The 139,993-nt window shown below is 46.3% G+C and overlaps 5 protein-coding genes across 7 annotated transcripts; 2 read left to right on the top strand and 3 right to left on the bottom strand.

Annotated features, from left to right (window-relative positions):
- Positions 1 to 13,505: 13,505 nt before the first annotated feature.
- Positions 13,506 to 36,569, top strand: Septin8 (septin 8). 3 transcript variants are annotated; one of them, XM_042688858.1, is made up of 10 exons: positions 13,506 to 13,835; positions 27,066 to 27,186; positions 27,994 to 28,189; positions 28,537 to 28,723; positions 30,488 to 30,649; positions 31,356 to 31,452; positions 31,599 to 31,767; positions 31,913 to 32,045; positions 32,330 to 32,520; positions 35,589 to 36,569. In XM_042688858.1, the coding sequence occupies exons 1-10, from the start codon at positions 13,806 to 13,808 to the stop codon at positions 35,593 to 35,595; spliced, it is 1,293 nt and encodes a 430-aa protein (XP_042544792.1). In that variant the 5' UTR covers positions 13,506 to 13,805; the 3' UTR covers positions 35,596 to 36,569. The 3 variants fall into 3 exon arrangements, with proteins under 3 accessions (XP_042544792.1, XP_042544794.1, XP_042544793.1); XM_042688860.1 differs by having other exon boundaries at positions 28,543 to 28,723; XM_042688859.1 differs by having other exon boundaries at positions 13,573 to 13,835; positions 35,822 to 36,569.
- Positions 36,570 to 43,427: 6,858 nt separating this feature from the next.
- Positions 43,428 to 50,911, bottom strand: Ccni2 (cyclin I family member 2). Its single transcript, XM_042688835.1, has 6 exons — positions 50,516 to 50,911; positions 48,816 to 48,944; positions 46,998 to 47,072; positions 45,596 to 45,736; positions 44,294 to 44,524; positions 43,428 to 43,502 (listed from the first exon to the last, which is right to left on the bottom strand). The coding sequence occupies exons 1-6, from the start codon at positions 50,909 to 50,911 to the stop codon at positions 43,428 to 43,430; spliced, it is 1,047 nt and encodes a 348-aa protein (XP_042544769.1).
- A 1,103-nt stretch (positions 50,912 to 52,014) lies between these two features.
- Positions 52,015 to 97,259, top strand: Kif3a (kinesin family member 3A). Its single transcript, XM_042688846.1, has 17 exons — positions 52,015 to 52,088; positions 56,915 to 57,188; positions 63,047 to 63,191; positions 63,312 to 63,396; positions 64,478 to 64,583; positions 66,416 to 66,555; positions 68,069 to 68,266; positions 75,422 to 75,596; positions 77,799 to 77,897; positions 86,213 to 86,369; positions 86,752 to 86,932; positions 87,773 to 87,883; positions 89,591 to 89,716; positions 91,002 to 91,055; positions 91,394 to 91,462; positions 92,780 to 92,904; positions 96,430 to 97,259. Exons 1-17 carry the CDS (start codon positions 52,083 to 52,085, stop codon positions 96,476 to 96,478), a joined length of 2,100 nt encoding a protein of 699 aa, XP_042544780.1. The 5' UTR covers positions 52,015 to 52,082; the 3' UTR covers positions 96,479 to 97,259.
- Positions 97,260 to 109,290: 12,031 nt separating this feature from the next.
- On the bottom strand, positions 109,291 to 117,093 carry Il4 (interleukin 4). The gene is made up of 4 exons (XM_042688836.1): positions 116,920 to 117,093; positions 116,575 to 116,628; positions 111,329 to 111,490; positions 109,291 to 109,401 (listed from the first exon to the last, which is right to left on the bottom strand). Exons 1-4 carry the CDS (start codon positions 117,052 to 117,054, stop codon positions 109,291 to 109,293), a joined length of 462 nt encoding a protein of 153 aa, XP_042544770.1. The 5' UTR covers positions 117,055 to 117,093.
- A 12,858-nt stretch (positions 117,094 to 129,951) lies between these two features.
- Il13 (interleukin 13) lies at positions 129,952 to 132,328 on the bottom strand. Its single transcript, XM_042688998.1, has 4 exons — positions 132,164 to 132,328; positions 131,088 to 131,141; positions 130,794 to 130,895; positions 129,952 to 130,053 (listed from the first exon to the last, which is right to left on the bottom strand). The coding sequence occupies exons 1-4, from the start codon at positions 132,293 to 132,295 to the stop codon at positions 129,952 to 129,954; spliced, it is 390 nt and encodes a 129-aa protein (XP_042544932.1). The 5' UTR covers positions 132,296 to 132,328.
- Positions 132,329 to 139,993: the final 7,665 nt, after the last annotated feature.

A 139,993-nucleotide genomic window follows, 5' to 3' on the forward strand; every position in this document is an offset into this window, starting at 1 on the left:
AGCTAGGATTACAGGCGTGAGCCACTGGTACCCAGCTTACCTGCACATTTGTTATCTGACATCGAGACAGAAGACCACCATCTAAGTGAGCTTCCCACCCAACAGGCACGCTCTTTTTTTTTTTTTCTAACAGGATTCTGTGGGTTTTTTATTTTGTTTTCAGCTGGAAACATGCCCAGCCCTAGAGGCTGAACCATTATTGCTTGTCCTGTACAGAATTATCTTGAAGCAATGTAGCCTCCAACTCTGCCAGCAGACAAGCTGTCTGGAGGTCACGAACAGAAAGATGCTTCAAGTCAACTCACAGTCAGGATTAAGGGGGAAAGGTATGGGACAGGCCAACGTAGTTAGGAGGAGGTATAAGCGGGGTGAAAGGAACACACCCTCAAAATGCTGTGCTCCTATGCGGCCTCCCTAGAGCCCTCCCTGCCTCCACTATCAGGACCCCATGGATGGATGACTCATGGTTTGATAGCCCCAGAGTTGAGGCTGGACAAAGGAGCCTAGCGCATGCTCTGTTGGTAAAACACAGCGCACATGTATCTGGCTGTAGCAAATGCACATTATTGAACCACCAAGCACCTAAGGGGGGGGGGGCGTGTCCCGAGTAGGGGCACAACTGTCCATCTAGAAGTAGCATGATCTTTTACCTTGTCATTGTGGTTTTCTGTCTGTCTCTCTACAAGTTAAGGCTGCGGAGTGTTTTATCCTTTCAATCTACTTAACACCCATATGTTTCATTGATCGTATGTCTAGCATGTCTCGCAAGTTGCAAACTTCCTTTAACACGTCTTAGACATTTTTGCCTACTGTTTCCTTTGTTTTCCTGCCTTCTAAAGCAGAGCTACATGTTCTTGCTGGTTAGTACAGTTGATTACCTGGCATCAGCCTGGGCCTATCTTCAGCAATCCCTAGACTTGACAGTCATGTGACCCAGCTCGGGTCAAGGAGCCTCTCAGGAAGTTTCTAGAGAGGCAGGGAGAAGCCCTCTGACCTCGAGCTTCTCTTTCTGTGTCTTTAGCCTCCAAAACACTGGCTGACACTTACTATGACTTGGAGCTGGACCTTTTTCAACTTAAAAGAAATTTTTGTTTTTTTTTGCTTGTGTAGTACTGAGGAATCAAACCCAGAGCCTCATGCATGCTAGGCAAGCACTCTACCACTAATCCATGTTCTCAGCCCTGGAGCTGGACTTTGGTCCCCTAGTGTCTTATACTGACAGCTTGGGCATCCCTGTGGTCAGTAATGGTGGCAGGGTCTTCAAGAGGTAGGACTGCCAGGGACTAGTGGCTTACACTTATAACCCAAGCTACGTAGGAGGCTGAGATCAGATGATCGCAGTTCAAAGCCAGCCCGGGCAGGAAAGTCTATGAGACAATTATTTGCAATCAAATACCTAAAAGCTGTAGGTGGAGCTATGGCTCAAGTGATAGAGCAATAACCTTGAGTGAAAAAGCCAAGGGACAGCACCCAGGCCCTGAGTTCAAATCCCAGTACTAGCACACACACAAAAATACATTACTTAGGGGCTGGGAAGGTGGCTCAGTGGTAGAGCGCTTGCCTTGCATGCATGAGGCCCTGGGTTCGATTCCTCAGCACCACATAAGCAAAAAGAAAAAAGCCGGAAGTGGCGCTGTGGCTCAGGTGGTAGAGTGCTAGCCTTGAGCTGAAGAGCTGAGGGACAGTGCCCAGGCCCAATAAAAATGATTTGTCTACACACCAGCAGCATTGATTCCCTAAATCAACCAAGAGTCCATCTGAGTCCTTTTTGTGTTGTATAACAAAATACTCGACTCTAAGTAATGTATTTTTTATTTTATTTTATTTTTTTTTTGGGTCCAGTCATGGGGCCTGAACTCTGGGCCTGGGCGCTGTCCCTCAGCTCTTCAGTTCAAGGCTAGTGCTCTTACCACTTGAGACACGGCGCCACTTCCAGCTTTTTTCTTTTTTCTTATGTGGTGCTGAGGAATCGAACCCAGGGCCTCAGGCATGCAAGGCAAGCGCTCTACCACTGAGCCACCTTCCCAGCCCCGACAAAACATTTTTGACATGCTTTGTTCTCTAATCCTGCTTCATTTATGAATCCATTTATGAATCAGGAATATGAAAGCAGGGTGGGGGTGAAAGCAAGTTCACAGCTAATTCAGTAATAACCCTAATACTAGAGTAAGAGTTAACATTTGCTGAGAAGCTTGCTCTGCGACAGAAATGGTTACGAGCACTGCACGTGGAATCCTCTAGCCTCATGTTGCACATTTGGAAACTGAGGCATGGAATACAAGGTTACAACTTAGCAGGGCTGAAACATGGCGGCCCTGGAATAAGAATTTGGATTCCTTGTGTGCAGAAAGCACACCCTTAGGGGTTGGAGATTTAGTACACTGGAACGGCACTTGCCTGGCAAGTACAAGGCCCCGAGTTTGGTCCTCAGCTCTGGAAAAAAGATAGGTAGGTAGATATAGATAGATAGATAGTAGATACCAAAAATACCAAGATAATTAGCACACACTTAGTCACTTGTCAACTATATTGGTTTCATGTGCCTGAAACAACACAATTTTTTTTTTATCTTATAGTCCTGAAGATAAGCAACCCACCAGTCTTGTGAGCCTCAGATCAAAGTGTTGGCAAGGGTTCTAATTCTAGGAGTTACAGGGTAGAATCTATTTTCTTGCCTTTTTGTAGAGTTAGAAGCTGCCTGATTTTCCTTGGCTTGTGGCTGCATCTCTCTTACGTCTATTGCTATCATCTGCTATCTGTTTCTATTTACAGGTTTCAGGGATCAGGAGATAGACACGTGGAGAAGGCATTATTCTGATTACCATGCCCTGGTGCCTGTGGGGTCCTAAGACCTATATACCAAAGAATGAAGCTGTGTCCCCTCCAGCCCTGTCCACTTCTGTGGAAGCTTTGTCTTGTTACACTGCCCTCACAAGTGCCCATGCACCAAGGGGGTGAGGAACACTTGTAAACCAGGAATAGGAACCAAACAGGTGAGTGATGGATCCCTGTTCATCAGTTTGTCTAGATAGGATTTCTGTGTGCATGCACGTGCGGTGGTGTGGGCTTGAACTCAGGACCTAGCTTTTTCATTCAAGGCTGACTCTCTGCCACTTAAGTGATACCTCCATTTCCGCTGTTTTGCTTAGAAACTAGGAACACAAGTCTCACAAACTTCCTGGACTAGCTTCAGACCATGATCTCCAGATCTCAGCCTCCTGATTAGCTAGGATTACAGGCTGGCTCGAATAAGATTCTTGCTTAGATCATCACTGACCTCTCCTTGACATCCCCCCCAACACACACACACACACACACACACACACACACAGATTCTTGGTTAGATCCTTAGTTTTTTTTTCTAGTTCTCTGAATAAATTCCCCCCAGAGATGTGGTTTTCTGACTTATTTTTAGCTGCCCCATATATAAAGCACATGGGAGTAGAGCTATTTGGGGGAGGGGGTAGAGCCCCACCTGCTGGGCCCTGTCTCTTCATCCCTCAACCCCCTCTCCCCCTCTCCCCTCCCCCCCCCCCAGTCCCTCTGGGCCCAGCTATCACCGCAGGCCTGTCCCATTTGGAGTCTTGCCTGAGTGATTTACTTCTCTTTAGTTGTCTCTTTTCCCAATGGCTTCCTTTAGGGCTTTGGCTAGCATGAAGCATTTTTGCTCTCCCCACTTCTCTCATGCTCTTTGAAGGTCACATTTTTCCCCCAAAGCAAAACATCTTAATGTTTTCCTCTCTGCTTAGTAGATGTCACCCTGTGAGGCTTCCTCTCACCTGCTCATAGCTGTGGGGATGGAGGCCATACTATACTGAAACGACCTGGCCAGTCAGCTGCGTATCACCTTTCCATGAAGGAAGGACCGCTACTGATTGTAAGTAGTTGACATTCTTTTAGGGTTTTTTTAAAATTAATTAATCCATTAATTGTTTGTCTTTGTGCTAGTAATGAGGCCTGACCTCAGGGCTTTGTGCTTTTGCTTGGTTTACTCATTCAAGACCAGCACTCTATCACATGAGCCACAGCTCCACTTCCAGCATTTTTTTTCTGGTTAATTGGAGATAAAAAGAACCTCATGGATTTGTCTTCCCAGGCTGACTTTGAACCCTGATTTTCAGATCTCAGCCTCCTAAGTAGCTAGGATTGTCAGCATGAGCCACCAGTGCCCAGCCTAAATCAGAATTTCAAGATCATGTTTTTCAAAAAGGGAAACTTGCAGGGCGCTGGTGGCTCATGCCTGTAATCCTAGCTACTTGGGAGGCTGAGATCTGAGGATCGTGGTTCAAAGCCAGCCTGAGCAGGAAAGTCCATGAGACTCTTACCTCCAATAAGCCACTAGAAAAACCAGAAGTGGCGCTGTGACTTAAGTGGTAGAGTGCTCGCCTTGAGCTGAAGAGCTGAGGGACAACACCCAAGCCCAGAGTTCAAGCCCCATGACCAACAAAAAAAAAAAAAAATGCTGCTTTACAAATGTGTATGGAGGGCTGGGAATGTGGCTCAGTGGTAGAGTGCTTGACTAGCATGCATGAAGCCCCAGGTTTGATTCCTCAGTACCACATACACAGAAAAAAGTCTGAATTGGCACTGTGGCTCAAGTGGTAAAACACTATCCTTGAGCCAAAGAAGCTCAGAGACAGTGCCCTGGCCCTGAGTTCAAGCCCCATCACAGCCAAAAAAAAAAAAAAAGTATATAAAGACTTCTAGATATAGATACAAGTTCTTCTTTTATTCCTAACAAAATAAAAGAACGCATATAAAACTGGGGAGGATGGGGCTGGGAAGGTGGCTCAGTGGAGCGCTTGCCTTGCATGCCAGAGGCCCTGGGTTCAATTCCTCAGCACCACATAAGCAAAAAGAAAAAAGCCGGAAGTGGTGCTGTGGCTCAAGTGGAAGAGCGCTAGCCTTGAGCTGAAGAGCTGAGGGACAGCGCCCAGGCCCAGAGTTCAGGCCCCACGACCAACCAAAAAAAAAAAAACAAAAAAAAACTGGGGAGGAAATTTGCTATTAGTAACTAGTACAATACCTGAAATTTGGCATCCAAAGATATAGAAGATTCTGAAGTGTCCAAGAGTAGCTCGATATACCACTGCTCCTACCTACCCCCAGCACCCAGAAACTGACAAATTCTATGCATCCCTCTGGCCTGCTCCTACCTTTTTTTTGAGGGGGGGCGGAGAGAGGTCTGTCCTAGGGATTGAACTCAGGGCTGGGGTGCTGTCCCTGAGCCATTTCGTACTCAGGACTAGCTCTCTTACCACTTGAGCCACAGTGCCAACTTTTGGCTTTTTCTGAGTAGTTTACTGGTGATAAGAGTCTCATGGACTTTTCTACCCAGGCTAGATTTGAACCACAATTCTAAGATCTTAATCTCCCCAGTAGCTAGGATTATAGGTGTGAGCTATCAGTATCTAGAAAAGACAGACTTTTAAAGTATCCAAGCAGAAGAAGATCTCACATCTGACAGGCAAGAGTCCAGCTGCCCTCAGACTTCTTTCCAGAAGATGTAACTTCTACCTCATATCTTACCCAGCTAAGATATGCTTCCCAAGTAGAGTAACTAGGCATTCTTTTCAAAAGGAAAAAAATATGTATTGTTTTATTAACTACCACACGGTTATAATACACTTTAAACATACAAAAAGGTAACATTTAAGTTTGAGGTGGTCTTAAAGATAAGAAATGAACAAAATTGTAACTGGGCATTCTTATAGCCATGTGAATCCTTTCTTAGAACAACAACTCAGTAATGAAATTCAGTCCATTCAGAGATAAATTGAAATAAAATAAAGAAAATGCAAATGGAAAAGGCTTGGTAAAAGGACTAGTAAACAGTGAAAATTTTATACTTTTATTGTTATAGAAGAGGGGTTACCATTTCATGAGTCAGGTATTTAGTACATTTCTTTATTTTTGAACATTGTTACTCCTTCAACACTGTATTTTAATTTACATTTAGAATATATGCTAAGTAATTCTAGTAATACATTTATAGAGCAGAATATGGTTGTTGTAAACCTAGACAGTGTAACCATAGTCAGAAAGTGGGAACTGGGGATAAGAAAAACCATGAGATACAAGATATTTCTATGTTGCTTTGTATGTCCCTCCCCCACGATATAACCCCTGCTTTCACTGTATTTGATGTGGGTATAATTTGTGGAGGGGAATGGAAAAAACAAATCGTTTAACTAGGGATATAGGTGGACCCATTGCAACAATGAGATGTACAAGTTGTTATGTCGAAAAACGAACTTTACAACTTTGGTGGTGGGGGAAGAATCGGATGGGGGGAGGGGGGAGGATGGGAAGGGATGGGAAGAGGAAACGAAGGAGGAGGCAACAATGCTTGATAAGAAATGTACTCGTTATCTTGCCCATGTAATTGTAACTCCTCTGTATGGGATTCTCACAATAAAAATATATATATATATATATATATATGTATATATATATATATATATATATATATATATAAAGAAAAAAAGAAAAACCATGAGAGGTAATTTTTCAAAGCAATGACACATACACATACATATATACACATATATTCACAAATGAAATATGTACTTTAAGAAAATGGCTAATCCCCTAACAGTTTTTATTATTTTTGTTTTTAACCTCAGAGGTATCTTTTAGGAAGTAATATCTTCTGTGGTCAAGATACATGGTTTGTGGTTCAACTTTTCCTGGGGTTTCACTTCAAGTTGTTTTAAGTAAAATTAAATGTAATGATTTTTATTTAAGTAGTATCTGTATTGTCCACATCTCCTTTTTTTTGTCAGTCATGGGGCTTGAACTCTAGGCCTAGGTGCTGTCCCTGAGCTCTTTTGCTCAAGGCTATTGTTCTACCACTTTGAGCCACAAAGCTACTTCAGGTTTTCTGGTGGTTCATTGGAGGTAAGAGTCTCATGGACTTTTCCTGCCCAGGACTTTTTCCTGCTGGCTTTGAACCTCTCTCCTCAGATCTCAGCCTTCTAAGTAGCTAGGATTACAAGTGTGAACCACCAGCACCCAGCTGGTCCACATCTATAACATATCCCTAGTATCTTTTTTCTTGTCTAAAAATATTCATAGAAAGCTTTCTGGAATGACGTAAAAGTAATATTCATGATGGTTATCTTTGGGTAGTGACTTTGAGACCATTTAAACTTTCTGTATTGTCTAAATAATTTAAAGTAAACATAAATCAGAAGTGGAGATGTAATTTAAATGGAACAGTCCTAGCTTTGAGTGAAAAAGCCAATCAAGAACAAAGGGCCTTAAATTCAAGTTATAGTACTGACACATACACAATAAAAGTATACCTGTCATTATAAATAAATATATATATATAATTTTTATATAGATTTTATAAATTGTGTAATTTTTTAAAAAAGGAGTGGGTAATATACATTATCTAATTAATTTTGAGTGGTGGTATATAACTGATTGTTTCCTTGCTTGACATTAATTTTTTTAATAAATATTAGAGTGTTGGAATTTTTTTTTTTTAACCAAATTTCACTGGAACAGAAAAAAAAATTAGGCCTAGCCAGGTACTGTTGGCTCATACCTGTAATCCTAGCTACTCAGGAGACTGAGATCAGAGGATTCTGGTTCAAAGCCAGCCCAGGCAGAAAGTCTGAGACTCCTATTTCTGATTCATCACCAAAAATCCTGAAGTGGTGCTGTGGCTCAAGTGGCAGCGTGCTATCCTTGAGCAATAAAGCTCAGGAACAACATCCAGGCCCTGAGTTCAAGATCCAGGACAGTTGTGTGTGTGCAAGCACCCCCCCCCCTACTTTCTGGCTCCCTTATTCATCAAGAAAATGACAGATAGCTGGCACTGGTGGCTCATACCTGTAATCCTAGCTACTCAGGAGACTGAGATCTGAGGGTTGGGGTTCAAATCCAGTCTGGGCAGGAAAGTTTATGAGACTCTTATCTCCAATTAACTACCAGAAAACTGGAAGTGGTGCTGTGCCTCAAGTGATAGAGAGATTTCTTTGAGCTGAAGAGCTCCCAGGTCCAGAATTCAAGCCCCATGACAGACAAAAGAAAAGAACAGGTAAAATGGCAATATCAAAACTTTAAACTTCTTTTTTTTTTTAGGAGAGGGGGTCCGGTCATGGGGCCTGAACTCTGGGCCTGCGTGCTGTCCCTCAGCTCTTCAGCTCAAGGCTAGCACTCTACCACTTGAGCCACAGCGCCACTTCCGGCTTTTTTCTTTTTGCTTATGTGGTGCTGAGGAATTGAACCCAGGGCCTCAGGCATGCAAGGCAAGTGCTCTACCACTGAGCCACCTTCCCAGCCCCAAAAACTTTAAACTTCTATACAGTGAAAGAAAGTATAAACAAAGGTAAAGTGTAAACCAAAGTAAAAAGACTCACAAGGGGCCTGGGGCAGCATTTCCTGGAACAGGGTCTGCATGTTCCAGTTCAATGTGGTACTTAGTTTTCATGTGAGATAACAATTTGGGCTAGGGATCATCTATGCCATGTTCTGCTTATTCAATTTTCTTCTCAATGTATATTAGCCACCCAAAAGTTCTGGGGATTGTGTGTGTGTGTGTGTGTGTGTGTGTGTGTGTGTGTGTGTGTGTGTCTGTCTGTCTGTCTGTCTGTCTGTCTGTCTGTTGGTACTGGAGCTTGGACTCAAAGCCTCACACACTCATTTGGTTTATTTTGGTCAAGATTGATTCCCTACCACTTAAGCTACTCCTCCACTTCTGGTCTTTTTTGCTGGTTAATTGGGAGTTAAGAGTCTCAAGGACTTTTGTTTTTGCTCAGGCTGGCTTTGAATCATGATCCTCAGATCTCAGCCTCCTGAGTAGCTAGGATTTATAAGGTGTAAACCACTAGTGCCTGCCTCTTGAGGACATTTTACAGAAACTTTTTTTTCCTGTGTGGATCTCAGCATTTATCACAGTCATTTGACTGGGGACCAGTCTTTCCTTGGAACACTTGGGAACTTCTGGTGTATAAAGAACAGTTGGAAATGGTATTGTAAGCAACAACACTTTGCCATGCGAGAAAATAGCTGTTATACTCACCTTTTGAGTCACCATAGATAATTGTCTCTCCCCCAGAAGTTCTGACCAGCAGAGTAACAGCAGCAGCAGCATAAAGAGATGAATAATACTCAACATAGTAGCTAATCTTTGCAATCATAGCTACCCTGGAAGCTGAGGTGCATGCAGCCAGCCCAACCAGGAAAGTCTATGAGACTCTTATCTCTAATTAACCACCAAAAAAAAAAAAGCCAGATATGGAGCTGTGACTCAATTGATAGAGCCATAAGCCTTGAGCAAAAAAGCTCAGGGACAGAACCTGGGTCCTGGGTTCAAGCCCCAGGAACCCCCCCCTCAAAACAAAGTGAGGCAGGCTCTGTGGATGGGGGGGGGGGGTGTCGGGAGGGTGCCAAGCAGGAGAAGGCCAACTAAGGAAGAGAGTGTATGAGGATGAATAGAGTCCAAGAAGTTTGTGGGCATGGGCTGGGAATGTGGCTTACTGGTAGAGTGCTTGCCAAGCATACACGAACCTGGGTTCGATTCCCCAGTACCACATACACAGAAAAGACCAGAAGTGGTGTGGTGGCTCAAGTAGTAAAGTGCTAGCCTTGACCAAAGAAGCTCAGGGACAGTGCCCAGGACCTGAGTTCAAGTCCCAGGACTGCGAAAAAGGAGGAAGAGGAGGAAAAAGAAGAAATTTTACAACAGAAGCCCTGCTTGGGCAACAAAAATATGTTAATAAAATCAATAATTGAAAGCAGACTCATGTTGTGCTTGTGGCTTATGCCTGGAATCCTACTCGGGAGGTTGATATGAAGATCTCCACATGAGCCAGTGCTGGCACGAAAGTCTTAAGACTTTTTTTTAACCAGTCCTGAGGCTTGAACTCAGGACTTGAGTTCTATCCTTGAGCTTCTTTTGCTCAAAGTTAGCACTGTACCAACTTGAGCCACAGTGCTACTTCTGGCTTTTTCTATCTAGGTGGTACTAAAGAATCAAACCCAGGGATTCATGTATGTTAGGCAAGCACTCTACTACGAAGCCACATTCTCAGCCAGCCTTAAGACTCATCCCCAGTTAGCTACCAAAATGGCTGGAAGTGGAGCTGTAGCTCAAGTGGTAAAGCACCCAGTCTTTTTTTTTGTCGGTCGTGGGGCTTGAACTCTGGGCCTGGGCACTGTCCCTCAGCTCTTCAGCTCAAGGCGAGTGCTCTACCACTTGAGCTACAGCGCCACTTCCGGTTTTCTGGTGGTTTATTGGAGATAGGAGTCTCACGGTCTCTCCTGCCCGGGCTGGCTTTGAACTGCGATCCTCAGATCTCAGCCTCTGAGTAGCTAGGATTACAGGCGTGAGCCACCAGCACCCAGCTTAAAGCACCCAGTCTTAAGCAAAAAAAGCTCAGGGAAGCTCCCAGACCTTGAAGTCAAGCCCAGGACTGGCAACAACAACAAAAATGAGGGCAAATCCCAAGGAGTTGTAATGGAGAAAATGGCAGTTGGGACTGACTAGAGGTGCTCTGCCACTTGAACCACAGCTCCAGTTCTGGTTTTCTCATGATTAATTAGAGGTAAGTGTTCCTTGAACTTTTCTTGCCTGGGCTGGCTTTGAACTGATGTTCTAAGATCTTAACCTCCTGAGTCGCTAGGATTACAGGCACCACTTGGCTGGGTGTGACTTTTTGCCACTTGTGTGTGTGAGGGAACCAGCCTTTACAGTTTAGGATGACTGAATCAGCACTGGCCGCATTCTCTCTGGGCTGACATTAAGGCCTTTGTACTTTAGTGTGGGAAAATAGGATTGAACAATATATTTCAGCTATGGTTTGTAAAGCCCTTATTGATTCAGTCCTGTGACGTAAGTGCCTGAGTTGTACCTCTATCTTTAGGGTAAGGAAAGGGAGGTACAGCTATGTAACTTACCCACCAGGTAAGGTTAAAAGACTATCACGGGTTGGGTGTTAGTGACTCACATCTGTAATCCTAGCTACTCAGGAGGCTGAGATCTGAGGATAGCAGTTCAAAGCCAGTCTGGGAAGGAAAGTCTGTAAGACTCTTATCTCCAATTAACTACCAGAAAACCAGAATCAGTGCTGTGGCTTAAGTGGTAGAGCACTTGCCTTGAGCTGACGAGCTGAGGAACAGTGTCCAGGCCCAGAGTTCAAGCTCCAGGACCGACCCTCCCCCCCCACCAAAATAAAATAGCAAGAGATGGAGGGTGGGGTTTCACCCGAGAAGGTTAGCCATATAACCAGATTCTCTATAACCACTGCCATGCCCTATTTATTCTTTTTTTTTTTTTTTGTTGGTCGTGGGGCTTGAACTCTGGGCCTGGGCCCTGTGTCCCTCAGCTCTTCAGCTCAAGGCGAGCGCTCTACCACTTGAGCTACAGCGCCACTTCCAGTTTTCTGGTGGTTTATTGGAGATAGGAGTCTCACAGTCTCTCCTGCCTGGGCTGGCTTTGAACCGCGTTCCTCCGATCTCAGCCTCCTGAGTAGCTAGGATTACAGGCGTGAGCCACTAGCGCCCGGCCCTTCATTTATTCTTTTTGACCCTACTGGGGTTTGCACTTAAGGCCTCACATTTGCTAGACTGGTGCTCTGCCACTTAAGCCACAACTTCAGCCCTGTTCAGTGCTTTTGTTCTTGTTTGCTTTTTTTTTTTTTGGTTTTTGTTTTTGAGATACAGTCTAGTGAACTTTTTTTTGCCCAGGCTAGCCTTGAACCCTGATCCTTCTATTCTCAGTCTCAACTGGGATTACAGGCTGGAGCCCCAGGTTCTTCTGCCTTATTTGTTAACTAGAGAAATATAAAAGAACCAACCCTAGGGATGAGGGTGTGGCTCAAGTGGTAGAGCTGCTGTCTAGCAAGAATGAGGTTCTGAGTTCAAACCTCAGCACCACCAAAAACAAAAACAATTTCTATTGGGCTGGGAAATGTATGTGGCTTAGTGGTAGAGTGTTTGCCTAGCATGCGTGAAGCCCTGGGTTGGATTCCTCAGTACCACCTACACAGAAAAAGCCGGAAGTGGCACTATGGCTCAAGTTGGTAGAGTGCTAGCTTTGAGCAAAAGAAGCTCAGGAACAGTGCCCAGGCCCTGAGATCAAGCCTCAGGACTGACAAAAAAAACAAAAACAGAAACAGAAAAAAAACCAACAACAAGCCAAAAAACAAAAAAGAAGAATGGTAGAAGAATAAAGTTGTCAGCATAGTCCAGTGAGATTGGGAGCTATGGTTTCCTAGAAAAGGTAAACTAAGGTAGGAAGGCAAGGGGGTAGCAGTCATGATGGAGTAGGGAGAGCAGTCAGAAGTTGGGGTTGGGGGAAGAGGGGTCAAGTCTAGATGTAGTCTTCAGGCACCTCCAATCAGCACAGGTTTCCAAATGGAAGGGAAGAGCCATTTCTTGGGAAGATTTTTTGAGTTGTAGGTAGAGGATGTACACACCAAGAAAGAGGCTAAACTTTGCTGTGAAACTGAAGACAGCAGAATGTCAAGGAGCAAGGAAAGAAAAGGAGAATTTCAGTGGATTTGTAGCTGCGCGCATGTGCGCGCGCACCAGTCCTGGGACTTGAACTCAGAGCCTGGGAACTGTCTTCTGAGTTGTTGTACTCAAGGCCGGCCCTCTACCTAGACTTGAGCCACACCTCCACCTTTGGCTTTTGGGTGCTTAAATGGAGATGAGAATCTCATAAGACTTTGAACCTCAAGCCTCAAATCTCACCCTCCTGAATAGGAGGATTACAGACGTGCGCCACGGGTGCCCAGCTTAGAGCTGCCATTTTATTTAGATCGTCTGAAGAATACACAGCTCCAGGAGACCACCAGCCTGGGCATAGATGTTAGTGCGCACGTTTTGGCTGGTGAAAGCATGCCCACTTTAGGAACCAGGAACCTCTCTGCTCAACGTCACAGGACTCCATGAATGCAACGCGTCCCAAGTTATCGGGACAGCGAGGGCGATGGGTCATTCGCAGTACGGTGCGTTGGCCGTGGAGCTCTTGGATGCGCGAGTGTGCATCCTGCTCATGGGTTGCGCAAGGAGTCGAGAAGCTGGTACCTTGCCCAGGAAGAGCCGCCGGGCCGGACGCACCAGGTCCTCACCCGGGGTTCCCGCCCAGGCTCGGGCGTGAGCATCAGGTGGGACCCAAGGCAGAGGAACAGAAGAGGCTGAGCGCCCATCCCTGGGTGCGATCGGCCGCTGGCAGCGCGTCCACGCTCGGGCTTGGGGGGTGATGGGGGGGGTCCCAGGAATTTGCAGGCTCCCGTGGGTAGAGACAGCTTGGGGGTGGGGAGGGAAGAGTCCTCAGATCGCGCGCCTCGCTCCCTCCGCACTCTTCCCCTTCCCATTGCGAGGGGCCTGGGGCACCTCCCACCCCACCCCTGCTCGGATCCAGGCTTCGTGGAGCAAGCCTCGGACCACCACCCTCCACCCCCAGACACCGCGGCGCGTCCCCCCCGCTCCACACCCCCGCCCCAGCTCGTGGACTACAAGTCCCAGCTTCCTTTGCGGCCGGCGCCTCCCGCCTGGCCGCGGAGACCCCCCGGGCTGTCCCCGCGGCGGGGGCTCGGGCTGTGCTCGGAGCCGAGCCGGGCCGGGCTGGGGAGGCCGGTCCCGCGGGGTGGAGGCGGGGGGGAGTTGGCTCCGCGGCTTCTACCCGCCGCCGCCGAAGAGGAGTTTCCAGGAAGTGGCCATATTGGATCCATTGAGCTGCAGCCGCTCGGGCGGAGCGCGTCCCGCAGCCGGCTGGTCCCGGTCACCGCCCCGGCGCTCGGCGCTCGCTGCAGCCCCGGCCCCCGCCAGCCGGCGCGGAGCTCACCATGGCGGCCACGGACTTGGAACGCGTCTCGGTGAGGGTCCTGGCCAGCAGGCTGAGGGTGAGGGGGGGTGGGCGCGCGGGGGGGGGGGAGGTTCTCTTGGAGAGGGGCGCGCGCGGGGTGCGTGCGGGGAGGAGGGGGGCTTCTTGGGGAGGGGCGCGCCGGGCGGGCTGTCAGTGTCACGATCTGGGCCTCGACACCAGGCCAGCTTGGGGGGTGTATATGTGTATGGGGGGGACCCTGGAGTTAAGGGTGAGGGTGGGCGTCCCGGGGTGACGGGCAGGCGTCGGGGGCGCCTGGCTAGCAAACAAACCCCTTTCGCGGGGAGCAACGAAGACCCCGCCTGGCTCCGGGTAGGTGTGAATGTCGACAGACCCGGATCCCCGAGTCCAGAGTGTTTGTGATGCTGGTGATAACTGGGGGAGATCAGGGACCCTTCCGAGCCCCCCTCTCCTCCCCACATTTTCCAGTACTGTTCTTGGCACGGCTGGGGAGACCCCCCCTCCCCATCTCCCCAGCCGCGCAGGTGCTGTTGGAAAGACACACCACCGTGAGGATGAAACCCAAAGGGATCGAGGGCGAAGTGCTCCCCCAGATGAGCTCAGGACCGTTCCACACTTGAGTCGTGAACACCCCTGGGCCTGTGTGTCCTTTCCTCTGCTTCCTTCCTCCACTTCCCCTCCCCACGCCTGCATCCTGGGTGCGACCCTCCTCCAGGCGGGTCGGGGGGCCTCGGTGGGTTGGGTCTGCCGCAGCCGAATTCCCCACTGCCAGGCGCAATTTCAGATTCCTCAGTCCATCGGGGTGTTTGTTTGGGTTTCCCCACTCCCTGATCAGGGTCTACCTTCTCTTGCCAGGGGTGGGTTATCTCTGGATCTGAGCCAGCTCCTAGCTAACTTCCTACAGGATTAAAAAAAAAAAAAAAAAGAAGATTTCTCCCAGGGAGGGAGGAGGTCTTTGGGGCGGGTGGTGACTGCGCTCCCCTGGTGTCTAAGGCTGGATCTGGGTGTGTCTGGGAGGTTGGGCTGTGACAGTGAAGGAAGCTCTGTCCTCTTGCCAGCTTGTGAGGCCCTGGTCTGCTGGAAGGGGAGGGGAGAGGGGAGGAGAGAGAGGAGGGAGAGGAGGGCCCTGGGCTGTTTGGAAAGAGAGGCGGGAGGGGGAGAGAAATTCTGAATATGTGACCGATAACGAATTGGTTCTGGGGCTAAATAAGGGAGCCAGGACTTATGTAATTCATGCTATAAATACTGTCATCCGAATTTCTATATGTAAATTTCCTCTTCCGTCTGCAAATACTTTTTGTGGTCGGCCTTTGGAACTCTGCACAACTAAAGCAGGAACTGTTCCGGTTTTAGAATTGGTAGACCTGGGGAAGAGGACTAGGTATCGGGTCAGGGAATTTACTTGGGGAGCACATTCTGAGGGGGAGGGGCCGGCCTGAGATCCACTTCACTCCTGTGCAGAAACTTGGAATTTACAGACTGAAGAAAGGCAGCGCTGAATCCTGACTCACCTGCCAAGTCACTGGAGATCAAGAGACACTTGTGTAGGCTTATGTTGGTGTCAGTGTGCATTTTCTGTGCCCAGCCGACCAGAAAGTTATGTCTGGGTCTTGTCTATGATCAGAGGTTGCTCTCACTGTTGATCTTGACCATGCCCAGATGGGAATGTTTTGATAGGAATCAGACAGCCTGATAATGAATCCTGGTTGCTATGTGTCATATGACTTTGGACAAGCTCTCTAACTCCCCCAGTATTCTCCTTTGTATGATAGAATATAGATGCTGTTTTCCTGATAGGGTTGTTGCTGGGATTCAGTGAGAATCCAGTGTCGGGCGGATGGTAAGGGCACAATAAATGACACCTGATCCTCAGTGTCTATGGGCCAGATGTGCTAGAAGGCAGAGGAGAGTTTGGTCTGTTGCATGCTTTTACTGTAGGGGCTTGCTAGCATTGTATGTCCGGAGATGGTTCTGCCGGGAGGTAGGGGTGGGAGGCTTGGCTTCCTCATCTGCTTGGAAGATCCACCTTGTTTGCTTTTGGACCATTTCTATGAACAGTTCAGGCATTAACCATCGAGAGCTGAGCCACAGAAAAGCGACAGGCTCAGGACTGAGTGCTAGGGTTTGATTACCGTGTCAAGCTAAGCTAGACAGATGGACATATTTATTTCAGGCCCTCTACATCCTGGACAGTCAGCCTCCTGGGAAGACTTACCTTTGTGTGGATTATCTTGAATGGAGCTTGGCTTGCATTTGGGGAGTCTGGACTCCCATTCTCTTCTGTTTCTAGCTTATCATCCTGGGGAAATAATTTCTTCCTTTATCTTGCTGTAAAATGGGCCCAAGCATACTGATTCTTCGAAGAGTTTGTAACAAGTTAATTGCCATGTGTAGCTGATAGTCATGCTCAGGTGTCTCGGCAGCCTCGGGTGGAGCTGTAGCAGGTGTCTACTGCCCCTCCGGCCTGCACTGTGGTCAGACCAGCCCTGCAGGTGAGCTTGGGAACTGTCCCAACCTGGCGCTTAGAGGAGCTCAACATTTGACTTTGAGATGGAGGTGTGTGCTGGGTTCCTGCCCTCTGAAAATGACCAGGGACTTGCCTGCTAAGCCTTTCTGAAGGAGAAATGACAGCTGAGCAAGTCAGAAGTTTGGGTCAATGGACACATATGTTGGAAAACAGTCCTTGGAGCCCGGCGCTGGTAATCCTAGCTACTCAAGGATGCTGAGATCTGAGGATCGTGGTTCAAAGCCCGCCCAGGCAGCAAAGTCCATGAGACTCTTATCTCCAATGAACCACTCAGAAAATGGGAAGTGGCGCTGTGGCTCAAGTGGTAGAGTGCTAGCCTTGAGCTGAAGAGCTGAGGGACAGCGCCCAGAGTTCAAGCCCCATGACCACCTCCCCGCCAAAAAACAAAACAAAACAAAACAGTCCTTGGGAGTTCTTGTTGTTTTCTCTTGTCCTCTTTGGGCACTCTTGTTCACTCTTTCTGGGCCTTCCTCCTTCCTAGACTCTGACTGAGGCTCATTCCTTACTACTCTTAAGGTTTTCAGCTCCTGTGATTCTCCTGGTAGCATATCCTGGGGCAAGGTACACAGACTTCCTTGGTGAGGGACCCTGTAGGGCCTGGGCAAAATGAAGATAGGAGGGTGAGAGGAGAAACGTGAGTCTTGTCAGTTGCATGCTTGGCATTCTTCCCAGCCAGGCACCTACCTTCCCCCACCACCACCACCCTCCCTAGCTCCCCAGTTTTATCCTAGAACCATCTGCTACTTCCGTAGTCACCCCTGTAATCTTGACACTTCCCTGTGAAGCAGACTATCCAGGGAGTGTCTATATTCTGTCCCCAAGCAAGGGACGTGGGTGGCACCCTTTTTACCCAAGTGGTGCTCACATCCTCTGTCACAGTGTGAGGGGAGGGAGGGAGAGAGGGGGAGGGGGAGATATCTTCCTGTCTGCTGAAAATGACCAGGAACCTGCCTGCTAAGCCTTTCTGAAGGAGAAATGGCAGCTGAGCAAGTCGTACGTCTGTGCAGTTCTCAGTACCTGGTAACATAGAAGGGTAGGGTCACATATGGGCACCCCGGGCAAAGCTGCAACCCTGACTCTTTCCTCCAGGATATGGGACTGCCTGGTCCTCCCTCCACCGTGGCAGTGTACCAGTGTCCCAGGATCTTGCTGGGAGGGGATCAGGGCTGCAAAGCTGAGGGGAAAGCATTGGCGATCGAAGGGAGTATTCGATGAGGGGCTGACTGACAGGGCAAGAACAGAGAATGTGGCAGGAAGAGACTTAACCACAGTACCTGAGGGACTGAGCCCTAGGGCGTGGACCTTTTTGATAAGAGCCTCTGAATGCCTCGTGTCCATCATTTTTTTTTTTAATTAATTTTTTTTGGTCGGTCGTGGGGCTTGAACTCTGGGTCTGGGCGCTGTCCCTCAGCTCTTCAGCTCAAGGCTAGCGCTCTACCACTTGAGCCACAGCGCCACTTCCCGTTTTCTGAATGGTTCATTGGAGATAAGACTCTCTTGCTCGGGCTGGCTTTGAACCACGATCCTCTACCACTTGAACCACAGCACCACTTCCCATTTTCTGAATGGTTCAGTGGAGGTAAGACTCATGGACTTTCTTGCTCGGGCTGGCTTTGAACCACGATCCTCAATCTCCTTCAGCCTCCTGAGTAGCTAGGATTACAGGCATGAGCTACCGGCACCTGGCTCCCTCATCTTTTTTGATGCCAACAGGCTGTGGTTGAGAGAGGAGCCAGCATGACTCCTATTGGCCATCAGTCAGTAAAAGATAGGCCTGCAAATCCCAATCCCCACCCTAGTACCTGGAGACTCCTTGGGGATGGCCAAGGGGGTGGAGCCTTTGGATTCTGAGCTCTAAGACCGACCTAGTCAAGGCGGATTATTGGAGGGCAGTCACTACTTTGAATGTCTGGCTCCAGCCCAGCTACGCAGGCAGCAGCTGCAGGGCCGACAGAGTAAAGGGCCTTAAGGGCTGGCTGGACTCCGTGTGCCCCTTGTGTACTTCTTGGGCTTCCTGCCTGTGTGCTGCCATTTGGGATCCCATGGTTTTCCAGGCAGACAGGAACAAGGCATCCCTGTCTGGGGAAGGTGAGGGAGGGGTGGGGGAGATCAGGGCTCCCTAAGGGGAGAGCAGGGTGCTCTTTGCTGGCTTCCTGGGGAGGCCTTAGGACAGGGCAAGAGGCTTCTCATGGCGGTAGCTGCGGTTTGGCTTTCCTGGTTGTCTAGGGGGCAAATTCACTTTTCTCCTTCTCAGAATGCATGGCCTCCTTGTGTGTCTTCAACCCCCCTTCATCGGTCAAGTTAGAGGTCACAAAAGCCAGGGAAAAAGAATAAAGGTGCATGTCTGACTATCCCCCTGAGGCCTGGGGTTCAAGAGAGGCTGTGAATATGCACCCAGGTTCACTCTCAGCCTCCTCTGTGGGCCCTGGGGCAGCCCTGACCCTCTGCCTGGTACTGGGGTGAAGGGCAAGCAACAGCCATGTATAATAAACCACCTGCACCTCCTCGGCCTTCAGTGCTACCCATGCATGCTTCTTCTTTTATTTTTTTTTTGCCGGTCCTGGGTCTTGAACTCAGGGCCTGGGCATTGTCCCTGAGCTTTTGCTCCAGGCTAGCACTTTACTACTTAAACCACAGCACCACTTCTGGCCTTTTCTGTATATGTGGTACTGAGGAGTGGAACCCAGAGCTTCATGCATGCTAGACAAGCACTCTACCACTAAGCCCCATGCCCAGCCCTTCCTTCTCCCTTCTGAGGCCAGAGTTTCATGCAGTTTTCACTCCTTCCAAGAGGCCAGGCCACTTGTGGCTTTCCCAGTTTGCCAGGCAGTGAGCTGCCTCTGGAGTTAGTAACCAAGTAGAGAACTGAGGTTCCAGCACCTTTGGGGCCTGCAGTGCTTGTCACACCTGCACAGTATTAGGAGTGGAACTCTCCCTCTCAGGCTGTGCAACAAACCCCAAGGAAGTGTCTCTGTGTCCTAGGCTTGTGGTGTGGGCGGGATGTGCCCTTGGTTCCCCCAGAGATCTGTTTTTCGACAGAAGTGTGAATCAAACCACCCTTAATTAATAAGCTGCAATCTGGCTGCAGAAAGAAAGAAAGCGCCTCACAATGACAGAGAAGCAGAGAGGAGAAAATATTGGGGCCTGGGGAGGGGTGGCCTTGGACTTCTTGGGAGTGGAGAGTGACCAGCATCTCAGCCACCCTCCTGTCATTGTCACCTGCCTTCCTCCATGGTGACACTGTGAAAGTTGTTCCCTCTTGAGCCTTCTCCTGTGTGTTGTGTTGCCATGGTAGAAGAGAAATGGTATCGTCTTGATTTGAGACAGGTAATGTCCTGCCTTTGTTTTTCCCCCTCTAGGCCCAGAGTAGTAGTAGCCCCATTCCCGCCCTCTGTCACATACAGTCCTGGTTATTTCCCATAACCTCTGACGTGGGCTTACAAGCTTGCTGTGGAATCCTGGGAGCAAAGCCTCAGGCTTTCCTGGGAAAATTCCTAGGATTCTTCTTGGGCTCAAGGACAGTTGTACATATGACCATGGGTTCTGGCCAGAGGCCTCTGCTCTGGCTATTTAAGGCCCAGGCTCCTGGGAGGAGCCGAAGCTGGAGCTGGTGGTGTTTTGTGCCAGGAACATGGGTAGAGAAGGCTCTCAGTTGGTGCAATGATTCCTGGGTCCATTGCTGAATAACTTCATAAGGACCTTCCCGGAACTGGAGCTCTTCCGGGAAGTGGGCTTCTGGTCTACATGGCAGGGTGCACAGACCACTAGATGTTACGTATTGTCCCAAAGGTCAGAGCACTCTGTAGAAGACCTGGGTTTTGGGGCAGGGGGGCTACTCCTTGTTCATGACTCTTATTCCTCTGTTCTTACCCCACCCATCTCAACACCCACCTGGTTTGGGGAATCAAGGATCAGTCAACCACTTACAGCTTCCTTGGCAGTGTTGGTTTGGACAACCAGTGGCTTCTGAGTTCTTTCTGCAGAAAAGCCTTTTTCATGATTATCTCCTCCAAAGCCTACCTTACATCTTACAGAAATGAGTAGCATCTCTCGGCTGGCAATTAGAGTTGATCCAGAAGGCTTAGAGGGAGCATTTCCTGACCAGGAAAAAGATGTCCTAGTTACCCACTAGGCTGCATAACTAAATACTGTCCTCCGCTTTGTTCTAGCTGGCCAGGCATGGAAGATCACAGCAAGTTGGAGCAGTTATTTATTTATTTTTGGTTGTTGTGGTCTTTGATGTGCCAAAGGAATGATGACACAGAAACAACCCGGGACTTGGCTCAGGGACCAAAAGCTTGTTAGTGATTACAGAGGGGATAATGGCCGCCTCATGAGTTTCTCATTGTGTCTGTAGAGGTCAGAGCTGCCAGCTCTCCACCTCCTACCTCTCTCTCTCTTTGCTAGGGCTTTGAAGACACCTAGAGCCCCCTGAGTGATCAGCCCAGGTTGCTAGGGGTGTGAAAAGAAAACAGAGACTGCATTATCTGCTTCTCCTGGGAATCAAGGGAAGTTACCCCAGGCTCCCCAAGGATCTTCCCCAAGGGTCTTCTGTAGGTCTCCAAGTTCTAAGTACAGAGTCTGGGCTGCATCACCCACACAGCTTCCTCTTCCACAAGACTTTGAGGCCTTTGGTCTAGTCCAACCCCTTGGCCTGTTGCCCCGGGGCCCTCCTCCCAGTCGTTCTCAATTTTGTCTTGGTTTTCAGCCTTCAAAACGGAGGGGATTTCATATAAAGTTCTGCATTTTTAGATTCTCTTGGAAAAAAAAAATGGCAGACAGGCAACTTTACTCTTTCCTATATTCCCACAATTGGCTGGAGTTGTAGAACTGCAGCCACCATGGGCTACACACAAGCATGAGTTCCCCACCATTCTTCCTGGGGGACCCCTCCCCCCCCCAACATACACTTGGCTATGTCATCAGGTGTCAGTCATCCAATAGGAAGCAGAGCAATGTGACCAGAGTGTGGGTTTTTTCCCAACTATGCTCTGTCCATCCACACTTAGAAGAGCTGCCTGGTCTCCTGTAAACTACTTAATCTCTTGTACAATGGAGAACAGAGGGGCTGGGAATGTGGCTCAGTGGTAGAGTGCTTGCCTAGCATGCATGACGCCCTGGGTTCGATATTCCTCAGTACCACATAAACAGAAAAGGCCAGAAATAGTGTTGTGGCTCAGGTGGTAGGGTGCTAGCCTTGAGCAAAAGAAGCTCAAGGACAGTGCCCAGGCCCTGAGTTCAAGCACCAGGACTGTCAAAAAAAAAAAAAAATGGAGAGCATATTGCAGTTGACTTTAAGGGGGGTGGGGAGAGACCTACAGATTAAATGAGGTCAAAGACCTTAGTAGTGCACGCCTGTAACCCTAGCTACTCAGAAAGCTGAGATCTGAGGCTCGTGGTTTGAAGCCAGCTCAGGTAGTAAAGTCCATGAGACTCTTATCTCCAATTAACCATCAAAAAGCCTGAAGTAGTGGCGTCCTCAAGTGGTAGAATACCAACCTTGAATGGAAAAGTGAGATTAGTGTTGTACACAGTGAGCGATGGACGTTAGCTGTTGTGGTCATTGTCATCAGTCTTACTGTAGTGTTCTTCTTTTTCCACTTATTTTACCTCCCTGGGCACTTCAGTTTAGAATGAGCCATCAAGTGTCAAGTGGTTCATTTCTGCTCTCCCAGGACCTGGCACATAGCTGATGTGTCCAATGAGTGTGTCCATCTGATGGGGAGGAGCTGGAAGTCTTCTCAGATTAGGGGAGGCAGGGTAGTAGAGTACTTTAGGGCAAGTGCCTGCTGGGCCCTGGTTTGTCCTCTAGCTTCTCGGTGCCTCAGTGGGAAGGCCTAATAGGCTGTGTGGAAATCACTGGCCTCATTAGCACGTGGTGCTCCTCAGAGAGGAGCCAGTGTTGTCTTTGACTTCTACTCTTTCCCATGATTGTGACCTCAGACCCTTGGCCTTTCATACCTTTTCTCCCTGGAGGCTCTTTGCCTCACTAGCTCTTGTCCCTGTGCGTGCAGTTTCCCTTTGTAGACTGGGAGTCAAGACGCCATCAATCGCAAGCGCTAGAGAACTCCCATCATCAAGGGTATCTGAACCAGTCATAGCATCATCATGCTGATTGGCTCTTGCCAGATGGCAGGGCAACCAATGAGATACCTGAACCTGACTCAGTCTCTGAGTCCTAGTAGCTGGGATGTAGAGGGGATACTTCAGAGGCTCCTCCTTGGACTGTGTCCCCACCCTGGTCAGCAGGGATCTGGGGAGCACTTGGAGGACTTGCTTTAGACTGTGTGTTATAATGATGTCAAATGTATGGTTGGGGAGGCTGGCATTAGTGAGATTGACCCCCCAGTAAAGATGGAAGGTCAAGGTCACATTAGTTTCTTGAAGCCAGGGAAGAGCACTTGTCTCCAGTGCCCATTCTGTGTGTGTGTGTGTGTGTGTGTGTGTGTGTGCTGGTCCTGGAGCTCACACTCAGGGCCTAGGTACTGTCCCTGAGCATTTTTGCTCAAGGATAGTGCTCTACCACTTAAGCCACAGCTCCACCTCCAGCTTTTTTGGTGATTAATCAGAGATAAGAGTCTTACTTTCATGCCTAGCCTGGCTTTGAACCAAGATCTACAAATCTCAGCCTCCTGAGTAGCTAGGATTACAGATGTGAGCCACCAGCGCCCAGCTGGTAAGAAAGTAGAATAGAGGCTTGTGATGGCCTGTTTTTTTTTTTTTTTTTTCCTGCAAGGGTACTGTGGTGGTGGTGGTGGTGGTGGTGGTAGTAGTGGTGGTGGTGGTGGTGTGTGTATGTGTGGTTTCCAGACACAGCTGACTTGGTGGGTTTTGGCTGCAGACTACAGGATGTTGGATTGCATCCTGATTGTGTCACCCTTGGAAGGAGAAGATGAATAAACACATAAGCCTGCTCTATGCAAGCACAGCACGCCTTAACTTTTGGACACTTTGCGTCTCGCCTGAAAAGTTAAAAAAAAAAAAAACAGAAAAACAAAACAAAAACCTCTAGAGTAACTGTTCTGTCCTTCATGAGACCCTCGAACTGCCATGAGCAGGTGGAGCAGGGAGCAAATAATGAAGCCCTATGTAAGGCCCGCTGGGGCAGTAGCTGTTAGCGATGCTATCAGTGCCTGCTAAATGGTAGCTCTGTCTTGTACCCCAGCATAGTGCGGGGAGGCAGGGAGGAATGGGAAATGCGATCTCCCCAACCTGCAGCCAGTTTCCAGTGGCAAATGGAATAAACAGGTGGAGAACCAAGTCCCATATGGAGATAACTAACAGTGCCAGGACATGGGATCATTGCCAGCAAGGGTCTGGATGTAAGTACTCAAGGGCCAGGAAAGAGCCTCTTCCTGAAGCTCAAGAGCCCCAGGAAAGGCTCAGAAAGAGAACTTGGACATAGCCAGCTAGGCTGGAATTGAGTCTGTTAGCAAGTTCTAAAATGCCAGGGTAAGGGGTTTGGATTTGGCCCACACACCCTGGGCTTGGTGCAGAGTTTCTAATATGGGGACCTGGGAGAGAAGCCCTGAAACCGATTATTGGGTTGTGTTTGCAGCCTTCAGGGGATCTGGGTTTAGTAAGGAGATGGGACACAGTGTCCTGGGGATAGGCAATAGGGAGGAAGAGCCAATTATAAGAACAGAGACTTCAGCCAGGTACTGGTGGCTCAGCCTGTAATCGTAGCTACTCAGGAGACGGACACTGAGGCTCAGTGCAAATCTGAAAGACTCTTACTTTCAGTTAACCAGCAAAAAGCCAGAAGTGAAGATGTGGCACAAGTGTAGAAAGCTAGCCTTTTTTTTTTTTTTTTTTTTTGTCGGTTGTGGGGCTTGAACTCTGGGCCTGGGCGCTGTCCCTCAGCTCTTCAGCTCAAGGCTAGCGCTCTACCACTTGAGCTACGGTGCCACTTCCGGTTTTCTGGTGGTTTATTGGCGATAAGAGTTTCATGGACTTTCCTGCTGGCTTTGAACCTCGATCCTCAGATCTCAGCCTCCTGAGTAGCTAGGATTACAGGTGTGAGCCACCAGCGCCTGGTTCGAAAGCTAGCCTTTTTAAAAAATTGCTATTAGTAAGTAGTTGTACAAAGGGGTTACAGTTCCATAAATCATTATGAGTACTTCTTGATCATTGTCACCCCTTCCTCTGTTCTCTTCCATTTTCTTTCTTTTCTTTTCTTTTTTTTTTTTTTTGCCGATCATGGGGCCTGAACTCTGGGCCTCGGCGCTGTCCCTCAGCTCTTCAGCTCAAGGCTAGCACTCTACCGCTGGAGCCACAGCGCCACTTCCGGCTTTTTCTGTTTATGTGGTGCTGAGGAATCGAACCCAGGGCCTCATGCTTGCAAGGCATGCACTCTACCGCTGAGCCACCTTCCCAGCCCCCCATTTTCTTTCTTGTGTCCCTACCCTCAGGTTACATGATTCCTTTTTTTAACATAATGTATATTGAATATAATGACTACATTTGTAGAAACACCAGTCTTGAGCCCCCTCCCCCCCCACCCCCCGAAAAAAAAAGCCAAGTGAGAACAAAAGGCCCTAAGTACTGGCATAAAAAAAGAGAGATCCGGGTGCTGGTGGTCCAAAACTGTAATCCTAGCTATTCAGGAGGCTGAGATCTGAGGATGGTGGTTCAAAGGCAGCCCGGACAGGAAAGTCCATGAGACTCTTATCTCCGGTAAAACACTAGAAAACTGGAAGTGGCACTGTGGCTCAAGTGGTAGAGCACTAGCCTTGAGCTGAAGAGCTGAGGGATGGTGCCCAGGCCCACAGTTCAAGAGAGAAAGAGAGAGGGAGAGAGAGAGAAAGAGAGAGAGAGAGAGAGAGAGAGAGGGAGAGACAGGGAGAGAAGGAGAAGGAGAGAGAGAGAGAGAGTGTTGAAGAGGACAGGCTTACAGGCAACTCCAATGTGTTTGCAGAGGGTTATACGTGACCAGAGAGGTCATATGAGCTCTAAGCTTCCAACAGACATTTGTAAGCATTGGCACAGAGCTGCAGGAGGAGGGCATATAAGTAGCAAAAGAATGGTTCAGGTGCCATAGGGCTCTGGTTGTGAAGAGAGACTGGCTAGAGGGGCTTAGGCCAAGGCTATAGGTGTGGCTTCAGAGGGCAGGCATCCAGATGTTGAAGAGAGCCCTCTTAGGGCAGGAGTTCAGAGCCTTCCTGTCTGGTCTTTCCCCCTCTGCCCACTGTATTGTATCTACATTTGTGGAAGGGCTGTCTCGGTAGTCCGTGATTCCTGGGCTGGGCTCCGCATTCTTGCTTCCCCACCATGCTGGAGATGGGGCAGGCGAGACTGATCATTCTCCTCCTGTCCTTGCTCTTTCCAGTCGGTGCTTAGAGCACAGACATTTAGGAAGGAGGAGGTGGGGCTGTGTGGGTCTGCCCTCCAATCAGGGCTGAGCCTGGGTTCCTTCCATCCAGAGGTCACATTTTCCACCCATGCCTAAGAAAGCCAGACAAACCATCCTCACAGCTGGGGGGTCTGACCTTGAACCCTCTGCTTTCGTTCTTTAGGGTTTCTTTTTATAGTGCCATGGGCCAGCTCTGCTAGCCCCTGTTCACTTAGGACCTGCTGCCCACTTCTCGGCTAAGGTCAAGCCCTTTGCATTCTCCTCTAGAATCGTCTAAACAAAGCACAGCTGGGAGAAGATGGCATAGCCAGAACCTAGGGATTGCTAGAGAATGCCAAAAGGAGGAGGGAGCTCCAGTTGTTGGCTGTCTTCATGAATACTGGAAAGGCTTGAAAAGGGAAATTGAAACTAGCCAGCTGGCTGGAATCAAGCTGGTTAGGAAGGCCTAAAATGCCATGGTAAGGGGTTTGGGCTTAGCCCACACACCCTAGGCCCCCAAGAAGCTAGTATTGCAAATGAGCCACCATGCCTGGTTTGAAATTTCTTTTAATTTTTAACAGTCTTTTTTTTTTGTGGGTGGTGGAGGGGTGGGGAGGTGTCAAAGTTGTGTGCAATCTACACATATGGTTAATTGGTCTATGAATGCACTCCAGTCTATACCACGCAGGGGAACCAGATGCTGGTGGCTCATGCCTGTAATCCTAGCTTCTCGGGGTTCAAAGCCAGCCCAGGCAAAAAGTCCATGAGACTCTTATGTCCAATGAACCACCAGAAAACCAGAAGTGGCACTATAACCCAAAGTGGTAGAGCACTAGCCTTGAGCACAAGGAGCTCAGGGACAGCACCTAAGCCCTGAGTTCAAGCCCCATGACTGCCTCCCCCCCCCAAAAAAAAAAAAAAAACCCAAAAGACTCAAGAGAACTGGTCACCATGGTGTACGTCTGTTATCCCAGCACTTAGGAGGCTGAAGCAAGAGGATCATGAGCTCATGTCCAGCCTCAAAACAAGCAAAAGAACCCTCCCTCCCTGTGGACCATCTGGGGCCCCTCTTGGGTGGGCAAGAAGGTCCATGAGCCCCACAGGGTAGCAGCCAGACTCTCTGGGGCTAGTTGTGCTCGGAAACATGGAGCTACAACCCCAAGCAAATCTGGTCATCCCAGATGGAGCTGAGATGCAGGGATTTAAGGGACTTTTGCAAGGCCAGAACCAGGAGCCCCTCTAGGGGAGCTTGGCATGATGGAGTTGGAGCTCCAGAGCACCCGAGATGTGCTGAGAGCTCAGGCACAAGAGGGCAAGGATGGTTTGACCAACCTGTAGCCTCTCCTTAACTTGGTCTGGATTCTCCAGTGAACTCACTACCTTGCCTTGCTTGTCTCTGGCAGAATGTGGAGCCCGAGCCCCGAAGCCTGTCCCTGGGTGGCCATGTGGGCTTCGACAGCCTCCCTGACCAGCTGGTCAGCAAGTCAGTCACACAGGGCTTCAGCTTCAACATCCTCTGTGTGGGTGAGTATCAAGATCTGGCTAGGAGGCACGCGAGATCAAAAACGGATGAGAACCTTCAAGGAGAATGGGGCGCTGTTTGCCCTGGCCACCTGTGGAGCTTTGTGAAGGTTCTCCCAGGAAGAATGAAACTTCTAAGATTTGGGATGAGGGTCTGGTTGTCCTTGCCCTTTGCCAGGGTCAAGGACAGGATTAGAGCTAGGACTTGACTGAGCATTATCAGGAAGAGGAAGCAGGATTGGGCCCATGGAAGTCCTTTATAAACTGTGATCGTCTCTCAGGGATGTAAGTCCATGTGCTCATCGATTGATTTGGAAAACATTTACTCTTCTTCCTATGTGTTAAAAAAAAAAAAAGACACTATGAAAAAACCAGACTCTGCCCTTCATCGCAGATCATAGAGTAAATCTCCAGCACATATTTGAACAAACACAACCTCAGTTTGGGGGCTCTGGTGGGGGGAGGGGGTTGCACCTCAAGGCCCTCCCAGCAGGGCACAGAGTGCTCTGCCAAGCCCTCTGCAAGGTGTCACTCAGAAAGGAGGCTGAGCCTCCTCCTTGCTTGGTTAAGAGGCCATCTAGGGCATAGGAGCCTCACATGCTAAGCAAGCACCATACACCAAGCTGCAGCCCCACCTCACACACGTTATTTCTAAGGGCTCAGGGGGAAGGGAAAGTTCACAGGGGACTGGGAGAGTGAGGGATGGCGTGGAAGGCCAGCTCCCCTCTCTTGTGTGGCCTAGCCGCCAGGGATCACTGTGGCCCCAGACTTTGATCATCCCCTTCTTGCCCCGCTGTCCCTGCTCCCCAGGGGAGACTGGCATTGGCAAGTCTACGCTGATGAACACACTCTTCAACACCAACTTCGAGACAGAAGAAGCCAGTCACCACGAGGAGTGTGTGCGCCTCCGGCCCCAGACCTATGACCTCCAAGAGAGCAATGTGCACCTCAAACTGACCATCGTGGACGCTGTGGGCTTCGGGGATCAGATCAACAAGGATGAGAGGCAAGAGGCGGGAAGGGCGAGACTCCCCTCTCCCCCCCAGCCTTTATCTATCCCATCTGCCTGGGCCTTAGGTCTAAAACTTGCTCCCAATGGTCCCCATATGAATGGCCATGCCCTCACATGCCAGGGGACCAGGGCAATATCTGATGCCCTATAGCTGCCCACAAACCAGGGAGAATCGATTCACTGGGAGAGTTGTCAGGACTAGGGACTAGCCACCTGTACCAGCCAGGGCAGAGCTGTTGGTTCCCAGGGAGGAGAGGTAGAGGTAGGGTAGCTCGTGTGGTTTGGAACCCCATACCCTGCAGCCCAGCTGCCCATCTCCCAGGTGATAGAGCTGTCTGTAGTTACAGGCCTATAGTTGACTACATCGATGCGCAGTTTGAAAACTATCTACAAGAAGAACTGAAGATCCGCCGCTCCCTCTTTGACTACCACGACACGAGGATCCACGTCTGCCTCTATTTCATCACACCCACGGGGCATTCCCTAAAGTCTCTGGATCTGGTGACCATGAAGAAACTAGACAGCAAGGTACTCCCTTCCCAACCCCCCTCCTTCTATAGGCTCCGCCATCTTCCTCTGGGATGTAATGGCTGTAGTTAGATTGTTCGCTGAGTCAGGGACTTGTGCGCAGTCCTCCTTGGCTTGGTCCTCTTGCATTGCAACTTGCATTGTTATTCTCCATTATTCCAGAAGGCTTGCCAGAACTCTGGGATCTTTCTCCAGAGCCCCGTCCTTTGGGTCTGGCCTTGTTGTAATTGTTCTTGTTAGTTGTGGGGCTTGAACTCTGGGCCTGGGCACTGTCCCTCAGCTCTTCAGCTCAAGGCTAGCGCTCTATCACTTGACCCACAGTGCCACTTTCGGTTTTCTGAGTGGCTAATTGGAGTAAGAGGCTCACAGACTTTCCTGCCCGGGCTGGCTTTGGACCATGATCCTGAGATCTCAGCCTCCTGAGTGGCTAAGGATTACAGGCATGCGCCACGCCACCGGTGCCTGGCTTTGGGTCTGGCCTTGAATCTCTTTTCCTTCTTAGCCCTCCTAGTTCCTTCTTGAATAATGTCCACTTCCCTGTGACCGGCTCCCCAGAGCATCCCTTCCCAGTTTAGCTTTGTCTGCTCATTTCGTCTTGCACAGTTCCTGATTCCTAGCACTTGCCTTTTCCTCTCTGGTATGGCTTCCCCTTTGGTTTCTTCCTTGATTCTTCTTCAGTAAGAGTCGAAAGTGAAGCCAGAAATGGGGTAGGGGGGAGGGTGGGTATTATGAAGACAGTGAGGGCAGCTTCCTGGGATGTGTCAGGAAGGGTTGCTGGTCCTGGTGACTGCCCCACCCCCACCCTCCCTCCCCACCTCCAGACCCCACAGTCATGTCATCTCTTAAATCCCCCCCCACTTCCCATCTCAGGTATAAATTTTCACTGTGATACATGGGATAACATTGGAGATGGGAAGGTGGCTCAGTGGTAGAGTGCTTGCCTAGCATGCATGAAGCCTTGGGTTCGATTCCACAGTACCACATATACAGAACAAGCCAGAAGTGGTGCTGTGGCTCAAGTGGTAGAGTGCTAACCTTAAGCAAAAGAAGCTCAGAGACAATGCCCAGGCCCCAAATTCAAGCCCTATGACTGGCAAAAAATTAAAAATTAAAATTAAAAGAATAATCTACTGGGCACTGGTGGCTCACACTTGTAATCCTAGCTACTCAGGAGGCTGAGATCTGAGGATTGCGGTTCAAAGCCAGTCTGGGAAGGAAAGTCCATGAGACTCTTTCTTATCTCCAACGAACCACCAGAAAACCAGAAGTGGTGCTGTGGCTCAAGTGGTAGAGTGCTCACCTTGAGCTGAAGAGCTGAGGGACAGCGCCCAGGCCCAGAGTTCAAGCCCTATGACCACAAAATAAAGAGAAAGAAAGGGATCATCTTGGCTAGGGAGATGCTGGGGGATCATCTTTGGTGCTCAGTGGGGAGTGTAGTTTCCTACCTCTTGCTCTGTCAGGTGCCAGCCAAGTTGAGACCGTTAGCGCAATCTAGGTCTAAGCTGAGTCTTCCTGGGGTGGGAGGTAGTTTGGGACTAGGACAGTAAGAAGCATGGCAGCTGATGATTCCTTTTATAGTCCGTCAAAGTGGCCACGGTGGCTAAGTGTGGGCTGGGATTGCCCGTGGGAGAAGCTCTTATCTTCCTGGCTTCCAAATCTTCTGTAACCTGGACAGGGCTGGTGACTTAGACAGGACTGTCCACAGTTGGGGACCACTTGTTAGCCAGCTAACCTGCTGTCTGTTCCCCTCCCCGATCCTGACAGGTGAACATAATCCCCATCATTGCCAAAGCGGACACCATCTCCAAGAGTGAGCTGCACAAGTTCAAGATCAAGATCATGGGCGAGCTGGTCAGCAATGGGGTCCAGATCTACCAGTTCCCCACTGACGATGAGGCTGTGGCAGAGATTAATGCAGTCATGAATGTGAGTGTTCCTGGGGCCAGAGGGCTTAGAGCCAGCACAGATCCGAGTCAACCCTTTCAGGAGACTCTGAATTAGAATTCAGCCTCTAACTTCTCTAGGACAGATGGGTGAACATGTGGAGCAGGCTAGTCCTGTGTGCTGTGGGCAGGGTACAGGAGGAATCGGGTATTTGGCATGTGCTGGAAATGCTCCCGGACACTTGAGTGTCCTCTTAAGTTCTGGAGCACAGGTTCTATGCACAGGTTAGGGAGTCAGAAACACCAGCGAGGAGGACAAGAGTTCAGCTCTCTGCCCTGTTTGGAAGACCTAAAACATTTCTCCAAGAGAGCCAGTAAGCTTCTAGACCCAGGGCCTTTTGTTGTTATTGTTTGATGCCAGCCCTGGAGCTTGAACTCAGGGTCTGAGTGCTTTATTTGCTCAAGGCTGACGCTCCACCATTTGAGCCACAGCTCCAACTTCTGGTGATTAATCAGAGATACGAGTCTCACAGACTTTCCTTCCCTGAGCTGGCTTTGAACCGTGATCTTCAGATCTCAGCCTCCTGAGTAGCTAGGACCACAGGCGTGAGCCACCCACACCCAGCAATAACCCAGGGTCTTTATTCAGAACCCCTAGCAACCCCTTCCTGAGACTCTGGGAGCAGAGAGGGAGAATCTGCCCCTTGTGCAGCAGCATGGTGCTCACACATCCTCCGGGCCCTTTGCAGGCGCACCTGCCCTTTGCCGTGGTGGGCAGCACCGAGGAGGTGAAGGTGGGAAACAAACTGGTCCGGGCGCGGCAGTACCCTTGGGGAGTAGTACAGGGTGAGTATGGGGGCAGGATGGGGGGGGGGTGCATCCCCAGATGGGTGGGCCTGAACTCTGTCTCCCCTATCCTGCTGCTTAAGGCCCATCAACCCCTGTCTCTTACTGTCCTCCCCCTCATGTCCCATGTTGCCCCCAACTTCCAGTGGAGAACGAGAATCACTGCGACTTCGTGAAGCTGCGGGAGATGCTGATCCGGGTGAACATGGAGGACCTGCGCGAGCAGACCCACAGTCGGCACTATGAGCTGTACCGGCGCTGCAAGTTAGAAGAGATGGGCTTCCAGGACAGCGACGGTGACAGCCAGCCCTTCAGGTGACACAGCCCCGGCTGCCCAGGTCACCAGCAGCATCTGTTGTGTGGGTCTTGTGACCTTAGCCTCCTCTTCCCCCCTTCCCCTTCCTCTCAAGTCTACGTCCCCCCCCCCCCCCCTTTGACCTCTCCCCCGCCATCTCCACAGCCTACAGGAGACCTACGAGGCCAAGAGGAAGGAGTTCCTGAGCGAGCTGCAGAGGAAGGAGGAGGAGATGAGGCAGATGTTCGTCAACAAGGTCAAAGAGACAGAGCTGGAGTTGAAGGAGAAAGAAAGAGAGGTGCGTGCTGGGATTGGCAGCGTGGCTCCGTTGGTAGAGCGCTAGCCAGTGAGTGAAAGCCTCAGGTACCAAGTTCAAGTCCTGGTTTCAGACACAAAAAAGAAGGTGGCTTAGTGGCATGCCAAGCAGGCACGAAGCCCTGGGTTTGATTCCTCGGTACCCCCATCCACAGAAAATGGCTGGAAGTTGCACTGTGGCCCGGTCCGGGCCAGCCAGATGTGGAGGCGAGGACTCGCGGCATCTTCCCCATCCCCCATACCAAAGTGCATCCCTTTCTGCCCTAGCTCCACGAGAAGTTTGAGCACCTGAAGCGGATGCACCAGGAGGAGAAGCGCAAGGTGGAGGAGAAGCGCAGGGAACTCGAAGACGAGACCAACGCCTTCAACTGCAGGAAGGCCGCGGTGGAGGCCCTGCAGTCCCAGGCCCTGCACGCCACCTCGCAGCAGCCGCTAAGGAAGGACAAGGACAAGAAGAAGTAGGTGGTGGCTCCCCCCTCCCTGGGCAGGGTCCCCTCCCCGCGTGCTCACCGTCTCCCACGCTGCCTCTCCTTCTGGCCGCCTTGCGTCTCCTTCTGCTGCTCTTGATCATCCATGGCCCAGGCTTTGCCCCCTTAGCTCTCTCTTTCCCATCGGTGTCTTGCTCTCTCTCTCTCTCTCTCTCTCCTTTGTATTTGCTCTCCCACCTCCTCTTTCTTCTCCTCTCCCCCCCCCCCCCCCGGTGCTGGTACTAGGACTTGAACTCAGGGCCCGAGTACTGCTCTTTAGCTTTTACACTCGACGCTGGCTCGCTACCACTTGAGCCACAGCTCCACTGTTGGCCTTTTTTTTAATCCCCCCCTTTCCTGGTTAACAGGAGATAAGTCTCACAGACTTTCCTACACAGGTTGGCTTAAAAATGGGACCCCCCCTCCCCCCCCCCGCCAGTAGCTAGGATGACAGGTGTGAGCCACTAGCACCTCAGTCTTTTCTTCTTATAGTAATGTTCTTGATGTCCCCTAACGTGATGACCTGTGCTCTCCCACACCCCTTTCTCCTCCTGCTTGCCTCTCCCCTTGCTCTTTCTTACTCCCTCATTTCCTCTCCACAGTGCCCTCAGCAGCCACAGTATGGTACGGAAGGGGCTAGGCCCCAGGGCAGGGAGGTTGGCAAGTCTCAGGGAGGAGCAGGGGCAAGGCCTGGGACTAGGAGCATTCCCAGCCCTATTCCAAAAGCTCCCATGTTTCTGTGTGGAGCTGTGCCATGTCCGGCCTTAGTCTCCTAGCCAGTGGGTGTGGGACCGCCATCAGCCAGCAGGTGGCAACCAAAAGCACTGGTCAGCCAGCGCTGCCCTTGGACATTAGGGTCACCTCCCAACTATTCCAAAGGGCATGTGGAGCGGCTCCATGTCTTCAAGGGGGCAGAGCTGCCTCTAAGGCAGAGGCTGGCAGAATTCATGTAGGCAGTAGAGAAAGAAGTATGGAAAGAAGTTTTCCCAGCTTCCAGAAATACACACTCAGCTGACCCGCTGGGTGGACCGACCCAATTACTCCTCCCTCGTCAGCTTTCTTTTATTTGTTTATTTTTCTTGTCTTTCTTTTCATTGATTTTATTTGTATTTTTGCTGGGGATCCAACGGGGCCTTTGCACATGCTAGGCGAGTGCTCTACCAGTGGACCTACACCCTCCTCCCCCCCCCCCCCCCCCCGACTGCAGACCTTGGCATTATTCATAGTATGCTGCTACACCTTTAGCTTTAGTGCAGCTAGAGCATTAGCTGTGTCCACTCGATGCTGCTTCTCTTGCACACCTGAACACACGTGGGCCTGAACACATATAATCTTACTCTCTTGTCCCATCCCACGCATGGGCACAGGTCATGCCTGCGTGCTGAGAGGCAGGTGCACACTGCCAAAGAGAATCTTAACGTACCTCCCTCACTCAGGAAATGAGAACCTGGTACTTAGGAGTTGGATGCCAGCCCAGCATCCGTGGCTCACGCCTGTCATCCTAGCTACTCAGGAGGCTGAGATCTGAGGATCGCAGTTCAAAACCAGTCTGGGTAGGAAAGTCCGTGAGACTCTCATCTCCAATGAACCACCAGAAAACCAGAAGTGGCGCTGTGGCTCAAGTGGCAGAGTGCTCTCCTTGAGCTTGAAGAGCTGAGGGACAGCGCCCAGGCCCAGAGTTCAAGCCCCACAACCAACAACAACAACAACAATTGTTGGATGCCTTGCCATTCCCAAGACCTCTGCTCTGGGCTAGACTCTAATCCTCTTTGTAGTCTCTTCCATCTCAGCGCCTGCTGGGCCGCCCCAGACGCTGGCAGCGCTGGGATTGCTTAAGCCCCTGTCTGTCTTCAGAGAGGATCTAGCCTCACTGTCCCCTCTGCTATGAGGATTTTGTCTCTACTCCAACCCTCATCCCATGCCCAGCCCTTGGCTTGGTGAGCATTTAGGGGCCTGAAGTGTGAGTTTCAAGATGGCAGCTCAGAAATGTGTTTCCTCTTGGAGAGGATGATGGGGTATAAAGGGAGCTCTGTGATACCCAAAGTGACTTTGCCCTGGTCCCTGTCAGCATGGTGCAGAACATCCTGTTAGAGAAGAGGTAGGCAGGGTCCCTAGAAAAGAAGCTGTGGCCTGGCACTGGTGGTTCATACCTGTAATCCTAGCTACTCAGGAGACTGAGATCTGAGGATCATGGTTCAAAGCCAACCTGGGCAGGAATGTCTGTGAGACTCATACCTCCAATTAGCTATCAGAAAACTGGAGCTTAGGGACAGTGCCCAGGCCCTGAGTTCAAGTCCCACAACCAACAAGCAAGCAAGCAAGCAAGGAAGGAAGGAAGGAAGGAAGGAAGGAAAGAAAAGAAGGAAAGAAAGAAAAGAAGGAAAGAAAGAAAGAAGCTGTAAAGCCAGACAGCAGTGGGTCATGCCTATAATCCTAGCTGTTCAGGAAGCTAAGATCTCAAGATCATGGCTCACAAACCAGCCTGGGCAGGAAAGTCCATGAGAATCTTTTCTCCATTTAATCACCAAAAAGCAAGAAGTAGAGGTATGGCTCAAGTGGTAAAGCCTTAGCCTTGAGCATAAAAGACTCGGGCACAATGCCCAGGCCCTGAGTTCAGGCCCCAATATTGGCACACCAAAAAAAAAAGGAAAAAGAAACCTGGAAGTCAAGGACCTGTATATAGCAGCTCAGGCCCACTGGATGGAGCTCACCGTGAAAGGCCAGCACAGCTCTTGGTGGAGGATTTCACTGACATCTGATTTCCCTTGTATGTTGTTGTCCAGGCCTGGACCTGGAAGACAGACCCTTTTTGTTGGCCCATTGTGCCAGAAGGCTCCAATTGGGCCTACGGGAGAGAGAACACTCTTCCAGTGTTCACCATGGAGCCAGGCTGGGTAGGCTAGGTATAAGGGCCTGTCGCTTTCCTACCTCGATCCATGGGGTTGGTGTAGAGTGCATTTAGGGGAATTGTTCATGAGCATTTAGTTAGATAGGTTTGGGTTGGTGGTACTTGGTTCTTCACATTTTAATCCATTTTTGCGACATTACTTCCCAATCAGATCTTGACCCTCAGCCTGCGACGACACAAACTGAAGCGAATTCTCTGCTTTGTTCGCCACACATGCCAAACTGAACTGCCTTTCCCAAGTTGTCCATCTCGCTGTCTTTTGCTTCTGTTTGATTCGGTCTACGTATCTTTTTGTTGTGGTGGTGGTTGTTGGTTTTTTTTAATGTGTCTGTTTTTTTTTTTTGTTGTTGTTGTTGTTCTGTTTGTTTTATTTTTATTTTTCAGTTAATGCACGCACAGACTTACATGTCAAGAGCGGACTTTAGACTTTCATGTGTTAAGTTGCTTGAGTTACACCTTGTGACCCTTCTCCTATAACATGGTATGAGGATGGACTAGGAGCCGGTACAGACTCCAGTGTTTACAGCTTTGCCTCGCTCCCCCTCTCCCCTTTCCCCAACTCCAAACCCCAACCCAGCCCTGGTCTCCCAGGATTCCCCCATCCCTGGACCTGGTGGGCTAGCCCTTCTCTATGCAAATGTCAAAAGCCATGAATGCTGGAATCCAAAACTGACGAGGTTTATTTTTTTCAGAGCCAGTGGCTGGTCTTCCATTTACAGTGTCACTATCCCTTGATGGAGAGGTGACTTGTCACTCTAGTGAAGGTCCCAGCTTGGTGATGCTAAGGCCTTAACAGTTCACTATCAAGATGGCAACTCTCGCGGTGCCTTAGGTGTGTGGCCTGTGGTTTGGTATCATGCTACAAAATTTGCCCGATTTCCCCCTTTCCGTTGCGTTTTTTTTTTTTTCTAACCTAGAGCTTACTACGCATGATAACTTCGGAGCACTTCTAGATTTTGGCACCCGGGTAAAGACAAATAATCTCCTCTCCCATTATTTTCATAAATAACAGATTCCTTTATTTTTTCAAAACTAAAAACAAAACAAAAACCACCCTCTAAACTTCTCTTATGTATGAAGTACCGACTAATATATCTAGGGAGAGGTGGGTAATAAACTTCCTGTAATGACAGTGTTTGGAATTTCTTTACCAATGAGAATGGAACATGAACATGACCCCTTCCCCTTTCTCCATCCAGCATTCTGTTATTCTTGTTGTTGTCTTTTTACTGTGAATGTAAATGGACAAAGCATCGTCTCTGTTCCCGAGGGTGCTACCTGCCAACGGAGACACTCCGTGTGTGTGTGTGTGTGTGTGTGTGTGTGTGTGTGTGTGTGTGTGTGAAGTGTTTGACTCCAAATAAGACTTCAAACCAGCCCTGCATATTCGGAATGCAAAGAGTGTTCCGTTACCTCAAAGTCATTTTTCTTCTTCTTTCCTGGCTGGGTCACAGGATGAAGAGATGAAAGTACTTAATGTATTAAGACAATCTGAAAAAAACAAGCAAACAAACAAAAAAAAACAACATAGCAGTCAGAGTATTTCCCTCCTCCAGCTGTAATGTTCCAGGGAACATTTTAGGAAAGTACTAGCAGCAGCCCAGTGCCAGTAGCTCACGCCTGTCATCCTAGCTACTCAAGAGGCTGAGATCTGAGGATCACAGTTCAAAGCCAGCTCAGGCAAGAAAGTCCATGAGACTCTTATCTCCAATTAAACACCTGCAAACCAGAAGTGGTGCTGTGGTTCAAGTGGTAGAGCGCTAGCCTTGAGCTGAAGAGCTGAGGGACAGCACCCAGGCCCAGAGTTCAAGCCCCACAACTGACCAAAACAAAGTACTACCAGCATTTCTTCTATACTCCTGGTAGTTTCCAAGCCACCAGGAGCATCAGAGTTGGGGGAAAAGAATGACCTGATAAGATAGGAGATGGAACAGGGCTCTGGTAGCTCACACCTGTAATCCTAGCGGAGATCAGGAGGCTGAGAACTAAGGATCACTGTTCATAGCCAGACTGGGCAGGAATGCCTGTGAAACTTTTTATCTCCAATTAACTATCCAAAAAAAGCCAGAAGTGGAGCTGTGGCTCAAGTGGTAGAGCAGTAGCCTTGATTTAAAAAGAGCTTAGCACCAGCACCCAGGCCCTGAGTTCAAGCACTAGGAAGGTGGAAATCAATTAATATTGCTGTAGCATTTGTTCTGAGCTGTGCTGGGCTTCCAAGAGGCCTGTGTGGCCTCCCCCTGGAGGAGCCGGCTCCCGCGCGCCCCCTGTTGGGAGCCCGAGGATGCTGCACTCATTTCTACTGGGTTGTTGGTTTTTCTCTGCCACCATTACCACCATCACCCACCACCATCCCGTCTTCCTTCTCCTCACCATTTCCCCTATTTGCCTGGCCTGCTGCACTGATGTGTAGGACCAAGCCTGGGCATCCTCTTGCCTTTCTAAGATGTTCTATTCAGCGTGAGGCAGAGGGGTAGGCTGTCCTGGACTACCACATGGCTAGGAAGGAGCAGACTTTAACTGGGATGAGCTCCTCACATCAGGAGTAGAGCAGGTTTTATTGCTGCCCCAAGTGAAAATTCTCTTATGTAGTATGCCATGACCTGGACAAGTCCTGATTTTGTTTTGCAAGACTGACGTCTTGGAATTATTTCAAGAAAAATAATCAGATATATAATTAGGTACAGGGCCTTAGAAGGGACCCTGAAGATTCAGCTTTATTAGCTCCACAATAACAACACTAGTTGCAATGTCAAAACAGAAGCGGAGGTGAGCCAGCAAACAGCCAAGGTAGATGTGCAATGTGGGCCAGCAGCCCCCTCTTCAGGGCAATCGTATACCTGCAAGTGAAATTCCTTGGGGCAAAGAAAGCATGATCTTCAACATAGCCTGTCTTAGTTAGTGTATCTCTGGTGATAAGGAATGACCCGGCAGGTTATCTGATACAGAAGAAATGGTGACTCCTGTCTCATAGGTCAACCTGGGACTCTGGAGTAGGTAGACCCTGCCAGTCACATCCTGGGGCACCTTGGAAGGCCATAAGACGTACCAGATTTTGGGAGAAGACCTGTGTGTGTGGGGGGGGGGGGGGATCTGAGTTCCCCTCCACCTCGCCCCATGCAGGTCCCATCCGCTATAGCAAACCTCATTGCCCCTCTAACCCTACTGTATTTGGAACTCTGTTACCTTTAGCTGAGACCACAATAACTGCTGGTATACAAAGGTGAGCATAAAACTGGCCTCTATTTAGCATGGGTTATTAACCCTTTTTTTTTTTTTGTCATCTGTTGGCACTATTATAGCCTTGGTAGGCTGTCATATAGACTCATGTTGGCACTTACTGTACCTGAGCCATTTTGGTTCATGTGAGAATTGCCATATAGTTTATTGTAAATGGGACTCTTGAGAGAGGAAGAGGATGTTGTTAATACTTAGGCCAGTTCACAGGCACAAGGCAGATCTGGGAAGTGTGGGTGACCTGAATCAGCTTGTAATGGTGCAGACTGGCTGCTGGTGTTTGTGTCTGTCTATGTAAGGGCTCCCTAGTTGAGCGGGACCCCATGTTATGGATCAGAGGCCTGTAGTGCACACCAGCTTGCTCTTCTGTTATGTTAACATTGCTTTAATCTTAACTGCTGTCACTTGTTAATTCATTTACCCCTTCATTCATTGACTGTTTTGGTTCCTTTTCATTCACTTTGTACTCATTTTTTTTCCCCATTAAATTTTGCATTTACTTTTGAGTTTTTATGGTGTCATTTTTGGGGGCAATAGCTGTGTGGTTTCAACAGGTTTCCTGAGTGTGTTCATATGCTCCAGCTGTGGTGTGTGCTGTGAATTTATGGCCGTCATCTACTTCTGTACGAGTTAACATTTTCAATGTGAATCCTGCTGTGGATGTCTATGAAGGGCTTGGGAATGGCTCTGGGACAGGGACAGTCTTAGGAAATAGGAAATGCTGTCAGTACCCATGAACCTTTACTGGGCAGATGGGAGCAAAGCAGCCCCTGTCTTCAGGGGAGTTTGCTTCCTCATCTAGGAAGCTGCGCACTGGAACTACTAACCTGTGTGCCCTCACCTCCTCTAATTACATGCATTAACTCCTTTCATGCTCATTGGAATCCTATGGTCAGGGAGAATTGCTCTTTGCATATGTGAGGCACAGTGAAGTTACATAATTATCGTCCCCTCCCCAAGTCATACACTAAGCAGAGCTGGGATTTGAACATTTGAACCCTTAATATTTGAGGAATAAGTAAACCCCCCGCCCCTTGACGTCCCAATAGGCTCACAGACTTTTGGTCAGTGTTAAAAGTGACAGCATGGTTGGGGGACCCAAGATGGGCTCATAGAGATGGGAAGTCCCGGGAGATGGGTACATGTTCGGTTGAAGAATGGCAGACTGTGGTTGGAGAGAATCACTTGGGTACATTGGAGATGGCTTGTCTTTGCTGGGCACTGGGTGACCCTAAAAAGACCAAGATGAGGAGAATGGGGACTCAGCTGACAGCCCAGTTGGAAGGCTAGCATGCAGTCCCCAGTGAAGGCATAGCTAGCTGACTCTACCTGTGGGAGGCAGGGTGTGGAGAGGCCAGCCCTCCGTCAAGATTTAAAGCACAGGAGCTGGGAATGTGGCCTGGTGCTAGAGTGCTTGCCTAGCATGCATGAAGCCTGGGTTCAATTCCTCAGTACCACATACACAGAAAAGGCCAGAAGTGATGCTGTGGCTCAAGTGATAGAATGCTAGCCTTGAGCAAATGAAACTTAGGAATGATGCCCAGGCCCTGAGTTCAAGCCCCAGGACTGGCAAAGTAAATAAAGCTCTAGTATGGGTTTCGCTCAACTGGCAGAGTGCCAGCCTTGAGTGAAAATACCAAGTGAGAGCCTGAGATGCTGAGTTCAAGCCCCTGTACCAGTGCACACATGCACACATGCATGCATGTGCGTGCACACACACACATACACACACACACACACACAGAGGTGGATGATATCTACAATCTCCTCACAAGAATTCTGTGTCGGGACTGGGAAGGTGGCTCAGTGGTAGAGTGCTTGCTTTGCATGCATGAGGCCCTGGGTTTGATTCCTCAGCATCACATAAGCAGAAAAAGCCGGAAGTGGCTCTGTGGCTCAAGTGGTAGGGCACTAGCCTTGAGCTGAAGAGCTGAGGGACAGCGCCCAGGCCCAGAGTTCAGGCCCCATGACTGTTGCATGCATGCAGCCCTGAATTCCATTCCTCAGTACCACATACACAGAAAAAGCCAGAAGTGGTGCTGTGACAAGTGGTAGAGGGTTAGCCTTGAGCAAAAGCATCTCAGAGACAGTGCCCAGGCCCTGAGTTCAAGCCCCAGGACTGGCCAAAAAGAAAAAGGGGGGAAAAAAGAAAGAAAAAGAAGATTCCCAGTGTCTATATGCAAGTGGGATGTTTAAAAAAGGGGGCTGGGAAGGTGGCTTAGTGCTAAAATGCTTGCCTTGCATGCATGAGGCCCTGGGTTCAATTGCTCAGCACCACATAAGCAGAAAAGATTTGAAGTGCCACTTCAAGTGGTAGAGTGCTCACCTTGAGCTGAAGAACTAAGGGACAGTACCCAGGCCCAGAGTTCAGGCCGCACGACTGACAATAAAATAAAATAAAATAAATGAGGAAACTAAAATAGGACTCTGGGTCCTGAGGCAAAGTTAAGCAGCAAGAAGAATTTTTGTTGTTGCTGTTGGTCTTGGGGCTTGCACTCAGGGCCTGGGTGCTAAGCTTTTCTGCTCAAGGCTAGCACTCAAGAGCTTTGCCCACACTCCACTTCAGTTTTCTGGTGGTTAGTTGGAGATAAAGAGTATCACAGACTTCCTTGCCTCCGCTGGCTTCAAACTGTGATCCTCAAATCTCAGCCTCCCAAGCAGCTAGGATTACAGGTGTGAGCCACCAGCACTCAGCCAAGCAAGCAGGATTGTTTGAACCTGCAAGTGGTCCAAGTCCATAGAAAGACAAGCACCAAGTAAAGCTCCCTTACCCCCCACGGCTGGGGGTTCTCGGGCCTTCTCCCTCCACAAGGTTGAGAGTGCATTGGGCCCTAAGAGACTCAGGTTACATTCTACTCAGTAGGATGACAGGCCTAGGTGACTGCCAGCAGTCACCCAAAGCTAGAGGGAGGGAAGTTGATATAGGTCCTATATATATGTGATATCTATCTATCTATCTATCTATCTATCTATATATATATATATATAACATTTTATTTTATTTTTGGTTTTGGGGCTTGTACTCTGGGCTGGGTATTGTCCCTGAGCTCTTCAGCTCAAGGCAAGCCACCGTGCCACTTCTGGCTTTTTCTGATTAATTTATTGGAGATCAGAGTCTCATGAACTTTCCTGCCCGGGCTGGCTTTGAACCATGATCCTCAGATCTCAGTCCCCTGAGTCTCTAGGATGACAGGTGTGAGCCACCAGTGCCTGGCAAAAATCTATCTATTTAAGTTCGGGATGCTTTTCCCTTGTAGATCCAGGGAATTATATTTTCATTGGTGATGTCGCCATACCAGTCTGCTAGCTGGGCTTTCAGTGCATCACTTTAATCCCCACTTTCTCATTTTAGTCCTTCTGAGACCTGAGGAGGCAGAAGAGTGATGGGTAGGACCCAGGGGAGCGTGGTTCCAAGTTCACTCAACAAGTTCAAGTGTACAGCGACCCATAAATGCAAAATAAGATTCAGACAGCATTGGAAGCAATTAAGCATGTATTTATTTGTTAACACCCCCTCCCCAAGAGCCCCAACTAACAAATGTGTATCCAGGAAAGGTAGAGCTATATGGTGATTCTGTTAATATAGATACCAAGATGGTCTATCTGGCCCTTGACCATAGACTCTGTGCCATTCCCCACCCCCGCCTCAGAACTCCGCCCACTCAACAAAGCAGCCGTTCACAGTGGAAAGAAAGGCTCTGCAAACCACCTCTAAATGTGTGGTACAGGCATTCAAATCTCCAACATGGTGGGCTGACATCTTTGCCAGCTGGGCTTCACCATGTAGAGAATGGCTCTCTATGTAGTATGGCTTCAGAGAAGCAGCTGGCTTCTCCTTCCCTTCCCTCTTCCCTCCCTCTAGCGCCCCTCTCCTCCTCCCAGACAGCTCTGGGGATTGCCCCCACAGGTGATTTGTAAATACACAATCAATTAGCATATAATCCTTTAGACTAAGAAAACTCCCTTGCTTCAGACTGACCAAGGAATAATGGACTCATTGAAGAGGTAGGACTGGGAAACTGGAAGGAGATGGTCAGCCCGGGTGGGTAGAGCAGCAAGAACTGGTCAATCCAGGCCCCAGCCCTTGTCCTTCAGGCCTGAGTCAAGGTCACCCTCTGACCTCATAATCTAGCTGTAGTACCAATCCTTGATGAGCAAGGAACAGAATCTAAGAGCAGATTGAATGAGCATGTATTCCTTCTGCTCTCTTCTAAGGACGGAAGAAATCTCAATTGTTCTTTTGGAGCCTTCTTGCCTTTCTTTCTTTCTTTCTCTCTCTCTTTCTCTCTCTCTCTCTCTCTCTCTCTCTTTCTCTCTCTCTTTCTCTCTCTCTTTCTCTCTCTCTTTCTCTCTCTCTTTCTCTCTCTCTTTCTCTCTCTCTTTCTCTCTCTCTCTCTCTCTCTTTCTCTCTCTCTCTCTCTCTCTCTCTCTTTCTTCCTGTACCTATCCTGGGGCTTGAACTCAGAGCATCTTTTGCTCAAGGCTAGCACTCTACCACTTGAACTTCAGCTCCACTTCTGGCTTTTTTTTTTGTGATTAATTGGAGGTAAGAGTCCCACAGACTTTCCTTCCTTCCCAGGCTGGCTTTGATCTCAGATTCCTGAGTAGCTAGGATGACAGGTGTGAGCCACTGACTCTTCCTTCTTATTACAGGATTCATAATACCAATTACAGGATTCACAGGTGTCTAAGCAAGGGGGGGGCGGGTCTAACTAGGCATTGGGTTAGGGACAGAGACAGGAGCTGTTGGGTCGAGTCAGAGCTGTCTGTGTAAGCTTCTCAGGTGCTGCTTTACAAGTTCCTTACAGTAGCCAAACCGCTCAGGATCAACCTGTGTCAAAACAGAGTGGCTAGATGTGAAGCAGACATCCAAGGAGTAGACAGTTCAGTGTCAACATGTTGCATGAAGCAAGCAGGGTGCAAACCACACAACTTTAGAGCATTCAGTACCACCTTAGAGATAGCCATTTCCAACCTCGCTAAAACTGTCAGCCATCTAACTACCCATTCCATCCAGCATCACCTTTCCATCTCCCATGCCTGGTACCATGCATTCATACCAGGAGGGGACCTGCAATGTGTGGTCCCCAATATTAAGCTCAGGATTCTCCCCTCTCACAAACTAATCCTTTTTTGGCCACATGAGCAACCACTGCAATCCTGTTTTTCTCCTTGTCAGAAATGTGTCCCCATTGCTCTAGAGAAGGAAGCTAAAGTTTCTCATATTGATGTCTACAGAGTATAACTTGAAAGATTCTTTTTTTTTAATATCAGTCTTGGGGCTTGAACTTGGTGCCTGGGCACTGTCCCTGAGCTTCTTTTGCTCCAAGCCTAACACTCTACCACTTGAGCCACAGAGCCACCTGTGGCTTTTGCTGTGTATGTGGTACTGAGGAATCAAACCCAGGACTTCATGCATTGCTAGGCAAGCACTCTACCCCTAAGCCACATTCCCAGCCCTTTGGGCCGATTCTTGCCACAGTTAACCAAGGCAAGAACATCTTCTGGGAGCCCTGTATGGCCATCATGGGTCTCCTAGTGGAATATCAGAGTATATCAACTTAAGGGGATAAAAGACAGATGCTTGCCCAGGGGGATGCTGGGGGCAAAGTTGATGTTTACCTGTGCTTTCTTTAGCAGATCAGATGTAGGAGCACACCAGTCGGGTATGAGCCTCTCCAACTCTAAGGTGATGATGACCAAAGCCAGTGTGGAACCTTTGAACTGCAGTAGCTGGTGGCCTGCTATACAGTGTTGCAGCTGCCTGGTCAGGGACTCGACGTGGAGAGAAGGATTTTTCTGAGGCAACAGTTCTACCACATGGGGCCATGTCAGGACCACCAGGGCGTGGAACTAGAGAACCATGATTGTTGTTGTTGTTTTTAATGTTAGAAACAAACAGATCCCTCCCTCTCTCATACTTTTCCTATGTCAATGACCAAAAGTGGGAACAATTTCAGGGTCTAGCAAATGCAATCCTACTCTTCTTATTCCCATCCATCACCTTCCCCCTTAAAAAAAATGGGGGGAGGGGACTCCATTCTGAGACCAACTTGAACTTCAATCCTGGAGAGGAAAAAAAGACAATCTACTTTGTGTCTTGGTCCTCAGAAGCCCTAGGATCTAGATACAATGTTTCCATTCGGAAAGAAGAGTTACATACTATTCCAGATTATTAAGACTGTAACAGTTTCGAGTCTAAAAGAATGGAATATGCCATCTTAGATGAAAGAAGCAGAAAAGTTACTTGTATCTTGCTTGACAGGAGAAGCAACTGTAACTTTGTCAAGAGTGGCCAGTTCCCATCATAAAATAGCCCTGCCGTGATTTAATCTTCATGAATCATAACAAACCCACACCCTGTGACGTGACATTTCCACCTTGCATAATTTTGCCTTACTAACAGAATCATATCCTGAAAGAGGTCTATCTTTACCCTCGCTCAAACTCTCAAACTAATGTATGATATTTTTTTAAAGTGCCAGATCAATAGGGTCTAAAGCTTCAATAAGGGTTGTGTGTAGGTGAACAAAAGACAGCTAAGTGATTGTGTGTAAATTGTAGCAGAAACAGACAGCTATTTATGTACAATATTCATAGAATGGAAAGTCAAATATTTTTGCAGTGTGTATTTAAAAGAGAATCACCATAATAGTGCCGTCTTTAAAAAAAAAACAAGAGAGAAAATATCTTTTGTCAAGTGAACTTAATGTCCTGCAGTAATGAGAGTGGTAATACGATGTGAGATGTCAGATCTATTTGTTTTTAACTCTTCCCTGTGCACTTTGTGGGTGGCGCCATCTCCCCGTGGTACATGTGGAAGGGGCATGTGCACGTCTGTGTTTTGCTGTTCTATGTTGTAATACAGCTGTTCCAAAGGCACACCAGAGTCTCAGTGAGACTCTGAAAATTCCCTGTGCTTACTGTAGTCAAAAAGTCCAGCGATGTCCCCATGTGGACGTCCCAGTACAGTGTGTCCAGAATGGCCAACTCCATCCTCAGCAACTCATTTGGCCTATAGCCAGAGCCATAGTGCTCTATGAAATCTTTCACACATGGGATTGACTGTAATACAAGAAAAAGAAAAATAAAAGAGGCCAAAGCCCTATAATCATGTCATCGTAGCATTTGTTTTCTTATCTAAGGGGACTGGGCAGCCATGATGGGAGTTGAAATGTCTTCCAGTAGACTATCAGAAAATGCTTTTGAGACAAACAAACAAACAACAACAAAACAGCCTGGTGTCGGTGGTGGCTCATGCCGGTCATCCTAGCTATTCAGGAGGTTGAGATTTGAGGATTGTGGTTGGAAGCCAGCCTGGGCAGAAAAGTCCATGTGAATTGTATCTCCAATGAATTACCAAAAGCTGGAAGTGAAGCTGTGGTTCAAGTGGTGGAACACCAGTCTTGGGCAAAAAAAGGACAGCACCCAGGCCTTAGTTCAAGGCACAGAACCAGCACACACACACACACACACACACACACACACACACACACACACACACACACACACACACACACTTTGTATTGAAGGAAAGAAACATACTGTTTCCCCCTCTATTTCTTCAGCCCAGGGAGACTCTGGAAATGGAAGTAGTTACCTCATCCCCAAAGTGGGAGAGGTCAGAGGGCATTGAGAAGCATCTGGAAGGGTATTAAGAGAGGCTTTTCCTAAGCAGAAATCCCCAATGAAACGCAGCTGGTTGAGCAAGCTCCAAGAACTTACAGGAGCTTCTCCTCTACCACTGGCATATGGCTTCTCTCAGAGAAGGCTCCTAGAGTCTTTAAGGCCCACAGGCACAGCCAAGCCAAATCTCAAGTAGCTTTCTGGAGTGGACTTTAAACCACATGGTATTGTTTTTGCTTTTGTTTTGCCAGTCCTGGGGCTTGAACTTAGGGCCTGGGCTCTGTCCATGTGCGTCTTTTGCTGAAGCCTAGCACTCTACCACAACTTTTTCTGTGTATGTGGGACTGAGGAATGGAACCCAGGGCTTCATGTATGCTAGGCAAGCACTCTACCACTAAGCCACCTTCCCAGCCCTAAACCACATGCTTTGAGAAGCCTTTTCCCCAACTAACAGCTCTGCCCTCCAGGAGCTCAAGTCTTGGGATATGGGGCCAGGAGAACTCTCTCTCCTCCAGGAGAGTTCAGTTGTGTTACTTTTCTACTTGTGGGGAGTCTGAGAAGTTAAAAGAAGAGACAGCAAAGAAACTAGGAAGCGAGTGGATTCCTAAGGGTATCAACTTTTTAGAATCTCCAAGTGACAGAGTTATATCCCTGCCCCTTGTCTGCAACTTAGTGCAGACAGACTTCCAGGAATGCGTACCTCCTCTTCTTCATTAATTTTGACAGCAAGCCTCAAGGAAGTAATTGTGATGATATGGAGTAAACGCTCTCTTACCTGCATAGAAACACATTGGAGCAAACTGTGAGCGCCAGGAACAAATAGGAAAGCATCGGTGGGGATGAAAGGGGATGAAAGACAATAAGGTTTTGCCCAGTGATGGTAGTTCAAGCCTGTCATCCTAGCTACTCAGGAAGCTGAGATCTGAGGATTGCAGTCCAAATCCAACCCGGGCAGGAAACTCTTGTGAAATGTTTAATTACAAAACAAGCAAACACCTTGAGAAAAAAAACTCAAGGACAGCACCCAGGCCCTGAGTTCAAGCCCAGGACACACACACACACACACGCACACGCACATGCACATGCACATGCACGCAAGCACGCACACACACACAAAGCTTTCTGCCTTTAGTTTTAAAGACAAAAAGACATTTTTTTGGCTAGTCACTAGTGACTCACACCTGTAATCCTAGCTAATCAGGAGACTGAGATCTGAGGATTGAAGTTTGAAGTCAGCAAGGAAGGAAAGGCTGTGCTATTATCTCCAATTAACCACCAGAAAACCAGAAGGGGTGCTGTGGCTCAAAGTGGTAGAGAGCTAACTTTGAGTAAAAAAAAGTGCCCAGGCCCTAAGTTCAATCTTCATGACTCCCCCCCCCCGCCCAAAAAAAAGACTTTTTTTTTCTCCATGAAGCAGAAAATTAGTGTTACCTTTTTTTTGGGGGCGGGGGGGGGAGGTCTGTCCTGGGGCTTGAACTCTGGGCCTGGGCGCTGTCCCTGCGGTCTTCAGCTCAAGGCTAGTGCTCTACCACAGTACCATAGCGCCACTTCTGGTTTTCTGGTGATTTATTGGAAATAAGAGTCTCATGGACTTTGCTGCCTGGGCTGACTTTGAACCATGATTGTCAGATCTCAGCCTCCTGAGTAACTAGGATTACAGGCATGAGCCACCAGTGCCCAGCCTTGGTGTTACTTTTATATGGCCAATGAAAAGGCTCCCCATTTCAGAACCATGGGGTTCTGTTCGCCAGTCCTGGGGCTTGAACTCAGAGCCTGGGCTCTGTCCATGAGCTTCTATGTGCTTGAGGCTAGTGCTCTACCACTTGAGCCACAGAGCCACTTCCTGCCCTTTCTGTTTATTGTGATACCGAGGAATCAAACTCAGGGCTTCATGCATGTGAGGCAAGCACTCTCCCATAGAGCCACATTCCCAGCCCTTTGCTGCTGGGGAGTTGGCTCAGTGGTAGAGCACTTGCCTCGCTTGCATGAGGCCCTGGGTTCGATTCCTCAGTACCACATAAGCAGAAAAAAGCCAGAAGTGGCACTGTGGCTCAACTGGTAGAGTACTTGCCTTGAGCTGAAATGCTGAGGGACAGCGCCCAGGCCCAGAGTTCAGCCCCCAGCACTGACAAAATAAATAGATAAATAAATAAATAATGAATATTCCTTTGCTAAAGGGACTGACAGAGGAGGTAGGAATATGGTATCTTCTCAGGAATACAGTCTTGGCCTGGCCTTGAGACCCCATTGGTCAGGTCCAGACAATCAAGTCCTAGCTCATCATTGGGAGTCCTCACCCATCTAGGTCCTCTGTTCTCCCAAGTCTGATCATTCCTGAGGACCACAGGACATGGAGCTAGACAGATGCTGGGGAAGGATGTGGAGATGCTAATCCTTGAGAACCAGCGACACTACTTATTGTGCAATATGGATATCTACAAAGGCTCCCCTCTTGGTCAGCAATAGAGAGCTGCCATCTTGTTTTACCATCTGTTACCATCCCTAGAGGCCTGCCTACCTTCACAGAGGCCAGAAGGTGAACCAAGATGGTGAGAGCCAGGTTCATTGTGGCTTGGTTGAAGCTAAAGATGTTCTCAATGTTCAGGAGCCATAACACGAGGTTCTGGAAGGTTTGGCAGATCTCAGACTATTGGAAAAGGAAGAAAAGGTCTTAGTCTTGTGGTGGGCCAGTCCTGGACCACCAATGGCAGGAACCATCTGTGTAAGACAAAGCCCCTTTACCTCAAGTCCTGGTGGCCTAGCTGCTCACCAACTCACCCTTCCCTTCCCTTCCCTTCCCTTCCCTTCCCTTCCCTCTTCCCTTCCCTCTTCCCTTCCCTCTTCCCTTCCCTCTTCCCTTCCCTCTTCCCTTCCCTCTTCCCTTCCCTCTTCCCTTCCCTCTTCCCTTCCCCCTTCCCTTCCCTTCCCTTCCCTTCCCTTCCGTTCCCTTCCCTTCCCTTCCCTTCCCTTCCCTTCCCTTCCCTTCCCTTCCCTTCCCTTCCCTTCCCTTCCCTTCCCTTCCCTTCCCTTCCCTTCCCTTCCCTTTTCTCTTCCCTCTTCCCTTCCCTTCCCTTCCTCCTTCCCTTTTCTCTTCCCTCTTCCCTCTTCCCTTCCCTTCCTCCTTCCCTTTTCTCTTCCCTCTTCCCTTCCCTTCCCTTCCTCCTTCCCTTCCTCCTTCCCTTTTCTCTTCCCTCTTCCCTTCCCTTCTCTTCCCTTCCCTTCCCCTTGAGTTTGAATTCAGAGCCCGGGCACTGTCCCTTAGCAACTTTTTTTTTTAACCCAAGACCTGTTTGTTAGCCCAAATAGTTCCCTTCCCATAGCTTAGTCCACTCCTTCCTTTTCCACAGCTTAGCATGCTCCCTTCCTAGGCAACACTAGGTCCACGTAGCAAAGGCAGTAAATAATCAGCCTCCAATCCCCTTTACCTTGGGATGACACTTCTCTGGGGCAGCAACCACCATGTAAGGCAACAGGAGCCCCTTAGAGTGACCTTCAGGTCTGGGCAGCTGCAGGATCCTTATCTGCTATTTCCTCTGCCATGATGAAGCCCCTGGCCCACATGTCCACACCAGGGGCTCCGCCTCCTAGCCCCTTCTAGCCCCCCCTAAACCTCCTAGGTTCTATAGGTCACCTCAGACAATAGCTGGTGGTGTTCTCACTTCCTCCTGATGAGAAGGGGTCTTGCCCGCCCCTTCCCCAGCAATAAACCTTTCTTTGTTCTCAGTACCTGGATGTCTGCGTGGCTTTCTGGCAAAGTCCAAATAATCTAACACTGGTGCTCTACCATTTGAGCCACAGCTCCACTTCTGGCTTTCGAGTGGTTAACTGGAAGTAAGAGCCTTACAGATTTTCCTTCCATGGTCTGGCTTTGAACTGTGACCCTCAGATCTCAGCCTCCTGAGTAGCTAGGATTACAGGCCTGAGCCACTGGCCCTGGACTTCAGGGGTCCACTTTCGTCCTGGTTTCCCTCAAACGAAGCAGGGTTCTTTCCCCAGCGAATACTGCCAGCCACAGTCCTGGCAGGTGCGGGAAGCCAAAGGTGTCCCCCCCCCCCCCCCCCACAGGGGCTAAAGCTGGGGAAGCAGCAGGGTCTGCAGAGGGCGGAGTACCTGTGTGTGTGTGTGTGTGTGTGTGTGTGTGCAGAGGGTCATCTCAGGGATGGGGGACCCCCTGGCGGGGGGGGGGGGGGGGGGGGGGGGAAGGGGGAGGATCAGTACCTGGGGGCGGCAACTCCGCCACAGGCGCTCCTCTCTGCTTTGGGTCAGCTGCAGGTAGCGGAGCAGCTGGTTCTGGTCCAGGATGTCTCGCCTTTGGCAGTGCCACGGCTTAGGCCGCACTTGGGGCAGCAAAGGCCTGGTTGCAACGGTGGGGATCGGGCTGGACGGTCTGGAAGCCGGGGCTGGCAACCGCAGGAGCACCAGGGGGTCCCTCCCCGATCCAGGCTGTCTGGAGCCCCGAAACTTGCTCCATGGCCGCCAGGGAGAAGCGGTGGTCCGCACATGCGGTGTGCGGGGAAGACAGCCAAGGGCCTCCTGTTCCCCAGAACCCTCGACGGCTGCGATCTCCTCCTCCTCCTCCTCTGAAGCCAAGGCCTGGGGTGCGCCTGAAGCCATGGCGTGCTGGAGATACCGGGTGTGAGCTGTAGCTTCAGCCATTCTTTATAACCCCAGGTGCATTGATGCAATGCACCTGGGGTAGACACCTGGCGGGCCCGATGCCCCCCCCCCCTCCAGTCCTGGGGAGGTCTGGACCAACTGCGACCCCACCCCCACCCCCAGGCCTGCACCCCATGTCAGGTCTCCAGCTCCAAGAGGGGTGGCTGGTGATCTGGTTGGCAGCCTGGGAGGTGGGGGGGAAGCCTACATGGTGACTGGTGCTTCATTCGATCTCTAAAAGACCTCATCGATCCCTCCTTCACATGGGAGTTCAGAGTGTATTTAATCTCATTAGTCGTTGCGTCTGGAAGTCCGACTGTCGATAAAGGTGCCGGGAAGAAAAATACGAAGACCAGAGAACATATGAAATGTGTATTCTAGTTTAAAGAAAGGCGATGAACGAGAAGACGATGAAGTAGGTCGACTCAGATCTACTTATTTCTCAGATCTACTTCAAGGAGGAAGACTATGAAACAGGAATTCGGGAAGGCAAAATGACTTTTTTTTAATTTAAAAGATTTGTTTTGTCGATGCTGGTCCCGGGGCTTGAACTCGGGGCTTGGGTGCCGTCCATTAGCGTGCTTTGCTCTAGGCTAGCGCTCCACTACTTGAACCACAGCCCCATTTCCCGCCTCCTCCTCCTCCCTCTTTTTTTTTTGGTGGTTAATTGGAGATGAGGGGCTCACGGACTTCCTTGCCCGGGCTGCCTTCGAATCTCCATCCTCAGATCTCAGGCTCTAGGATTATAGACAGGAGCTACCAAGCGGAATGGCAGCACCGCGCAGGCGCGGCCTCCAAGCCCAGCGTCCTAGGAGATGGCCGGGGAACGCTTTGCGCAGGCGCGGCCTCAGTCAGGCGTCCTCGGAGATGGACTCGGAAAGCTTCTGCGCAGGCGTAGTGCTAGAGACTGGGTGGAAACTGGGAGACCAGGGATTGGGCGGGGCGAGCTCCGAGTGCGCTTGCGCACTGCGCGTTCTCGCCCGGGGAGCCGCAGTCTCGAGGGCGCCAAGGTGCTTCAGTCGTCTATCGCCAGCCTCTCCCGCGAACCCGGGTGTCGTTGGGTTGCACCCCCCCCCCCCACCCCACCCCGAGCGGAGGCGTCCGCCGGGGGTACGGGAAAGGAGCCAAGATGCCGGTGAGGAGAGCGCGGCTCCAGACGCTGGGGTTCTTCATCCCAGCGGCCTGGCTCGGGGGCGCGGCCGTTGCCATAGAAGCGCGAGCGGGAGGGCGGGCGGCGCGGTGGGGCGGGGCCGGGCACCCCTGAGCCTGGGCGGTTTTAGGGAACCGGCCCGGGTTGCCCCCCCCCCCCCGCGGGGTCCGTCGGGGCGTGGTGGGGGGGGGTCCGGCTCGCTTCGGGAGGCGCCGGGGAGGAGGCCGGGTCGCCTGGCCCCCGCTGCGTCCCGTGGGGCCGCGATCCGGTGCCTGGCCCCGCCGGCCGCTGCGCGGGGAAGGCCGCCGAGGGTCGTTGGGATGCCGGGCGCCCCGCGTGGCCTCTGCACGCTCCGCGGAGCCCGTGTTCCAGGCTCCTGGACTCGGGGCGGGGGGGGGGGGGGGGGAGTTCTCCTGGGCTCAAGCTGTCATTCCGGTCGTGGCGCTGTGGCTTACGGTGCAGAATGCCGCCCGTGGGTGTCTTTGTGTGTGTGTGTGTGTGTGTCCACCCGCCAGGATTTCACGGATGGTTGTGGTGTCTTCCTGGGGGGGGGGGTGTTGTAAATCTAAATAATAATAATAATAATCGAAATAATGATGATGATGATGATGATGATGAAAGGGTCATGGAGAGAACTTGGGCCATAGACGGTTAGGTATTGGTCACCGAGGCCTCAGTTATTTAAGCTGCCTGGGCCCCTTAGTGAGCCCACGTAATTAAACGTCTCCTCTTGGGAATAGTATCAAGATGAAATAAGATCAGGTACTGGAGACTTGAAGGACAGCGCTGGACGTTTAGTATTCAATGTTACTGTTAGAGGTAAATGTTAAAATCGGTTCCTAGATTCTGTTTGTTCTTTTTTCCTTCAGTTACCAAGTTACTGATTCAAATGTGGTTGATATTGTTGACTTTGGAAAGAGAGAAGCTTGTCTTTTTTTGGGGTGGGGAGGGTCATGGTTAGCATCCTGGCATCCCAAGGCTTGAACTCAGGACCTTGGTTCCCCCTCCCCCTCAAGACTAGTGCTCTACCACTTGGGCCACAGGTCCACTTCAGGCTTTTTTTTGGGGGGGGGGGGCTCCAGTCGTGGGGCCTGAACTCTGGGCCTGGGCGCTGTCCCTCAGCCCTTCAGCTCAAGGCTAGCGCTCTACCAGTTGAGCCACAGCACCACTTCCGGCTTTTTTCTTTTTTTGCTTATGTGGTGCTGAGGAATTGAACCCAGGGCCTCATGCATGCAAGGCAAGCACTCTACCACTGAGCCACCTTCCCAGCCCCCACTTCAGGCCCTTTTGATAGTGGAATGGAGATAAGAATTTCATGGACGTTCTTTCTTGGGTTGGCTTTGAACTGCAATCCCCTAGCCTCCTGACTATCCAGGATTATAGGGAAGAGCCACTGGCACCCAGCTATTTTTTTTTTTTTTTAAATTTTGAGATTGTGGGGCCTGAACTCTGGGCCTGGGCGCTGTCCCTCAGCTCAAGGCTAGTGCTCTACCACTTGAGCATAAGCTTTTTCTGCTTATGTGGGCCTCATGCATGCAAGGCAAGCGCTCTTCCACTGAGCCACCTTCCCAGCCCGTATTTTTTTTTTTTGGGTCCGGTTGTGGCCTGAACTCTGGGCCTGGGCGCTGTCCCTCAGCTCTTCAGCTCAAGGCTAGCACTCTACAGCACTTGAGCCACAGTGCCACTTCCGGCTTTTTTCTTTTTGCTTATGTGGTGCTGAGGAATCGAACCCAGGGCCTCAGGCATGTAAGGCAAGCGCTCTACCACTGAGCCATCTTCCCAGCCCCTATTTTTTTTTTTTTTTAAATGGTAGTACTGGGCCTTGAACTGAAGGCCTCACATTCTCTCTTGAGAATTTACCAAATGTATCAAAATCAGTTTGTGTCCTTGGTCAAGGCTGGCACTCAACCACTTGAGCTACCTTTCCACATCTGGTTATTTGCTGGTTAGAGTTAAGGGTCTCTTGAGATATCTGCTCAGACTGGCTTCAAACCAGGGTCCTCTGATCTCAGCCTCTTGAGTAGTTGGATTCAAGTTGTAAGCCACCAGCACCTGGTTTAAGCTTGTATTTTTTTTTTGGGTTCGGTCTTGGGGCCTGAACTCAGGCCTGGGCACTGTCCCTCAGCTCTTCAGCTCAAGTTAAGCTTGTATTCTTGGGCAGAGGAAGAATCATACACATTTACAGACATAGGACACAGTCTTTTTTATTCTTTCTTGTTGGTCATGAGGCTTGAACTCTGGGGCCTGAGTGCTATCCCTGAGCTCTTTTGCTGAAGGCTGGGGCTCCTGAGTAGCTAGTATTATAGGTGTGAGCCACTGGCACCCTCACAAGATATTTAGTCTTAATGAATGAAGTAAATGGCTAGCATACAATAGGATTAAAGTGTGATGAATTGCAGAGTATTGCCATATGGGAATGCTGGCCTACACAGATGTACATCATCTACTTTTTATCCCAAAAGACTTTTATTATTTCTGTGGAATCGCTCAATTTTAGCAACTAATTAAAATACTTGTGAGCTAAATTCAGTCCCTTCACTACTTGTTTGCCTGTATGGTGAAGATAGAAAGAGATTAATAAAATGAGGAACAAACTAAAGTAAACGTGTGCTCTTGGATGAGGAGAGCAGGACACCATTTAAGCCTTTAAAAAAAAAAAGCAGTTGACTAGTCAGTGAAGTTTTCCCAAAAGAAGTGGCTATTGTGCTGAGATCTGAAGGATAAATAGATGCTATCTAAATGTAGAGAGTACTGAGGAATGTTCCAGGTTTAAGCAACCTAAAAAAAGCCTAGTAGTAAGCCTGGCACCGGTGACTCATGCCTGTAATCTTAGCTACTCAGGAGGCTGAGATCTGAGGATCGAGGTTCAAAGCCAGCCTGGGCAGGAAAGTCCGTGAAGCTCTTTTTCTTTTTGGTTGGTTTTGGGGCCTGAATCTGGGCCTGGGTGCTGTCCTCAGCTCTTCAGCTCAACACTAGCGCTCTACCACTTGAGCTACAGCGCCACTTCGGCTTTTTCTGCTTATGTGGTGCTGAGGAATTGAACCCAGGGCCTCATGCGTGCAAGGCAAGCGCTCTACCACTGAGCCCCAAGTCCGTGAAACACTTATCTCCAATAAACCACCAGAAAACTGGAAGTGGTACAGTGGTTCAAGTGGTAGAGTGCTAGCCTTGAGCTGGAGAACTGAGGGACAGCGCTCAGGTCCAGAGTTCAAGCCCCATGACAGATTTTTTAAAAAAAGGTGGCGGTGGGGGGGGGGGAGTAGGAGTGGCTGGGTATTACTGGTGTTCATGCCTATAGTTCTAGGTACTCTGGAGGCTGAGATCTGAAGATCATGATTTGAAGCAAGCGTGGGTAGAAAAGTCCAGGAGACTCTTATCTCCAGTTAACCCTCAAAAAAGCCAGAAGTGGAGATGTAGTTCAAGTGATAGAGTAACAGTTTTGAGCAGAAAAAGCTAAGGGACAGTGTCCAGGCAATGAGTACTAGTTCTAGTACTGGCACAAAAAAGAAAGAAAAGGCAGAAAGGAAGGACCAAAGAAAAAAAGGCCAGTGGTGGAGGTGGAGGAGCATGATGAGTAGAAAATACCATGAGTTCAGGGTGTTTGGGTTTGAGGGATTTTGTGAAATAAGGCTAGAGAAGCAGACATGGATGGGAGCCATTTTGCATTTTACCTTTACATTTCTTATTCTTATTGTAAGATTCATAAGACGCCATTGAGTAATTGTCTGTGACAGGACTAACGTTATGTGGACACTGATTGGCACAACAGGCAGGTTAATTAAATGTAAGAATAGAGTTAGGAGGCCATAATCTAAGGCCCAGACAAGGCGGGGGGTGGGGGGGTGTCTCATCAAAGGACAGTGGATAAAGGCCGTGATAGAGAGAAGTGTATTGATATTATCTGTTACTTGTCAATGACAATGTCAAAGTCACTGGCAATGGCTTCTATTTATTTCTTTTTAATGCATAGAAGAGTACCTGAAGCAGTCAGAACTGAATACCTAATTTCAGTGATAGGATTGTGTTTGAACACAGATTTTTGTCTTTTCCCGCCAGTCCTGGGGCTTGAACTCAGGGCCTGGGCACTGTCCCTGAGCTTCTTTTGCTCAAGGCTAGTGCTCTACCACTTGAGCCACAGTGCCACTTCCAGCTTTTTCTGTTTATGTGGAACTGAGGAATTGAACCCAGAGCTTTATTCATGCTACCACTGAACTACATTCCCAGTCCTGATCACAGATTCTTAATTATGTAAAATTTCAAAAGTCCTATTTATAGATACACACGTCAATACTAAGACATTTTTCTCTACCATTGGATTTTTCTGTCCTTAATTTACTGTTGTCTTCTGTGAGGATAAGCCATATATGGGTATATGATTACAATTTTTACTGATATGTAGAAAATAAAAAGAAAGAAGGCCTTATTATATAGTCTGATTTAAACTTGTTAAACACGTTTGCCTATGGTTCCCACAGGGAGAAGTTCTAAGAGGATGTCAGGACTTTCGTGCAGAAAGACAATCAATAATATACTAGCTATTTTCTCCTTGGACAGCATTTGCTACAGATGCAAGTTAGATCCCTCCCTCTCCCCTCTTTTGTACTGCAAAAGAAACTATTTTCTTATTTGTATCTTTTTAGTAAAGCACTGAAACAGCAAAATAATCTTTTTCAAAAGAAACTATTTTCTTATTTGTATCTTTTTAGTAAAGCACTGAAACAGCAAAATAATCTTTTTCAAATTAGAAATTTGACATGGCAAGGGAAAAATTAAATGGTCTTTTCATTATTTGTTAATATTGTCTCCACCAGATCAATAAATCGGAGAAGCCCGAGAGCTGTGATAATGTGAAGGTGGTTGTTAGGTGCCGGCCCCTCAATGAACGAGAGAAGGCAATGTACTACAGACAGGCCGTCAGCGTGGACGAGATGAGGGGAACAATTACTGTTCATAAGACTGATTCTTCCAATGAGCCTCCAAAGACATTTACTTTTGATACTGTTTTCGGACCAGACAGTAAACAATTGGACGTTTACAACTTAACTGCAAGACCCATTATTGATTCTGTTCTTGAAGGTTACAATGGTAAGTGAACATGCAACTTACTTTAAAAAATTATTGAGATATAATATTAATGCTCTACAAATTCATTTGTTGTATCTGTAAAGTTTGATGAGTTGTAGAAAATATATGAAGTTGAACCAAGTGCTGGTGGCTCACACCTGTAATCCTGAGATCTGAGGGTTGCAGTTCAAAGCCAGCCCTGACAGGAAAGTCCTTGAGACTTTTATCCCTAATTCACTAGCAAAAAAACAGAAGTAGAGCTGTGGTTCAAGGGTAGAGCACTAGCCTGGAGCAAAAAAGCTCAGGGACATCACCTAGGCCCTGAGTTAAAGCCCCAGGACTGTCACAAGATAAAAAAGAAAAAGCAAAAAAATGGTTAATTTGCTTTGGCAGAATTTTGCATCTGTATTCATGAGAGATATATGATGTAGTTTTCTTGTAAAGTTTTATCTGATTTTGGTATGAGACTAATGTTGTTGTAGAAAATGAGTTGAGGATTATTTCCTTTTCAGATTTCTAGAAGAATTTGCCTAGAATTAGTATTTCTCCTTTAAATAGTTGATAGACTTCATCTATATAGCCACCTGTCTGGGTGAGAAGGTTTGTAAATTTTACCAGATTCAATCTATTGAATAGATTTGTGGATACTCAGTTTATGTTTTCTTGAGTGAGTTTTGATAATTTTCTGTCATGGGATTTGTATATTTCATTGAAGTTGATACTCCATTGGCAAGAAGTTATTTAACATATTTAGTATGTTACAGTGCAATAATATTGCCTTTTTCATTCTTGAAAAGAGTGGTTTGTGTCTTCCCTTTTTTATCCTGTTTAGATTAACTAGAAGTTTATCTATCTACTGATCTTTTGAGAGAAAGTTTTTTTAAAATTAATTTTTATCTTTCCTGTGTTTTCTATTTCGTTATTTTCTGTGTTGATGTTTATTGTTTTTCTACTTTGGGTTCCATTTGATGTTCTTGTACTTTCTCGAAGTGGATGCTGTGTTTGTCGTTTTCAGAGCTCTTTTCTGATGCAGGAATTTATTTGGCATGAATTATCCTCCAGGGACTGTTTTAGGGCATCTAATAGGGTTGACATGTTTTCATGTTCAAGCAGTTTTAAATATTTTCTACCTTAGGACTTCATTATTTTGTCTATGATCGCTTGATTAATTAAAAATGTATTAATTTCCAGATATTTTGAGGTTTTCCAGAGATTTTTATTTAATTCTATTTCAGTCAGAGAAAATAATTTTGAGACTTGTTTCACATTCTAGGATATAACCTATAATTAGGGGTGTATATTCTGTTGTTGGATGGAGTATTCTATAAATGTCTATTATTAGATCAAATTGTTTGATAGTGTTGTTCAGCTTCTTCCATGTACTTACTTATTTTCAGTCAACTTGGTTTATCAATTATTGAGAGAAGTGCTTAATTCTCTGTTTTCTTATTTGCACATACCTTACAGTTCTATCAGAATTTTTTGCATGTATTTTGAATCTCCTTGAGCCAGTGTGTAAATGCTTAGATTTTTATATCATCTTGATGAATTAACCTCTTTTTAATTATGAAGTTTATCCTTGATGACATTCTTTGCTGTGGACTTTGCTCTGTCTGGTATTAACACAGATACTCTAGCTCTCTATTGTTTGACAGAAATATGGCATATCTTTTTCCATCCTTCTAACCTAATTATTTTTTTATTGAAAGCACATTTCTTTGTGTAAATCAATTTATTTTATTGTTATTATAAAGGTGATGTACAGAGGGGTTACCGTCTCATAAGCCAGGTACTGAGTGAGTACATTTCTTTTTTGGAATACATCACCCCTTCCTTCGCTCTCTCCCAGTTTTTCCCTCTCATCCCTACTCACAAGTTCTGTATTTTTTTTATTTTGATTTTGTTGGTCATGGGGCTTGAACTCTGGGGCCTGGGTGCTATCCCTCAGTTCAAGGCTAGCGCTACCACTTGAGCCACAGCATCACTTCTGACTTTTTCTGCTTATGTGGTGCTGAGGAATCAAACCCAGGGCCTCATGCATGCAAAGCAAGCACTGTACCACTGAGCCACCTTCCCAGCACCCTACTCACAAGTTCTATAGTTTATTTGTATTGAGTACCACTGCTGCATTTGTTCACCCTTTGTCCTACCATTTCTATGTCTTCCTTTGCCCCCCAAAGATGGATAAACACACAGAAAAGAAAAAAAAACGTGTTTCCATTTCCTGGAGTTCATTTTGATAAATATTATATGATCAGAGGCAGGGAGGCATTGTGCCTTCGTGTTCCTCCTTTGGTCTCACTGTGTGAGACCTGTATAATTTATCATGTATTTTAGATCTAGCTTCCGCATATGAGAGAAAACATGTGCCATTTACCTCTCCGAGCTTGCCTTACCTCATTTACCATGATTTATTCTAGGTCTATCCATTTCATTGCAGATGACATTATTCTGAAAGCATATTTCTAATAAGTAGCTGCATTAGAGGTCTATCCTGATGATTATCCCAGATTCAGTGATGACTTGGAGGATTCATAAGACTTATTATATTCTAGTACTTAAGGAAAAATAGGCTGCTTGCCTAGCATGCATGAAGCCCTGGGTTTGATTACTCAGTACCACATAAGCAGAAAAAGCTGGAAGTGGTGCTGTGGTACAAGTGGTAGAATGCTAGCCTTAAGCAGAAGAAGTTCAGGGACAGTGCCCAGGCCCTGAGTTCAAGCCCCAGGACTGGCCAAAAAAAAAAAGGAAAAACAATCTGTATAGGGGAAAGGTATATGAAGCAACATTTCAAGAAAACCTGATGCAGGCTTTGAAGATTCTTTTCCCATTGGTCACACAGAATCTGTGGCATGCTTAATTCTTTTCATTTTGAGTATGAAAATATTGCCACCAGCTGGATGGGATTCTTTTGCTCTGCTCAGATAGGAGTTGTGGGTAAATGAGAAGCTTTTCCTATGCTGGCATTGCTGGTTTTTGAGTGCCCAAGGCCTGAGGCTAGACTGATAGACCCAGAGGCTACAGCTTTAAACCCTAAGAGCTGGAAGCCTGTTACTCCTGGCTTCAGATGACAAACTTATAGATTTGGATACTCAAGTTGGAGACTTACCCCACTTGGCTCAACCACCAGAGAGCCTGGCATTTAGCAGCTATTGTAATCCTTGTTTTCTACTAGCAGCGGACAGCCGCAGGCAGCAAGAGGCAGTGCCTTCTAGTGTTACAGCTCTTATGAAGGCCTTAAGGGCTGGAACTCCCAACTCTACTCTCATAACCCTACTGTTATGGCACTCAGGCCTAGGGTGTTGGGATCCTCAGCCCCTGACAGAAGTTAGTGTTTAATCTTTCAGGCCTAGGCCATCTGCAACCTCGGTCCCTAACGCTTGGCAACTCTCTGGAACTCTTCTGGTGACCAGAGCCCAGTGTCTCATCTTCAGCTTTTCACAGCCTTTATTGTCTCTGTTATCTCTACTCTCCATCATTCCTTCCTTGTCTGCTTTCTGGAACTCGAGCTGTCTCTCCTTGCTACTGCCATGGTTGCTGCTGCCAGTGCTGCTGCCTTCTCTGTTGTAATAGAACTGCTGCTTCTGCCACTAGCTCAATCTGCTTAACTAGTGATAAAGATTAAAAATAAGAAAGAGAGAGAAAGAAGCCTTTTATTGGGTCTTGTGTTATACCACCAGGGGGACAGCACAGGAGAGTGTTTGTGGGCTAACTTCCTACATATATAGTAAAACATGGGTGTGGCTAGAAGGTCTTGTACCAATCAAGGCAGCGAAAGACTGAGTTTGCTCATAGCACCATCCCTCTTGTAGACAAGGGACCATCGCACCAATCCTGTAAGTCCTTCCATACAAATGAAGGACTGTGTTTGTACCAGTCACGTGTCTTTCAGCTGTGCAACCATGGAATTACTTCTCCTCTGGTTTGGAAATGGCTGCAGGGTCTTCTAGAATTCACAAAGACTTGTGGTGGCAAAAAGTTCAGCATGAGCTGTTTGAAACAGTCATGGCTGCTACTGCAGGAGCCAGAGGTGTGCATTGGCAGTGGTGGTTACCGTGTAGTTTCTTCAGGGCATCTGATAGTGTTCAAAGCAGCTTGTGCTAACAATAGGTCAGTCCAGCTGTCTACTTGACTGATAGTCCTTCACTCAGTCAGGCCATTAAAGAAGAGTATAGCTGGGTGCTAGTGGCTCACACCTAAAATCCTAGCTACTCAGGAGGCTGAGATCTGAGGATCATGGTTCAAAGCCAGTCCGGTAGGAAAGTCTGTGAGACTCTCCAATTACACAAGAAAAACAGACGTGGAGCTGTGGCTCAAGTGGTAGAGCTCTTGCCTTGAGCTGAAGCACGCAGGGACAGTACCCAGGCCCAGAGTTCAAGCCCCACAACCACCACCACCACCAACAACGAAAAAGTATAGCAGCTGTAGATTGAGTCAAATCATCCAGGTGACCAACATTTTAGCTTATTTAAAGGAAAAATAGGCCAGATTCTGGTGGCATACACCAGAATCCTAGCTACTTGGGAGGCTGAGATTCAAGGACTGGTTTTGAAGCCACCCCAGCAGAAAAGTCCTGGAGGCTGGGCTAGATATGTGGCCAAGTGGTAGAGAGCTAGCCCTGAGCGAACAGTGAGCATGGGGCACTGAGTTCAAGCCCCAGAGCCAGCAACCAACCAATCAACCAATGCTAAACAAAAGTGTTTATAGTAAAGGCTTATCATTAACAGTGATTGTTTTTCTTCGGTACTGGGGTTTGAACTCAGGACCTCATGCTTGCTAAGCTGGCATTCTGCCACTTGAGTCATGCCTCCAGCTCTGCTTTTTGCTGGTTGTTTTGGGTAAATCTATTGAACATTTCTGTCCACCTCAAATCAAAGTTCTCTGGATTTTAGCCTCCTAAGTAGCTAGGATTGCCAGTGTGAGTCACTGGCCTCAGCTTGCTTCATGTATGTTCACCTCTTCTGGTTTCAGCTGGGAAGGTTAACTGAGTCACGATACTCCCACCTTGCTTCAAGTAGAAGTGTTAATGGTTTAATTTTGAGTTAACAGAATTAAGGGGTCTTTTTTGGGCTTGCTCTTTCTGTGTGTCTCTGTGTCTCTCTCTCTCTTCTCTTTCTGTACATAGAGAATGTATATAGAGAAAGGCTATGTGTGTGTGTGACTGTGCATATGTATGTATATATATCTTCCTCTGTGTCTCTTCCCCACTACCCATTACCTACATACGCTAGGTCAGCATTCTACCACCTGGTGTTTTGCTGGTTAAGTGGAGATGGAGTTTCACAGACTGTTCTGCCTGGCTGGCTTCAAACTGTAGTCCTCTAGGTCTCAGTCTCCTGAGTAGCTAGGATTATATGCATGACTCACTAGTGTCTGTGACTCTGCTTTTTTTTAACAGTGATGTTTATGTAGCACAGAGTGTATATTGTACATGTTGATAGTAAAAATGAGATTTGTACATTGTATAACTACTTAATAAAAATTTAAAAGTGAGATTTGTAACAGAACAAAGTTTGAATTCAGGAGAAAAAATACATCACAGTGTTCAAAGGGTTTTTTTGTTTGTTTGTTTGTTTTTTGTTTTTGGTCCTAGGGCTTGAATTCAGGGCCTGGGTGCTGTCCCTGAGCATCTTTGTGCTCAAGGTTAACACTCTACCATTTGAGCCACAGTGCCACTTTTGGCTTTTGAGTGGGATAAGAGTCTCACTAGGACTTTTCTGCCTGGGTGGCTTCGAACCACAATCCTCAGATCTCAGCCCCCTGAGTCACTAGGATTATAGGCATGAGCCACCAGCACCCAGCTAAAGGAATTAATTTTGACAGCTATTGTTCTATACCATTTGAATCTAACAGTGACTGAGTCTTTGCCTCATTTTCAGGGACTATTTTTGCATATGGACAAACTGGGACAGGCAAAACTTTTACTATGGAAGGTGTTCGAGCTGTTCCTGAACTTAGAGGAATTATTCCCAATTCATTTGCTCACATATTTGGTCATATTGCCAAAGCAGAAGGAGATACCAGGTAAAAGAATATTTTTATTTTCTAATATTAAGATATATAAATATTGGAAAGCAGTACAAGTATAAGCAAGCTGTTCTTATAAATATTTTACTCTTATGTGCTAAAATATTTTATATATAGATTCTTGGTTCGAGTGTCATATTTGGAAATCTATAATGAAGAAGTTCGTGACCTTTTGGGCAAGGATCAGACACAGAGATTAGAGGTAAGGAAATTGAAATTGGAGTACTTTCCAAAGCAATTATGTCCTCTTTGTACAGAAAGTACTTTTAATATTTTAAATAGCCTTATACACATATCATCTTGCAAGCACAGGCATATCTGGAGTAAACCACTGAAGGCATACTGCTGAGTCAGTTGATAAATGAGTGGTAAATTTGGTAGATGTTCCCAAATTTTTAGAATTTTAAGATATAAGACAAAGATGACCTTTAAAACAGTATTGGAGCCGGGCACTGGTGGCTCACGCCTATAATCCTAGCTACTCAGGAGGCTGAGATCTGAGGACCATGGTTCAAAGCTGACTTGGGCAGGAAAATGCGTGAGACTCTTATCTCCAGATAACCACCAGAAAACCGGAAATGGCACTGTGGCTCAAGTGATAGTGTGCTAGCCTTGAGCTGAAGAGTACCCAAGCCCAGAGTTCAAGTACCACCATCAACAGAACAAAACAAAAAAAAACAATATTGGAATTGCACTGGAAGTGGTAATGATATATATTTCCCTGGCTTATTGCCAACATTAACAAATTTAAAAGACTATTAAAGTCAATGCCTGACATATAGTATACTTATTGGTAAATGTTAGCATTTTTCTTTTGAGTTTAAATGCATTCGATAGTAAAATAATGTACTTGTAATATTTTTTACATACATCATTAAAACATTGATATGCTAGCCCAGGCACCAGTCAATGGCTCACGCCTGTCATCCTAGCTACTCAGGAGGCTGAGATTTGAGGATCATGGTTTAATGTCAGCCTGGAAGGAAAGTAAGTCTGTGAGAGTCTCATCTCCAATTAAGCAACAAAAAAGCCAGAAGAGCTGTGGCTCAAGTGGTAAAGTGCTAACCTTGAACGAAAAAGCTCAGGGACAGTGCCAAGGCCCTAATTTGTCATTGGCATATTTTCCCTGTAAATAATTACTTCCATGAGTATAGGTATGTTATCTATGTGTTCCTGACCATATTGTCACAATCTTACAGAAACAGTAGATGCTCAGTAAATAACTATGGAAGAATTACAATACAAATGTGAACTCTTACTTGTGTGTGTATTTTTTTTTTTAGGTTAAAGAAAGGCCTGATGTGGGAGTTTATATCAAAGATTTATCAGCTTATGTGGTAAATAATGCTGATGATATGGATAGAATTATGACATTAGGCCACAAAAACCGTAAGTGTAATGCCTACTTATGATTAAACATCCCTATGTTCAGTAGGCTGATTGCAAAGCAAAGCAACTATAGCACTTTGCACCATAGACACTGAATGGTCGGTGTTTTGAAAATGCTATCTCTTTATTTACTATGAAGGGAGCATATATAAATGAAAGATTGCTTCCAGACAGAACAAAATGTTGTTTCTTCTTAATAATGGCATTTTTTAAAATTCATATTTGCTATCTCTATTATATATATCTCTATATATTATAACTATATAATATAGATAAAATAGAAAGCACTTGGTAAGTGGTAAAATGTTTATGCTAAGTGCTTTATAAGACTCTCCTTTAAGCTTCACCATAATTTGTGAAGATATTTAAGTCGTGTGTGTGTGTGTGTGTGTGTGTGTGTGTGTGTGTGTGTGTGTGTGTGTGTGTGTGTGTGTGTGTGTGTGTGTGTGTGTGTGTGTGTGTGTGTGTGTGTGTGTGTGTGTGTGTGTGTGTGTGTGTGTGTGTGTGTGTGTGTTGGTCCTGGGGCTTGAACTCAGGGCCTGGGCACTTTCCCTGAGCTTTTGCTTAAGGCTAGCACTCTACCACTTAAGCCACAAATTCCACTTGTGGCTTTTTAGTAGTTAATTGAACATAATAAGAGTCTCACAGAATTTCCTGCTGGGGCTGGCTTGAACTGTGATCCTTGTATCTCAGCCTCCTGGGTAGTCAGGAAAACAGACTTGAGCACTGGTGCCTGGCTTAGTCCTACTTTTTGAATGAGGAAACATTTAAAGTAACTTGTTGCCAGGCACAATCTCAAATTAACCAGGAAAAAGCCAGAAGTGGCGCTGTGGCTCCAGTAGTAGAGTGCCAGCTTGAGTAAGTATGCTGAGGAACAATGCTGAATTCAGGCCCCAGTATCGGCTCTCTCTTTCTATCCCCACATAACTTGTCTTACGTGTGTGTGTGTGTGTGTGTGTGTGTGTGTGTGTACATACACATACACATATACATACAAAAAATGTGTCTTATTTGGAAATAAGAGACTCAGGGCTTTCCTGCATGGACTAACTTTGAACTGTGATTCTCAGATTTCATCCTCTTTAGTAGCTAGGATTACAGGTGAGAGCCTCTGGTGCTTAGCTTGTATGTTTCTGTTTTTGTGTATAGTTTTATTTTATTTTTATTTATTTATTTATTTTTTGGTCGGCCGTGGGGCTTGAACTCTGGGCCTGGGCGCTGTCCCTCAGCTCTTCAGCTCAAGGCGAGCGCTCTACCACTTGAGCTACAGCGCCACTTCCAGTTTTCTGGTGGTTTATTGGAGATAGGAGTCTCACGGTCTCTCCTGCCCGGGCTGGCTTTGAACTGCGATCCTCAGATCTCAGCCTCCTGAGTAGCTAGGATTATAGGCGTGAGCCACCACCGCCCGGCTGTGTATAGTTTTAAAGAGAGATGGTTCTACCATGTTGCCCCCAGCTAGCCTTGAACTTCTGACCTCAGCCATCCTCTTCCCCAGAGCCTCCCTGGTAGCTAGGACTGCAGGTGTTTATCACTATACCCAGCCTTGTAAATTATTTGTTATTAGACACTAATATTTGAGATTGAAATTAAGTACTTTGTATAAAATAATGTATCTGAGGACCATTACTAATTCTTTTATTATCAGCATAAATTAAGGGAGGGATTTCATATGGCTAAATCTACCTGTGGTTTTATGGTTTAACCATGATCTCTGGCATTGACTGTGAAAAAAGTTAAGTATTTTAAGTATAAGTATTTTAAGTATTGTGAATATTTGATGGATATGCAAGGCTCGCTGTTGTAATTTTAAGGGGTTCCTTTCGTTATTAAAGGTTCGGTTGGTGCAACTAATATGAATGAACACAGTTCTCGCTCCCATGCCATCTTTACAATTACCATCGAATGTAGTGAGAAGGGCGCCGATGGGAACATGCACGTCAGGATGGGCAAGCTCCATCTTGTAGACCTTGCTGTAAGTAACAGGGTCTTACTTAAGGAAGATTGCTTCTGGTGATCCATTTATCTCTTAAGTAAATAGAAGATAAAGTATAGAGGTGTGACTTACATTGTTATTCTCTCTCTTTCACTTATGTATTAGAGGCTATTTCAAGTACACGGGAAAGTAAATGGGAGGGCTTAGGTGGTTCTTACGTGTAATCCTAGCTACTCAGGAGATCTGAGGATTGAGGATCACAGTTCAAAGCCAGCCCAGGCAGGAAAGTTCATAAGACTCTTATCTCCAGTTAACCAACAGAAAACCAGAAGTGGCACTGTAGCTCAAGTGGTAGAGTGTTAGCCTTGAGCTGAAGCCTCAGGGCCAGAGTTCAAGCCCCACGACTGACCAAAAAAAAAGTAAATGGTCAATCTCCTTTCATTTATTCTCCCCTACTTCTTCTCTTCCTTTGTTACTTTTTTTTTTTTTTTGGGTCCGGTCATAGGGCCTGAACTCTGGGCCTGGGCACTGTCCCTCAGCTCTTCAGCTCAAGGCTAGCGCTCTACCACTTGAGCCACAGCTCCACTTCTGGCTTTTTTCTTTCTGCTTATGTGGTGCTGAGGAATCGAACCCAGGGCCTCAGGCATGCAAGGCAAGTGCTCTACCACTGAGCCACCTTCCTAACCCCTTCCTTTGTTATTTCAAAGCAAAGTCCAGACATCACATTTGATACCTTACTGTTAAATTACTTTTGTAAAAATGTTCAGAAAGAACTGAGTGCTGGTGGCACATGCCTATAATTCTAGTTACTTGGAGGCTGATTACTGAAGATTGTGCTTCAAAACCAGCCTGGGCAGGAAATGCTGTGAGATTCTTATCTCCAATAAACTACCAGAAAAACGAAGTGGCGCTGTGGCTCAAGTGGTAGAGCGCTAGCCTTGGCTGAAGAACTGAGGGACAGCGCCCAAGTCCAGAGTTTAAGCTCCACAACCAACAACAACAAAAAATCTTTGGAAAGAATATTCTGCTGCTTGGGCTGGGAAGGTGGCTCAGTGGTAGAACGCTTGCCTTGCATGCCTGAGGCCCTCGGTTCGATTCCTCAGCACCACATAAGCAAAAAGAAAAAAGCCGGAAGTGGTGCTGTGGCTCAAGTGGTAGAGTGCTAGCCTTGAGCTGAAGAGCTGAGGGACAGTGCCCGGGCCCAGAGTTCAGGCCCCACGACTGGACCCCCCCCCCAAAAAAAAAAAAAGAATATTCTGCTGTTTGGCACTTGTGGCTTATAACCTACAATCCTAGCTACTCATGAAGCTGAGATCTGAGGATCATGTTTGAAACCAGTCCGGGCAAAAAAGTCCATGAGTCTCTGATCTTCACTTAGACACCAAAAAGCTTGAAGTGAAGCTATGGCTCAAATGTTAGAGCACTAGCCTTGTTCACAAAAGCTAACATACAGCACTCAGGTGCTTAGTTCAAGCTTCAGGACCCAATACACACACACAGATACACACATGAATATTCTGTTGTTTTTTCAGTTTTATCTCTTTATTTCTAGGGTTCAGAAAGACAAGCAAAAACTGGAGCTACTGGGCAGCGCTTAAAAGAAGCTACAAAAATCAATCTTTCTCTTTCCACGCTGGGTAATGTGATTTCTGCTTTGGTAGATGGCAAAAGCACTCACGTGCCTTATCGTAATTCTAAATTGACTCGTCTTCTTCAGGATTCCTTAGGCGGAAACTCAAAAACCATGATGGTAAGACTTAATTCATGGTATTGTTCATTTCAGGCAAATTTAAGATTCTAATTTATGCCCATACTAATGTGAATAACAGTTATGTTGTATTACAAAAAGAGAGCCACAAATCAAAAGAGTAAAATAATCAATTTTTTTTTTTTTTTTTTTTTTTATTTTATTTTTTTATTGTAAAGCTACTATACAGAGGGTCACAGTTACATGAGTGAGGTTATGAGTACACTTCCTCTTGAACATTGTTACCCCCTCCATTGTTTTCCCCCTACCATCCCCTCCCTCCCTCCCTTCCCCGAGGTTCTTTTTTTTTTTTTTTTTTTTTTTTGATTGTGATTAAATGATTACATAATTTCAAAGTCACAAGTTCATTCTAACTTCCCTGGAGCAAATTGTCTACCACAGTCTGTAATATATAACAGTGTTCACATGTTATATACCATATTTGTGATCAGCAGCATGAGGATATTTAGTAGTGGTTCAACCAGATGAGCGGGAGTTCTTTGTTTCTTAAGTCCTGTTAGTTTTGTCGTATCACCTAACCTTTTGGATTTAGCATCCACTTATGAGGGAGACCATGTACCGTTTGTCTCTTCGTTCTTGGCTTACCTCGCTCAACATGATTCCTTCTAGCTCCATCCATTTCCCTGCAAATGCCATTATTTTGTCATTTCTAATGGCTGCATAATATTCCATTGTGTATAGATACCACAATTTTTGGATCCATTCATCTGTGGTGGGGCACCTAGGTTGTTTCCATATCCTAGCTATTGCGAACAGTGCTGCAATAAACATGGAGGTGCACGTGTCCTTGTATATTGGTTCCTGTTGTTCAGGGTAGATGCCTAGAAGTGGTATGACTGGGTCGTAAGGGAGGTCAATCTTTAGCTTTCTAAGGACCCTCCAGACTGCTTTCCAAAGTGGTTGTATAAGTGTATATTCCCACCAGCAGTGTAATAGGGTTCCTCTTTCTCCACATCCCCTCCAGCATTTGTCGTTGGCTGATTTGTGGATGTGGGACATTCTGACTGGGGTAAGGTGGTATCTCAGGGTTGTCTTTATTTGCATTTCCTTCACCACCAGGGATGATGAACATTTCCTCATGTGTTTCTTTGCCATTTTTATTTCTTCATTTGAGAAGTCCCTCTTTAGTTCCCTTGCCCATTTAGTAATTGGTTTGTTAGGTTTGGGAGGGATTAGTTTCTTGAGTTCCCTGTATATACAGGATGTTAACCCCTTGTCTGATATATTGCTGGTAAATATTTTTTCCCAATTAGTTGGTTGTCTTTCTAGCTTAGTTGCGATAGATTTAGCTGTGCAGAAGCTTTTTATTTTAAGGTAGTCCCATTTGTCGAGTCTCTCTCCAACTTGTTGTGACCCTGGGACTCTGTTCAGGAAGTTCCTTCCTGTGCCTATTAGTTCAAGTGTCTCTCCTACTCTGTCCTGCAGTAGTTTCAGAGATTCAGGTTTAATGTTAAGGTCTTTAATCCATTTTGAGTTGATGTTGGTGCATGGTGATAGGCTGGGGTCCACTTTTAGTTTTCTGCATGTGGCTGCCCAGTTTTCCCAGCACCAGCGGTTGAAGAGGCTGTGTTTCTTCCATTGTATGTCTTTGGCTCCTTTGTCGAATATCAGCTGGCTGTAGGCCTGTGGATTTATATCTGGATCTTCTATTCTGTTCCATTGGTCTTCGGGTCTGTTTTTGTGCCAGTACCATGCTGTCTTTGTGATTATAGCTCTGTAGTAGAGTTTGAAGTTCGGCATGGATAGCCCTCCCATATTGTCTTTATCCCCTAGAATTGTTTTGGCTATTCTAGGTCTTTTGTTGTTCCATATAAATTTTTGGACTGTTTTCTGTATTTCAGTGATGTACGTCATTGGGATTTTAATAGGAATTGCATTGAATTTGTATATTAATTTTGGAAGTATCACCATCTTTACTATATTAAGTCGGCCTATCCAGGAGCATGGGAGGTCTTTCCATTTCCTAGTGTCTTCTGCAATTTCTTTCTTTAACTTTTTATAGTTCTCATTAAATAGTTCTTTTACATCTTTGGTTAGGTTAATTCCTAAATATTTTATTTTTTGGGAGGTTATTGTGAATGGGGTTGCTCCCTTTATTTCCCTCTCTTCCTGTGCGTTATCAGTGTATAGGAAGGCAACTGATTTTTGTGGGTTTATTTTGTATCCTGCTATTTTGCCGAAGTGACTTATGATTTCTAAAAGTTTGGGGATGGAGTTTTTGGGATCGTGGAGGTATAGTATCATGTCGTCTGCAAAAAGGGATAGTTTCACTTCTTCTTTCCCTATGCGGATCCCTTTAATGTCTTTTTCTTGCCTTATTGCCCTGGCTAAGGGTTCTAGGACTATGTTGAAGAGGAGTGGAGACAGTGGACATCCTTGCCTTGTTCCTGTTTTTAGGAGGATTGGTTGTAGCTTTTCCCCATTAAGTATAATATTGGCTATTGGTCTGTCATAAATGGCTTTTATTGTTTTTAGAAATGTTCCTTCTATTCCTATTTTCTCCAGAGCTTTTAGCATGAATGAATGTTGAATTTTATCAAAGGCCTTTTCTGCATCTGTGGCGATAATCATGTGATTCTTGACCTTGGCTCTGTTGATATGCTGGATTACATTTATTGACTTACGTATGTTAAACCATCCCTGTGTCTCTGGGATGAAGCCTACCTGATCATAGTGTATTATTTTTTTTATGTGTTTCTGGATTCTGTTAGCTAGAATCTTGTTAAGGATCTTTGCATCTGTGTTCATCAAGGAGATTGGCCTGTAATTCTCCTTTTTGGTTGGGTCTTTGCCTGGTTTGGGGATGAGTGTGATATTGGCTTCGTAGAATGAGTTTGGGATAGCTCCCTCCTTCTCTGTTTCTCTGAAGAGCTTGAGGAGTATGGGTATTAGTTCTTCTTTAAAGGTCTTATAGAATTCTGCTGTGAATCCATCTGGTCCTGGGCTTTTTTTTGTTGGAAGACTTTTGATAGCTTCCTGTATCTCATTATAGGATATTGGCTTATTTAATTGGTTAACTTCTTCTTTGCTCAGTTTGGGTAACTTGTATTTCTCTAAAAATGCATCCATTTCCGCCAGATTTTCTTCCTTTAGAGAGTATAGCTTTTGAAAGTAGTCTGTTAGAATTGTTTGGATATCTTGGGTACGTGTTGTGATGTTTCCCGTGGCATCCCTAATCCTATTAATATGGGTTTCCTCTCTTCTTTTTTTAATTAATCTTGCCAACGGGCCATCAATTTTGTTTATTTTTTCAAAGAACCAGCTTTTTGTTTGGTTTATTTTGGTTATGGTTTTCTGATTTTCTAATTGGTTAATCTCTGCTCTCAATTTGGTTATCTGGCTTCGTCTAGTAGCTTTAGGTCCCATTTTTTCTTGTTTTTCTAGCTGTTTTAGTTGCAACATGAGATTATTTACTTGGTCTGTCTCCATTCTCTTGATGTGGGCACTGAGGGCAATAAATTTGCCCCTCAGGACTGCTTTTGCTGTGTCCCACAAGTTTCTTTGTGAGGTGTTTTCATTTTCATTGAGTTCTAGGAAATGCTTTATTTCTTCTCTGATCTCTTCTGTTACCCAGGCCTTGTTAAGGAGTGTGCTGTTCAATTTCCATGTATTAGAGAAATTTCTGCGGTATGCTTTGTTATTGAGAGCTAGCTTGATTCCACTGTGGTCAGATAGGATACAGGGGATTATGTCGATCCCTTTGTATTTGCTTAAGTTCCTTGAATGAACTATGATATGGTCTATTTTGGAGAAAGTTCCATGAGCTGCTGAGAAGAATGTGTACTGTGTTGTTTTAGGGTGAAATACTCGGTAGATGTCAGTTAATTCCGCTTGAAGTATGGCCTCACTTAATTCGGTAGCTTCTTTGCCAATCCTCTGGTTGGTAGACCTGTCCTTTGGTGAGAGTGGCGTGTTAAAGTCTCCTAGTATTATCGTATTGGGATCTATTTTATTCTGTAAGTTTGAGAGCATTTGTTTAACATATCTGGGTGCACCGATATTTGGGGCATATAAGTTGATGATGGTTATATCCTCCTCTTGGATTGTTCCCTTTATTAATATGTAATGTCCGTCCTTGTCTTTCTGTACTGATTTTAATGAAAAGTTTATTTTGTCAGATATCAGGATAGCTACACCTGCTTTCTTATTGGGGGAATTTGATTGGTAGATCCTTTTCCACCCCTTCACTCTGAGTTTGTTTGTATGTTTGGCTGAGAGGTGGGTCTCCTGAAGGCAACAGATGGATGGGTCTTGTTTTCTGATCCAGTCCTCAGTTCGTTTTCTTTTAATTGGCGAATTCAGCCCATTTATATTAAGAGAAAGTATAGAGAGATGCATTGTTGTCCCTGCCATTCCGTTTTCCTAAGTTTTTCTTCTTTCCTTTCCTCCTGTGCTTGCTCAGTTAGACTTTGAGTAATGCCTGTTTGGGGCAGGTCCCAGTTCCTGGTTGCTTTCTTCAGGTTGTGTCCCCCCTCTTAGAATTCTTTGTAATGCTGGCTTAATGTTTATGTATTCATTTAGTTTTTCTTTGCTATTAAAAGTTTTCAGTTCTCCATCGAATGTGAATGCTAGCTTTGCCGGGTATATCAGTCTGGGTTGGCAGTTATTGGCTCTCAGGGCTCGTATGGTGCTTTCCCAGGCTTTTCTTGCATTCATTGTTTGTGTGGAGAGATCTGCAGTGATTCTAATTTTTTTCCCGTTGTAGTATAGCTCCTTCTTCATTTTTGCTGCATGCAGGATTGTTTCCTTATTATTCAGATCCATCATTGTTACTATTATGTGCCTAGAAGTGTTTCTCCTGGGATCTTGCTTGTTGGGTGTTCGATAAGCTTTTGTGATGTAGTTAAGATGGTCGTTTTTGAGGTGGGGAAAATTTTCATTGACTATCTTGTTAAATAGGTGTTGCATTCCCTTGCTCTGGAATTCCTCACCTTCGTCCACTCCGATTATGCGAAGGTTAAATTTTTTAGCATTATCTGCTTGCTCTTGAATTTCCCTTTGGTTTAATTTGAGTGATTTTTCCATATCTGTCACTTTTTGGTCCAGTTGGTGTATTCTGTCTTCTGTATCTGACACTCTACCTTCCATTTCATTCACTCTGTTGACCGTGGCTTCTATTGTGGTTTGCATGGTGGAAATGGATCCCTTTATGGATTCAATGTTGGTTCTCAGAGTACTGATCTCACCTCTCAATGAGGTGATATCAGTATGCATTACCTCTAATTTGGCGTTTATCTCACTTCTTACTGAGGTTTGTGCAGCTTCTATTTTTGCATCCAATTTTTGTTTGATATCCTGTATATCTTTTGATAGTTCATCCTTGTGCTCTTTCAATTTCTGATCCATTTCTCGCTTTATTTCTTGAGTCATTGCCTCCAGCAACCCTTGGATGTAGTTTTTGTCTTCCATTCCTGCTTTGCTCCCACTGGGGCTCTCCCCTGCGTGGCTGCTGGCTTTTGAGGTGAGCTTGCTGTCCTGGGTAGTGGTAAACCTTGTGATTTTTCTCTGTGATTTTCGCATGGGGGTTCAGGAGACTGCTCTTCAATCTTGTTTTGGTGTGTCTGTCTTTGCTTGGTTGCTGATTCTGTATTGGTAGAGAGAGTCTGTGTCTGATCTGGATTCTGTTGGGAGCCTATTTCCAGCTGCTATTCACTTAGGATTCTCAGCTCTCTGCTGTAGCAATTCCCGCCTTTGGAAGGGTTGAGCAGCCTAGACTGCTTGTGTTTGCTCCTGCGGGTGCTCTTGGGAAGATCAGATGCTCTGGATGCACTCTCCCAAATACTGGAGTCTGCTATGGGCTCCTGATGTGTTTTTGTTTGTTTGTTTTGGGCTGGTTGTGGGCTTGAACTCTAGGTTTGGGTGCTGTCCCTCAGCTCTTCAGCTCAGGGCTGGCACCCTACCATTTGAGCCACAGCCCCACTTCTGACCCTTTTTGCTTTGTTCAGGCGCCGGTCCCCTGGCCTGGTTCCGGCCCCAGCCTGGAGCGCGCTCGTTAGGCCTGTGCTAATGTGTATACCACCTTGGTTATGCAGCCTGGAGGACACAGTTCAAATTTCTTCTACTGTTGGTAGTCTTGACCCAGGGGCACTGTTCCTGGCTTGAGCATTTAAGCTCCCTTCCCGGGGCGCTCTTGCTCTGGCCTGGCCAGCAGAGTGTGCTCCACCGGCTGGTGGGGCTCTCAAACAGTTCCCAGTTTTAGTGGGTCCTGTGGTCCGGGTGTTGGGGTAGGGAGTCTAGGTCAGGGTCTGGGGATTCCCTCCAGCTCTGGTCTCCCTTGATGGATTCCCTGTCCCCTGATGGGTACTCACCCTGTAGGTCGTCAGTTGTTGTTGCAGTCCGTCAGTTGTTGTTGCAGTCCGAGTTCAGTTGGGGTGGTTGCGGGCTGGGTTGGGCGGCCCCCCGCCGGGTCGTTGCGATCGCGATTGGGCGGGTGGTCTGCTGCTGGTGCCGGGCGGCTTTGGCGGGATGGAGCCTCTCCGCTCCGGTGGAGAGTGATGGGTGGGGTGGGATCCTCCTGGAGACTCCCGGCTGGTAGGTTTCTCTGTTCCTGACGATCCGCTGTTCTGCAATCCGGTACCTGGTGATCTGCAAGCAGCCCCCTGTGTCTCTGTGGCTCCGGCAGCCCCCGCCGGGCCGGCTGGCCGGCGGCTTGGCGCACTGCCGCGCGGCCAGTAAAGGTTGGGGGAGGGGTCTTCGCTCTTCTCTGTTCTGAAATTCTTCTTTTCCTCTCTTTCTTTTTTTGTTATTTTCCACCTCTGGTTTTTCTCTGAGTGTTCGTCTTTTTGTTGTTGTCGGTCTCTTGGGGAGATTAAAGGTTGGAACTCAAACTCTCTTTTTGGTTGGAGAGAGCTGTGGCGTTTCCCTACTGCCCCGTCGCCATCTTCAAAAGTCGGGGCTAGAACTTAAAATAATCAATTTTTAAAATGCTATTTTACCCTTTTGATTTGTGGCTCTCTCTTTTTGTAATATAGCATGTGTATTAGCCTTCAGTGTTGTCATTTAGAAACCTATGCAGCGAACATTCTTTTCAGAAAGGTCAAATTGCATGTGTATTTCTTCAAACATTGTTTTGATATACTTGTAAAGGTAGTATTAATTAATGGTAGCGTAAAGCTATCTGTATTTCTCATTTAACAGTGTGCAAATATTGGGCCAGCAGATTACAATTATGATGAAACTATCAGTACTTTACGGTATGCCAACCGTGCTAAGAATATTAAAAACAAAGCTAGAATTAATGAAGATCCAAAGGATGCTCTGCTTCGTCAGTTTCAGAAAGAAATAGAGGAATTGAAGAAAAAGCTTGAAGAAGGTAAGTTCTTTGTGAAGTATTAGTCTTAATGTCAGCTCACAATGTGTTGGCTGACCACAAAATGTTCCAACAGAAACCAGTATTAAATGCCCTTTGAGCTTCAATCATTGGTACTTAGAAGAATATCAAAATATCTGGGCTGGGGATGTAGCTCAGTGGTAGAGCACTTGTCTGGCATGTACAAGGGCTAAGTGTCAATCTCTAGCACTGAACAAAAAAAATAGAAAAAAAATCTAGAAAGTAACTTGGTACCTACATACTTTAACATTTTTGTTATGCTAAAGTAAGATAATACAGTATTTGTATATGTTAATAAAAAATGGGTTAAGCCAGGCGCCAGTGGCTCTTACCTTGTAACCCTAGCTACTCAGGAGGTTGAGATCTGAGAATCACAGTTCAAAGCCTGCTTGGGCAGGAAAGTCTGTGAAGATTCTTATCTCCTATTAACTACCGAAACTACTGAGCTGAAGAGCTCAGGAACAGCACCCAGGCCCAGAGTTCAAGCCCCACAACCGACAAAAAAAATTTTTTTTATTAAAATTACTATTTTGATCCCCATAACCTTTTGTAGATTTTTATAATAATGAGTTTTTATTTGTGTATAAGAGCAAATTCTAGGCTGGGAATGTGGCTTAGTGGAAGAGTGCTTGCCTAGCATGCATGAAGCCCTGGGTTCGATTCCTCAGCACCACATAAATAGAAAAAACCAGGAGTGGCACTGTAGCTCAGTAGAGTGCTAGACTTGAGCAAAAGAGACTCAGGGACAGTGCCCAGGCCCTGAGTTCAAGCCCCAGGACTGGCCAAAACAACAACAACAACAACAAATTATATGTTTTTCAGAAGCAAATGACCAGAATTCTGCTTTGTGATTAATATATTACTATTGTTTGGAGTATAAGAAGGTATCAGACAGTTATGGGTAAATTACTTTGCTGCAAGTGAAATTGCATTTCATAGCTTTATACACTTAAAGGCTATGAAATACTTATGCTTTCATACTGAAATGCGAACGTGAAATTCTATTTTGGAAATTATTTTCTAAAATAGTGGTAGCAGGTTGGAAAGGTTTGTAAGTCTTCATGAGAGCAAGAACTTCCCAGTTCATTGGTAAGTACTGAGGCCCTCCTGGCACTGCCACGCGGGGTCATATGGGCTTCTGATGCTAGAGCCTCTGCAAGCCAGTGAAACAGAGACACCTACTGGCCTGTGTGGAAGCTGGTTGCATCATCAGGATCCAGAGATGCTGGCCTCTTCACAAATGCCTGGAGACCTCGCTGGTGCAATAAACTAGAGTAAGGTTATTGAAGAAAGGCAATGAGTGAACTGTATCTTAGATGATGAAATTCAGTGCTTTAAGTGTGACCACTAGGTGGTATTTATAGCCAATATAAGATTCTTAATTTCTCAGTTATGTTGGCTGTGTGTATTTGTGGAATCCATTTATTTTTCGTGTGTGTGTGTGTGTGTGTGTGTGTGTGTGTGTGTGTGTGTGCGTGTGTGTGTCCTGGGACTTGAACTTAGGGCCTGGGTGTTATCCCTGACTTTCTTTTGTTTCTTTTGATCAAGGCTAATGCTCTACCATTTCAGCCATAGCACCACTTCTGGCTTTTCTGGCTAGTTTATTGGAGATAAGAGTCTTATGGTCTTTCCCACCCAGGCTGGCTTTGAACCGCAATCTTCAGACCTCAGTCTCCTGAATAGTTAGGATTACAGGTGTGAGCCACTAGTGCCCAGTATGATTTGAAATTTTAAATTAAAACTTAACTTCTTTTTAGGGCGTTTAAAAAAAAATCTTTATTTTGGACTGGGAATGTGGCTTAGTGGTAGAATGTTTGCCCTGCCTGCGTGAAACCTGGGTTTGATTCCTCAGTACCAAATAAACAGAAAAAGTCAAAAGTAGCGCTGTGACTCAAGTGGTAGAGTGCTAGCCTGGAGCAAAAGAAGCTCGGGGACCATGCCCAGACCCTGAGTTCAAGCCCCAGGACTGGGGAAAAAAAATCTTTATTTTTAAATAAAGTCTCTGTATTTTTATCTCGTTCTCAGATTAGGTTATGTGATATACTACTTAGGAACATTTTAAAAAACATTTAAATTTATATTTGGGACAACAAAAATCTTAATGAAGAAAATCAATGCAGGCATTTTCTCAATAGCTAATGACACCATACAGACTAAAACGATTGTGTTAAATTTCTATCTAAGGGGAAGAAATATCAGGCTCTGATATCAGTGGGTCAGAAGAAGATGAAGACGAAGAAGGTGAACTTGGAGAAGATGGAGAGAAAAGGAAAAAGAGAAGGGGTAAGTTTTGTTTCATGTCATAACCAGTAGAAATTCACCAGGGTTGCTACCTAGTGCATGCTTTGCATTTTGCTGGTTTTAGTTATGGTAGCAACTTGAGCAGAGGATGTATGCCATATAACTATTTAGCTTTGCAGTGTTTTTATCTTATACTGATCTCTTTAGAAGTTGACTCAGTACCATATGGTGTGGGTTTTGTTTTGTGTTTTGAAATTTCAAATAATAAATTTGAATGAGGATTAGATGATTTACTATAATAATCAAATGTGCTCTCATGCTTACCCTATTATGGGCTATGTGTTAACAGGTATGATAAAACCTGTTGTGCTAAAAGATGTTGATAACTTGCAAAAGAGAAGGATATATTGTGTCAGCCTACATTTCCAACCTTTTACCCTAAGTATTTATTTCAGAACTCTCTTCCATTCATGTAGATCATTGTTTTCAAGCTGGTGCATATTTGCTTGTCTTATCTAAATGATCTTATTGAACATAAGCCCATCACTGCTTGATCAGAAGCCCCAAATGTAAAAACTGTAGATTTTCTTTATATTCAAAAGATAGGAAAAGTGTGCTTTAGAGCAGGAGTTTGCAAAATACAAATCTAGCCGAAACCTGTTTTTATCCATGAAATTAAAATAGCCACGTCCATTTGTTTACCTATGTCTGTGGCTACTCTCACAAAAGCCAAAAACACTAGCTATCCTGTTGCAGGAACCATTTGCAGATCTCTGGCTGAGAGAAATGAATTTATGTTCATACCTAGTTTTTCATAGAGTACACTGGCCTTCTCAAAGGTAGTACAGATAGTGGAATTATGAAAAATAAAATTTTAAGCAGAAAAAGTGTGTCTTTTTAATATTGAAAGGTAACATGCTTTCCTTCTAGGTTGAGAAATTTAAAAATTTTCAGTGAGCCTTTGCTGTCAAACTTTAAACTTAAATACTTACATTTGACAGTTTGATTTATTGAGGAGAGAGAGGAAAATTGGAGTTACATCATCTTGTTCAGGGGCAATTTATCAATACTACAACATTCATTACGTTTGACTTGGAGTTTTCAAACTTTGACCCTTTATCTTATTAGAGAGATTTAGATCTCACTAAATGACTTATTTCCTTTTTAATTCTCTCCACTTCACCTCTGAATAATTATGTTTAGTTGAGTCATAGTATTTGTCCACTATGCATCTAAAGAAACTCAGTTTCTAATTTCTCCATATAGCTTTATGAAGTAATGAATATAGATAGATGGACTGCTCCCAAGACTGATTTTAAGGGAAAGTGAATTTTGATTCTTGAATACAAAGCTTGATTGGCAGCTGGACATCAGTGGCTCATGCCTGTAATCCTAGCTACCTAAGGGGCTAAGATCTGAGGATCTTGGTTCAAAGCCACCTGGGCAGGAAAGTCTGTGGAACTCTTACCTCTGATTAGCCACCAAAAAAGGAGGAGGAGGAGGAGGAAGAAGAAGAAGAAGAGGACGAGGAGGAGGAGGAGGAGGAGCAGGAGGAGGAGCAGCAGCAGCAGCAGCAGCTAGAAGTGGAGCTGTGGCTCAAGTGGTAGAACACTAACTTTGAGCCAAAAAAAAAAAAAGCTCAGGAATAGAGCCCAAGACCAATCCGCCGCCCCCTAAAAAATGTGATTGTTCTTTAAAATTCCTTCTCCAGAACTGAATTTTTCTCTGTATGTGTGTTCATGTTCTTGTCTCCTCTCTCTTTGGTTTCCGTTGGGCTCACTTCTTTGTCTTCCAGGCAGTAGCAGCAGCAGTAGTTCAGACTCCACATGTTCTGTCATAGAGAAACCTCTGGATAAGTTCTTGCCTAGTGAGTGGTAGCTCTTCAATTCTCTAACAGAGCTTGGGCTTTTCCATAATCCATGGGCTTCATTTGAGAAATGCTACACCGCTGCCTGTCATTTTGACGAATACATGTTGGACGTCCCAGTAGAACAAAGCATGTGACAACTCCCCACCCCTTTCATTGCTTCCTGTTAACCATAATTGTTGAAACATATGCTTGAGCTTATGTTTGAGACAATGGAAGAGAGATTCATGCTTCTGCAGTTGAGATAATGTAAAGAGAGTTAGTAAGCTGTATGAAAGAATATTTCTTATTTTTTATTTGTGCTAAACATTTTTAATTCTGGTCAGTACAAAGGATATTCAACAACAGATCCTGAATGTCTAAAAGTACAAATTACATTTCGTGGTACATCTGTGCCCAACACAGGGTACAGTTAGAAACATTTTACATCTTGGTGTCCACTTCTTAGCAGTGGCTTAAGATCGATGCTCCTAAAGATGTGAAGTTTCTAGCAAGGAAATATCAATTGAATAGTATTTTATTTCAAATGGACATTTATCCTTATTTCTGACTTACCTGATTTAAAAATTGTCTAAGATGTGATTAGAACTCACAATCACATGAAGAAATTTACAATGAATCTATCTAGATGTTCTTCAAACATAAAGGATTTTTTTTCTTGTACACCTCAATTAAGTTGAAATTACTTAATTTTATTTATCAGTATTTTATTTACAGAAGAAAAGGGAGATGATGCTTTTTTCTACCAGTTTGCAGCTTACTGTCTTTTACAGCATTATCTATGTATTCACCTTCTCCAAAACTAATTAAAAAAATGTTTACTGTTCTTACTGTTTTAGCTTTCTAGAAGAAGAATTTCAAGAATATTAAAACTTTTTGTCTACTGATAATTCTTAAGCAAGTTTCCAAAACAATTCATTTCAAAGGATAATCTGCATTATATATGAAATTGCTGTAGAGACCCGGTAGAGGTGCAGTTTTGTAGACTGAAATGTGAGGAATGTCTGTCTGAGTATGAAGCATTGTAACTCATTTTCCTATTTTAAAGCTTACCACTTTGAGAAGGTAGTTATGTGAAAGTAGGCTATCAATTCAAGAAAATTTAACTGCTCTTCACATGTCCAGCATATAACCTTTTATTGGTGGTGACACGGATGTGTTGGTGAAGAGGTGGTTGTCCCAGCATGTGGTTGCTGTATGTAGCTGTATGTAACTGTGTGTTCATACCCTTCCTGTAAATATATGAATGACCTTTTAGGTGTCCCTTGCTTGAATCATCACTTGTCATTTACTTTTATAGATTCATTGTTATAATTGCCCTTGAGAGTCTATTAATAGGTTGAATGTAAGTTTGTTATTATACAGGTGTACTTCATTTTATGTGTGTAACAAATGGTCTTTTATTCTGAAAAAAAAAATGCTTATAAATCAAATTGGAAAACTCAAATACTTTGTGAGCCAGCTGTCCTTAAAAATTCTTTGTTAAACTGGGTACCAGAGGCTCATGTATATAATCCTAGCTATTCAGGAGGCTGAGATCTGATCTGAGGATCATTGTTTGAAGCCAGCCCAGGTAGGAAAGTTTATGAGACTCTTATTTCCAATTACCCACCAAAAAATGCTGCAAGTGGAGCTGTGGCTCAAGTGGTAGAGCACCAATCTTGAGCAAAAAAAATTTTTTAAAAAGCTCAGGGATAGTGCCAAGACCTTGAGTTCAAGCCCCAGGAACGGCACCAAAAAAAAAAAAAATTCTTTGTTAAGTTGTTTTGTTAATCAAGTGATATTTAGTGCAAATTGCTATAAACTAATTTGTTCATGTAGTTGTTTCAAAATTTTACTGTTGGGCTTTCTTAAAATGGTGGACACCTGTAATGGATCTTTATGTTTGAAGAAACATTGAATTGGGAAATGAATTTGGAAATGAACAATGTGGATTTCGTTACTTTTAATTTACTAGTTTTTGATCTTGGCCTAATTCTCTGCTTTGCTGTCTTAGATGACTTGTCAGGTCTTCGCAGATTCCCAATTCCATGTCTGCCATTAGCATAACCACATGGTGCTGAGTTGCTCCATTTCCAGGGGTTGGGAGTCAGTGTAATCTCTACACTGAGTTATAATCTTAGACTTATCTTAACACTCTTGCTTAAATTCTACCTCTCACTGCATTGAATATGCTTTCTTTTTGTTTTTAAGTGAACGCTTTCAGTTTTGATAATGATTTGTTTTATTTCTATACTGACACTACAAAAGAATGCTATTATATACATTTTCTTTGTTTTACAAAGGAAATAATGTTTTCCTTTTTTTTCCCTCCTCATCTCTGTGCTCCTGTCTGCGATTTGCTTACCACTTCTTATTGCAAGATCAAGCAGGTTGGTGTGATTGATTTGCACTCCACTTGGTACAATTACTTACAAAGAACTTCACTAGCTAAGTACATAATGCTTTCAATTTTTAATTTTTTTTACAAGGTAAGTATTTATATTTTGTATTGTTAAAAACACTTTCAACTTTAAAATTTTGTTTTTTAAATTCTTACAGACTCATTAAATCAAATTCTGGAAATACAATTACAAATGTAATTTGACTTTCAAACACTTTCCTCCTTTTTTTTTTTTTTGATGGTTGTTGGGCTTGAACTCAGAACATGGGTGCTGTCCCTGAGCTCTCTTGCTCAATGCTAGTGCTCTACAACTTTGAGACACATCTCGACTTCTGTTTTTTGAGTGGCTAATTAGAGATAAGACTCTCATGGCCTGGGCTGGCTTTGAACCACAATCCTCAGATCTCAGGCTCCTGAGTAGCTAGGATTACAGGTGTGAGCCACCAGTACCCGGCCATTTTCCTCCATTTTTAAGAGTCAGGTGCCTGTTGCCTAATTCAGTTCTCACTCCCTTAAAGTTCCTCCCTGGCTCTCCCTTGGGAGTTAACCCTCACAGTTTTACTCAGCATAGGATAAAGAGCAAGTGAAGGATTTACTAATTCTATTTGGCTTGATTAAATACTCTGTGGCTCTTAACATTACCTCTTAGACTATATTTGTCTGAAATTTTGTGCTAAATTTTATCAGGTGGTTTTAGAAAATGAAGGATATTTTTTGTTTATGATTTTTTTCTTTACTGATTCATTTGATTGATATGAAGAGTTTGTTTGCTTGTCTTTTTTTTTTTTTTTTTTGTAGCAGATATTGAGACCAAGGGCCTTGTGTGTGCTTGGCAAGTGCTCTGCCACCAAGCCTTCCCTTTTTATCTTAAAAGAATACATATATTGCATCTGGGAAGGTGGGTGGCTCAGTGGTAGAGTGTTTACCTCACATGCATGGGGCCCTAGGTTTGATTCCTCAGCACCACATAAACAGAAAAAGCCGGAGGTGGCACTGTGGCTCAAATGGTAGACTGCTAGCCTTGAGGGCCCAGCCCAGAGTTCAAGGCCCACGACTAACAACAACAACAACAAAATACCTATGTGCTAGGCACCAGTGTAATCCTAGCTACTCAGGAGGCTGAGATCTGAGCATCGTGGTTAAAAGCCAGCCTGGGCAGGAAAGTCCATGAGACTCTTATCTTCAATTAACCATCGGAAAACTGGAAGTGGCGCTGTGGTTCAAGTGGTAGAGCATTCACCTTGAGCTGAAGAGCTAAGGGACAGCGCCCAAGCCCAGAGTTCAAGCCCCACAACTGACCAAAAAAAAAAAAAAAAAGTCAGGTGCCAGTGGCTCAAATCTGTAATACTAGCTATTTCAGAAGCTAAGATCTGAGGATCAAGGTTCAAAGCCAGCCTCGGCAGGAAATTCTGTGAGGTGAGACTCTAATATCCAATTAATCATCTAAAAGCTGGAAGTGGAGCTGTGACCTTGAGCTAAAAAAAGCTCAGGGACCTGAGTTCAAACCCAGGACCATAGTGGGGGCAAAAAAGAAAAAGCATGTACTCTGTTCTCTCATTTGAGGAATCAAAATCCTTTTAAGGTTGAGATGGCAGGTCCTCTTCTGCGCTCCCAGAGTGCAGAATTCTCCCTGAGTCCCTGTGCCCCTAGATTAAAGCATCCTGAGGATTCTAACAGGTCTTCCCTTCTGAAGGCTAAAGCTTCCGTCATCCAAGTGAACAAAGGATAAAAAACAAACCAACAAACAAGTGATTTTTAGGGATGCCTTGTTTTTACATGTCTGGGTAGGAAGTTGGTATATATTTAACTTAAAATGGTATTCAGAGACATAATAATTTGTCAGCATGATGTTGGCTGACATAGTAAATTACTTCAATAACATGTTACAACTACCCTAGCTACCTATTCATGTTGTCTTCATGAAGATAATAGGGTAGTAACATTTTTGCTGCTAAAGCATAAGTTTGGAAAAATTACCTGAATGGTTTTGCATTCCTAATGTAATTCATGGAATAAGTTAATTCATCAAGAGGCATGCATTTTTATATTTCTGCACATAAAATCTTTTTATTTTACTGCCTTTTAATGGATTTTGAAACTATGATTTTAGCTACTAACAAAACAAAACCCTAAAAGCCTAAAAGTGCTTGTATTCATATGTTGATCCCAGTATTTCCTCTGTCCTACTAATATTCCATATATATACAGATATGTATATGGATGAATGTTTCAGCATATTTTCCACTTTTCTTTAAATATATATATATATATATATATTTTTTTTTTTTTTTGGGGTCTGGTCGTGGGGCCTGAACTCTGGGCCTGGGCGCTGTCCCTCAGCTCTTCAGCTCAAGGCTAGTGCTCTACCACTTGAGCCACAGTGCCACTTCCGGCTTTTTTCTTTTTTCTTATGTGGTGCTGAGGAATCGAACCCAGGGCCTCAGGCATGCAAGGCAAGCGCACTACCACTGAGCCACCTTCCCAGCCCTCTTTAAATATTTTGTAACTCAGAGGTGGAAGCCTTTTAGCATGCATGTACTTTCTATAAATCTAAACTTACACTTTTCTCCTTCATATTTCTAAGAAATGGTATTATTTTCATTATTGTTATTTGACAGTATTGAGGTTTGAACTCAAAGCCTCACTCGTGCTAGGCAGATGTTCTGCCTCTTGAGACATTCTGTCAGCCTCTTTGGGAGTTGGTTAATTTTGAGATAGACTCTCATTTTGCATCTGGGCTGGCCTGGATTGTGATACTTCTTTTTTTTTCTTTTTTGGGGGGCAGGTCCTGGGCTTGAACTCAGGACCTGGGTGCTGTCCCCGAGCTCCTTGTATTCAAGGCTAGTGCTCTACCACTTGATCCACAGCTCCACTTCAGGCTGGATTGTGATTCTTCCATGCTTCTGCTCAACTACCACACCCAGCCATTGGTTGAGATGAAATCTTTGAACTTTTGTTTTCTTTTTTTGGCCTGCCTGGCCTTAAACAGTAGTCCCTTGATCTCTCCAAAAGCTGCTAGGATTACAGGCTTAAGCTAGCACATTCAGCAAGAAGTCATATTATGGATGGGAAATTCTTTCTAAGAATTCATTGACAATAGGAATTAACTCACTTGTAAGGATTATTTTTTTAGCAGTGTATTTCAAAAGGTTTAATACAAGGAACTGTGAACAATGAATCAATAGACTCACATCCGGACTTGGAATGCAATGAATCACACCATACCAAAGCATGAACCTGGATCAGTGCTTTTTACTCACTTTTTAGATTGTTTCGTGGCTTATGTTTTGTTTTAAAATTGTAGTTCTGTAGAAATGGAGGTAATCTCTTTTAAACCCTTAAGATTTCTTATATATTGTCTTAAGGAGTTTAATTGTTCCTTTCATGATTCCTGAAAGAGTATATTCATATGTATCTTCAAAATTATTTTTCAGGTATTTTTCTTTTTATCAGCAGAGGTTAGATTCTAGGCGGAGATATTAACAATTGAAGAAACCACTTGACTTTGTATTTAATTACCAGGAAAAACTAACCGAAAACTCACGTTGCAATTTTTTTTGCCTGTGTATTATTTTGGATACAAATTTGCTTTTTTTGCGGCTTTCCTATTAATTTTTTTCTTATTTTTCTGCACGATTATTTTGCTTCTCTTTCACTGATTTTTTTGTTGTTGTTCTTAAGTACTATTGCACCAAGTGGGCAACAGTTTGAACATATTTAGGATCATAATAAATAGAAATGAGAAATATTGTTTTAGGGGCTGGAAATGTGGCTTAGTGGTAGCATGCTTGCCTAGCATGCATGAAGCCCTGGGTTTGATTCCTCAGTACCACAGACATAGAAAAAGCTGCAAGTGGCACTGTAGCTCAAGTGGTAGAGTGCTAGCCTTGAGCAAAAGAAGTTTAGGGATAGTGCCCAGGCCTTGAGTTCAAGCCCCAGGCCTGGCCAAAAAAAAAGAAAGAAAGAAGAAAGAAAGAAAGAAAAAGGTAAACTACCTATTGGTTTTGTATAATTGCGTATAGACAGGCAGGTCTATATGGAAGATAATTTGTGTGTCTGAAACACTGAATGGATTTATTGATCATGGCAATTAAATGACTCAAATAGGTAAAAAGAAAGTTTCCCCAGATAAGATGGTTGAGATGCAAGCAAAAATTGACGAAGAGAGAAAAGCACTTGAAACAAAACTTGACATGGAAGAAGAAGAAAGAAACAAGGCTAGAGCTGAATTAGAGAAACGGGAAAAAGATCTTCTTAAAGCTCAGTGAGTATCGTTGAGTTGGGATGGATTTACAAATCTCCCTAGTGTCTTTTGTTGGATTTGTAAGTAGAAAATTGAATAATAGTTAAATGCTTGATAGTTGTCTCCAGTCATGGGTGCAAAGTCCAATGTACGTTGTACATTTCTAAACATTAAATCTGTTTTAACTAATCTCTGTGTGGGAGGGGAAAATACTCATGAGTTCAAATCATAGTTCAGTAATGAACTTAATAATACTACACAGTGGTATAATTTGATAGAGATGTCACATAAATTATATTGCTACTTTGAAATTATACACCCAAATTCTTACTGAATTTTGGAAAATATTAGCAGAAACAATAGATGATCAGTGAGTTTAGAGTATTCTCATTTTAATTAATAGACAAGAACATCAGTCTTTGCTGGAAAAATTATCTGCCTTGGAGAAGAAGGTAATTGTTGGTGGTGTTGATTTGTTGGCCAAAGCTGAGGAGCAAGAGAAACTTCTTGAAGAATCTAATATGGAGTTAGAAGAGAGGAGGAAAAGAGCAGAGCAGCTTCGCAGAGAGCTTGAGGAAAAAGAGGTAATATGACTTTTTGGTAAGTTTAATAATTTTTCTAATTAACTTTTCCAGTGAAAAAGCCAAATATCCATAATCTTAATGACAATCTTAAGCAATTTATGGATTTGTTTCAATATACTAGTTATGAAACATTGTGCCTGGGTATAGTGATCCATTCCTATAATCCCAGCTGCTCAGGAGAGAGAGATCAGGACGACCACAGCTAAGGCAAAAAGTTACGGAGAAGACTCCCCTCCCATTCAACAAACAAACCAAACATGCTTATAATCCCAGGTACTGGAGAGGAGAAAAAGGTAATGGTTTAAGGCTAGTCCAAGCAAAAAGACAAGATCCTATCTGGAAAAATAACTAAAGCAAAAAAGGCATGGCTCAAGAAATAGTTCGCCTACGTAACAAGTAGGAGGCTCTGAGTTCAAACTTCAGTACCACACGCACACAAAAGTAGTAAGCCAGGCGCCAGTGGCTCATGCTTGTCATCCTGGCTACTCAGGAGGCTGAGATCTGAAGATCATGGTTCAAAGCCAGCCAGGGCAGGAAACTCTGTGAAACTCTTACTCCAATAAACTACTAGAAAACCGGAAGTGGTGCTGTGGCTCAAGTGGTAGAGTGCTCGCCTTGAGCTGAAGAGTTCAGGGACAGTGCCCAGGCCCAAAGTTCAAGCACCACGACCGACCAAAATAAAGTAGTTACTTAACACACACACACACAAACACACACACACACACACACACACACACACACACACACACACACACACACACACGCACGCATGCGCATATATATATTTTTAAGTGACTTAACAAAGGAAATTATTCTAAAGTTTACCGATTTTTATCATAGCAAGAACGTTTGGATATTGAAGAAAAATATACCAGTTTACAAGAAGAAGCACAGGGAAAGACCAAGAAATTAAAGAAAGTGTGGACTATGCTGATGGCTGCAAAATCAGAGGTTGGTACATGTCATTATTAAATAATCTCTAAATGTCTTAGAAATTACTGCTGATGTACTTCTGAATTTTGAAACAGTGCCTTTGATTAAGATCCAATAAGAGCCGGTAACCAGTGACTCATGTCTGTAATCCTAGCTACTCAGGAGGCTGTGATCTGAGGATCGCACTTTAAAGCCAGCCTGGGCAGGATAGGGTGTGAAACTCTTATCTCTAATAAACCACCAGAAAATTGCAAGTGGTACTGTGGCTCAAGTAGGAGAGCACTAGCCTTGAGCTGAAGAGTTAAGGGACAGCGCTCAGGCCCAGAGTTCAAGCTCCATAACTGACAAAAAAAAAATCCATTAAGAACCCCTGGATGGGGGCTGGGAAGGTGGCTCAGTGGTAGAGCACTTGCCTTGCATGCATGAGGCCCTGGGTTCCATTCCTCAGCACCACATAAGAAAAAAGCCGGAAGTGGCGCTGTGGCTCCAGTGGTAGAGCACTAGCCTTGAGCTGAAGAGCTGAGGGACAGCTCCCAGGCCCAGACCGCCCCCCCCCCCAAAAAAAAAAAAAAAGAAAGCTGCCTTTGCTCGGTACGATAACCTAGGCTGGCAGTTCTTTCAGGACTTGAATACATCATTCCATGCCCTCCCCGTTCTTAGAATTTCAGTGGAGAAATCTACTTTTATTCTAATGTTGTATCCTGCAGTGAGTTGTCTCTTTATCAATATATGAAGAGACTTTTGTCTTTTTTGACTAATTTTGGTTTGAATCTGCATTGTCAGATATGAATACAGCTACTTCTGCTTGAATCTAAGCTCCATTGCTTAGAAATATTTTTCCAGCTGGGTGCCGGTGGTTCACGCCTGTAATCCTTGCTACTTACTGTAATAAGCCTGTGCTTGTTTTTGCCCATGAGGTGCATTTCTGCTAGGCAACAACTGATTGGATCTTGTTTAGTAATCTAATCGTCCAGTCCTTGTCTTTTAATTGGAGTATTAAGACCATTTACATTTGGTGTTATTATTGAAAGTTGTAGTAATTCATTTTGCTATTTTTGTTATGCTGTTTCCTTCCTAGTCCTCATTTGCTTATCTGCTCATCTGAAATGTATTCTGTTCCATATTTTCATGGTTATGTTTGTCTTCCTTTTTGTATAAAGGGGTCCCTTAAGTATCTTCTTCAGTGGTGACCCAGTGGTCATGAATTTCTTTAGTTTGTATCATGGGAAGATGTTATTTTTCCTTCAATTAGGAAGGATATGCTTACAGTTTATTTGTTTATTTACTTATTTAGCCAGTTCTGAGGCTTAAACTCAGGGACTGAGCACTTTCCCTGAACCTCTTTTCACTCAAGGCTAGCACTCTATAGCTTGAGCCACAGCACCACTTCTGGCTTTTTCTGTTTATGTGGTCCTGAGGAATCGAACCCAGGGCTTTGTGCATGCTAGTCAAGTACTCTACCACTAAGCCACATTCCCAGTCCCCTGCTTACAATAAAGAAAATGTTTATCAGAGGTGTCATTTTAAGTATTATCTATTAAGCTAATTTAATAACCTGAAATAGTGATAGTGTTGCTCTATATGTTTTCCATACTTACAAAATAACCATTCAACTTTTTTGTCTATTATTTTGGGTAAGCTCTCATAGGACATCATAGACAAGTGATCTATGCCAAGTAAAACTGTCCTTATTTGCTCATAACATTTTCATGAATTTTCTGGCAGATGGCTGATCTCCAACAAGAACATCAGAGGGAAATTGAAGGCCTACTTGAGAACATTCGGCAACTTAGCCGGGAGCTTCGGCTTCAGATGCTAATTATTGATAACTTTATACCTCAGGATTACCAGGTAAGGGAAAAGGTCTCTGTGATATTAGATCACTTTCTGGGGCTGAGGAACAAGGAAATGTAATTCTTAATTTAATTAATGCTGTCTATTTACATTCAATTATCTATAACATTTTCTTGAACAAATACTACCATATTTCATCTCAGTTATTTACTTTCTTAACATATAATTCTTTTTTTTTTTTTTTGGTCGTAGAGCTTCAACTCTCGGCCTGGGCACTGTCCCTGAGCTCTTCAGCTCAAGGCGAGTGCTTTACCACTTGAGCCACAGCACCACTTCTGGTTTTCTGATGGTTAATTGGAGATAAGAGTCTCATGGACTTTCCTGCTCGGACTGTCTTTGAACCATGATCCTCAGATCTCAGCCTCCTGAGTAGCTAGGCTTACAGGCATGAACCATTGGCACCTGGCTTATAATTCTCTTTTTGAGAATATTAAGTATTTAAATAGAGTTTCTCAGCCCTTTGGAGGAACTCAGATTCATGTAAATGCAGTCAGAATCAAGGTGTAGGTACTGTTCATTCATCCAGCACCCTATATCATATACATAGGAAAAGCAGAACCCCATGCTAGCTAGTTCTCCCTGCCCATGGATGCTAATTCCTTCTCATGTGTGTGTATAATCAAATAGACATAACACAAAATTTACCACTTGAAGTACACAGTTGAGCAACCTGAAGTACATATACGTTGTTACTCACCTGTCACCAGCATTCATCTCTAAAAGGTGTTAATTCTGGATAGTAGTACAATTTTAGCATCTTCCTTTTTAGTCAGCATTTCTGTTTTTTAGTTCATTTTAATAAACTTTAAAATATTTTTAAAATAATCTATCTTGAATCTTAATACAGCTTTTAGAAATTGTCTGAAAAAATTTCCTTTGGACCTGAGACAAACAATTTACTTGAGTGTCTAGCACACTGTCATTATTGGTCCTTAGATAATCTGCTTTTGTTTAGTTACTTACTTGGTAGTGAACTTATCATACGCACAAAGGCTACTTTTACTCAAATGGTTCCACCACCTTCTTCCTCAGATTGCCTTTTCTAACCTAGCACACTTATCATCATGAGTCATAGGTTCTTATATTCTTGCTTTATTTTTCTTGTAGTTTAATGCCGCCTACATATATTCCTAAGAAATACATATTTAAAAATGTATAAGAAAGTATCATGCAGTTTGTGTGTTGACTTACCTTTTTTAGCTGACACTATAGTTCTATAAATACTTCATATTTGACATATCAATAGTGTTAATAGACTATCTTTGACTTTTTTTTTTTAAAGGAAATGATTGAAAACTACGTGCATTGGAATGAAGACATAGGGGAATGGCAGCTAGTGAGTATTCTTCATCCTCTCCTGGAATCTTCTTGGAGCACTCCTGCGGACTAGAGACTGTGCTCTGGGGGTGGGAGGTGGTCAAGAGGATGAGCCAGATTCCTGTGTGTGGAAGGCATGGAGGATGCTTTTCTCACTAACTGTAACACAGACTCCCGCTAGTAGAAATGGTCTGGGTCAGGAGTTATGTGGGACCAAAGGGCCTCTGAATTCCTTTCTGCCTCAGCATCCAAGTTAACATCTTACTAGTGAAATGTCAGGATACCTCACAGCAAATTCATTGAATAAAGGTATTTCTTCCCCCCCCCCCCCTTTTCCTTTTTTATTTCTTTTTAAAGAAATGTGTCGCCTACACAGGAAATAACATGAGGAAGCAAACTCCAGTACCTGATAAAAAGGAGAAAGATGTAAGACTTCTTTTTTATTACCATATTACGATTGTTTCTTGATATGAATGTGGGTCATTATGGTTGAGTTACCAGCCTGGCACCTGCTAGTCAGTTGTGCTAAACAGAGTGGCTGGCTAAACAGTGGGAATGAAGGGAGGGGTGGATTTAGTACAGTTGTGCTCATAGTCAGGCTTATCATGAGGGTGTACTAATCATTTCTGACACAGGAATGACCTGAGGAGACTCTAAGGCCTCTCTTTACCACCTCTGTGGGTCATGGTGAGAGAGTTGCACATGTCTGCCTTCTTTCCACAGGTAGTTCTAGTTACAGGACATTAAGAGGTAGGACCAGCTTGAGAAGAAACAGCAATGTTTTTTCCTCATAACAGAGGAAATGTATGGTGTGTCAGGGCTTTTGATTCACTTAACTTGGTGAATACATTGTAGATTTGGGATAAGAATATATATTTAACCAGGCACCAGTGGCTTATGCCTGTAATCCTAGCTACTCAGGAGGCTGAGATCTGAGGATCACGGTTCAAAGCCAGCCCAGGCAGGAAAGTCCAATAAACCACCAGAAAACCAGAAGTGGCGAGGTAGCTCAAGTGGTAGAGCACTAGCCTTGAGCTGAAGAGCGCAGGGACAGCGCCCAAGCCCAAGCCCCACAACCGACAAAAAAAAAAAAAAGAATATATTTTTTTAAATGTATTTTATTTTTATTTTTTGGTCGGTTGTGGGGCCTGAACTCTGGGCCTGGGTGCTGTCCCGCAGCTCTTCAGCTCAAGGTGAGCACTCTACCACTTGAGCCACAGCACCACTTCCAGTTTTCTGAGTGGTTTATTGGAGATAAGAGTCTCATGGACTGGGGCTGAGAAGGTGGCTCAGTGGTAGAGCACGTGCCTTGCATGCCAGAGGCCCTGGGTTCGATTCCTCAGCACCACATAAGCAAAAAGAAAAAAGCCGGAAGTGGCGCTGTGGCTCAAGTGGTAGAGCGCTAGCCTTGAGCTGAAGAGCTGAGGGACAGCGCCCAGGCCCAGAGTTCAGGCCTCGTGACCGGACCCAAAAAAACAAAAAAACAAACGAAGTGTCTCATGGACTTTCCTGCCCAGGCTGGCTTTGAACCCTGATTCTCGGATCTCAGTCTCCTGAGTAGCTAGGATTATAGGCGTGAGCCACCATCGCCTGGCCTTGAATATATTTTTAGAGGTTTATTTGTTTTGTTTTGTTTTGTTTTTCTCTGTTCTGTGGCTTTCTGCTGGATGTTTGTTTGTGTCTTCTCCCAAATCTGGTTGAACTCTTTCCTATGAGAGCCTTGTGTTTGTTTCTTCCCTTTAGCCCTTTGAAGTAGACCTTTCCCATGTGTATCTTGCCTATACCGAGGAGAGTCTACGTCAGTCTTTGATGAAATTAGAAAGGCCACGGACTTCAAAGGGGAAAACGAGGCCAAAGACAGGGAGAAGGTAAGAACTGTCTTTTTTCTTCTTCTTTTTGTTTGTTTGTTTTTGGGGGGATCCAGTGGTGGGGCTTGAACTCTGGGCCTGGGCGCTGTCCCTCAGCTCTTCAGCTCAAGGCTAGCGCTCTACCACTTGAGCCACAGTGCCGCCACTTCCAGCTTTTTTCTTTTTGTTTATGAGGTGCTGAGGAATCGAACCCAGGGCCTTAGGCATGCAAGGCAAGCGCTCTACCACTGAGCCACCTTCCCAGCCCTCCTTCTTTTTGACAGTAGTAGTATTTGAAGTTAGGGCCTCCCACTTGACAGGAGGCACTCTTCCACTGAAAAGTCTGTCTAGAACTGGCCTGGAACCACAGTACTCCAGATCTCAGGCTTCTACATAGCTGAGATGACAGGTACATATCCCAGACCAGGTATTGGTTGAGAAGGGAGCTCTTTCAATCAAGGCTGGCTTCAAACTGCAATCCTCCTGAATTTAGCCTCCCAAGTAGCTAAGATTACAAGCATAAGCCACTGGTGCCTGACCAGGACTGTCCTTTGAATCCCACAAAATGATGCTTTGAGATATTCTGTTTAGACATATTTAAAGAAAATTAAGATTTAGTTAACGTGACAGATACTTTGGCCAATATGTTAAAAATCAAATACCTCATTAGTGATGATTTGGCTAAGTAAAATCTGAATAATTAAGGTCTTCTAAGTGGGGTTGTGGCTCCGTGGTTGAGGGCTAGCTAGCCTAGCTTGTACAAGGCCCTGGGTTCCATCTCCAGCGTCACATACCCACAACAAAGAACACCTTCCAACTTCTTTAGCCTTCCTGAGAAACAGAATTTACTTTCATTCCCTTTGTTCTTTCCAAATATATAATGAATCAACTATCTCATTTAATTTTGTAATACGGTCAATAATTCTTCTAGTTTGTCTAGTTAGATTCCCAAAACATTATATGTAACTAATTAGGTTTTCTGACATAAACATTACCCCCACAAACCTTGGTTTCCTAGGTCACAAGTTAAGGAAAATTTCTCTGAAAGTCTTTCCTTTCATCTGGGCACTGTTTTTGAATATTGGATAGTATACACATATCATCATATAAGTTGGGATAATCTATTTCTGTAAGAAATAGGGTTATTTCTTCTCTCCCTTTCCTACATGAAGTTCTGTCTCTTATGTATTTAAGCTGATTCCAAGACTTTGAAGCTCCTGAAATAGTAGAAATCATCTTTTTTCCATATTTTGAGTTTATGTACTTTTGAGTTAGATGTAGGTGACAGTTGTATTTTTTTGTGTGGCACAAGCTAATAGATAATACCTAACATTTACAAATTTGAGAAAGTTTAAGAGTAGGGAGAATCTGTTGTATATTAAAAGTATATACATTTAAAAAAAACCTTAAAAGGATATACATTTTTGCTTTGGTTAACGTTTAGATGAAGGGTTAACATTTTTACATGGGGGGAGCGGGGAGGATTGGGTGGGGGGGGCGGGGGGAGGATGGGAAGGGATGGGAAGGGGAAACAAAGGAGGAGGCTACAATGCTTGATAAGAATGTATTTATTATCTTGCCCATGTAATTGTAACCCCTCTGTACAGTATTTTCACAATAAAAAGAAAAAAATGTAAAAAACAAAACGAAACATTTTTACATACCAACAGAAGGTACATGTGTCATATTAAGCAATGAAGCAGATCAATTTGAAGAAACAAGCTTTTAAATCTATCTTTTACTTTTTTCTTTCTTTCTTTTTTGGGTGGGGGGTAGTCCAGTTGTGGGCCTGAACTCTGGGTCTTGGCACTGTCCCTCAGCTCTTCAGCTCAAGGCTAGCGCTCTACCACTTGAGCCACAGTGCCACTTCCAGCTTTTTTCTTTTTGCTTATGTGGTGCTGAGGAATCGAACCCAGGGCCTCAAGCATTCAAGGCAAGTGCTCTATCACTGAGCCACCTTCCCAGCCCTTATCTTTTACTTTTCTACTTTGAATAGAGATACTTTCACCTAAGTTCTGTAGTTTGTGAGAAAAAGGAAAGTTCAGGTATGATATTAAATGTTGCGGCTGCTGACCCAAGTACAGGAGAAACCTAGGCAGGAGAAGGGGAGGGGGCGGTGTGGTCTAAAGTGGGAGGGAGGCTGCCATTCTGTTTCTGGTTAGTTCAGGGAGTAGAGAGAGGGCTCATTGTTGGATCTGTACTTTTCTTTTTTCTTTTTCTTTTTTTTTTTTGGTTGGTCAGTTGTGGAGCTTGAACTCTGGGCCTGGACGCTATCCCTCAGCTCTTCAGCTCAAGGCCAGTGCTCTGCCACTTGAGCCCCAGCCCCAGTTTTCTGAGTGGTTTATTGGAGATAAGAATCTTGAGGACTTTCCTGCCCAGGCTGGCTTTGAACCGTGATCCTCAGATCTCAGCTTCCTGAGTAGCTAAGATTATAGGTGTGACCCACCGATGCCTGGCTGGATCTGTTCTTTTCTAAAGAGAAGTCAGAAATCCAGATTACCCATATGAGATATTTCAGCTTTTTGAGAGATGATTCTTTTTTTCTTTAATTTTATTTTATTATAAAGGTGATATACAGAGGAGTTACAATTAATGTACAGTTAAGTCCTTTTTTTTTTTGGCGGTCATGGGGCCTGAACTCTGGGCCTGGGCACTGTCCCTCAGCTCTTCAGCTCAAGGCTAGTGCTCTACCACTTGAACCACAGCACCACTTCCGGCTTTTTCTGCTTATGTGGTGCTGAGGAATCGATCCTAGGGCCTCGAGCATGCAAGGCAAGTGCTCTACCACTGAGCCACCTTCCCAGCCCTGAGGACAGTTCTTTTCAGACAATGTCACCCCTTTCTTCACTCTTGCCCATCTCTTAGCTTGCTCAGGGTTAGCACTCCACTACTTGAACCACAGCTCCAATTCTAGCTTTTGGGTGATTAATTAGAGATAGTCTCATGGACTTTCCCGCCCAGGTCGGCTTCCAACTGCAATCTCGTATCTCAGCCTCCTGAGTAGCTAGGATTACAGGCGTGAGCCCTAGCACCCAGTTAATAAATAGTTCCTTGATACTATATTACATGATATGTTCAATGTGGTATTTGTTATGAGAAACACATAATTCAACATGCTGGGCAAGACTGCAGTATATCCAACAGCATCTCCATCAATCTCTACGGAGACATTTATGACCTGTTACATCAGATGATTTGGGTCTCCATCTTTTATTGAATCCACCTGTACACACATACCCAGATGCGGTTATCAAGGGATTCAGTTGGTTAACATGTAGCTCACTTAGTCTTGCTCTCTTGGCTAGGCCAGAAGTTATCATTTGTCTAATTCCTACTTGGCATACTGGGGGCATTGTCTTCTACCCATTCTCAGTGACCTTCTCCTCCCCTGAAAAAGTGACCACTTATTAATCTTGGACAAATATGTGGAACACTAGCCTACATCTACACCCGGGAGCACTTTGTATTTGCAACTACAGAATAAAGTATTTGTATTTCAGCCTTTTGGGAAAGCACTCATGTTTTCTTTTTCTCTTCTCCAAACAGAAAGCGTTCTGCAAAACCTGAGGCCGTAATCGATTCTTTACTTAAGTAAATGTTACAGACTTAAAAGTCACAATAAAAATTAGTGATATTCTCATGCCTGGACAAACTCTTTAATTAAAACACTGAAGACTTCTGTGTGATTTCAAATAGTGGAAGCTGTAAATCATGGAGTAAGACTGGAAATAACAATTTGCCTAATACCTTGTAGACCATATATTCTAATATCAGATATTAAAGTTGTACAACTGGTGAGTGTTTAATCTGTTATACTCCTCTTCAACTAGACTAAGCCAGCAAGTTAGGTGAGCAGTTCTCATGGAGAGTTTCAGTGGCTGTGTAAATCTGTTAGCTATTTACTCAACTACTGTATATTTAGAAAACAAATTTCAAAATAGAAAAAAAAAGTGTGTCCTGTTTTGCACATAGAAAGTAGCAGATACAATTTTCCTGGGTTGCACTGTTCTATGTGAATATTGGAGCTACATATACATCTAAAAAATAGCTCTGTCTAAACGTTGATCCGATTGGCCTGTTAAAGTACTCTACAATTCTATAATAACATTCTGTATTGTAAGGATGAAATGGCTGATTTTTTGAACTCCCATAGAACATTTTATAATTCAAAAAGTCAGTCTTGTAAAAACCAAAGTTGAAGGCTGAAAATATGGCTCAAGTTGTAGAGTGCGAAAATGTGGCTCAAGTTGTAAAGTGTTTTCCTACAACCCTAGATCCCACCTCTTCAAAATAAGAACCAACAGAAGTTGAGAATGTGCATAGTCAAACAGAAAGACAGCTTTTTAATCTTCTGCCTTTAAAACATTTTTTTTTTTTTTTGCTAGTCTTGGGGCTTGAACTCAAGGGCTGGGGACTATCCCTGAACCTCTTTTGCTCAAGGCTAGCACTCTGACACTTGAGCCACAGTGCCACTTCTGGCTTTTTCTGTTGATATGGTACTGAGGAATAGAACCCAGGGTTTTATGCATGCTAGGCAAGCACTCTACCACTAAGCCACATTCCCAGCCCTTATTTTATTTTTTATAAAAAAGAAATAATTCTTCCCTGATTTTTTTTTGTTAATTAACCCAGTTAGACTTCTCAAAGTGAAATTATATTCATAGTAAAATAAGTTGTAATAGGTATTTTTGTTGTTTTGTAAGAGTTATTTTACTCTTGAACCACTTAGTATTATGTTTTGTCAGTTTAATATTATATGATCAGTTCCAAACACATAGATTGCAAAGGTTTTGAGACTTTACAGTTAGGATTTACTACATCTCATCATAACAAGTTTAGATAAATATTGGTTTGTAATTACAGAGCTGTGTATAGCATAGGGGTGAATGAGATGGTGAAAATGTCCATAAACTTCAAGTATGTACAGTACTAAATGTATGTGTGTAGTGAGTATTTGCGGGATAATTAGCATTGCATTTCAGTAGCATCATTTTCCTAGTGGTATGTATGATAGAAGTTATAACTGTTCTCTGTAGAGCCCTGTGTAGGCCCTGTGAAAACTTGACATGATTATGTGTCTTGTAAAGGGTTTATATGAGCAGAATATCTTGTAATTGTAAACTTACTTACTTTCTTTCTCATTTCTTTTCTTTCATTCTTTCGTTCTCTTTTTTTTTTCCTTTGGTCAGTTGTGGGGCTTGAACTCATGGCCCGGGCACTGTTCCTGAGCTAGCTAGTCGCTCAAAGCTAGCACCTCCACCACTTTGAACCATAGCTCCATTCTCATGGACTTTCCTACTTAGGCTAGCTTAGAACTATGAACCTCAGATCTCAGCCTCCTGAGTAGCTAGGATTACGGGCATGAGCAGCCAGCACCTGGCTAGTTGTAAACATTTTTGATGATACATATTTAATTCTGTTGCCGTTCAGAGATCTTAGTTTTCACAGTAGGAAAAAAATTCCATGTTTCTGGTTTATGTTAACAATTGATTTAACAAGAAAGGAGTAGTTTGTGAATTGTTTAAAACATCAGAGAAATGTGAGCCAGTAGGTTAGATTATTTTTTTCTAAGTGTCTTTGTTGCAAATTTCAAAAATAAGAGTAAAAATATGAAGAAATTTCTCAGAACAGCCTACTTCAGAAACCATTTTGTTTTTGTTTCTTGGTTTGTTTGTGTTTGTTTGCTTGGTTTTGAGTCAGGTTCTTGATATATAGCCCAGTCTGGTCTTGACCTCACAGCCCTTCTGCCTCAGTCTCCCAAGCACTGGGATTTCAGGACCTGCACCAGCATGCCCAGCAGTAATTTTGTTTTAAATATTTATGTTAGAACTGATTATACTAGATAGAAATGAATTATTCATTTTTATTGAAATACCAAAATTAGGTATTTGAGCCAGGCCTGGAGATCCATTTAAAAACGATAGTATTCATTTAGCTCTAATGAATTGTAGCAGCTCTGTGGCTTCTTCACATTGATTATGTCTCTGTCCACAAATGAAATATTAGAAACTTCAGTATTGTTTTCATGAATGGTTTAGATAAGTGAATTTGTTCCATGTTTGAAATAGATGTGCAGATTTGAAATGAATGGTACATTCATATAAATAGGTTATTGATAAGTGTTTTTCTTTAATTTAAATGGTAATATTTATTTATTAAGAGGAATTTTGGTCGAATGTTGTTGGGTTCTGTAGCGTGTTCTTCAATAAGCTATGTAATTGCATGGACAAATAGGCCACTAAAATATAATAATATTCCCTTTTTTGGTATAAATTCTTGGGAAGGTTAAGAATGTAAGATTAATTAATTAAGTCCAGGGATCTATTTGACAAACTCACTTTCTGAAAAAAGAAGCTTTTTAAAGCAAAGAATGTTATTACTCTGTGGGAGTATGAGTAATACTTTATCTGCAACGTGTTTTTTTAAATTATGGTTTGGGATTTATTTTGTTTTTGTTTTTGTTTTGTCAGTTATGGGGCTTGAACTCAAGGCCTGGGTGCTGTCCCTGACCGCTTTTAGCTCAAGACTAGTGCTCTTTCACTTTGAGCCACAGTTCTACTTCTGGTTTTCTGGTGGTCATCTGGAGATAGGAGTCTCACGGGGACTTTTTTGCCAGCATTGGCTTTGAACTGTGATCCTCAGCTCTTAGCCTCCTGAGTAGTTAAGATTACAGGCAAGAGCCACCAGTGCCTGGAAATTTGTTTTGTTTTGTTTTGTTCTTCTTTTAGTCTGTTTTTAATATTTTTCCCCTTAACTCTTAGAAAGCCCCTCTTTCCTACAGGGCTGTGAATTAAGGAATGGGTAGAGTTTACATTTAAACATATCAGTATCTGCCCAGTTTTTAATATATACATCTGTTTTTCCTTTTAATTATTCTTTGTCCTTAAAATACTAGAAGAAAGCAGATTTCTTAGTGCCTTTGAACTTATACTAGAGTCTAAATCATTTAAAACTTCAATAACATTACTACAATACTGTATACTGGCCAAAATTAGAAATCATGCAATGAGTTCATTGTGTTCTTTTCAAAAGCCACACTTCTGTTATATTTCAAATATAATTTGTATTTGTTCAAGTGTATATCTCACTATTGTATGTATATCTGCAGCATGGTTAAATAAGAAATAAAAGTCTTTTACCTAACGCCTGTAGAAGTGTCCTTTTCTGAGCTGCTTCTGTGTTTATTTTGTCTTGAGGTTTAAGAGCAGAATCTTTGTGCTTGGCAACCAGGATTGTGTCATTGAGGAGGCCTGTGTAATTTCACACCCAGAAACTCTTCAGACAGAACTCATCATGAAATAGAACTTTGAGAAAAGTGTTTTTAAATGTACTTCTCATTGATAAGATTTATTTTTTTAACACAAATACCCTTTTCATTAGGTGTTTGAGAGCAGACACTGGTTTTCAATGTTTGGCTGGAAAAAAGCTTTGTACAGAACAGGCCCCATTGAAAGGTACAGCGAAATATAACTTGGTAGTGACATGATCAGGATCTCAATAGAAAACTCTTTATAAGCTTAGAGTAATGCCAAAACAATGCCATTGCCCATTGATTGGATTATTATTAATTAGTGTGTGTGTGTGTGTGTGTGTGTGTGTGTGTGTGTGTGTGTTTACTTGCATCTTAGAGCTTGAACTTAAGGCCTGGGTGCTGTCCCTATGGTTTTTGTTTTTTGTTTTTTTGTTCACTTTGTTTTTGTCAGTCAAGGGTCTTGAACTCTGGACCTGGGTGCTGTCCTTCAGCTCTTTAGCTCAAAGCTAGTGTACCACTTGACCCACAGCACCACTTCCAGTTTTCTGGTGGTTAATTGGTGATAGTCTCAGGGATGTTCCTGCCTGGGCTGGCTTTGAACTGTGATCCTCAGATCTCAGCCTTCTGAGTAGCTAGACTTATAGGCGTGAGCCACTGGCACCCAGCCCTATGCTTTTTTTGCTCAAGGCTAGTGCTTTACCACATGAGCTATAGTAGTTAATTGGAAATAAGAGTCTCATAGACTTTTCTACACAGGTTGGCTTCAAACAATGATGCTCAGTTCTCAGCCTTTTGAGTAGCTTGGATTACAGGCATGAGTCGCCAGCATCCAGCTAAGCTAATCGCATTCTCTCTCTCTCTCTCTCTCTCTCTCTCTCTCTCTCTCTCTCTCTCTCTCTCTCTCTCTCTCTCTCTCGTCAGTCATGGGGCTTGAACTCTGGGCCTGGGCTCTTTCGCTCAGCTCTTCAGCTCAAGGCTAGCACTCCACCACTTGAGCCACAGTACCCACTTCCGGCTTTTTCTGTTTACGTGGTGCTGAGGAATTGAACCCAGGGCCTCATGCATGTGAGAGGCAAGCGCTCTACCACTGTGCCACTTTCTCATCCCCAGTCACATTCTTTGGACAATATTGATTACCAAGCATCAAGCTAGACAGCTTCAAGAGATTCAAACTGGGTCATGGGGATGTGGACCCTGCCAGAAACATAATTATGCTCAAGTGCATTAATTGAAGACACTGTATATCATTGGACTGGTGACCGTAGTTATATTTTATACTGGACAAGGTACATTCATAATCACTGTACTTTCATTACCCTAATTAAAAATAGTTTAATGGTGTTCTGGTAGTGTAAAAAAAAGAAAAAGAAATTCCAACTGGGGCTGGGAAGGTGGCTTAGTGGTAGAGTGCTTGCCTCACATGCATGAAGCCCTGGGTTCCATTCTTCAGTACCACATACAGAGACAAATCTGGAAGTGGCACTGCAGCTCAAGTGGTAGAGTACTAGCCTTGAGCAAGAGAAGCTCAGGACAGTGCCTAGGCCCTGAGTTCAAGCCCCAGGACTGGCAAAAAAAAAATTCAAACTGGACCTTGAGAAATTTTGACTAGTTTTGATAAGAAGTGTGTGTGTGTGTGTGTGTGTGTGTGTGTGTGTGTGTGTGCGCGCGCGCGCGTGCACACGTGCAAATGCGTGCCTGTCCAAGGGCTTAAACTCAGGTCCTGGGTGCTGTCCTTAAACTTTTATGCTCAAGGCTGGTGCTCCACCATTTGAACTACAGCTCCGCTTCTGGCTTTTCTGTTCTTGTTGGGTTTTTTTTTTTTTTTTAAGTGTTTAATTGGAGGTAAGAGTCTCACAGACTTTCCTACTCTAGCTGGCTTCAAATTGCAGTCCTCAGATCTGAGCCTCCTGAGTAGCTAGAATTATAGGTGTGAGCCACTGGTACCTGACTCCTGTTAAGGTTGTGTGTGTGTGTGTGTGTGTGTGTGTGTGATTTTTGCATAGCTAGGAGTTTCTTCTGGCCATTCTAGGCCTTGCTTTCTTTTCCCAGATGCCAGCTTATACCCAACTCCTACATGTGGTATAGAGCATGATGAAATGCAAGGCCTGCCGTGGCTGGCTGGAGGTTTGAGGGCTGCCTTTGCAGCTCAGTCCTTGCTCTCCAAGGTGCTCCCTTGACTTTTCTTTGCTGTCCTGTGGCCTGGGAGCATGGATCCATCGAATCTTCTTCCTTAAGGCTCTCCATGGCAATCTCTTCCAGCCTAGTATCAGCCTAAGGGACTACTCCCTGACACCTAGGTAAAAAGATGTGCTTTCCCTGTGTTTACACTACCAGGACTATGAAATCTTCCTCATCTCCACTCCATCTGACTCTTGGGCACCATTTCCTACGTTCTTAATAACAATTTACTGCTTTCTGTCCTAGTGTCTTCCAGTGAAGCACTTTGAGCCCGTCTTTGAGACAAGGCTGTGTGCAAATAAGAGGCGACCACTGTGAGCTTGTGCCTAAGGGGAACAGTTAATACCACTCAAGCCACAGGAGCTGAAAGATGGGCCTCTACCTGCCTGGGTGACAGTGTTAGCTGAAATTGCTCCTTCTTAAGCTCTTTCATTTGCAAAGCAAATCAGGTATTGGGTCTACCTTCGGAAGTTTGAACTAATGTGTGGGAAAATGATTATGAAGAGGCTACTTCAAAAACAACCAGTTTCCTCTCAGCCTTTATCTTGGGCTTCCTGTGACCCAACCTTCAGGTTACTTTTATCAACAGTATCAGAACATCAGATTGTCTTACCCAAACACATTTATGGCTCTGACTAAAGAATATGACAGATCACACATTCTTTCACACCTACTCCCCTTCCCCCAATCCCTTTTTTAGAGGCCTGGGGAAATTTTAGTTGGTAATCAAAGGCTTTATTTCTCCAGTTGTATCAAAGAATATAGCTGGGACTTTTCAACTGAATAAAGTAGTTCTCAGAGTCCGATACCAATCTTAGCAAGAGGATATTGCCTAACCTAACCTAAAAGTACTAGAGTCATCACAGAAATTTGAAGTTAGCCTTGATTTTTATTCCACTGTGAGTTCTGCCTCTCAACTCATCTGCTGTGCTTTCTTTTGTGCAAGTACTGGGGTTTAACCTTAGGATCTTACTCTCTTGCTTGGCTTTTTCCGCTCAAAGTTGGTACCCTGCCAGTTGAGCCCAGTCTCCATTTCTGGCTTTCTTTTGCTAGTTAATTGGAGATCAGAGTCTCATGTATTTGTCTTTTCCAGGCTGGTTTCAAACCTCGATCCTCAGATCTCAGCCTCCTAAGTAGTTAGGATTATAGGCATAAGCCACTAGCCTCCAACAACACTGTCTTCTTTTGAGTGTGTATCTTCTGTGGCTCGTAGTTACTATTGTATATCTTGACTTAAAGCCTGCCTGCCCTATGTTGGGAGCTAGGAAATTCTATTGGAGAACTCACCACCTTCCTCAGGAGAGGGGGTGGCCATGTTCATGGGGAATAGCAATCGGGCCTATAGAGGATGGTGGTAAATGGAAGAGGAATGAACAGTGAGCTGCTGGATACAACATTCTTTTCTTGCAGCTGGCCTGGTATCTCACAGGTCTGCTTGGCCCAAGGGTCAGAAAAGGCCACTGATCCAGAAAGGGCTGACTGAAGTCTAGCTGCAGTTGAATGGTTCCGGATGGAGCAGGGAACAGGCTTGGAGGCCTTGTGCATGGGTTGTATGCAGGAAGAAGAGCAGAAGGGATGAGAACTAATGAATCTAGAAAGGGTGGTGATAGGAGCTGGGTCCTGCTGCAGACACTGGAGGCCCTGAAGGGTTTGGTGTGGGTCATTCTCTTGTTTGTGTTTTAGAAAAGCCACAACAGGAAAGAAAGAGTGGGGGGAGCAGACGCTATATAGGCCAAGACCCTGGAGGCTAAAATAGTCATTGCCTTGAGAATAATTCCCTTCTTTATTCAGATCATTTGCTTGAACCAGTGAGATTGTATATGTGTGTACACACCTACACGCACGCGCACACACACACACATTCATGGTGCCTGGTAGTTTAGGCAGCCCATGTGCAGAAAGCGCACAAAATACCTAAACCTATTTCTGTTTAGTTTAATACCAGCTAGTAGGAAACAAGGCACAGACAGCTTGAAGATGGCAGGAAGGATGAATTAGAAGACAGGCACTTTGGGACCTTAAGGAACATGTCTGGCCCTTAAGAGAACAGGAAGACGTGGGCACGATGGCCAATTAGAGGATTTGGAAATGGAACCTGTCCTTGAGTTGATGCATGAAACCTCAAGATTAGCAAGATGGCAGCCCTAAGACTAGAGAGAGTCCCTGCCTTGTCCTGAGCGGAAGGTGGCGGGAACTGACAAGCTAACCCTGTGTGTTGATGGGTCAGGCCTGGCTTGGCTTCCTTAGGGAAGCTGAGGGTTATGTTTTGTCTTGATGTGGGTACCTTGAGATGCCCACTGAGATGACCTGGCAGAGCATGAAGGAAAAACTGAAGTCCAAGTCCATGTCACAGACAAGAGTTCCTGAAGGCGTTTTTTTTTTTTTTGGTCAGAGGCCAGCATTTCTATTTGTAGCCCTCACCCCCCCCCCCAAAAAAAAAAATCTTTCAATGAAAGATATACAGCTATACAGGAGAGCCACGTGAGTTCCACCCCCCCTACTCCTTTTACCCAATCAATAAACTGCTATCGGATGCCAGTTAGGCATAATTTACCCCGTGGCCAACAGTAGAGATAACTGATGGGCAGGAGGCAGGGAGGGGGTAGCTCAGCCTTGGCTGTCAATGGCACACAATCCATGACGTAGACATCTCCGTGGCTATTGCCCAACTCACAAGCATCATGGTAACTTTCACTTAATCCTCAGGTTTTCTCTGCTCACTCGTTTAGTTTTCTCCTCTTGGTAGTCAGAGGTTTATTGTTGGATGTTTAAATCCATAGCTCAGAAGTCCCGGACTGGAAGTAAGTAAGAGTTGCATTTTGACCATTGAAGCTTATCTTGTGACAGACCAACCAAAGCCTGCCCCTGGCCTTTCTGTGGCTATCCTCAATCTTTCTGTTTGACAGACTTTCCCTTTGTCATCCTCGTCTCACACACAAAGTGTAACCCACAACTCATATCCTGTGGCAGACTGCAGCTCACATTCGCCATTGAATGCAAATGAGTTTCAATCAAAGAAGAGGAAATTAAATTTTTTCAGTGTGTATCTCCAATGGCCCTCAGAAGCCTTCATAACTCTTAGTTATTTATTGCCCTTGGCAGGTTGGTATTTTATGTGGGCAGGGCGAAACTGGCTGTGGTCAGGGTGAGACTTAAAGCTTTTGATTTCTCCCCCCTTATTTTGAAGGGTTAAAAAAGATGTTATATATTTTAGGTGTAATGTTAGTATGAGTATTAATTTTTGTTGCCTGTATGCGAGGATGAATGTGGGACTCAACCACTGTGACTAGATCCAGATTCTTGCAGAGATCATAGTTCTAGAGGCAAATTTTGGTCACAGTTGGTTTTGGTTTATTTGTCTTCTTTTAATTTCTTTCAAAGCACACCTCTTTGAGATATAATTTGCACACTGTAAAATTAAGTCCTTTTGTGTTGTGTGAGCGTGTGTGTGTGTGTGTGTGTGTGTGTGCCGTGAATGCCCATATAAAGGCTTGAACTCAGGGCTTGGGCACTATCCCTTAGCTTTTTCCACTTAAGCCTGGAGATCTAACACTTGAGCCACAAGCTCCATTTGTGGATTTTGGTGGTTAATTGGAAATGAGAGTCTCTCTTACCTCCACAGACTCATGGTTTCAATCCAGTATCCTCAGATCCTAAGCCTGCTGAGTAGCTAGGATCATGGGCATGGGCTAGGCTCTAATTTATTCTTTTCAAACCATACAGCGGTGTTTTGCCTATTCATAGAATCATGCATGCAACCTTCATCACTATCTTCATCACTGACTTAGACTGTTTTCTCATCCCCCAAGGAAACTATGGCCATTATCATAACTCCCTTCTTCCGCCCACCACTCTAGCCCCTAGCAACCCGTTTTCTGTTTTTGCCTCTACAGATTTTCCTATCTGGTATTTCCTATAATACTCATGGAATCTTTCCATACCCGTGGAGCCACACCATATATGGCTTTCTGTATCTGGCTTGGTTCATTTAGCATATGTTTACGGAGTGTATTCATCCTGTGGTATGTATCATTAATTCAGTTCTTTTTTTACTGTCAATATTCCATGTGGTGTATCGCATAGACCACATCAGTTTATCCATTCCCCAGATGATGGACATTGGGTCCTACTTGTTTGTTCTTATGAGTAATACTACTATGAACATTTGTGGAGACATGTATGTACAGGATTGGAATTTCTGGATCATGACTATATTTACCTTTTGAGGAACTGCCAAACTGTTTCCCAAAGTGGCTATGCCTTTTTCTCTCCCTCCCTCCCTCCCTCCGTCCCTCTCCCTCCCTCTCCCTCCCTCTCCCTCCCTCCCTCCCTCTCTCCCTCCCTCCCTCCCTCCCTTCCTTCCTACCTTCCTTCCTTCCTTCCTTCCTTCCTTCCTTCCTTCCTTCCTTCCTTCCTGTCTTCCTTCCTTCCTTCCTTCCTTCCTTCCTTCCTTCCTTCCTTCCTCCCTCCCTCCCTCCCTTCCTTCCTTCCTTCCTTCCTCCCTCCCTCCCTTCCTTCCTTCCTTCCTTCCTTTTTTTGGTGCCAGTCCTAGGGCTAGAATTCAGGGTCTGGGTGCTTACCCTGAGCTTTTTTGGCTCAATACTAGGGTTCTCCTACTTCTACCACTTCTGGCTTTTTTTGCTGATTAATTTACAAAAGTCTCAAGGCTCAAGTGGTAGAGTACTAGCCTTGAGCAAAAGCTCAGGGATAGTGTCCAGGCCCTGAGTTCAACCCCAAGACTGGTTAAAAAAAAAAAAAAAAGCCAGCTCATGATCACTCTTATACCAACTATGTTTTACATATCAACTTTAAATTTTAAAAATACATGTATATATATATATACACACATATCCTGATTTTCTCATTATAAAATGAAGTTTTACCTCATTTATAATAGCTCTTCCAGATGGTTGTGTGTGTGTGTGTGTGTGTGTGTGTGTGTGTGTGTGTGTGTGTGTGTGCGCGCGCACATGCGTGTATGCATATGATTGTGTGATTGCTTTGTCCTTTGAGACAGAGTCTACTGTGTTGCCCAGGCTGGGCTCAAACTCATGGAGTTCATGCGCTTAAGCGATCCTCCTGTGTGGCTGGGATTACAGGTGTGTGCCATTACACCTGGCTTCCCTTCAGCACCCTTTTCATAGTAAATTATTTTGAATTCTAGTACTTTTCAGGGTTTTAAATACCAAGCTATCTTGGGTTATTTAGTTTGGGGCTCGATGGGGAGCTGTTTAGTTTTATTTTTTGAGGTATTTGTTTTTCTTGTATATAGCTTAGAACTTGCATCCCTCCTGCCTTAGCCTCCTAACTCTTCTTCTTTTTTTTTTTTTTGCCAGACCTGGGGCTTGAACTCTAGGCCTGGGCACTGTCCCTGAGCTTCTTTTTGCTCAAGGCTAGAGCTCTACCACTTGAGCCACAGAGCCATTTCTGGCTTTTTCTGTTTGTGGTACTGAGGAATCGAACCCAGGGCTTCATGCATGCAAGGCAAGCACTCTACCACTGAGCCACATTCCCATCCTAGCCTCCCAACCTTTGGGATTATAGGCTTATGCCACCGATTTTCTTGTTCTTTTTGCCTCAGCTTTGATCAGGTTTCCCTTCCCTGTGAAATTATGGGATATCTGTGCCCTAGTGGCTTACTTCCTTTCTTTCTTCCTTCCCTCCCTTCCCTTACTTTCCCTTCCTTTCCCTTCCCCTCCCTCCCCCCCCCCCCCTCTCGACCTAGGCTCTGTCCCTGACCTTTTTTTGTTCTACCACTGGAGCCAGAGCACTACTTCTGGCTTTTTCTGAGTAGTTTTTTTGGAGATAAGAGTCTCGCAGACTTTCCTGTGCAGGCTGGTTTTGAACTCTGATCCTCAGCTCTCAGCCTCCTGAGTAGGTAGGATGACAGGTGTGAGCCACCAGCACCGGGCTCCTACCTACTTCCTTCTTTGCTTGCTCTGACCTCCAACCATTTTCAGTTATGTCTTTTATCTTGTCAGATCAATAGCATTTAATGTCTGTTCTTCAGTCATAGTTAAGTTCTCCATGACTTGATTGGTTAGTCCCAAGATTGGAGAATCAAAGAGAATTTGCATTATTACCACTTTCAATATTGTTCACTGTAGAGACAAGTACCATGAGCCATGTGAAGATTCTTTTTTTTTCTTTCTGTAGATTCAGTATAACATTTCCATGGGAAAGAAGGGGAAGCATACAGTTGATTCTCTTTCTTTTTCTCTTCCCTTTCCCAATCCCTGGGGATCAAACACCAGGACCTTGTGCATGCCAAGAAAACAGTCTCCTGAGCCAAACCCCAGCCCAGATGTTTTTTTGGCTCAGAAATATGTGATGATATGATTCATGGACTCACTCTGCAAGGTGTCTTAGCATTTGTATCTTATAAGGCCTTGTACTCATTAATTATCTTTGGTATTATGTCCTCAGTAAGAAAAGGTAATCTGGGCTGGGAATGTGGCGTAGTGGCAGAGTGCTTGCCTAGCATGCATGAAGCCCTGGGTTCCACATAAACAGAAAAAGCTGGAAGTGGCACTGTAGCTCAAGTGGTAGAGTGTTAGCATTGAACAAAATAAGCTCAGGGGAGGGGGTAACGTGCTCTCTAGGAAATGTACTCATGTAACTGTAACCCCTCTGTACAGTATCTTTACAATAAAAATAAAATAAGCTCAGGGACATTGCCCAGGCCCTGAGTTCAAGCCTCTGGACTGGCAGAAAGAAAGAAGGGGTGGGGGAGGGAGGGAGGGAAGGACAGGTAATCCTTAAGAAGAAAGTCATCTTTCCATCTTGCTCTCATGCCATTTATGACCTCTTAGTAAATTAGATCCATATCCCTAAAAGTTACACACTGTAACTTCACTTGTAAAATAAACACAGCCAGTTCTTTGAATGCCATTGTGATTAGAGTTACATATATTTTATTTTATAATGTGTTATAAATATATAAATACTAAAGAATAAAGCTATTTAAAACACATAAATTAAAATGTCGAGCTTCCACACTGTAAATATTTCTTCTTCATCAGCCTTTTTAGGTTTTCCAAAAAGTGTTTCCATGTGCTCTTATTGGAGTCATTCACAGGACAGTGTTTCTAAAAACAAACAAATGAACACAAAAGAACCCCACGTTTCATTAAGTTGGATCAGTAAGCATTCTACCCTTGCTATCTGTCCGGCCAAGTTTGTCAGCTTGGTCCAGCCAGTGCTGTCATTTGCCAGTTGAACAGTAATCAGACCAAGGCCTCCAGTCTAGCTTGACTATCAGTCAGCTCCAAGATTTGCCTGTCTTTTTGGGGGGGTGGGCTTGAACTCTGGGCCTGTGCGCTGTCCCTCAGCTCTTCAGCTCAAGGCTAGTGCTCTACCATTTGAGCCACAGCACCACTTCCGGTTTTTTCGTGGTTTATTGGAGATAAGAGTCTCACGGACTTTCCTGCCTGGGCTGGCTTTGAACTGTGATCCTCAGATCTCAGCCTCCAGAGTAGTTAGGATGACAGGTGTGAGCCACCAGCGCCAGCTAAGATTTGCCTGTCTTTTGGTACATGCTACTTATACCTCCAGAATTAGTTACTTTACCACCATGACCTGTCTTCCTTCAGAAGTGCCACAGTCTCTGGAGAGGTATGTCACAGCTAGAGGCTACTCAGAGGAAGGTGCTTCGCCTCTGCATAGCTGCCTGGCCTGCAGTAAATACACCCCCTCTTCCCTCCACCCTCCACCATGCCAGTCCCATGGCCATTCCAAGTCTGCATCGTGGTGACCTTGCAGGACATGTAACAGAGTCGGTCACTCTGTCCTTAGAAGAGTGTCTTCACTTGCCTTCTGGGCACCAGACTCTTTCCCATTTTCTCCCACTTTACCAGTTAACTACTCTCTGCTAGCTTCTCCCTTTGGGCTCAGTTCTTAGATCTCCTCCATTCTCTGTTCACTTATACTTTAAACATTCATACTTTAAGTCGCATCTGCCTAAGGAATCTTCTCCATCCGTCTGTGTGTGCACGCATGCACACCAGTACTGTGGCTTAAATTTAGGGCTTCCTGCTCTTGCTTAGCTGCTTCTGCTCAAGGCTAGCTAATGCTTCCACTTGGGCCACATCTCTGCCTCCAGATGTCTTGGGTGGGCAGATTGGAGATAAGCATCTCATAGACTTTTCTGCCTGGGCTGGCTTTGGACCCCCATCCTCAGACCTCAGCCTCCTGCGTAGCGTGAACCACTGACACCAGCATTGTTTTTGTTTTGTTTTTAACAGTACTGGAATTTGGGGCCATGGCCCCAGGCTTGCTAGGCAGGTGCTCTACCACTTCAGCCAGGCCCACAGCCCTGGAGTGATCACTGGAAATCATACAAACCACAGCATCATCTGCCCTGCTTGGTACTGCAGGTCTTTCCCACTATCCTGGGGGGCAGAATCCAAAGGCACTCATGTGGACCGATCCACCAAAGTCTTCCCTTGCTTCCTCTGATCCAGCCACACGTTTTCCTTTTATGTCAGAGACCAGGACTCCAATTCGGTATCTGCTCAGTTAGCTCATTGGCTAGTGCCCTACCAACTGAGCCACGCCTCCAACCACGCCCCTCCTTCCCCCTGAACAGGTAGAAGTCATGTCCTTCTAAGGACCTTGGCCTGGCAAGTCCTCCTGTGCATTAGTTGTGTGGCCTTGCTTCCTTACCCCAGTGTCTGCTCAGAAATGTCACCCCCTCCCATAAATCATCCTCTCTCCCATGACCTGTGCTCCTAACTCCTAACATTGCTCTTCAAAGCACAATCACTACTAGACATGGTATCACCAAGGCTTGTGTCTTCCAAGTCCCCCAGTCAAACATTTCCTGAGGGTGGGGATCGCCTGTTTATCTTTAATGCTGCAGCCTTGCCGCCTAGAACAGCCTGGTGCTTGAAGAGCCTCAACAAACACTTGCTGAATGGGCAGGTGGCTGATCAGGGCACCACAACTCATAAGGAAGGAAGATGGCTTGGAAGCCAGGCTGCTTTCTACCAGAGCAGCAGCAACAGTGTAGCTTACCAACGTGACCCTGCTGTAGAGCGCCCTGTAGAGTCTTCTCAGATGATGGAGAATGTCGTGTTCTTTGCGTCTGGTCAGACACTGAGTTAGTTCACTGCCATTTTGGTAGGTCTGCTGAAGCACAGTCATAGCCCGGCAGAGGTTTTCCATCTCAGATGTGTTCTATAAAGAGAAATACCACAGATCGCCATGGCCGGCTCTTATTTTCAACATGGAAGATTTCTTTTTGTCCTCCTGAATTCTTCTTTCCAGGAAGACAAATAGAGACAGTGACTTTGCCCAACTGTAAATCAATTTTCACATATCCTCAGGCCTCAAAGCAAGGCCCTGGCTAGTTACAAAACTCTGTCTCCCTCCTTCCCTCCCTCTCTTCTCCTCCCTCTCCCTCTCCCTCTCCCTCTCCCTCTCCTACCCAGGCTACATTGGAACCGCCATCCTCAGATCTCACTCAGCCTCCTCAGTAGCTAGGATTACAGGTGTGAGCCACCAGTACTTGGCACAAATCTCTATAAACAACCTCTTTCAAGCACACTTTGTCTCTCGGATCCTCCCAGTTTTTGTTTGTTTGTTTTTAACTGTTGTTCTTTTTTCCCTTGGGGGTTTTGATGAAGAGAGAACTCAAATGAAGCCGATTCAGATCATCTGTGACTACAGCCCGTGGCCGTGGGAGTTCTTTCCACACAAGGCACCTGAATAAGCTCTTAGGCATTTGCTCTTATGCCTGTGACTGGCTTGCCCTGGAGATTAGCCATGTTTGCTGAATGAGGGAACTCTATCCTCAGGCCGCACTAGGCGTGTGGCCCACCCCAGTGACAGAGCTGTGGCTGTGGAGAAGTTTGTGGTCCAAGGGAGGAGTGAAGACCTTTCTCCCATACCTGGACAGGTAAGTGAGCAGTTTGGGGCAGGGAGGCCCCTGGGAGAGGTCACCATTGAGGTCAGCTTCTGTAAGGGACCTTTGGCTTATAGTGGCAAACACTGAGAACTTGGAAGGCTTGCAGTCTGGTCACTTGGCTCTTTCTGGGGATGTTGAGACTTAGAAGAGTGAATGTGCAAGAAGGGAACTTTTGTGTGAGTGTGTGAGTGTGTGTGTGTGTGTGTGTGTGTGTGTGTGTATGTGTGTGTGTGTGTGTCCGTCCTATGGCTTGAACTCAGGGCCTGGGCATGGTCCCTGAGCTTTTATGCTTAGGGCTAGGGTTCTACCACCTGAACTACAGCTTCATGTCTGGATTTTAGAAGGTTAATTGGAGATAAGAGTCTCATGGGCTTTCCTGCTCAGGCCTGACTTTGAACTGTGAACCTCAGAGCTCAGCCTTCTGAGTAGCTAGGATGACAGGCGTCAACCACCAGCCCCAAGCAAGGAAACAATTCTTGTTGGAAGCCCTGGGAGACAAGGCTGTATCTCCAACTATCCAGGACTGGGTTAGCCTCTCTTTGTCCACATCCCTAGAGCCTGGAGAGGGGTCTCAGCTTGAGCTCAGTTTCTAGGGGGTTCAGAAGCTATCTCTAGCCTCCACTGGAACCTGACCTCAGCCCTTGCTGCTGTGGTCCAGGGTCGCGCCTCAGGAGTTTGTTAGAGACCCCACTCTGACCTGCTGAGCCAGTGCAGTGGAAAGCATTCTGGGAAACTCCAGAAGAGGTACTGTCCAAGCAGATTTTAAGTTCTTACAATTACCGACTTTTTATCTTGACTATCAAAGTATTTTTTTTTAACAAAAATGAATTTTCCTATCTTGCCAGCCAGAGATATCGTACAGTTAATATTTCAGCAATTAGCTTCCCAGGCTGTTCTAAGACATTTTTTTTTTCCAAACTAGGAATGAGCTGTTGTTACTGTTCTGTCACCTAATGTACACTAGGTCATTCAGTAGTCTGAATTTGATTGAAATCTGCATTAAAACTCATTATGTATTTGCACCCTAGTTTATCTGTCCCCTGCTCCCTGACTGTCAGGATACATGTGTGCATGGGCTAGTACTGGGGATTGAACTTGGGGCCTAGCACTTTCCCTTAGCTTTTGCATTAAAGCTGGCGCACCTCCACTTCCAGCTTTTTGCTAGCTAATTGGAGATCAATGTCTTACTGACTTTTCTACCTCGGCTGGCTTTGAACTGCCGTCCTCAGATCTCAGCCCCCTAAGTAGCTACAAATACTGGTGTGAGGAACCAGCACCTAGCTCAAGATAGTTTTTCAAAGGACTATCTAAAGGCAACAAAGATAACATTGGAGCCTGCATCAGATAGAAAAACTTAAAAGAACCCTTTCTGAAGGTAGATTCAGGCAAAGGCCTTAAAATTTTAATTTGATTGGTTTTGCTGCCAAAGGATAACACTTTATCCTACCTTCTGACTTCTTGCCAGATGTTGTCCACCTATTTGTGGGGCTCCTGTGTTCTACGGAGTGGGGGGTGGGGGCAGGCAGGTCTGGCCATAGCTCAGAGAGGCACTTTGATAACCCAGTCAACCTGGCCATTCATAACTTCTCAGAAAATGACTCAAAAGTCAATCTAGGGCCCATACCACAAGCAAACCTGTTCCTCTCAACAAAACGGAAGGAAGTAGCCACTTAGGAAGTTTCTTGTGCTATAGTGGCTTCGGTAGACCTTTTTTTTTTTTTTGTTATGGGGCTTGAACTCAGGTTCTGGGCACTATCCCTCAGCTCTTCAGCTCAAGGCTACTGCTTTACCACTGTGAGCCACAACTCCATTTCTGGTTTTCTAATGGTTAATTGGAGATAAGATTCTCACAGACTTTCCTGCTCGGGGTGGCTTTGAACCACAATCCTCAGATCTCAGCCTTCTGAGTAGCTAGAATGACAGGCGTGAGCCACCAGACTTGGCTTGAGTAGACGTTTAACTCAGTTCTCAACTGGCTTCCATCAGAGCTATGAAAGTTTAGTCCTATCAGTAATTGTTTATCATTGTCTCCAAACCCAGTCAGCCAGTGCTATGAACACAAGCAGGCAAAACTAGTTGAGCTCTCTAATATCTATGAACTTCAGCTCTCTATAGTATATAGGAAATAACTCCACCCAAAAAGTCCTTGCTCATTCCTACTTCGCTCTTGCCCAAACAACCTTGGTTTCAGTAACAGCCAGGCAAGTGTAGCCTGTGAAGTCCAAGATATATTCTTTCCAGCAACTGTTGCTCATCTCAGAAAATTCTGGAAGGCTTATTCCCCATAAGAAATAAAATCAACACTAGACTTGGAACGTTAACTCACCTTCCGAAACAGTGCCTTTTACTCCCACACGGCACTTTAGTGGGGTTTATGAAATAATAGTCTTTTCCTTTTCAGAAACATCCTAATAGCTAAGCAAACAGCAATGTGAGCGGGAAAGAAAATGGAGAAAGGAGGTGGTTAATTCCAGGAGGACTAGAACCGTGAAGGGCCAGGCCTGTGTGACAGGTGAGCACTAAGGAAAGTGTGGATTTGGTATAGGACCTGTATATTGTGTGGTAAGGAAGGTGAAGGAGAACTGAGAAGAGCCCGGGTAGAGGTGAGAGGAAATGACCTTCTAGTAACCACACAAAATGAATGCTTTGCCCCAGGCTTACAGTCAAGTCAGCTTCGACCTTAACAGTTTCCAACGGCTGGCCTTCAGAATCCTTGCTTCTCTGCAGTCTGTGCCTATAACACGTTACTGTAACTGGAGTGGGATCCCAGTGGCACAGAGGGCTCACACCTATAACCCTAGCTGCTCAGGAAGCTGAGATCTGAAGATTCCAGTTTGAAGCCAGCTGGGGCAGGAAAGTCCATGAGACTCTTATCTCCAATAAAACACTCAGAAAACACTGGAAGTGTCACTGTGGCTCAAGTGGTAGAGCATTCAAGCTTCAGGAACAGCAAAAATTAATAATGATGATAATGATGTGATGAGTTGGATTCCAGCCATCCTTCAAATCACCTTCATCTCTTCAAATGTGGAAACTGAGCCTCAAAGAACTGAGTCTCAGAATTGCCAAAGGCCATACATATAGCCAGTTAATGTCAGAATGAAAACCATAGGTCTGTCCTTCTAGACCCCTAGTACTCTCTCGGGGCACCTCCCTGGCTTCCCTCAGCTTTGCTAGAATTTTCTCTGCAGTGTAAAGGCTTCTGCAGGGCCAGGGCACACCCCAGTAGGTGCCATCTAAATCGAAGGACTTGGAGGTTTCACACAGAGAGAGAGAGAGAAAGAGAGAGTTAAGTTGTATGTGTATGTACTGTCCTTCAGAAACTCATCTGGCCTTAGAGTCCTGGAATAATTTTTAACAAAATGAGATAGTGAAAAACAAATGTCTGAAGCAAGATGGGCCCCATTCGTGGCCTAGGTGCTTGGCTGTGGACCCACGCGCCCCCCCCTCCCCCCGGGCCTCACAGCCTGCCCAAGTTGTCCATCTAGTACCTATAGAAAACAGGTTAGGAGTAACCCCTGGTTAATCGAGGCTTTGGGGCTTTCATTCTCAGTTGTGTGTTTCCATGAAAACAGGAACTGCAGCGCTCAGAGCTACCGATAGGGCTGTAGTCATGTGTTTGTCGGAGAAAATGCACTATCAGTTGTCACATCTATGTCCTCCCACTGCAGATGGAGGGGTGGGGGGTGGGGGTGAGAGAGAGGGAGGGAGGCAGAAAGGCTAGATGCCCAAGCAGAAGCAGGGATGGGATGAGCCCACTGTATGCGGCAGGTCTGTTCAGAGGGGACTCGCGGCAAGCCAGCCCCAGATCCCAGAGCCTCTTTGGTGACCAGACTGTCGAAGAAGAAGGCTCTGATGATACCATTTTGTGTTGCCATATGAAGTCTCTTAGACAAAGTGAAAGCTCTCTCGGCCTGTAATCTCAAAATCTGTGTTTGTGAGAGTATCTGGTTTTTACAAAATGCCCTGGCCACAGAAAGCGTCTCATTGAACAGGCCTCTGGTGTTCTTGGTATGATGCCAAAGTTGGCTAAAATTCCAAAGAGCTTTTCCTTCACCAGATCTGAGTTAGCTTGGCCAAATACAAATATATATGTGTGTGTGTGTATGTGTGTGTGTATATATATATAGAGAGAGAGAGAAACACACACATGCACTCACATCTTTTCAGTTCAGTGAAACCAGAAATGCCAAAACATACTCAAAAATTCTCATTGTGCAAAAAAAACCCACCACCACCTTATGTGGGCTGCTCCGCTTTCTAATTAGAGAAGTTTCTGGTTTCCACACTTGTGGATGCTCTCCTCTCCTAAGTCCCTCATCCGCACAAGCAGCCCACAGGATGGCTTTCTTACCTGGGGGCCAGCAAAGTCAAAGATGTCCGCTACAGTCAGTTCGGTGCACGGAGTCTTGGCATAAGCAGGGACGAGAGAATAAAAGACAGAATGAACTTCCACCTCCACAGATAAATCCTTGACAATCCTGCGTGTCACTCCCTCGCCTCAAGAAGACTTCTTGCAATCTCCCCCCCCCCCAAAAAAAGAAAGTAGGCAGGAGAGAACCTTTCTTCGCTCCCCATCCTACCCCCCACCCCATGGACAGGTACCATCTTTTTCTCAGCAGTTCGGTTTGCATGGCCTACCACGACCCACAGCTAACCTCTGATCATCGGGAGAGATGGTGCCAGATAGACTACTCACCTTTCTCCCTGACAGTGTGTTCAGGGTCTTGATGATCTCTTGCAAGGCGCTGTCACATCTGTGAGCAGGGCTGGCGGTCGTACATGCTAGCAGGCAGAAGAGGAGCGGGGCCGTCAGCTGGGGGGTGAGACCCATCAATAGATCTCTATCGTCGGTGACAAGTGTGAGTCGATTCGTTTATCAGGAGGCGCGAACAATGCAATTCTGACCCGAGATATCTCTATATATAGATTTAAAAATTGCTGAAACCGAGGGAAAATAAGTTTACATTGGAAATTTTCATTACACCAGATTGTCAGTCATTTGGCAGGGGTGGGACCAATCAACGACTCTCTTCCAGGAGAAAAAAATGCCTCAGAGAAACAGGTAACATGTTCCTATGAAATCATACCAGTAGAAAAATGAAACCTTTTTTTTAAAAAAATTAACTACAAAGTTAGAGCATAGGAAATTACACCATAATTTGGTCTTTAGATTAATCTTATCAGTTTAGCAGTTGTGCTGGCTTTTGCTTTCCATACAAGGAAGAGGCCACAGGTGTCCGAATTGTGTTACTACCATCTTTCCTGGGGAAAGATAGAGTAATATCAAGAAAATTTGACTTGTACATATTTTGACCTGGCTTCTTTCAAGTATGGGGTGTGTGGGGGTGGGGCATCTTGGAACTCTCTCATATGGGAAAACAGAACCAGGGCTCTTCTCTCTTCTCTGGGTAAAACAACAGGCAGAGGTTCTCTCTCTCTCTCTCTCTCTCTCTCTCTCTCTCTCTCTCTCTGTCTCTCTCTCTCTCTCATGCTTGAACTTGGTACCTGATGCTTTTGCTCTTTGGCTAGCGCTCTACCAACTGAGCCATACCTCCAACCCCCAGTCTTCTCTTGCTCCAGTTTGTTTTTGCAAGTTTGAGATCTTTGGGAAAAGGACAAATGATATCAAATTTGAGACCTAGCAGGCCCATAAGATCTTTACCAATATAGAAGCTTTCAAGATCATCTCTCCCAGTGCTTCTAGAGTGTGTGTGTGTGTGTGTGTGTGTGTGTGTGTGTGTGTGTGTGTGTGTGTGGTGTGTGTGGTGTGTGTGTGGTGTGTATTAGGGCTTGAACTTAGGGTTACCTGGGCAATGTCTCTGAGCTTTTTCACTCAAGGTTGGTGCTCTACCACTTGAGCCAGCCACAACTCCCTTTTCAGCTTTTTGGTGGTTCATTGGAGATGAAAGTCTCACAGACTTTTCTACCTGGCCTGTCTTCGAACCTCAATCCTCAGATCTCAGCCTCCTGAGTAGCTAGGATTACAGGCATGAGCCATGGGCTCATCCCTCCACTCTGGGTAGAACTTTGTATCCTTTAACCAACCTCTCCCCCACCCTTCCCATTCCCCAGCAGCGTGTCTGTGCCTGGCTTATTTCACTTGGCATCCCTAACCTCTAGCTCATCTGTGTTGTCATGAACAGCAGATCACCTGTTTCTAAGGCTGGGTGGACTTCTGTATGTAACCTAGCACCTCCAGTTCTGAGGAGGGGAAGAGAGAAGCAGACAGCCATGGTGTGGAGGTCCTTACATGGGTGCGTCCATGATCCTCACTGGGGCTATACAGGGAGGCTGCTCTCCCTCCTGCTCCCCACCCTCCTCCCCGCCATGACTTCTGACACCACACTTTCACAGGGTCACAGCGCTGCCTTCCATAAGATTGCCTTTCCCTCTGGGGCTGGGAAGGTGGCTCAGTGGTAGAGTGCTTGCCTTGCATGCCTGAGGCCCTGGGTTCAATTCCTCAGCACCACATAAGCAAAAAGAAAAAAGCCAGAAGTGGCGCTGTGGCTCAAGTGGTAGAGCGCTAGCCTTGAGCTGAAGAGCTGAGGGACAGCGCCCAGGCCCAGAGTTCAGGCCCCACCATCTGGCCAAAAAAAAGAAAAAAAAGATTGCCTTTCCCTTCATCCCCAGGCATAAATCAGCATTTCTCAGACTCTTTCATTTCCTACCAACTGCTTACAAATTTAGGGGTCCTCGGGGTCCCCTCTCAAGAAAGAGAACTCAGGAAAGTGTAATGCAGAAGTAGTTGTTTTGTGGGGCAAGAATCTGAATGAAAAGCAGCCAAAAGACACAGAGACCCCCCTCCCCCCCAGCTCAGAACTCCCATCTTCATGGCCTCTTTAGCACTTCCATATGGGACAAAAAGTATTTTCAGACTGCAGGGACTGGGGGGGGGGGGGGGGGGCAGGGAGGAGTCCCATCAGGTCTTGTGTCTGAGTTTTTCCTAGAGTTTCTGGAAAGCAAGGTTGAAGGGACTATTGGCTGCTCCGTTGAACCCGAACTCATCCTCCAGCCCCACTCTCCAGATCCAGGCCAGTCTCACCGTAGTCCCTGGTGTGGCCAGCTCTACCCTGAGGCATCTTGTTCAGATGTTAAACTCTTTAGGGGCTCACTAGGAATCATTGGGCTAGCATAAACTATCGAGACCCATCAGGAATATATATTTTTTTAAGAAACACATATCCCTTGAGTGACTTCAGTTGATTCTCTAGGCTTTGTGTTGTGTTGGTAGGCTGGTGCTCTACCACTTGAGCCATGCCTCCAGCCTTGCTTTTTTGCTGCCTATTTTGGAGCTGGGTTCTCTTGATCTTTTCAGCCTGAGCTGGATCCAAAGTTTACTACTGTATTCTAGGTCTCAGGCTCCTGAGTAGCTAAGATAACAGACATGAACCACCAGAACCTAGCTGAAGTTTAGTTTGTGAAATAAGCATGAGGTGTCTTCATATGGAGGAAGGGTAGAGCATTGAGAACTCTCAGCCTGCTCTGGTCAGGCTCCTGGAGAGTCCAGTTAAGTAGGTTCTTGAGGGAAAGCTCGGGCACAGAGGAACAGGTACAGGAGAAAGACAGTTCTAGAGTATCTGTTCTAGTGGAAAGGCCTTTTGTGCACTCAATAGGCATTTTCTGGGTGCTGCTCAGGGCCAGTCTGGACCAGAGGCTCTTTGGGCAAAGATGGCAAAACAAGAAAGGAAGATAATATGGAAACCTTTGGATCAGGAGCAGAATACAAGCTTGTTTGGCTTGTTTCAATAGTTGAATGGAGCCAAAGAGAAGGGAATCAACTTTCCTGAACATCAGGAACTGATCAGATTTCCTCAAAGAGTAGAAAAAGAGCCCAGTGCCTATGGCTCACACCTGTAATTCTGGCTACCTAGAAAATGGAGAGCTGAAGATTTTGATGCCAAGCCAGCCTGGGCAGAAAAGTCTGACCCTCTTTATCTCCCATTAACCACACAAAACGAGCCAGAAGTAGAGCTGTGGCTCAGGTGGTAAAGCATCAGCCTTGAGCAAAAAAGCCAAGCAAAGGTCCCAGAGTTGAAGTCTCAGTACTGCCCCCCCCCCAAAAAAAAGTAGAAGAAAATTGGGGTCATGTAGCACCATGGTGGGCTGCACATGCAACAGAGCAAGCAGAAGTTGGGAAGGCATAATTCTGCATTAAAGAAGAAAGCAACAGCCAGGCACTGGTAGCTCACGCCTGTAATCCTAGCTACTCAGGAAACTGAGAGCTAAGGATCGCAATTCAAAGCCAAATCCAGACAAGAAAGTTCATGAGACTCTTATCTCCGATTAACCACCAAGAAGCCAGAAGTGGAGCTGTGGCTCATAGTGGTAGAGCCACTGGCCTTACGCACAAAAGCTCAGGGACAGTGCCTGGGCCCTGAGTTCAAGCCCCATGACCATCCCACCCCCCGCCCCCCCCCCAAAAAAGAGCAGTGGCGTCCAGGAGGCCCTCAATCCTGTAGACCCCAAAGCTCAGGAGGGAACGTGAAGAGGACACCGCTGGACTCTGTGTGTGGCAGGGCCCTTTGCTGCGTGAGCAGCGCTGCCTCCTCTGTCTCCACAGAGATCTTGTTTCTGGCCCTGGAATGCTTGGCACTCCGCGAAGGGCAGCTGTTATCAGAGGTGAACACGGTGTATATGTGTCGCTCCCTGTGTGACCCTGGCATACCGTCTCATCCAGAAGCTGGGGGTGAATTAGGAGGTTGTGCTAGAAAACAAGTACTTGGGCTAGGACTTGGTACATCCTGAGTGCTAGTGACAGCATTATTAATATTATATTATTATTATTATTTTGTCAGTTGTGGGGCTTGAACTCAGGGCCTGGGCGCTATCAGTGAGCTATTTTGCTCAAGGCGAGTGCTCTACCACCTTGAGCCACAGTGTCACTTCCGGTCTTCTAGTGGTTAATTAGAGATAAGAGTCTCATGGACTTCTTTCTTTCTTTCTTTCTTTCTTTCTTTCTTTCCTTTCTTTCTTTCTTTCTTTCTTTCTTTCTTTCTTTCTTTCTTTCTTTCTTTCTTTCTTTCTTTCTTTCTTTCTTTCTTTCTTTCTTTCTTTCTTTCTTTCTTTCTTTCTTTCTTGTCGGTCGTGGGGCCTGAACTCTGGGCCTGGGTGCTGTCCCTCAGCTCTTCAGCTCAAGGCTAGCGCTCTACCACTTGAACCACAGCGCCACTTCCATTTTTTTTTTTTCTGCTTATGTGGTGCTGAGGAATCAAACCCAGGGCCTCATGCATGCAAGGCAAGTGCTCTACCACTCACTGAGCCACCTTCCCAGCTCCCCTCATGGACTTTTCTGCCTGGGCTGGCTTGGAACCACGATCCTCAGATCTCAGCCTCCTGAGTTGCTAGGATTACAGGCGTGAGCCACCAGCGCCCGGTTGGTTGGGTGAGTGGCTGTGGCACTTCCTGTTTCAGGGACAGGCCATGGCAGGTTTGTCACATCGGCTTTTTCCCCACACTTGTCGCTCTGGGATGATGTGTCTCCATTTCAGTCTTTGGTCCATATCTCTTTCTGTTGAGTCACGGTTGTTGCCATGGCTTAGGGGACCTGGAAAGGTGGCAAAGAAGTAGATTCTGCGGTAGCAGCTCTAGTCATAAAAGCACTGCTGGGTGCTGGTGGTTCACACCTGTAATCCTAGCTACTCAAGAGGCTGAGAATCTAAAGATCACGGTTCAAAGCCAGCCCAGGCAGGAAAGTCTGTGAGACTCAGCTCCAATTAAGGACCAAAAAAAGCTGGATATGGAGCTGTGGCTCAAATGATAAAGTTAAAAACTCAAGGACAGTACCCAGGCCTAGAGTTCCAGCCCCAGGACTGGCACACACATAAACAAGTATCTTCCTCAGGGAGGTGCTGGGCACAGCAGGTGCCAGCCTGGACCCTGGGTTTGGAAGAATAAGAACTGTGTGCTACCTTTTTTGGTTTTGTCTTTGCCAATCCTGGGGCTTGAACTCAGGGCCTGGGCGCTGTCCCTGAGCCTCTCTGTACTCAAGGCTAGCACTCTACCACTTGAGCCACAGAGCCTCTTCTGGCTTTTTCTGTGTATGTGGTACTGAGGAATGGAACCCAGGGCTTCATGCATGCTAGGCAAGCACTCCACCACTGAGCCACCTTCCCAGTCCTGTGTGCTGTCTTTGAGGTTACATGGGAGTTCTGGCTGTCCCTCCCCAGGGCCATGGCTTCCCCCACACCTGCAAACTGCCCCATGATGGGGGGAAAGACTCATCCCTCCCCAGCCCAAAGTACTGGGATGATGGCACCCCCATTTCTGCTTCCTCAGATCCTTGGAGAAGCCAGTTTGAATCGAGACTCAACTTTGGCTGAGTCTGAGACAACCTGCTATATGCACTCAAGCTGGCAAAGTCTCCAGGAACGGGCTGAGCAGGGCAGACACAGCCCCGCACCTGTCTCCCAGCAGCCGGCACCCGTGAGGGCCCAGGCCCCCTCCTAGTGACTCCCGGGCTTCGGGAAAAGTGGGGACTCTGATGTGGGAATAGATGGGGTTCCGTGAAGGGCAGGGGGGCTGGTAGGGTGTCAGGAGGGGACCACGGAGAGTGTGGCTGGGGTGGGACCGAGGGGAGCACTGTGGATGGGAGTCACTGTACAGGAGAGCAGTGTCAAAGTGCAGGCAGGGGAATCGGGGGGCCTGGCTGGTCTGAACCCCAGCTCTGTGTCACCTTGGGAAAGTGGCCGTGCGGATGTGTCTGTATAACTTGCCTAGTAGAGGTGTGAAAGGAAGGACGTGTGAGAGAATCAAATGTTTGGCAGAGTGCCTGGTACAGAGCAAGCCGTCAAGAAAAGCCACTTGTAGCCTAACTACTACTCAGGAAGGCTGAGACCTAAGGATCGGAGTTAGAAGCCAGTCCTGGCATTACAAACCCGAAAGACCCTCATCTCTGGTTAACCAGCAAAACGGGAGAAGCAGAAGTATGACTTAAATACCTTCAGCAGAGAAGCCAAGCATGAGCAGAGGTCGAGTGCAAGCCCCAGTGCCAGCGCGTGCAAAGCAAAGCAAGCAAGCAAGAATGAATAAAAAGACTGGGGATGTGGCTTAGTGGTAGAGTGCTTGCCTAGCATGCATGAAGCCCTGGGTTCCAGTCCTCAGTACCACATACACAGAAAAAGCTGGAAGTTGCAGAGTGCTAGCCTTGAGCAAATGAAAGCTCAGGGATAGTGCCCAGGCTCTGAGTTCAAGCCCCATGCCCAGCAAAAAACAAAACAACAATCTAGGTCTGAGAGCAGTCCTGAGAGGCGTGGGGTGGCCAGGTCAGGTGCTGGATCGTTGGGTGAACTGACAAGTGGTGATGTCAGTGGGAAGATGGCTGTGAGCACAGGGGACGGATGGAGATGAGAAAAATCAGGCAAAATGGAAGCCATTGTGGGGCCAGAACCTTTGCATTTGAGACCAATAGGCCTCATAATTCCATCTGGAGGGGGTACTCTGAGCACAGGCCTCTCCACCTCAGCTCAAGGAACCCCAACTCATCCAATGCAAACGTGCTGGCATCCAACCCGCTCAAAGCTCCTGCCTTGTCCATGTGTCGGGATGTAATGGTAGGGATGTGGTGGGGCATGGGGAGGGGAAGGCCGGTGATGAGGAGTTAGAAGCAAAAGGGCCATAAGTTGTGTGTGTGCGTGTGTGTGTGTGTGTGTGTGTGTGTGTGTGTGTGTGTCACTGAGCTGTGACCTCCAAGGTGTCTACAGGTCCCACTCTTCTCCAGGGAGAGCTGAGGGTCAGGGGACACTGCTAGGCCTTCATCTGCCCTGGCCCTGATCAACCCCTTCTGTGGACCAGGAACCCACCTCAGAGTCTTCTGAGTCTTTTGTTTTGTTTTGTTTTTTTTGTCAGTCATGGGACTTGAACTCTGGGCTTGGGCGCTGTCCCTCAGCTCTTCAGCTCCAGGCTAGTGCTCTACCACTTGAGCCACAGCGCCACTTCCGATTTTATTGGAGATAAGAGTCTCACGGACTTTCCTGCCCAGGCTGGCTTTGAACTGTGATCCTCAGATCTCAGCCTCCTGAGTAGCTAGGATGACAGGCGTGAGCCACAGGCGCCTGGCTTTAAAGTCATCTTCTTCTTTTCCACTTAAAAAATATCTCCATCCTCCATTGGAAACTGGGTGTATGCTTATTATAGCCATGTGGGAAGCCAAGATTAGAAGAAAGGAAAGAGTAGGCAAAATGAGAAATTGCTGTTTCTAGTGGCATCTGGAGCTCCCCAGGGTGAGTGCAGGGGGCGGGGGAAGAGGGGATCGCAGATCCCTCTGGACTGAGCGTTCAATAGGCCAACAAGGGCTGTAAAGGGACACCAGAGCTGGCTGGGGTCTGCGTCCCATGAGAGTTTCAGAAAGCTCTGTGTCCCCCTCCTCCCCCAAGCCTGTTCATAGAGTAACGCACAGCGAGCTGACGAGATCTGCTATATTTAATTGTGATGCCTGCGTCACTCTGACCGCATAGCAGCCCTGGCCGGGCACAGCTGGGGAGTTTCTGAGTGTGTGTGACACAGTAAGAGAATCACTTTCCATCCAGAGAAGGCTCTGTGGAGGGGAAGGGAGAGAGAGCCACAGAAAGTGAGGTTGTAAGTAGAAAATTGCTTCTGGGGTTTCAGATGGCCTTGTCATAGCCCGGGCGGGGAGGGGGGGGGAGGGCGGGACCCTCCCTGGCTGCTGAGAAAATCAGTTGTTCTGGGAAAGTTCGTTGCACACCCTGGGCCCTGTTGCTTTTGGGTGGAGCTGAGAAATGAATGAAGATAATGAGACCTCCTGTGACTTGTTAATTTTTTTTTTTTTTTCTCCCTGAGTTAAGATAGGACAGCCTGGACCTGTAGAACTGTGGTGATCCATCCCAGGCCTCGAGCCTGGCTAGCCTCCATCTTTGGAAAGGAGTTGGTCCAAAGGAAGAGCAAGGGCTGGAGTTTGGCATATTGTGCCTGCTCACCCAAGAGGCCAAAAGATGCCTCCCAGCTGACCAGAAGGCCAAAGCGATAAGCTGATGGTTTTGATAAAGCCTGGCCTGCAGTCCCAGGGAAATGGCTTGGGGCCTTAGTCCCCAAGGCCCTGCCCCTTCTCAGAGAAAGCCTCAGAGTGCATTCTCACCCCCTCATCCTGAGCAGTAACGGTGATGGCTGCAGAGTTCACCAGAAACTGGCCTGTGGGTCTCAGTTTTTCACTTGCACCCTCTTCTAGTGAAACATCACCAGTTCCTCTTCTTGTGAAACCTCCCAGCCTTGGGTTTCTGAAGGTATTGAGGGGCTCCCGGCCCTGGACCCTCAGCTAGCAAAGGCCTCTCATTGGCCAGGCATACTGACCTCAGCTCCCTTCTCTCTGGGCCCTGCTTGTGTAAGAGAGAAGCCACGTGTGCCTGCAGAAAACTCTCCCGGTAACACTAGGGGTCCCGGGGTGGGAATGTGGCTTCGTGGTGAAGCCCTGGGTTCGATTCCTCAGTACCACAAGCACAGAAAAAGCCTGAAGTGGCACTGTGGCTCAAGTGGTAGAGTGCTAGCCTTGAGCAAAAGCTCAGGGACAGTGCCCATGTCCCGAGTTCAAGCCCCAGGACTGGCAACACAAATGCTAGGGGTCTATTACCAGCTCTGCAGCTAACAACCTGACACCGAGGTCTGTCTCTCTCCCTCCTTCCTTCCCTCTTTCCTCTTCTCCCTTTCTCTTCCTCTCCACCCCATCCTCTTTCTCCTTCTCTTTCCCTCTTGCCACCAGCGCTGTCTTAGTTTTATGGCTGTGTGTAAGGCACCCTTCACCCTTGGGCGGGCCCTGTGCCCATTTCAGCTCACAGCTGGGGACAGTCTCCTAAGGGTGGTGGATGAGGGCTGTGGTGGTTGGTGCTGAGGATATGGCAGGCTGTGGCCCCCTAGTGGTAGAGCCTGGCATAGCCCTCCCGTCCTCCCCACCCTCCCGCTCAGGCGAGGCGCACCATCCCTCCACCCTCCTGGAGCCCAAGTCCAATGGGTGGGAAATGGTCCCTGGGGAGTTTCCCTCCAGCCAGCCCCAGTGATTTCGCTAGGAGAGCTGTCTGGCTTGTATTCTGCAAGATGGACTTACGCCTTGATCAGGTAGAGAGAACGAGGGTCCATGTGAGTGAGCACTGCTTTGCTGAATTCTTGGGTTTTGATTTTGTGTAAAGAAAAATCATTACCCCTTTATAACTACCTCCTGGCTTTGAACTCCTAGAGCGGCCTCCACTGCCAGCGGAGGGGAGCGGCTGCAGGGCAGTGTCCCCCTTTGGGGCCACTGGGGTTCCTCCTGATGCTAGTTCTTGATGTGCCAGGGTGCCTGGCAGTCACTAGTCCACGTGGCTAGTTCCCTGCTGGCCACAGGCAGGACTTAGGGGCTGCCCTGCCCTTGGCATCAGCAAGACCCAGTCCCGCCCCCCTGTCCTGCACAATTCCGGGCCCCCCTGCCCAAGGCTGATGAGCGGCTCAGCTAGCTGCACTGCCAGCCTCCGCTTCTCCCTTGCCTCTTCCCTGGGGGGTGTCCCTTCCCTCCCCCCTCCCCCATCAAGTCCCCGCCATGTCCCCAACTGTCACCCATGAGCTCTTACACCGCAGGCCCTGGGCCGGCCTGACCCATGACCAAGAGAGAGAGAGAGAGAGAGAGAGGGGTAATATAGATGTTTTTTTTTTTCTTGTCAGTCATGTGGCTTGAACTCTGGACCTGGGCACTGTCCCTCAGCTCTTCAGCTCAAGGCTAGCGCTCTACCACTTGAGCCACAGCACCACTTCTGGCTTTTTTTGCTTATGTGGTGCTGAGGAATCGAACCCAGGACCTCATGCATGCAAGGCAAGCACTCTACCACTGAGCCACCTTCCCAGCCCTCAGATGGGGTGAATTTGATCAAAGTACATATATGCTTATATGTAAATACCACAACAAAAGATTTTTCTTTTTTTTTTTTTGGTACATCATGGGCTTGAACTCAGGGCCCAGCTTTTTCCACTCAAGTCTAGCTAGCACTCTACCACTTTGAGCCACAGCTCCACTTCCAGTTTTTATTGGAAGTAACAGTCTCATAGATTCTCCTGCCCAGACTGGCTTGGAGAACAATCGTCATTTCTCAGCCTCTTGAGTATCTAGGATTACAGGGGTGAGCCCCAACGCCTGGCTCCAAAAGCTCTATTGTGCAGTTGATTTATGCACTAATTTCTTTAAAGCCTTGCTCTCAAGTGAAGTCCACCTGGGGCCTTTGGCCTTAACTGCCCACTCCAGTGCTACATGCCTCTTTGTTCACCAAGGGGGTGATTGTATACTCCCTGGTGGCTGGGGTCCAGGGACTGAATGGGCTAGTAACAAGGCAGTGACACTTGGACAGACAGGTGACAGTATTCTAGAGGAGACAGTGTGGTCAGGAAGGTGGCGTTTGGACACAGGTGCAGAACAGTTAAGAGTATGGGCTTTCAAAAAACAGTGCCAGTGGCTCACACCTATAATCCTAGCCACTCAGGAGGCTGAGATCTCAGGATCTTGGTTTGAAGCCAGCTTAGGCAGGAAAAGCTGTGAGACACTTACCTCCAATTAACCAGCAAAAAGCAGGAAATAGAGATGTGGCTCAAGTGCTAGAGCATCAGTCTTTTTTTTTTTGGCGGGGGGGGGGGGGGTCCGGTCGTGGGGCCTGAACTCTGGGCCTGGGTGCTGTCCCTCAGCTCTTCAGCTCAAGGCTAGCACTCTACCACTTGTGCCACACCACCACTTCTGGCTTTTTTTTGCTTATGTGGTGCTGAGGAATCGAACCTAGGACCTCATGCATGCAAGGCAAGCGCTCTACCACTGAGCCACCTTCCCAGCCCCTAGAGCATCAATCTTGAGCAGAAAAACAAGTGAGAGCCCAGTACTGTAAGTTTAAGCCCCAGTACACAACTCTCTGTCTCTCTGTTTCTCTGTGTCTGTTCGTCTGTCTGTCTGTCTGTCTCTCTCTCTCTCTCTCACACACACACACACACACACACAAAGCCAGGTACTGGTTGCTAGTGGCTGTAATCATTGCTACTCAGGAAACTGAGAGCTAAAGATCAAGGTTCAAAGCCAGTCCCAGCAGGAAAGTCCATGAGACTTTTTTTGTCTGTCATGGGGCTTGAACTCTGGGCCTGGGCGCTGTCCCTCAGCCCTTCAGCTCAAGGTAAGCGCTCTACTTTATTGGAGATAAGAGTCTCACAGACTTTCCTTCCCCGGCTGGCTTTGAACCATGATCCTCAGAGCTCAGCTTCCTGAGTAGCTAGAATTATAGGTGTGAGCCACCAGCGCCTGGCTTCCATGAGGCTCTTACATCTAAATTAACTACCAAAAAGCTGGGAGTGGAGCTGTGTCTCAAGAGGTAGAGCACTAGCCTTGAGCACAAAAGCACAGGGACAGTGCTCAGTCCCTGAGTTCAAGGCCCAGGACCACCGTACACACAACAAATAATAAAGCAAGAAGGCTTTAAAGTGTGCTTTAAAGGGGGGAGGCTGGAAGGAGGAGGAAAAAGTGATAGGGAAGGTGAATAAGATCAAAGTATATTATATGCGTGGATGAAATATCCCACGAAAACCCTCCAATCCTGAAATTCATATATGCTAATAAGGAAGGGAAAGGGGAAGCCGGGGCTTTGGTTGGAATTTTGAGTTCAAGCTCCTCCCCAGCTTCTCAGTGTGACCTCTGGGAAGCCACCCTGCCCCCCCACCCCCCCTCCCCACACACACCGCAGGTGCCTTCCTTCTGGGGCCTTGGGGGGAATCCTGAGATGTGGGTGGTATAGACACAGCTGGCCAGTCATCAGGAGATACCCGCCCAGGTCCCCATGTGCCCCAGACACCTCCTTAAACCCTGACATCCCCGCAGGCTTCCTCCCCTTTGCTGTGGGTGGCAGGCAGTAGGTGGGGGGCTTCCTCTAGGCTATTTGCCCTTCCCCCCTCCCGCCTCCTACAGAACACAGATCTTAGCCAAGAGCCAAAAGAAAAGGCAAACACAACCCATCAGGCCTATCGGTCGCCATCTTTATTTCGGACCATCAGAGTAACAACTTGGTCAATTCCCTGCCCCCCTTCTTCCCCCCCCTGCTTCCCCCCCAGTCCCCTTCCCCTTTCCATGTGGCAGGCCGGTGTTCCCATATATTATTTTACTCTTTGCTCACATATTTAATACTTAACTTTAAATACAAGGACATGACAATAAATTACTTATGGCTGAGGGCTGGCAGAATCGCTGTTCTGGTCTCTCTCCTGCCCCGTGCCTTGGGTGAGACCCAGAGGCCCTACATCCCCAGTGAGGTAGCAGAGTTGTGTGTACAGTAATAATTACCAACATCCACTGGCTATAGTGCTGGAAGCCCAGGTCTTGGGGCCTAGGCAGCAACGGTCTCCCCAACACCGTACTAACAAACACTCATTTAAATAACACACAAATAATGATAAATAAGACCGAGAAGAAACGGGGCCTGAGCTGTTCTCTGCCTCCCCCACCCATGGGTGAAGTGAGCCCCCTTCTCCCAGGACAGGACTGGCTGTAATGCTGTAGCTGCTTCTAGGACCCTAGTCCCAGCATGTAGAATCCTGGGCAGAAGACGCTACCAGGCTGAGCCCCGGGCACCAGGAAAAAGGGATGGGCTCAGTGGTGGCAGACTGAGATCCAAGCTCAGATGATCACCCCCCTCTTCTCCCCCCCACCCCCCCTAATTAACATCTGGCACTGAAAAGAGAAACATATTCCTGTCTGAAACATTCAGGGCTGGTCTCTGCCTGATGGCGTGCCTCAGTTGAACGTCCCGTTACGAAAGAGTTGTTTGGAGTATCTGAGCAGGGTCTTTATGAACTGGGCCACTTCAATTTTGGTGTCTCGGAGGCTGGGGGCCTGCTGTAGGACAAAGGAGACATCGCATCAATGGGACGCCAGGGACTTTCCAGGGAGCATCTCATCATACTCATCCAAAAGTCCCCATCTGGTGGCTGTCACTACCCGTGTGTGTGTGTGTGTGTGTGTGTGTGTGTGTGTGTGTGTGTGTGTGCGCGCGCGCGCACACGCGTCAGCCAGTACTGGGGCTTGAACTCAGAGCCTGGGCGCTGTCCTTCAGCTCAAGGCTAGGCTCTATCACTTGAGCCACAGCGCCACTTCTAGTTTTCTGGACTTTGCTGCCTGGGCTGCCTTTGAACCATGATCCTCCGATCTCAGCCTCCTGAGTAGCTAGGATTACAGGCGTGAGCCACTGGTGCCGGGTTCTCTAAGCTCTTTTTGCTCAAGGCCAGCGCTCTACCACTTGGAGTCACAGATCCATGATCAGCTTTATTTGATGGTGAATTGGAGATAAAGACTCTCACAGACTTTCTTGCCCGGTCTGGCTTCAAACCGTGATTCTTGTATCTCAGCCTCCTGAGCAACGAGGGTTACAGGCACAAGCTTACAGCTGTCCAGCTTTCACTACTTGTATTTTACAGATATAGAAATGGAGGTTTAGCTATGAGTCAGGAGCCCTACAGCCACAGCTCTGTGAGTTCCTGGGGGTGGGGGGAGAACCATGGGGATGCTTAAGCCTGTTCCCCTAGAAATCCAATCAGGCTGGGGTGGGGGGGGGGAGTCGGGTGGTAAGGGACACTCACCCCAGTGGAGGCCTTGTGTGTGCAGAGTCCATTCAGAATCTTCTGGGTCTTGTGGATGGTACTACAGCTGGAGTTGGTCAGGGCCGCCAGGGCTGCACAGTACTGTGGGGGAGAGGACCACGGTGGGGGTCAGGCCTGGCTTCAGGGAAGCGGCCTTCCCTTGAGAGGAATCCAGGCCGGAGAGGCCTGGTGGAGGGAGATGGGTCTGGGAAAGCCAGTGAACAGGTGAATGGGGATGCCAAGCCCAAGGCCCACGGCTCCCGTGACCTCACCCCAGGGGTTCCAGGTCCTTACCCCACCAGCAGTCAGGTTAGCACTCCACACCATGGTGCCATTGCAGAGAGGAGTCTGAGGGAGCAAAGAGACAGTGAGCAGGTACCAGTGACAGCCCCAGACCGCCCCAGGTTCCCCGAACAGACTGGGCCTACGTCATCCCCAACAGCACAGCCTGACAGTAGTTAGCCCTCTGAGCCCCAGCTCTTGTTCTGCTTCGAAGTCTGTGTGTGGTATTAAAACTGACATAGGAAAACAAAGTGACAATTGGTAATGGATAAGGCTTATTCAAAGCTCACCATAGCCACCAGCAGGATGACTGAGGCTACAATGGGACGGTCGGGGCCACTGCTGGCCAGGACACCTCCAATGAGAGGTGGTATTGAGTTTTAAGATCGCCGATGCTCCAGTGTCAGCCAGGCCTGGGTTTCAATCTGGCCCCTGTCAGTGATCCTCACCGAACCTTAGACAAACAGGGCCAGATGTCTGACTCTGCAGGTGTTAACACTGGGTCTGGTGTAGGATCAATGCTCAGATACCCACTGGGGAAGCCGAGCTGACCCTATAATAAATCTATTGAATGGGCTTCACTAAGACACTGAATGGCTAGCTGGCCACCGGGTACTCATAGCTCATCTGTATAATCCTAGCAACTCAGGAGACTGAGATCTGAGGATCTCAGTTTGAAGCCAGCCTAGGCAGGAAAGTCCAGGAGACTTATCTCCAACAAACCACCCCAAAGCCAGAAATAGTAGTGGAAGAGCGCTAGCCCTGCGCTCAAAAAGCTCAGGAACAGGTGCCCAGGCCCAGAAAACCCAAAGATACTCTGTTGGCAAATGTCAAAGGGCTCAGGGAGGAGGCTGGTCCTCTTCTGCTTTCCTCCTCTGAAGAGTGATTGAGTTACCAAAGCTGGTAGGGAGGGCAGGTGGTCCCTAGTGGCATGGGAGATTCCCCTCCCTCAGACCCTTCCCTTGGTCCATCCATACAGATACGTTTCTAGACTGGCTTGTCTTCCTCCCTCCTAGCCTGCCTAGCCCCTCCACCCACCCCTGCTCACAATCTCTTTCTGAGAGGTCCCCAACCAGCCCCTAACTCACCTTCTGGTCTTGCGTGATGTTGTGCAGCTCCTCAATGAGTTCCTTCAGAGCCACCGACATGGGTGTGGAACTCGGGGCCGCGAGGCCACCACAGCAGGTAAGAGCAAGGATCATGATTACCAAGAGTGCCATGAGAGCCAAAATCAACACAGCAGGGCTGAGGAACGGATGCTCACCATAAGCTGCCCCAGGCTGGGTGGCGCTTGTGGCCTTAGCTTCTGGGTGGCAGCTTTTATAGGCCCGAGTGGTGTGACGCTTCGCCGCTGGTCTGCTTTGTCGGGCGCTATCTACAAACCACATCTTTACTCATCTTGATTTTTTACTTTGTGGAAAATCCATCATATAAAGGGGGAAAAATGTGATTTCGTGGATTTACTGAGAAGGGTCTGGGGGCAGTTCCCAGGATCCAAATCGTTTTGATTCCTGGGAATGGTGATTGGCACTGCCTGCTTGTGCTCCAGCATGCTTTCCTGATGAACATCTTGAGAACCTGAACAGTGGACTCAATCCCAGACCCCTTTGGTCACCAGAAGCGCCAGGCACCACCGCTGTGGGGACTTGGGAGTTTGACTCCTTTGATGAAGAGATCTCTTAAATTACCAAAGTAACGCTTACTTTGGCTACAAAATTCAAACAGCCAAAGGGAGTAAAGTTCACCGGTAGGCTGCCTGATGCTACACTATAGGATTACAGAAGTTCATACTCTGGGTCTCCCTGCCAGACCCAGAGTCCTCTTAGGGTTTTTATTTATTTTTGAGGGGGATTTGCTGTCTTTGGGCTTGAACTCGGGGTTTGGGCGCTGTCCCCGAGCTTTCATGCTCAAGGCTACTGCTGAGCCACTGCTTCACTTCTGGCTTTTTTGTGTGTGCTTAATTGGCCTTTTTTGGTGCTTAATTGGAGATAGAGTCTCACTGATTTTCCTGCCCGGTTTGGCTTTGAAACCATGATGCTCAGATCTCAGACTCCTGAGTAGCTAGGATTATAGAGGTGTGAGCCACTGGTGTACACCAAGGACTTTTAATTTTCAACGTTGATTGAAAACTAACCGGCTATGAACAGCCTGGGGTGCTGGGGCCCACCGAGGCCTTCAGCCTGGCCTTTCTTTTGTTGTTGTTTTTAGTGCTGGGGCTTAAAACCCATTATCCATACTAGGCAAATGCCCTAACATGGAGCTATTATCTTCAGTCAATGTGAATTTCTGAGACAAGGTCTTGCTGTGTCGCTCAGGCTGGCCTCAAAACACAGTCCTCTTGCTTCAGCCTCCCAAGTTGCTGAGCTTACAGGTGGGTAACCACTGCTTTGGCCAGTGCCATCCTTTCTTCCTGGGCCAGGTCGACAGCAGGCTATCCCAGCCCCAGTGCAGGTTGGATTGTGTTAACTGTTTCCAGTGCCACTGAGACTGGGGGGGGGGGGGGGGGGGGGGGGCACAACGCTGGCCTTCCAAGTCTGTGGGAGCAGCCCCGGTCACCGAGGAAGCTTCTAGTCTCCAAGCTGGAGAATGCACACAGCTGCGGCCTCCCCCCCGCCCCCCGTGTCCCCTCATTTCCTCCGAAGGCTCTAGAAACCCAGACCACAGCATTTGCCCACTGGGCCCCGAGGTCGGGCGGGCTGCGTGGTCCATGTCCTCCCCCTGGCCGGAGGAGCGCATTCGCCCCCGGGCTCCCTCCGTCCTCTCGGTGACCCTCAACCTTATAAGGGCCCTGGGGTGTGTGTGGGGGGGAGGGAGACGCTGCACCCTCATCCCGCAGCAGCCCCAGGCTTCGCGGCTCCATCCTTCCCCGGCCTCCCCGTGCGGGCGCGCGCCGGAAGCTGCCCGGACGCCGGAAGCCGCCGGACACCGGAAGTGGTCCGGGCGCTCGGTTCCCCCCCACCCCCAGGCCTCCCGCGCTCTTCCTCCGCGGCCGGGCCTCATCTTCCCCACCGGAAGATGCCCGGGGTCTCCGTGCCGGGGGAAGGAGCGGGGAAACACCGGCGTCGGGCGCGCGGGTGAGTCAACGTCCCGCCGCTCCTCCGGGGCCGGGGGCGCGCGCGGGGGGCGCGGGGCGCGCGGGCGGCGATGGCCCCGGAGATAGGGCGCGCGCGGCCTTATGTAAGCGGAGATATGGGCGATAAGCGGGCCGGGCGGGGGAGGGCTGGGCTCCGAGCCGCCCGGGGAGACCCAGCGCCCCCGGCCGAGGCCCCCCGCGCCCGGGCTCGCCGCCGCCGCCCGGTGGTCGGCGGCGTCCGGTCACCTGTTGGGCCCCAGCCCGCGGGGCGCTCCACGCATGCGCGGCCTCGCCTCGCGCCGCGGCTCCCAGGTGCGAAGCCGCGGGGCGGGGCGACCGGAAGGCGACGCCCATCCCGGGCCGACTCGGCCCCACGTGCCAGGTCGAGGCCACGAAAAGGTCCCGAGAAGTAGGGGCTGCGCGAGCGGGGCTCGAACCCGCGGCCTGGGGCGCCGTCCCGCAGCTCTTCAGCCCAAGGCCAGCAGCGCGCTACCGCCTGAGCCACGGCGCCACTTCCGGTTCTACTGGTGGTTTATTGGAGATAAAGGAGTCTCATGGACTTTTCCTGCCCGGGCTGGCTTCGAACCGTGATCCTCAGCTCGCAGCCTCCTGAGTAGCCAGGATGACAGGCGCGAGCCACCGGCGCCCGGCTGCAGAGCGGTTTTCTAGAGCATCATCTTGTGGCTTCTGCAGCAGCAAAACTCAGGACCTCTCGTGTTCCACACTGTTGTTGGGCATTGGCCTCCCTGTGGGTTTCTAAGCCGTGCTGTTCCCTGGTTTCTCGGGTGTAAGCACTTGTTGCCCGTGAGGAGTATTTGCTTTTCCTTTTTGCCGTTCCTTCTGCAGCTTACCTCCGTGCTTATTTCTTTGCCTACCTATGTAGAAGTGCCATACTGTGAGGTGGTCAGAAGCCTTGTCTGCATTTGCAGAATTAGACTGATATATTCACAGGGGAAATGGGAATAAGATTGACTCTCCCTGCCAATGGTAGTGTTTTTCCTTTCTTTTTTCTTCCAGCTGGGTACTAAGTGGCTCACACCTGTAATCCCAGCCACTCAGGAGGCTGAGATCTGAGGATTGGAATTTGAAGCCAGCCCTGGCAAGAAAGTGCATGAAACTGTTATCTCCAATTAACTACCAAAAACACAAAACAAATCAAAAAGCCCTGCCAGAAGTGGAGCTGTGGCTCAAGTGGTAGAGCACTAGACTTGAGGGGAAACAAACAATTCAGGCCCTAAGTTCAAGCCCGGAGACTGTGTGTGTGCATCGGTACATACAACGTGCACACCCACAGTTGTGGGGCTAATTGTCCTATTTTCATTTGCTTAGCTTTCTGTGATTGGTGATAAAACTCTTAAATTCTCAGCCATTTGTAGAAATTCCTTTCAAGGGATTGAATTCAAGCAACCATGCGCAGATTCCTCTCCCTGCAGAAATCTCCCTGGAGTCTCCTGATGGCCTCTGATCCTCTGTGAGGTCTCTGGTCACCATGATCCTCACCTGTGTTTCTCTGGTGCCTTTCCTGGCTTTGATCCCAGATCTTCCTGATTCTCAGGGAAAAACCTCCTCTGATAGCTTTTATTTTTTTAAATAATGCTTGTAATTGATTCATAAAACCTAAAGGGTTCACGCATTAATGGAGTCCCCTACAGTATTAGATATTACCGTATGCGTGAACATGTCATTACTGTGCGCTGTTTAAATTAGGTTAAACATATTCTCTGATGGCTTTTCTTTTTAAATTTTTCTTTGTCAAGTACTAGGGCTTGAACTCGGGGCCTGGCAATAATCTCTTAGCTTGTTTTGCTCAAGGCTGGTGCTCTACCACTTGAGCCACACCTCCACTTGCATCTTTTTGGTGACTAGCTGGAGAAGAGTTTCACAGATAAGTTTCCTGACTGGCCTGGCTTCAAACTATAATCCTCAGATTTCAGTGTCCTGAGCTAGGATTATAGGGGTGAGCCACTGGCTCCTGCCTCCCCCCCCCCCCCTTTCTTTTGCGGTTCTGAGGATTGAACTTGGGGCCTCATGCTACTCCTTAAGCCTTGCCTCCACGTCCTTTCTGCATTGATTGTTTTCAAGATAGTGTCTCATATTATGCCTGGACAGGCCTGGGTTGTAATCCTGGGGATGACAGGTGCTACCTCACTTTGCCCAGACATTGTGCTTCCCTTGTAGCTGGGATTACAGGCTGGTACCTGTACACCAGCCACTGAATTGATATGGAGTCTTGAAAACTTTTGTGCATAGGCTGGCCTTGAACTTTGATCCTCCCAATCCCTTCCAGGTAGCTAGGGCTACAGGCTTGAGCCTCTGCACTCAGCTCTCTAATTAAAGGTTGTAGAAGGTAAATTTGTATCTAAATATGTCTTTCTTTTTTTTTTTTACCTTAAACAAGTTTAGCTAAGTATGGAGTTTCAGGTGGGATTTTTTTTTCAGAACTTTAAAAGCCTCCCATCCTTCAGAGGCTCACAAGTCCCAAACCATTTAAATCTAAATACCTTATTACTCTTTCTCTGGAAATATGAAGGGATGTTCTTGATAATTATGATTTTAATTTCACAATGCTCTGCTTGGAGTTGCTGTTTTTTATTTACTATGCCAGACATAAGAAACTGGTAAACTGCCTCCCCTCCCCTCCCCCACTTCCCCTCCCCTCCCATCTTCTCTCCTTTCTCTTCCCCCTCCCCCTCCCTTCCTTTAAAAAAAAAACCTTTTGTTACTTCATATTTAAATGTGTACTTCATGTGGCACAAAAAGTTAAAAGCTGGGCTGGGAAGGTGGCTCAGTGGTAGAGCGCTTGCCTTGCATGCATGAGGCCCTGGGTTCGATTCCTCAGCACCACATAAGCAAAAAGAAAAAAGCCGGAAGTGGCGCTGTGGCTCAAGTGGTAGAGCGCTAGCCTTGAGCTGAAGAGCTGAGGGACAGCGCCCAGGCCCAGAGTTCAGGCCCCATGACCGGACCCCCCCCCCCCAAAAAAAAAAAAAAAAAGTTGGCTAGACAGAGCAGAATCTGGGTTTGTGCCTTTCTTTTTTGAGATGTGACAGGAGTAGACAGGATGTCTACTAATTTGCTCATCTACAAAACACCGCTTTTATACCCCTGGGCAATTTCTCAAGCACTTCCCTCCAACTAGAATTTTTTATTCTTTCTTCACTGTCCAAATCCTTTAAGTCCTCAAAGATCTTAGCCTTCAGTTTCTCTGGAAAAACTCCACACACCCTGTCTTCTGTACAAACACCCACTGACTCACAGAATGAGTGATGGTGATGTGTCAGCTTTTCGATGCCTCTATTCTAAAATTTATTCTTTACAGCTGTTTAGCTATGCTGGGTTGTATTCGCATGTTGCTTTGCGAGTTAGTGCTGTGTGATTTCTATATGGGTATAAGATGCCCTTGAGTCATTTTCACTTCTATTACTTTCTCATTCTTCCTCCTCCACTTTCATCCCTTTCACAACCCTAACACTCCCCTCTTCAAGCCTTTTTTCTCCATTAAATTCCAGATGTCTTAGAAAAAATGATGAAAGAATTTTTTTGCTAATTGGATTAAAATAAGTATAAAGTTAGTTTTACTTAAAAAAAAAAAAAGTTGGCTAGAAATTGCACTGGACCTGGGCTTTTTTTTTTTTTTTTTGTCCCAATGCAGAGTGTGAACGCTATCCCTTAGTTTTTCCACTCAAAACTGGCCCTCTACCTCTTGAGCCACATCTATCTGGCTTTCTGGTAGTTTATTAGAGATAAGATTCCCATCAACTTCCGTGCTCAGGTTGGCTTTGAACTGAGATCTGAGAATCTCAGCCACTTGAGATTAGTTCTTCCTAGATTAGCTGGGATCACTGGCGTAAGCCACTGATGCCCGTCTTTTGGGCTTCCCTCCTTTGTAGGAAGTTCTTTTTTGTCTCTGTTTCTTTTATCTCCTTCTTCCCTCTTTCTTTTTTTTTTTGGTCCGGTCGTGGGGCCTGAACTCTGGGCCTGGGCGCTGTCCCTCAGCTCTTCAGCTCAAGGCTAGCGCTCTACCACTTGAGCCACAGCGCCACTTCCAGCTTTTTTCTTTCTGCTTATGTGGTGCTGAGGAATCGAACCCAGGGCCTCAGGCATGCAAGGCAAGTGCTCTACCACTGAGCCACCTTCCCAGTCACTTCTTCCCTCTTTTCTGTCTCTTTAAGGGGGCTGGGAGTTGAACCCCAGAGCTTTACATATTAGGCAGGTGTTCTACCATTGCAGGCATACCCCTGCAGTCTTCTCCCTCCCCCCCCACCTTCAGGTTTATTAAGTAGTTGTATAAAGAAGTTAGTTGCATAAATCAGTTAAATGAGTACAGTGCTTTTAGGACAATGTCGCCCCTCCCGTTGCTTCCCCCCCATTTTTCCTCTCCCATACCTGCCTGTGAGATACTTAGTTCCTTTTTCACAGTGTGTACACGACTCTTTTGCTCACCCTTCCTCTGTTCCTAGCGCCCCCCCCCCCCCCCGCAAGTTTCCATTTCCAGTATGTGTGTAAATGCGTTGGGCCATGTGTATGTTATGCCTAGCTTCCACGTAGGAGAGAAAACACGCACCGCTTCTCTCTGAGCTTGGCTTCACTTAACGTGATTCACTCTAGGTCCACTCATCTCCCTGTAAATGACATGTTGTAATTGATGAGTGAAATTCCACGTGCATGGCTACACTTTTTGGACCTGGTAAGGCACCTGGGCTGTGTCCGTAACTTGGCTACTGTGTCGTGCAGCAGTGAACACGGACGTGCCTTTGTAGTGTCCTGGTTTGTCATGTTCTCAGTAGGTGCCCAGAACCTCTGGTATGGCTGGGTCATAAGGAAGGTCTGTTTTGTTTTTGTAGAACCTCCAAACTGCCACCCAGAGTGCTTGTTAGCTTACATAGTTTACATTCCCACAAACAGTGCAGTAGGATCCTTTTTTCTCACATCGTCCTCAGCGTTTGTTACTGTCTTAACTAGGGTGCGGTCGAATCTCAAAGTTGTACAAAGTAGTTACCGTTTTAAAAGTCAGGTAAAGAATACATTTCTTTCTGGACATTATCACCCCTTCCCAGTTTTTCCCTCCTTCCCCTCTCCCCCACAAGTTGTACAGTTCATTTTCAAGTCTCTACTGAGTACCACTGCTGTTATTTGTTCACCCTTTGTCCCTCCATTTTTCTGCCCCCCTTCACGCCCAAAAGACAGATACATGAACAAACAAGACAAAAAGAAAACCATGTGTTTCCTTTTCCTGGAGTTCACTTGGATATTTTGTATGAGCAGAGGCACAGAGGCATTGTGCCCTTGTGCTCCCAGTCTCACTGTGTGAATGCCGAGTCCCAGACTTCATCATGTCCTGACTTCATCATGTCCTGGAGTATATTAGATCTAGCTTCAGCATATGAGACAAAACATGCACCATTTGTATCTCTGAACCTGGGCAAAAGGTTCAGTGGGAAGACTGCACTTGTGCTGGGGCGGAGGATTGCTGGGTTGATGTTGGTAGGAGTGAAGTGTGAAGACACACTGGCCAATGCAGAGGAAGCACAACCCAGACTGTGGAGTGGCAGCAGTTCCTAGAATACCAAGGCTGGCCTCCAGCCAAGCCGCTCCAAGGTATGGTGGAAGAAAGAGCAGGACGTGAGGTGCGATCGTCATGTGGATAATGATGTTAACACTACCTATGAAATTAGTTAGGAATGCACCCAAGTTTTGCGTTTTGTCATGTGACCAGGCTGGGAGCTAAGGCTACTGCAGGTAAGAGTAAATGGAAGTCATAGTTTTTCTTGAGCACTTCATGGTGCTTACTGTCTATCAGAGTTGTAAGCATCTCATTGTCATTTAATCTTTGTAACAAGCCCACAAG

The sequence above is a fragment of the Dipodomys spectabilis genome, unplaced genomic scaffold, assembly GCF_019054845.1.
Source record: "Dipodomys spectabilis isolate Male_0828 unplaced genomic scaffold, ASM1905484v1 ptg000119l, whole genome shotgun sequence".
NCBI lineage: Eukaryota > Metazoa > Chordata > Mammalia > Rodentia > Heteromyidae > Dipodomys > Dipodomys spectabilis.

What these genes read in the sequence shown, in the direction of transcription:
- Ccni2 (XM_042688835.1), bottom strand. Translation starts at nt 50,911, where the DNA reads ATGGCTTCAGGCGCACCCCAGGCCTTGGCTTCAGAGGAGGAGGAGGAG. An exon ending in CGCTGGACTTTTTGACTACA is followed by an intron (nt 44,525 to 45,595) that starts GTAAGCACAGGG and finishes ATGGTTCTCTAG; the next exon opens with TTCCACGCCCTGGTGGTCCT. An exon ending in ATCTGCTAAAGAAAGCACAG is followed by an intron (nt 43,503 to 44,293) that starts GTAAACATCAAC and finishes GTTTTGACACAG; the next exon opens with GTTGATCCTGAGCGGTTTGG.
- Septin8 (XM_042688858.1), top strand. Translation starts at nt 13,806, where the DNA reads ATGGCGGCCACGGACTTGGAACGCGTCTCG. An exon ending in CAGATCAACAAGGATGAGAG is followed by an intron (nt 28,190 to 28,536) that starts GCAAGAGGCGGG and finishes AGCTGTCTGTAG; the next exon opens with TTACAGGCCTATAGTTGACT. An exon ending in AGATTAATGCAGTCATGAAT is followed by an intron (nt 30,650 to 31,355) that starts GTGAGTGTTCCT and finishes GGCCCTTTGCAG; the next exon opens with GCGCACCTGCCCTTTGCCGT.
- Il4 (XM_042688836.1), bottom strand. Translation starts at nt 117,054, where the DNA reads ATGGGTCTCACCCCCCAGCTGACGGCCCCGCTCCTCTTCTGCCTGCTA. An exon ending in ACACACTGTCAGGGAGAAAG is followed by an intron (nt 116,629 to 116,919) that starts GTGAGTAGTCTA and finishes GCTTATGCCAAG; the next exon opens with ACTCCGTGCACCGAACTGAC. An exon ending in TCTACAGCAGGGTCACGTTG is followed by an intron (nt 109,402 to 111,328) that starts GTAAGCTACACT and finishes GTTTGTTTTTAG; the next exon opens with AAACACTGTCCTGTGAATGA.
- Kif3a (XM_042688846.1), top strand. An exon ending in GAGAGCTTGAGGAAAAAGAG is followed by an intron (nt 86,933 to 87,772) that starts GTAATATGACTT and finishes TTTTTATCATAG; the next exon opens with CAAGAACGTTTGGATATTGA. An exon ending in AGGCCAAAGACAGGGAGAAG is followed by an intron (nt 92,905 to 96,429) that starts GTAAGAACTGTC and finishes TTCTCCAAACAG; the next exon opens with AAAGCGTTCTGCAAAACCTG.
- Il13 (XM_042688998.1), bottom strand. Translation starts at nt 132,295, where the DNA reads ATGGCACTCTTGGTAATCATGATCCTTGCTCTTACCTGCTGTGGTGGC. An exon ending in ACATCACGCAAGACCAGAAG is followed by an intron (nt 131,142 to 132,163) that starts GTGAGTTAGGGG and finishes TTGCTCCCTCAG; the next exon opens with ACTCCTCTCTGCAATGGCAC. An exon ending in CTAACCTGACTGCTGGTGGG is followed by an intron (nt 130,896 to 131,087) that starts GTAAGGACCTGG and finishes TCTCCCCCACAG; the next exon opens with TACTGTGCAGCCCTGGCGGC.